This window comes from Leucoraja erinacea, unplaced genomic scaffold (genome assembly GCF_028641065.1).
Source record: "Leucoraja erinacea ecotype New England unplaced genomic scaffold, Leri_hhj_1 Leri_175S, whole genome shotgun sequence".
In the NCBI taxonomy this organism is placed as follows: domain Eukaryota; kingdom Metazoa; phylum Chordata; class Chondrichthyes; order Rajiformes; family Rajidae; genus Leucoraja; species Leucoraja erinaceus.
In genome coordinates this window covers 109528-236435 of record NW_026576067.1, presented here as the reverse complement: position 1 = coordinate 236435, position 126908 = coordinate 109528, and the positions used below count along the sequence as shown (strand labels likewise).

The 126908-nt window shown below is 47.8% G+C and overlaps 1 protein-coding gene across 1 annotated transcript; it reads right to left on the bottom strand.

Annotated features, from left to right (window-relative positions):
• Positions 1-19594: 19594 nt before the first annotated feature.
• LOC129716153 (CD99 antigen-like protein 2) lies at positions 19595-91566 on the bottom strand. The gene is made up of 12 exons (XM_055666029.1): positions 91225-91566; positions 47811-47873; positions 45515-45544; positions 44308-44364; positions 37796-37834; positions 36892-36939; positions 33082-33156; positions 30454-30480; positions 29272-29298; positions 24393-24506; positions 22548-22610; positions 19595-19911 (listed from the first exon to the last, which is right to left on the bottom strand). The coding sequence occupies exons 1-12, from the start codon at positions 91283-91285 to the stop codon at positions 19868-19870; spliced, it is 648 nt and encodes a 215-aa protein (XP_055522004.1). The 5' UTR covers positions 91286-91566; the 3' UTR covers positions 19595-19867.
• Between the last annotated feature and the right edge of the window lie 35342 nt (positions 91567-126908).

Genomic DNA, 126908 nt, shown 5'->3' with positions numbered 1-126908 from the left:
TACATAGAAACATAGAAAATAGCCCTTCGAGCCTGCACCGCCATTCAATATGATCATGGCTGATCATCCAAATCAGTATCCTGTACCTGCCTTCTCTCCATACCCCCTGATCCCTTTAGCCACATACTTCCGAATTCAGGGACAGTTTCTTCCAAGCTGTTATCAGGCAACCGAACCATCGTATCACGAACTAGAGTGCAGTCCTGACCTACCATCGACCTCATTGGAGACCCTCGGACTATCTTTGATTGGACTTTACTGGATTTTTTCCAGCACGAAACGTTATTCCCTTTATCCTGTATCTGTAGACTGTGGCCGGCTTGATTGTAAACATGTGCGGCATTTACACTGACTGGATAGCACGCAACAAACAAGCTTTACACTGTACCTCGGCACACGTGACAATGAACTAAACTAAACTGTTCAAGAAGGAACTGCAGATGCTGGAAAATCGAAGGTACACAAAATTGCTGGAGAAACTCAGCGGGTGCAGCAGCATCTATGGAGCGAAGGAAATAGGCAACGTTTCGGGCCGAAACCCTTCTTCAAACTAAACTAAACTGATCTGCCCTTAACTGATATTCACACAGTTTGCAAACATCGACCATCAGATTATAACGTTGTCAGCCATATCCTCGACGTACTCAACCACGTGCCGCGGACGGCGTTCACGGAAGGTCTCCAAATTTCACGGAAAATGTAGGACCATATGTCATTGCCTCAGAATTAAAGGATGTTCTTTCAGGAAGGAGATGAGGAGGAATGTCTTTAGTCAGAGGGTGGTGAATCTGTGGAATACTTTGCTACAGACGGCTGTGGAGGCCACATCAATGGTTTATTTTTAAGGCAGAGATAGATAGATTCTTGATTACTACACCTCCTCTGGCAGATTGTTCCATACACCCACCGCCCTTTGTGTGATTCATATTAAACCTTCTCCCCTTCATCTTAAACCAATGCCTGATCCTCAATTCGCTTACTCTGGGCAAAAGACTACCCAACCCATTTCTCTCCTGATTTTATACACCTCTATAAGTTCACCCCTCATCCTCCTGCGCTCCAAGGAATGGAGTCCCAGCCTGCTCAACCTCTCCCTATAGCTCTGACCCTCGAGTCCTGGCAACATAGAAACATAGAAAATAGGTGCAGGGGTAGGCCATTCGGCCCTTCGAGCCTGCACCGCCATTCAATATGATCATGGCTGATCATCCAACTCAGTATCCTGTACCTGCCTTCTCTCCATACCCCCTGATCCCTCTAGCCAACTCCCTCTTAAATATAGCCAATGAACTGGCCTCAGCTACCTTCTGTGGCAGAGAGTTCCAGAGATTCACCACTCTCTGTGTGAAAAATGTTTTTCTCATCTCGGTCCTAAAGAATTTCCCCCTTATCCTTAAACTGTGACCCCTTGTCCTGGACTTCCCCAACATCGGGAACAATCTTCCTGCATCTAGCCTGTCCAACCCCTTAAGAATTTTGTAAGTTTCTATAAGATCCCCCCTCAATCTTCTAAATTCTAGCGAGTACAAGCCGAGTCTATCCAGTCTTTCTTCTTATGAAAGTCCTGACATCCCAGGAATCAGTCTGGTGAACCTTCTCTGTACTCCCTCTATGGCAAGAATGTCTCTCCTCAGATTTGGCATCTCAGAACATAAATCCTCTCTGTACCTTTCCAGCTTGACCATATCTTTCCTGCAACACGGTGCCCAGAACTGGACACAATATTCTAAATGTGGCCTCACCAACGTCTCGTACAACTGCAACGTGACCTCCCAACTTTTATACTGCACCTATTCCTTTTCTCCAGAGATGCTGTCTGGCCCGTTGAGTTACTCCAGCTTTTGGTGTCTATTTTTGAAATAAGCAAAATTGTTCAAAAGAACAGTGGTGAATTTTTTTGTTTAAATGAATGTGTAATCTAGGAGCAATGATGGCCTTGGATCAAGGCAGTGAAACAAAGAGTTGATTCCATTCAAAGACTCAACGTAAAGGGTAAACATTTACTCCAGTCGCCTGTCAATAGAAGGCTGCTATTTTGAAAGTCCTAACATAGTAGTGAGGAAATACTTGCCAAATCTTCCCTGGAAGCAAAAAGATAAAAATCTACCGCAAACATGGAGAAGCTCTTTGTGAAGATAAACTCGGAACTAGACATGAAATATAGACTGACTCTTGAGGTAGTAACTGCATATAAGCAAGTGCGTTTAGTTTGGAGATAGTTTAGCGATACAGCACGGAAACAGGCCATTCGGCCCACCGGGTCGGCACCGATACCCGCACATGGACACTCACTAGGGACTGTTTGCAATTCATACCAAGCCAATTAACCCACGAACCTGCACGTCTTTGGAGAGCGGGAGGAAACAGGAGATCCCGGGGAGGGGGGGGAGGGGGAAGCCCACGCAGGTCACGTGAAGAACGTACAAACTCCGTACAGACAAGCGCCCGACTTCAAGATCGAACTCGGGTCTGTGGCACAGTCCCATTTATATCAACGGGTCGATGGTTGAAAGGGTCAAGAGCTTCAAATCCCTGGGCGTGCACATCTCTGAAGATCTTTCCTGGTCCGAGAACACTGATGCAATTATAAAAAAAGCTCATCAGCGCCTCTACTTCCTGAGAAGATTACGGAGAGTCGGTTTGTCAAGGAGGACTCTCTCTAACTTCTACAGGTGCACAGTCGACAGCATGCTGACCGGTTGCATCGTGGCTTGGTTCGGCAACTTGAGCGTCCTGGAGAAGAAGAGACTACAAAAAGTAGTAAACACTGCCCAGTCCATCATCGGCTCTGACCTTCCTTCCATCGAGGAGATCTATCACAGTCACTGCCTCAAAAAGGCTGGCAGTATCATCAAGGACCCACACCATCCTGGCCACACACTCATCTCCCCGCTACCTTCAGGTAGAAGGTACAGGAGCCTGAAGGCTGCAACGTCCAGGTTCATAAATAACTACTTCCCCACAGCCATCAGGCTATTAAACTCAACTGAAACAAATCTCTGAACATTAATAGACCATTATATGTTTATTTGCACTTTATCTGCTTATTTATTGATGTGTGTATCTATATTACTAAATCTCTGTTCTTGACCGCTTTTGGCCTTCTGTGCTGCGGTTTCCGAGAGAACGCCGCCACCTACAGCCGTCATTTTTGGCCACCTCGCTCAGAGCCCCCCTCCGCCGCACGTGTGCCGAGGATTTTTCCCGTCGATGAAAAATGACAGAGATATTAATGTTTTTACAAAATTCCCCATTCTCTCTGCTGCCCCTGCTGGAGGGAGGGGGAGGGACTATAAAACCAGGAGGTGGCGTGCCTCAATCAGGCGTGCCTCAATCAGTCTCTGCAAGTGGTGTGCCTCAATCAGAGCTCTGAATAACACTGAACAAATGTCTCCACAGCTGTGAGTACCCATAATGTGGTTTGAAAATGAAAATATGGTTAGTTTGAGGAAAAAGCACTGCCTGCAAATGGTTGTTTGGGTTGAAGTAAAAAGGCACCCTCTCTCTCTCCCCACATGTCTCTCTCTTTCTCTTTCTCTCTCCCCCTCCGTCTCTCTTCCTTTCTCTCTCTCTCTCCCTCCTCTCCTCTCCACCCTCTCTCTCCCCACCCTCTCCCCCCCCCTCTCCCACCCCCCTCTCTTTCTCCTCCCTCTCCTCCTCTCCCCTCTCCTTTCCTCCCTCCTCTCCTCCCCCCCCCTCACCCCCTCTCTCCTCCCCTTTTCCCCCCTCTCCCCCCCCCTCCTCCCCCCTCCCTTCTCTCTCTCTCCTCTTTTTCTCCCTCTCCTCCCCTCCATCCCCTCCCCCACCGTTCCTCCGTATTATTAATATAATATCAAGGGGGGTAATTAGCGTGATGGGGTGGGGAGGATAGTTAGTGTGTGTGTGACGCTGCATGCCGCCTCCCCCCCCCCACAACCGCACGTTGGGGGAACAGACCCAACGGGTCTGCACTTGGTCTAGTATATTTATACAATGGTATATGGACACAGTGATCTGTTCTGTATTCATGCCTTCTATATTCTGTTGTGCTGAAGCAAAGCAAGAATTTCATTGTCCCATCTGGGACACATGACAATAAAGTCTCTTGACATGACTTGACTTGTGAGGCAGCAACTCTAAAGCTGCATCACCTTGTTAATCAAATGAAGATTTCCTTACGGTATTGAGTGGTGGAGGATTCATAGTGTCAGGTTTACTGAAATGAACACTACAGTCTACCCTGTGGAGTGAGTTTCCCAATCCCCTGACCCTCAGTCTGAAGAAGGGCCTCAACCCGAAATGTCACCCATGCCCGTCCCGCTGAGTTAGATTCAGATTCAGATTCAGATTCAGATTCAATTTTAATTGTCATTGTCAGTGTACAGTACAGAGACAACGAAATGCATTTAGCATCTCCCTTGAAGAGCGACATAGCAAACGATTTGAATAAATAATAATAAGTGTCCGGGGGGGGGGGGGGGGGGGGGTGGTGATTGGCAGTCACCGAGGTACGTAGTTGAGTAAAGTGACAGCCGCCGGAAAGAAGCTGTTTCTCGACCTGCTGGTTCGGCAACGGAGAGACCTGTAGCGCCTCCCGGCATACAGCCTGTCTCCAGGGATTTTCTCCAGGGATACTGCCTGTCCTGCTAAGTTACTCCAGCATTTTGTGTCTTACCTTCGGTGTAAACCAGCATCTGCAGTCCCTTCTTAAACAGTCATGATAGATATTAAGTATGTTCTCACAAGGGCCGACTCTCAGTGAAGTCAACTATTAAGGGCCTGTCCCACTTAGGAGACCTAAACAGCAACCTCTGGTGACCTTGCCCACCACCCAGAAAAAAATCAAGGTCGAGGTGACCTGCAACCTCCTACCACCTCCCACACACATGTTGAAAACCTTCCTCGACTATGAAGAAAACCGGCTTCGACTAGACCTGCGACTAAAAAATGATCGATTTTTAAAACGGCAACCTATTTTTAGTCGAGGCCGGTTTTAATCATGATGAAAAAATAGCAGCAACTTAGATAAAGCCTCGACCACCGCGGAAACCACTTTCGACCATTAGGGAGAGTGACCAAAACCTCCGGTGACCTCATGGAAACCTTGGGTGGCGGGCAAGGTCACCAGAGGTTGCTGTTTAGGTCTCCTTAGTGGGACAGGGGCATAACACTACAAATCGTATGGGGAGAATTCAGGCACGGGTTATTGATTGGGCACGATCAGCCATATAACCATACAACCATATAACCATATAAGAATTACAGCACGGAAACAGGCCATCTCGGCCCTACAAGTGCATGCCGAACAAATTTTTTTCCCCTTAGTCCCACCTGCCTGCACTCGTACCATAACCCTCCATTCCCTTCTCATCCATATGCCTATCCAATTTATTTTTAAATGATACCAATGAACCTGCCTCCACCACTTCCACTGGGAGCTCATTCCACACCGCCACCACTCTCTGAGTAAAGAAGTTCCCCCTCATATTACCCCTAAACTTCTGTCCCTTAATTCTGAAGTCATGTCCTCTTGTTTGAATCTTCCCTATTCTCAAAGGGAAAAGCTTGTCCACATCAACTCTGTCTATCCCTCTCATCATTTTAAATACCTCTATCAGGTCCCCCCTTAACCTTCTGCGCTCCAGAGAATAAAGACCTAACTTATTCAACCTATCTCTGTAACTTAGTTGTTGAAACCCAGGCAACATTCTAGTAAATCTCCTCTGTACTCTCTCTATTTTGTTGACATCCTGTTAACATGGTCAATGTGATCAATGTGGTCAATGTGATAGCTGTTGTGTGTTCCCCCGATTACTGTGAATTCTTTCCGATTACTACCAATTTGCCCTTCTTTAGTCGGCACGGACTCATTTCCCATCAAACACGTTCTTTTAGCTCTCAGAGAAAAATAAATCATTAAACATTTAGACCATCGTTGGTTTGATAAAGTGATTAAAAATGCCGACCAAGATGCCCCGTCAACATTGGTCCCACCTCATTAGGCCATGATCACAATGCTGGCTTGAGGGGCCGAATGGACTCCTCCTGCACCTATTTTCTATGTTTCTATGACTTGCCCTCCACAGCCACCCGTGGCAATAAATTACCACAGATTTGCCATCCTCTGACTAAAGAAATTCCTATAACACTATATTTTGCATGCACTTTCCTTTCTCTTTTTGCTCTACCTGTTTAGAGTTACAGTGCGGAAACAGTCCCTTCGGCCCACCGAGTCCGCGCTAACCAGTGATCCCCACATATTAACACTACCCTACACACACTCGGGGGCAGTTGTACATTCATACCAAGCCGATTAACCTCTAAACCCGTACGCCTTTGGAGTGTGGGAGGAAACCCGAAGATCCCGGAGAAAACCCACGCAGGTCACGGGGAGAACGTACAAACTCTGTGCAGCCAAACACCCGTAGCCAAGATCGAACCCGGGTCTCCGGCGCTCTAAGGCAGTTGATCTACCACTGCACCAGCCTGCCGCTAGGTTGTTCTCAAGTATGTTTCGATGTATGTATGGATACCATGCAAAGATTTCCATTGTATCTCAGTTCACATGACAACAATAGACTAATACCAATGCTACTTCATGCGTGGTCAATGTGATAGCTGTTGTGTGTTCCCCCATGTGAATTCTTTCCGATTACTACCAATTTGCCCTTCTTTAGTCGGCACGGACTCATTTCCCATCAAACACGTTCTTTTAGCTCTCAGAGAAAAAAAAATCATTAAACATTTAGACCATCGGTGGTTTGATAAAGTGATTAAAAATGCCGACCAAGATGCCCCGTCAACATTGGTCCCACCTCATAAGGTCGTAAGGCCATAAGGGATAGGTTAGAATTTGGCTATTTGGCCCATCAAGTCTACTCCGCCGTTCATTCATGGCTGTTAAACTCGGCTCGGACAAATCTCTGAACATTAATAGCCCATTATCTGTTATTTGCACTTGATCAGTTTATTTATTTGTGTGTGTATATATTTGAGGGCACTGTTTGCCCTCCTCCCATCAGGGAGGCGGTACAGGAGCCTCAGGTCTCGTACTAGTAGGATGAGGAACAGCTTCTACAATAATACCATCACATTGCTGAACTCGGAGTCCCGCAGATAGATTTCTCCAGTCTCTCCGTTCACATTGTTTGATTATTCTGTATTTTTATTTCTATATTGCACTATTCTACGGACTGACGCTAAATTGCATTTTGTTGTACCCATACTTGTATTTGTGCAATTCCATTAAAATTGAATTGAATTGAATTGAATTTATATAATGGTATATGGACACACTGATCTGTTCTGTAGTCAATGCCTACTATGTTCTGTTGTGCTGAAGCAAAGCAAGAATTTCATTGTCCTATCCATGACAATAAACACACTTGGACTTGAACTTGATCAATCCCCCCATAGTTTTTATAGATATGTGAAAAGAAAGAGATTAGTTAAAACAAATGTAGGTCCCTTGCAGTCAGAAACAGGTGAGTTGATCATGGGGAACAAGGATATGGCGGACCAATTGAATAACTACTTTGGTTCCGTCTTCACTAAGGAAGACATAAACAATTTGCCGGAAATAGCAGGGGACCGCGGGTCAAAGGAGTTGGAGGAATTGAGCGAAATCCAGGTTAGCCGGGAAGTGGTGTTGGGTAAATTGAATGGATTAAAGGCCGATAAATCCCCAGGGCCAGATAGGCTGCATCCCAGAGTACTTAAGGAAGTAGCTCCAGAAATAGTGGATGCATTAGTAATAATCTTTCAAAACTCTTTAGATTCTGGAGTAGTTCCTGAGGATTGGCGGGTAGCAAACGTAACCGCACTTTTTAAGAAGGGAGGGAGAGAGAAAATGGGGAATTACAGACCAGTTAGTCTAACATCGGTAGTGGGGAAACTGCTAGAGTCAGTTATTAAAGATGGGATAGCAGCACATTTGGAAAGTGGTGAAATCATTGGACAAAGTCAGCATGGATTTACGAAAGGTACATCATGTCTGACGAATCTTATAGAATTTTTCGAGGATGTCACTTGTAGCGTGGATAGGGGAGAACCAGTGGATGTGTTATATCTGGACTTCCAGAAGGCTTTCGACAAGGTCCCACATAAGAGATTAGTATACAAACTTAAAGCACACGGCATTGGGGTTCAGTATTGATGTGGATAGAGAACTGGCTGGCAAACAGGAAGCAAAGAGTAGGAGTAAACGGGTCATTTTCACAATGGCAGGCAGTGACTAGTGGGGTACTGCAAGGCTCAGTGCTGGGACCCCAGCTATTTACAATATATATTAATGATCTGGATGAAGGAATTGAAGGCAATATCTCCAAGTTTGCGGATGACACTAAGCTGGGGGGCAGTGTTAGCTGTGAGGAGGATGCTAGGAGACTGCAAGGTGACTTGGATAGGCTGGGTGAGTGGGCAAATGTTTGGCAGATGCAGTATAATGTGGATAAATGTGAGGTTATCCATCTTGGTGGCAAAAACGGGAAAGCAGACTATTATCTAAATGGTGGCCGATTGGGAAAGGGGGAGATGCAGCGAGACCTGGGTGTCATGGTACAGGTAGGCATGCAGGTGCAGCAGGCAGTAAAGAAAGCAAATGGTATGTTAGCTTTCATTGCAAAAGGATTTGAGTATAGGAGCAGGGAGGTTCTACTGCAGTTGTACAGGGTCTTGGTGAAGGCAGGTACAGGATACTGAGTTGGATGATCAGCCATGATCATATTGAATGGCGGTGCAGGCTCGAAGGGCCGAATGGCCTACTCCTGCACCTAATTTCTATGTTTCTATGTTTCTATAACCTCCGACACCTGTACTAATCAAGAATCTATCTATGTGTATAAAAGAACTGCAGATGCTGCTTTACATCGAAGGTAGACACCAAATGCTGGAGTAACTCAGCGGGACAGGCAGCATATCTGGAGAGAGGGAATTTATGACATTTTGTGTCGAGACCCTTCTTCATCTAGCTATCTCTGCCTTAACAATATCCACTGACTTGGCATTCACAGCTTTCCGTGGCAAAGAATTCCACAGATTCACCACCCTCTGACTAAAGAAATACCTCCTCAGCTCCTTCTTAAAAGAACGTCCTTTAATTCTGAGGCTGTGACCTCTCGACCTAAACTCTCCCACTAGTGGAAACAACCTCCCCATATCCACTATATCCACGTATTTCACTATTCTATACGTTTCAATGAGGTCCCCTCTCATTCTTCTAAACTCCAGTGAGTACAGGCCCAGTGCCGACAAACGCTCATCATAGGTTAACCCACTCATTCCTGGGATCATTCTTGTAAACCTGCTCTGGACCCTCTCCAGAGCCGACACATCCTTCCTCAGATATGGTGCCCAAAATTGCTCATAACATTCCAAATGTGGCCTTATAGAGCCTCAGCATTACATCCCTGTTTTTGTATACAAGCCCTCTTGAAATAAATGGCAGCATTGAGTTTGCTTTCTTTTACTACTGATTCGACTTGCAGATTAAAGGGCCTGTCCCGCTTTCCCGAGTTACTCACGAATTCTCCCGAGTTTTCCCCTTGATTCAAACTCGGAGATCCCAGCCGTAGGTACTCGGGGCTATATTTTTTACCCATGGACAGTTTTCAACATGTTGAAGAAACGTCCCGACTTGTCTGATGCCCCGCGATGTTAGCTTTCATAGCAAAAGGATTTGAGTATAGGAGCAGGGAGGTTCTACTGCAGTTGTACAGGGTCTTGGTGAGACCACACCTGAAGTATTGCGTACAGTTTTGGTCTCCAAATCTGAGGAAGGACATTATTGCCATAGAGGGAGTGCAGAGAAGATTCACCAGACTGATTCCTGGGATGTCAGGACTGTCTTATGAAGAAAGACTGGATAGACTTGGTTTATACTCTCTAGAATTTAGGAGATTGAGAGGGGATCTTATAGAAACTTACAAAATTCTAAAGGGGTTGGACAGGCTAGATTGCTCCCGATGTTGGGGAAGTCCAGGACAAGGGGTCACACAGTTTAAGGATAAGGGGGAAATCCTTTAAAACCGAGATGAGAAGAACTTTTTTCACAGAGAGAGTGGTGAATCTCTGGAACTCTCTGCCGCAGAGGGTAGTAGAGGCCAGTTTATTGGCTATATTTAAGAGGAAGTTAGATGTGGCCCTTGTGGCTAAAGGGATCAGGGGGTATGGAGAGAAGGCAGGTACGGGATACTGAGTTGGATGATCAGCCATGATCACATTGAATGGCGGTGCAGGCTCGAAGGTCCGAATGGCCTACTCCTGCACCTATTTTCTATGTTTCTATGTTTCTATGTTTCTATGTACCTACGGCTGGGATTACGAGCCGCTATGAAATATCTACGGACTCCTATGAACTTTCCCAGCTGCGCCACCGTGCCCGTCCATGACTGTATCTCCCCCACTAAACATCAATTAGTATAGTATTAGTAATAATCTTTCAAAACTCTTTAGATTCTGGAGTAGTTCCAGAGGATTGGCGGGTAGCAAACGTAACCCCACTTTTTAAGAAGGGAGGGAGAGAGAAAATGGGGAATTACAGACCAGTTAGTCTAACATCGGTAGTGGGGAAACTGCTAGAGTCAGTTATTAAAGATGGGATAGCAGCACATTTGGAAAGTGGTGAAATCATTGGACAAAGTCAGCATGGATTTACGAAAGGTAAATCATGTCTTGACGAATCTTATAGAATTTTTCGAGGGTGTAACTAGTAGCGTGGATAGGGGAGAACCAGTGGATGTGGTGTATCTGGACTTCCAGAAGGCTTTCGACAAGGTCCCACATAAGAGATTAGTATACAAACTTAAAGCACATGGCATTGGGGGTTCAGTATTGATGTGGATAGAGAACTGGCTGGCAAACAGGAAGCAAAGAGTAGGAGTAAACGGGTCCTTTTCACAATGGCAGGCAGTGACTAGTGGGGTACCGCAAGGCTCAGTACTGGGACCCCAGCTATTTACAATATATATTAATGATCTGGATGAGGGAATTGAAGGCAATATCTCCAAGTTTGCGGATGACACTAAGCTGGGGGGCAGTGTTAGGTGTGAGGAGGATGCTAGGAGACTGCAAGGTGACTTGGATAGGCTGGGTGAGTGGGCAAATGTTTGGCAGATGCAGTTTAATGTGGATAAATGTGAGGTTATCCATTTTGGTGGCAAAAACGGGAAAGCAGATTATTATCTAAACGGTGGCCGATTGGGAAAGGGGGAGATGCAGCGAGACCTGGGTGTCATGGTACACCAGTCATTGAAGGTAGGCATGCAGGTGCAGCAGGCAGTAAAGAAAGCGAATGGCATGTTGGCTTTCATAGCAAGAGGATTTGAGTATAGGAGCAGGGAGGTTCTACTGCAGTTGTATAGGGTCTTGGTGAGACCACACCTGGAGTATTGTGTGCAGTTTTGGTCTCCAAATCTGAGGAAGGACATTATTGCCATAGAGGGAGTGCAGAGAAGGTTCACCAGACTGATTCCTGGGATGTCAGGACTGTCTTATGAAGAAAGACTGGATAGACTTGGTTTATACTCTCTAGAATTTAGGAGACTGAGAGGGGACCTTATAGAAACTTACAAAATTCTTAAGGGGTTGGACAGGCTAGATGCAGGAAGATTGCTCCCGATGTTGGGGAAGTCCAGGACAAGGGGTCACACAGTTTAAGGATAAGGGGGAAATCCTTTAAAACCGAGATGAGAAGAACTTTTTTCACACAGAGAGTGGTGAATCTCTGGAACTCTCTGCCACAGAGGGTAGTTGAGGCCAGTTAATTGGCTATATTTAAGAGGGAGTTAGATGTGGCCCTTGTGGCTAAAGCGATCAGGGGGTATGGAGAGAAGGCAGGTACAGGATACTGAGTTGGATGATCAGCCATGATCATATTGAATGGCGGTACAGGCTCGAAGGGCCGAATGGCCTACTCCTATTTTCTATGTTTCTATGTTTCTATGTACCTACGGCTGGGATTACGAGCCACTACGAAATATCTACGGACTCCTATGAACTTTCCCAGCTGCGCCACCGTGCCCGCCCATGCCTGTTTCTCCCACACTAAACATCAACAGCCCTGCCACTGTCCGCAGGTCAGTACTTACTCATCACGCAACCCTTTCAATTCGAAATGAAGTCTCCTCGGTCGCAGCCGTGCATCCCTTCAGCGCCCCCGGCTGACTGCTTGACATCATCGACAATTGTCCCGCCAGCCTTTGTTAAAATGGAAGCGTTCCCAGTCTCATGTGGATCTCATGGGACACACGCGTTAATGGGGCTCCCTCGAAGGCCCGGAAATAACGCGCGGCCTTTTTCGTTACCAAGCCGCCCGCGACAAACCTAAACTCATCTGGGCCACGATTACTGCGCTGGATTTTTCAAGTCCAATGTGTTTGTGAGTGGCACTGGGATTCCTGGCTACATCAAGCCCAGTGTGTGAGAATGCCACGTGTAGTTACTGTTTAAATCCAAGCAGCTGATGTCAGAGCATTCTATCACTATGGCAATCAGAGAAAAATTACATTCCAGGCAAGGGTTAAGGTCTTTAGCGTGCGGTTGGTATCACTGGCGGCTTTATAGGTTTGGAAGCAAAATGCTGAGGCAACGTGTCAACATTTTGATCTTCCCTGGTCCACGCCCTTGTTAAAATGCACCCTCCCGCATATTCCATGCATGGCGGAGGACTATCGGTTGGATGGGATTTAAAATTAAACATGGCCATTGAACATGAGGTGAAGGAGATGATTGTGATGTCAGCTAACTCTTTCAGAATTATGATGTCACATAATTGACCCGAGCAGGAAGACACACCTACTCCTCTGGGCTGCAACAGTGGCACACCAGGTACAGCTGACGATCTCAGAGAAAAAAAATCAATAGACCCGGCTTCGATCCTGACTACGGGTGCCATCTGTGCGGAGTTTGTGGTGCCGTTGAGTAAGGCAGTCTCGCCTGCAGCTGTTCGGTCTTTCATCCTTGCTAATATAACCATATAACAATTACAGCACGGAAACAGGCCATCCCGGCCCTTCTAGTCCGTGCCGAACACTTACTCTCCCCTAGTCCCATCTACCTGCACTCAGACCATAACCCTCCATTCCTTTCCCGTCCATATACCTATCCAATTTATTTTTAAATGATAAAATCGAACCTGCCTCCACCACTTCCACTGGAAGCTCATTCCACACAGCCACCACTCTCTGAGTAAAGAAGTTCCCCCTCATGTTACCCCTAAACTTCTGTCCCTTAATTCTCAAGTCATGTCCTCTTATTTGAATCTTCCCTACTCTCAATGGGAAAAGCTTGTCCACGTCAACTCTGTCTATCCCTCTCATCATTTTAAAGACCTCTATCAAGTCCCCCCTTAACCTTCTGCGCTCCAAAGAATAAAGATCTAACTTGTTCAACCTTTCTCTGTAACTTAGTAGTTGAAACCCAGGCAACATTCTAGTAAATCTCCTCTGTACTCTCTCTATTTTGTTGACATCCTTCCTATAATTAGGCGACCAGAATTGTACACCATACTCCAGAATTGGCCTCACCAATGCCTTGTACAATTTTAACATTACATCCCAACTTCTGTACTCAATGCTCTGATTTATAAAGGCCAGCACACCAAAAGCTTTCTTCACCACCCTATCTACATGAGATTCCACCTTCAGGGAACTGTGCACAGTTATTCCTAGATCCCTCTGTTCAACTGCATTCCTCAATATGCTACCGTTTACCATGTATTCTTTTAATTTTTACTCTGTCAAAGAGTTTTGTTTTGGAGGTCTTTTAGTCTTTTTATGTGGGGGGTGGGGAAGGGTGAAACTGTTTTACTTAGTCACTACCTGGTCGAGGATGCGCCGTTCCTCTGAGCCGTATCTTCGCCCCCCCCCCCCTCGCAGCCAACATCGGGATTGGCGCGGCCTTTCCTGCCGTAGACCGGCCAGAGCTTCAGCTTCAGCAGCGGCGCAGAACTGAGGTACCATCGCGCAGCGGGCGATGCCTTACTGGGGTTGCCGTGTGGGAGCTCCGGATGTGTTGGGACTGCCGATTTTAACACCGTGCAGCTTTGGCCTGCGGAGCGTCCAGCCGCGGGCGGCGCTGACTTTCACATCGCGGAGTCCTGGGATCCCTTCGCCAAGGATCGCCACTGTTGAATCTCCGCCCAGCTCGGCCTGTGGACTTTGGGAACCGCGGCCTCCGGTAAGAAGTGGCCGATTCGGAAACTCCCAAGCCGCTGAGAATGTTCTTCCTCCGATACCGGAATGTTCTTCCATTTCGATCATCCCGGCGAGATGGCCTGAACATCAGGCCGCCCGTAGCGGCGACTGCGGGGGGATCGAGGCCCCCGACCGCGGGTCAACAACGAGGAAGTTGACTGAACTTTGTTGCCTTCCCTCACAGTGGGGAACGTTGGTTCCGCTGTGTGGGGATGTCCATGTGAAACTCTATCGTGTGTTGTGTTCTTTTTATCCGTGTGGCTGCATGGTCGCTCAAATCTCGCTGTACCAATTGGCGCACGTGACAATAAATGCAACTTGAACATTAACTTTGTACGTTCTCCCCGTGACCTGCGTGGGTTTTCTCCAGCTGCTCCGGTTTCCTCCCATACTCCACAAAGACGTGCAGGTTTGTAGGTTAATTCGCTTGTGTAAATATTCCCTGGTGTGTCGGATAGTATGGGGGTGATCGCTGGCCCTAGCCTAACCCTAACTCGCGCCCTAACCGGGTGCCACCTGCAGGTCAGTGTGTGACAGGGCGCACGACACGATGAGACACCCAGATGTCGCCCGAAGATTTAGGACATCCCAAAATCCAGGGGCGGCAGGGAGACACCGCACGTCACTACACGTGTCACGCCCGACCACGCCACGGCAACTCTTTTCAGGCTGTCACTGAAAATGTCGCCCAAGTGGGACAGGCCCTTCAGTTTCCACATTATAACCATACAACAATTACAGCACAAAAACAGGCCAACCCGGCCCTTCTAGTCCGTGCCGAACACTTATTCTCCCCTAGTCCCATCTACCTGCACTCAGACCATAACCCTCCATTCCTTTCCCGTCCATATACCTATCCAATTTATTTTTAAATTATAAAAACGAACCTGCCTCCACCACTTCCACTGGAAGCTCATTCCACACAGCTACCACTCTCTGAGTAAAGAGGTTCTCCCTCATGTTGCCCCTAAACTTCTGTCCCTTAATTCTCAAGTCATGTCCTCTTGTTTGAATCTTCCCTACTCTCAATGGGAAAAGATTTTCCACGTCAACTCTGTCTATCCCTCTCACACTGTATCTCTAAAATCTAAAGCTTCAACTTCCTGAAGAGACTGAGGAAATTCGGCAAGTGTCCAAAGACTCTTCACACAAACCTCCACGGATGCACCAAGAGAAAGTTTACTGTCGGCTTCCATCGCAGCTTGGTTAGGGATCAGCTCTGCTCCAGACGGCCAGATGTTGCAGAGATTTGTAGGTATAGCCCCAATCCATCACACGGCCAAGACTTCCCAATATTGACTGAATCTACACTTGACACTGACTTGGAAAAGCAGCCAACATAATCAAAGATGTCCCACCCAGGTCATTCCTCCTTCTCCCTGCTCCCATGCGGTGGATGGTGGAGAAGCTTGAAAGCACGCACTGCCAGACTCAGGAATAGTTTTTACCCCTCTGTTGACAGGATTCTGAATGGTCCAGAACAATGAAGGTGGGCCTCATTGAAACTTACTGAATAGTGAAAGGTCTGGATAGAGTGGATGTGGAGAGGATGTTTCCACTAGTCGGAGAGTCTAGGACTAGAGGTCACAGCCTCAGATTTAAACGATGTTCCTTTTTAGAAACATAGAAAATAGGTGCAGGAGGAGGCCATTCGGTCCTTCGAGCCAGCACTGCCATTCATTGTGATCATGGCTGATCGTCCCCTATCAATAACCCGTGCCTGCCTTCTCCCCATATCCCTTGATTCCACTAGCCCCTAGAGCTCTATCTAACTCTCTCTTAAATCCATCCAGTGACTTGGCCTCCACTGCCCTCTGTGGCAGGGAATTCCACAAATTCACAACTCTCTGGGTGAAAACGTTTTTTTCTCACCTCAGTCTTAAATGGCCTCCCCTTTATTCTAAGACTGTGGCCCCCGGTTCTGGACTCGCCCAACATTGGGAACATTTTTCCTGCATCTAGCTTGTCCGGTCCTTTTATAATTTTAAATGTTTCTATAAGCCCCTCCCCCTCATCCTTCTAAACTCCAGTGAATACAAGCCTAGTCTTTTCAATCTTTCCTCATGTGACAGTCCCGCCATCCCAGGGATCAATCTGGTGAACCTACGCTGCACTGCCTCAATCACAAGGATGTCCTTCCTCAAATTAGGAGACCAAAACTGTATGCGATACTCCAGATGTGGTCTCACCAGAGCCCTATACGACTGCAGAACATCTACACATCTGTTTGCCTTGTTGTTACCTTCTCCTAAATAACGATGATCTATTCTACATTTTTCCTTGATTCCCACCCTCTTGTTTTCACACCTCACCGTTCCTTATCTCTCTCTGTGTCTCTCTCTCCCCTGACTCTAAGTCTGAAGAAGGGTCTCGACCCGAAACGTCACCCATTCCTTCTCTCCAGAGATGCTGCCTCTCCCGGCTGAGTTACTCCAGCATTTTGTGCTTGATGCCCCCACCATCCCCATCATTCTCCCACCACCACCTTCTCCCATCCTCATATTAAAAAAAATACAATCCACAGGAAGACCAAAATTATTCTGTTTATGAATAAACCAACACATTTACTCGATTACCAAACAAAAAAACAGCAAATGCACAGCACTCCATGTCTTGGGCAGAACAGAAGGTAGTCCTGCTGTACAGTACGTAGACCACACGGGCACAGCTTCCGACATTCACTACCACTGATGCTAATGGAATAGTTCAGAGCTCAAGTTTGACGGCACGGAAGCAGATCCTACAGCCCAACTTGTCTGCGCCAACCAAGGTGCCCATGCGCGGGACGGAACTGCTGATGCTGGTTTAAACTCAAAATGTCGGAGTAAAACTCAGCAGGTCAGACAGCATCTCTGGAGAAAAGGAATAGGTGACGTTCTGGGTCGCTAGAATTTAGGAGATTGAGGGGGGATCTTATAGAAACCTACTAAATTCTTAAGGGGTTGGACAGGCTAGATGCAGGAAGATTGTTCCCGATGTTGGGGAAGTCCAGGACAAGGGGCCACAGTTTAAGGATAAGGGGGAAATCCTTTAGGACCGAGATGAGAAAAACATTTTTCACACAGAGAGTGGTGAATCTCTGGAACTCTCTGCCACAGAAGGTAGTTGAGGCCAGTTCATTGGCTATATTTAAGAGGGAGTTAGATGTGGATCTTGTGGCTAAAGGGATCAGAGGGTATGGAGAGAAGGCAGGTACGGGATACTGAGTTGGATGATCAGCCATGATCACATTGAATGGCGGTGCAGGCTCGAAGGGCCGAATGGCCTACTCCTGCACCTAATTTCTATGTTTCTATGAGACTCTTCTTCGGACATCTACCCGAAAAACGTCACCTAATCCTTTTTCTCCAGAGATGCTGTCTGACCTCTGGAGTTTCTCCAGCTTTTTTGTGTCTAGCCAAGGTGCCTACCCGAGTTAACCCCATAGAATTCCAATCCTTCCCTGCCTGTGTATGTGTCTAAATGTAATGTTTTAATTGTACCTGCCTCTACCGCCTCTTCTGGGAGTTCATTCTACACACTCAACACCCTCTGTGTGTGAAACAAATGTTGCTCAAACCCTCTTTAAATCTTTCCGCTCTCACCTTAAACCCATGTTCCCAAGTATTTATCTTCCCTACTGTAAAGACATTCATGTTATCCATGCCCCGATCCCCCCCACATTGTTTCATATACTTCTTACAATGACCCCCTCCTTTGCTCTGGAGAAAACAGTGTCAGCTGGAAGGAGAGAGTGTGGAGGGAGGGGGAGAGAGGTGGGGGGAGAGAGAGGGGAGAGAGAGTGGGGAGGGAGAGAAGTGGCAGAGTGGGGAGGGAGGGAGGGGGTAGAGGGGTAGGGGGAGTGGTGGAAGAGGGACAGAGGGGGGGTAGGGGGTGAGAGGGGAGGGAGTGGGAAAGAGAGGGGTGGGGGGAGGGGGAGGGGTGGGGTAAGTGGGAGAGAAGTGGAAGAGTGGGGAGGGGTAGGGGGAGTGGTGGAAGAGGGACAGAGGGGTAGAGGAAGGGGTAGGGGGAGGAGGGGGAGATGGAGAGGGGAGGGTGCAGGGAGAGAGGGGTGGAGGAGGGGAGAGATGGGGTACCACCTCCAGTTTAAATTCCATTTGGAATATTTTGGGGGACCAAGAAACCAAGCTGATCCAGTTTCTCTTTATAACTCAGGCCTTCGAATCCCAACAATATCCTTGTGAACCTTTTCCCCCCCCCCCCCCCCCCCCCCCCCCCCCCCTAGTGTTATCCCATCCTTCCTGCTGTAACGGTGTCGATAAGTTCCAGTAGAATTAGGCCATTCAGCCCATCAAGTCTACACCGCCATCCAATCACGGCCGATCTAAGGTGTCAAAGGTCGGGGGAGAGGGATAGGAGACTTGGGTTGAGAGGGAAGGATAGATTATTGGATGGCGAAGTAGACTTGATGGGCCGAATGGCCTAATGGTGTCCACTCATCGTGGAGCCAATGCCCACGGATCCATCACTGTCAGGGAACGTGGCATGGCTGCTCACGAACCAGTCTCCGCGCAGTAAAAGATGTCATGCACAAGCTCATTGGGAGGGAGAATGCCTGTGGCTCTAAGACCGGCCTTTTCAATCCCCCTCAAGACCCACAGAGTGGACCTACCAGGAGAACGATCAAACTGGACCACGAGTAATCCCCAATGGCCACAACTACTCCAGGGTTGTGTATTGGGCGCAGCGGTAGAGTTACATGGACCCGGGTTCGATCCCGACTACGAGAATTGTAAGTTCTCCCCGAGACCTGCGTGGGTTTTCTCCAGGTGCTCTGGTTTCTACCCACATTCCAGCGGTATTACAGGTCTGTAAGTTAATTGGCTGAGTCAAATTGTAAATTGTGTGTGTGTGTGTGTGTGGGGCAGTGTTAGTGTGCGGGGATCGCTGGTCGGCACAGACTCGGTGGGCCGAAGGGCCTGTTTCCACGCTGTATCTCTAAACCTAGGGGCCTGTCCCACTGTACGAGGTAATTCAGGAGTTCTCCCAAGTTTTCCCCTGATCCAAACTCGGAGAATGTCCGTAGCGGGTCCGTAGGAGTTCGTGGATGTGTCGTAGCGGCTCGTACGAGTGACGGTAGGTACTCGGGAAATCCGGTAAACTCGTGACGTTTTTTCCAACACTGTGACAAATGTCCAAGAGTAAAAAAAATACTCGTGATGAAAAAAACGGTTACGTTTTACTCGTACGAGCCGCTACGAGACATCCACGAACTGCTACGGACATTCTCCGAGTTCGAATCAGGCGGAAACTCGGGAGAACTCTTGAATTACCTCGTACAGTGGGACAGGCCCTGAAACAAAACACTTCCACTGTGCACACTCTTAACTCGCTCCACAATACTCCTCACATATATAAAGCCCAAAGTTCAACATTTTAACACGAGGCAGCTCAAATACATCAATTAATTTACAGAAAATAAATGTGTGCCAACATCAAATTGTATTACTGTATAAAAAGTAGCGGTTCGGAGGGACATTAGCATTTCTTTTGCAAACCTATTTTTAAAAAAGTCGACGTGAAAATAAATCCACGCTTCAGTAAAAACAAAACTCAAAGTCATTAACAAAATCGGAAGCAGAGAGATAAGTCAAGTTTAAGTGTACAGGGGATAAGTATGAAGGAGAGCATCAAGTGCCTCGATGAACCACGGCCATTTGCTTCGAGATTATTTTCCCCTCTTGCCTGGTCATCTCCTAGTTGCTGGCCGCAGGCTGTGATTGCAGAAGTGTACTATAGGCTGAAAAACACAAAAAAGAAACAGTTTGAGGGATTTCATTAGTGATAGGAGCAGAATTAGGCCATTCGGCCCATCGAGTCTACTCTGCCATTGAATCATGCCTAGAGACATAGACAATAGGTGCAGGAGTAGGCCATTCAGCCCTTCGAGCCAGCACCGCCATTCAATATGTTCATGGCTGATCATCCAAAATTAGTACCCCTGTTCCTGCTTTTTCAGCATATCGTTTGATTCCTTTAGCCCCAAGAGCTAAATCTAACTCTCGCTTGAAAACATCCAGTGAATTGGCCTCCGCTGCCTTCTGTGGCAGAGAATTCCACAGATATACAACTCTCTGGGTGAAAAAGCTTTTCCTCATCTCAGTCCTAAATGGCCGACCCCTTATTCTTAAATATCTTCTGTTTGGACGCACTAGAGGCAGGAAACATGTTCCCGATGTTGGGGGAGTCCAGAACCAGGGGCCACACAGGAGTAAGCCATTTAGAACGGAGACGAGGAAACACTTTTTCTCACAGAGAGTGGTGATTCTGTGGAATTCTCTGCCTCAGAGGGCGGTGGAGGCAGGTTCTCTGGATACATTCAAAAGAGAACTAGATAGGGCTCTTAAAGATAATGGAGTCAGGGGATATGAGGAGAAGGCAGGAACGGGGAACTGATTGGGGATGATCACATTGAATGGCGGTGCTGGCTTGAAGGGCCGAATGGCCTACTCCTGCACCTATTGTCTATTGTCTAAGGGGGGTGGGGGTGAAGAGCTGATGGCAAGAAAAGACCAGCGTCAATCAGGGGTGGTTAGAAATGACCTCGGGCAGGGTGGTGCCCCTAGTGAGCCTATTGATGGCCAGGGAATTTCAGTTCCAGTTTTTTGTCATGTGCATCGAGGTGACAGTGAAAAGCTCTTGGTGCATCGTAACCAGACAAATATAAATGATTACAATCGAGAGGCTTGAAGAGGTGATCTCAAGAGGGAAACAGTGTGGGAGACTGTTAAAATGACGGGTGGAGAAACATAGAAAATAGTTGCAGGAGTAGGCCATTCGGCCCTTCGAGCCTGCACCGCCATTCGATATGATCATGGCTGATCATCCAACTCAGTATCCCGTGGGACTAAATAGGTCCTTCTTGGGTCGACGGGCTGAATGGTATTGCTTGGGTTCCAGCCAGTTACCATCCACAGGGACATGGGTCGACCGGGCTTGTATTCACTGGAATTTAGAAGGATGAGAGGAGATCTTATGGAAACATATAAAATCCTTAAGGGATTGGAAAGGCTAGATGCAGGAAAAATGTTCCTGATGTTGGGGGAGTGCAGAACCGGGGGTCACAGTTGAAGAATAAGGGTGAGGCCATTTAGGACTGAGATGAGGAAAAAACGTTTTCACCCAGAGAGTTGGGAATCTGCGGAATTCTCTGCCACAGAAGGCGGTGGAGGCCAATTCATTGGATGTTTTCAAAAGAGAGTTAGATAGAGCTCTTCAGGCTAACGGAATCAAGGGATGAGGGGAGAAAGCAGGAACGGGGTACTGATTTTGGATGATCAGCCATGAGCATATTGAATGGCGGTGCGGTGCTGGCTCGATGGGCCGAATGGCCTATTTTCTATGTTTCTATGTCAGATTTGTCAGGTTACAGCTTTTCCTTTCAATGTTTGGAGTCCTTCACACAGAAGGTGGTGGGTGCATGGAACGAGCTGCCAGAGGCAGTAGAAGGTACATTGAAGAATAAGGGGTAGGCATTTGCCAGAGGCATTAGTTGAGGCAGGTACTATAACAACATATAAGCACTGAGCTGCTGCCTGACAGAGCCAGTGACCCGGGTTCGATCCAGACTATGGGCGCTGTCTGTATGGAGCTTGTACCTTCAACCCCGTGACCATGTGGGTTTTCTCCGAGAAAATTTGGTTTCCTCCCACAATCCACAGACGTGCAGGTATGTAGGTTGAATGTCTTGGTACAGGAGTAAATTGTCCCTGGCGTGTGTGGGTGGGATAGTGTTAATGTGCGGGGGATCGCTGGTGGGTGCGGACTGGATGGGCCGAAGGGCCTGTTTCCGCGCCGGATCTCTAAAACTGAGACGAAAAAACTCAGGTGCAGTCTGTGTGGAGTTTGCACGTGACCACGCATGTGTTTCCTCCCACATCTCAAAGACGTGCAGGTTTGTAGCGCTGTTCGCCTTTGTAAGGTTGTAGTTGAGTGCAGGGAGTGGATGAAAAAGTGGGACAACACTATGGTGAAGGTGCGATCAACTGTAGATCAAGTCACATTTATTTATATAGCACATTTAAAAAACAACTCTCGTTGGCTTTACATTGGTATAAGAATAGTATAACAAACGTCACTACATACATATAGCCCTCGCTCAGTGGACGTCAGGAAAGGCTTGGGAGTACAGGTGAGGTTTTTAGTCTCGACATAAAGGAGTCGATGGAGGGGGCAGTTCTGATGGGAAGGGGGATGCTGTTCCACAGTCTAGGAGCTGCAACCGCAAAGGCACGGTCGGTCGCCCCTGAGCTTATGCCTAGACCGCGGGATATTCAGCAGCTCCAAGTCGGCCGATCTGTGTGACCTGGAGGTGTGTGGTGGGCGAGCAGACTTTTAATGTAGGTGGGGACTACCATTGTACAACTGAATACTTACATTGAGGGTCCTCTCTCTGGCCTTGAGCATTATCTTGCTTCACGTTCTGTTCGCCCGAATTTCCTAAGTAACACAAAGAGAATAATATTGAGATGAAGCTGTGGATTTGCCTTACTTCAAGCTTGCTTCATTCTGGGGAAAGTAGGTGTCACAAAGCCGGTTTGCATTGATAAGTTAACATCCCCGTTCCTGCGATCATGCAAGCGATAGGAGCAGAATTAGGCCATTCGGCCCATCAAGTCTACTCCGCCATTCAATCATGGCAGATCTATCTCTCCCTCCGAACGCCATTCTCCTGCCTTCTCCCCTTAACCCCCGACACCCGTACTAATCAAAAATCTATCTATCTCTGCCTTAAAAATATCCATTGACGGCCTCCGCAGCCTTCCGTGGCAAAGAATTCCACAGATTCACCACCTTATTTAGGTAGATAAAAATGCTGGAGAAACTCAGCGGGTGAGGCAGCATCTATGGATGGAGTGAAGGAAGAAAGGTGAAGAAGGGTCTCGATCTGAAACGCCACCTATTCCTTCGCTCCATAGATGCTGCCTCACCCGCTGAGTTTCCCCAGCATTTTTATATACCTTCGATTTTTCCAGCATCTGCAGTTCCTTCTTAAACACCACCTTCTTTAGTTTAGTTTAGAGATACAGTGCGGAATCAGGCCCTTTCTGCCCATCGAGTCCATGCCGACCAGCGATCCCCGCACATCAACACTATCCTATCCCAAGAGGGACATTTTTTTACATTTACCAAGCCAATTAACCTGCATACTCTCTGACTAAAGAAATTCCACCTCATCTCCTTCATAAAGATATAGATTATCATATAGATAAATGTGAGGTTATCCACTTTGGCGGCAAAAACAAAGGGGCAGATTATTATCTCAATGGGGTTAAGTTAGGTAAGGGGGAGGTGCAGCGAGACCTGGGTGTCCTTGTACACCAGTCACTGAAAGTTGGCGTGCAGGTACAGCAGGCAGTGAAGAAAGCTAATGGAATGTTGGCCTTCATAACAAGAGGATTTCAGTATAGGAGTAAAGAGGTTCTTCTGCAGTTGTGCAGGGCACTGGTGAGACCACAACTGGAGTATTGTGTACAGTTTTGGTCTCCTCATTTGAGGAAGGACATCCTTGTGATTGAGGCAGTGCAGCGTAGGCTCACGAGATTGATCCCTGGGATGGCGGGACTGTCATATGAGGAAAGATTGAAAAGACTAGGCTTGTATTCACTGGAGTTTAGAAGGATGAGGGGGGATCTTATAGAAACATATAAAATTATAAAAGGACTGGACAAGTTGGATGCAGGAAAAATGTTCCCAATGTTGGGCGAGTCCAGAACCAGGGGCCACAGTCTTAGAATAAAGGGGAGGTCATTTAAGACTGAGGTGAGAAAAAACGTTTTCACCCAGAGAGTTGTGAATTTGTGGAATTCCCTGCCACAGAGGGGAGTGGAGGCCAAGTCACTGGATGGATTTAAGAGAGAGTTAGATAGAGCTCTAGGGGCTAGTGGAGTCAAGGGATATGGGGAGAAGGCAGGCACGGGTTATTGATAGGGGACGATCAGCCATGATCACAATGAATGGCGGTGCTGGCTCGATGGGCCGAATGGCCTCCTCCTGCACCTATTTTCTATGTTTCTATAAAGGAACATCCTTTAAATCTGAGGCTGTGACCCCTAGTCCTAGACTCTCCGACTAGTGGAAACATCCTCTCCACATCCACTCTATCCAGACCTTTCACTATTCAGTAAGTTTCAATGAGGCCCACCTTCATTGTTCCAAACTCCAGCCAGGACAGGCAGGCCCAGTGCCGTTAAACACTCATCAATGCAAAGTTGTTCTTACCTGTCACCTTAAAACACAGCTTCTTCTTTTGATAGAGAACGTAGCTGGTCACCCCGCCTGCCAAGGACAGCAAGACGCCGCTGATAATGCCGGCTAAGGTACCGTTCCCACCTTCTAAAAATAAAGCGGAGGTAAAGAAATTAGTCCTTCGTTAGACTTTCGAGATACAGCGTGGAAAACAGGCGCTTCAGCCCACCGAGCCCGCGCAGACCAGCGAATCACCCCGTACGCTAACACTATCCCCCGCACTATGGATGATTTAGAAATTTACCCGAGCCATTTAACCTCAATGTGCCCCAGCGGTAGAGTTGCTGCCTTACAGCGCCAGAGACCCGGGTTTGATCGTGACTACGGGTGCTGTCTGTACGGCGCTTGTATGGTCGTCGAAGGAAACCGGAGCACCCAGAGAAAACCCCCGCAGGTCACAGTGAGAACGAACAGACAGCACCCGTAGTCGGGATCGAACCTGCGTCTCTGGCACTGTGCCATCCCAATCTTGTGAACAAAATACTTATTCGCACTACAGGCTCCTGCCATTCTACGCAGAGGTTACAGTCCTGAAAAGCAGCGTATAATTTAAAAAATACGCAAATTAAACGTAAAGTTTTAAAATTTGAACGGGCGTAAATTTGAGAACTTTATTTCAAAACTACAGCTGGAAAATCAGATTTTTGTATTAATAAAACACGTGCTTTATTTAAAAAACTCATAAATCAAACACACACACACACATCGCAAGGTGCCCATATTTCCCTGCTGGTGAAGAACGATTTTCTGTACAACAGTTCACAAGTCCAACACAAGATGGCAGCAAATGCCAGCATTACGCCGCTCAACGCGACTCTTGACATTAAATGGGGCAAAAAACTGGAATGCTGGAAATGTCTACAGTTTGCTTGTGGCCTCTCACTGGCTATGGAGGAAGCGCAGGGCAGAAAGGTCAGTGTGGGCAGGCACGGAAATCCCTATCAAAATATGGAGGGGACAGGGGGGACACAATTTTTTGGCGGCCGCGCGCGCATGCGCACACTCACGCACACGTGCGAGGCTTCGGAGTCTCAATCCAGCGCTAAATGCAGCTCAACTCTGCCTGTCTCGCCGGGTTAACCTACAGCCCTGCCTGGACTGACGGGACACCAACGTTGCTTCTCCGTGCTGGCTGTAAACCTGGGCCATGTTTCCCGCAAGTCCAGGCAGGGCTGTAGGTTCACCTGGCGGGACAGGCAGAGTTGAGCTAGGTTTAGCGCTGCTTCTCTGCGCTGGCTGTGGGCCTGGAGGCACCGCGCCCGTCTGACTCCTGACGTCTCTGGCCACCCGTGGGGGGGGGGTGGGCACTCGGGACAGCGTCGGAGAGCCGGCCGGGATCGATCCTGGCTGCGGATGAAGCGCTGGCCTGTGCCACGTCTCCCTCCTCCAATCACTGTGCTCTATCCTCAGTCCCAACCCACCCCCCAACTCCTCCAATCATCGCGCTGAATCATGCCCCGCCCCCATTGCCTGCTGACTGACGTCTCTCTCGTCCAATCGGTTCCCTCGATCATCAGTCCCACCTCCATTGTCTCGCGGAAAGCGGAGATTTCACTGGGTTTTAAAATCCGGATTACAAAAATTTGGGGGGACGTCCCCCACCTCTCAAAACAGAGGGGGGGACGTGTCCCTCTTGGCCCCCCCCCCCCGCCGGGTTTTCTGCCCATGAGTGTTGGGAATGGGAAGGGATTTTAAATGCTTAGCAACTGAGAGATCCAGTAGGCCTCGGCTACACTTGGTCTCCCCGCTGTGCAGGAGGCCACAATCGGGAACAACGGATGTTAGAGGAGGTGCACGTGGACCTGTGTCACACCTGGAAGGAGAGCTGGGGTCCCTGGATGGAGGTGAGGGAGGAAGGGAGGGAGGGAGTATAGGGACAGGTGCAGGGGGATGTACCTGGGGAGGCGGTGGTTTGGGTGGGAAGGAGGGGCTGAACTGCGGAGTTATGGAGGAAGTGGTCTCGGATTAGTACGGGTCCCATAGGTTATGGGGAAAAGGCAGGAGAATGGGGTTAGGTGGGAGAGATAGAACAGCCATGATTGAATGGCGGAGTAGACTTGATGGGCCGAATGGTCCTATCATCGAGTCCTAGAGCGATAGTGTGGAAAGGCCCTTTGGCCAAACTTGCCCACACCGGCCAACAATGTCCCAGCTACCCTAGCCCCACTTGCCTGCGCTTGGTCCATATCCCTCCAAACCTGTCCTAACCATGTACCTGTCCAACTATTTCTTAAATGATGAGATAGCCTGCCTCAACTACCTCCTCTGGCAGCTCGTTCCATACACCCACCACCCTTTGTGTGAAAAAGTTACCCCTCCGATTCCTATTAAATCTTTCCCCCTTCGCCTTGAACCTATGTTCTCAACACTGGGCAAGAGACTACTCTGTGCATCTACCTGATCTATTCCTCTCATGATTTTGTACACCTCTATCAGATCACCCCTCATCCTCCTGCGGGAATAGAGACCCAGCCTACTCAATCTCTCCCCGTAGCTCACACCCTCTAGTCCTGCCAACATCCTCGTAAATATTTTCTGGACCATTTCAAGCTTGGCAATATCTTTCCTATAACTTGGTGCCCAGAACTGAACACAATATTCTAAATGCGGTCTCATCAACGTCTTATACAACTGCAACATGACCTCCCAACTTCTATACTCAACACTCGGACTGATGAAGGCCAATGTGCCAAATGCCTTTTTGACCACCTTATCTACCTGCGACTCCACCTTCATGGAACCAAGCACGTACTCCTAGATCCCTCTGCTCTACAACACTATAGACAATAGGTGCAGGAGTAGGCCATTCAGCTCTTCGAGCCAGCACCACCATTCAATATGATCATCCCCAATCAGTACCCCGTTCCTGCCTTCTCCCCATATCTCCGCTATCTTTAAGCCCCCATCTAGCTCTCTCTTGAGAGTATCCAGAGAACCGGCCTCCACCGCCCTCTGAAGCAGAGAATTCCACAGACTCACAACTCTCCGTGTGAAAAAATGTTTCCTCATCTCCGTTCTAAATGGCTTACCCCTTATTCTTAAACAGTGGCCCCTGGTTCTGGACTCCCCCAACATCGGGAACATGTTTCCTGCCTCTAGCGTGTCCAAACCCTTAATAATCTTATATGTTTCAATAAGATCCCCTCTCTTATTTCCAAATACCTCCAAGCCAGTCTGAAGAAGGGTCTCGACACAAAACATCACCCATTCCCGCGATCCAGTGATGCTGCCTGTCACGCTGAGTTACTCTGGCATTTTGCGTCCATCTTCAGTGTAATTTAGCATCTGCAGTTCCTTCCCACACACTGTGCATCTACTCTATCTATTCCCCTGAAGATTTTATCCACCTCTCTGAGATCTCCTCATCCTCGTGCAGTCCAAGGAAGAAAGTGCTAGTCCACTCAGGACTTCGAGGGATTCTTGGTCAGATCAGACTTTCACTAAAACGGACATTGGTCAATTAAGTTGATGGGCTGTGTGATAGATGGTATGTGTCCCTTTATAAATCAGAGCATTGAGTATAGAAGTTGGGATGTAATGTTAAAATTGTACAAGGCATTGGTGAGACCAATTCTGGAGTATGGTGTACAATTTTGGTCGCCTAATTATAGGAAGGACGTCAACAAAATAGAGAGAGTACAGAGGAGATTTACTAGAATGTTGCCTGGGTTTCAGCAACTAAGTTACAGAGAAAGGTTGAACAAGTTAGGGCTTTATTCTTTGGAGCGCAGAAGGTTAAGGGGGGACTTGATAGAGGTCTTTAAAATGATGAGAGGGATAGACAGAGTTGACGTGGATAAGCTTTTCCCACTGAGAGTAGGGAAGATGCAAACAAGGGGACATGACATGAGAATTAAGGGACTGAAGTTTAGGGGTAACATGAGGGGGAACTTCTTTACTCAGAGAGTGGTAGCTGTGTGGAATGAGCTTCCAGTGAAGGTGGTGGAGGCAGGTTCGTTTTTATCATTTAAAAATAAATTGGATAGTTGTATGGACGGGAAAGGAATGGAGGGTTATGGTCTGAGTGCAGGTATATGGGACTAGGGGAGAATACGTGTTCGGCACGGACTAGAAGGGTCGAGATGGCCTGTTTCCGTGCAGTAATTGTTATATGGTTATATCTGTCAATGGACTTTCCCTGGAGTCAAGTCGACTAACATCATGGATAGACTCGGCTTGTACTCGCTAGAATTTAGAAGATTGATGGGGGATCTTATAGAAACTTACAAAATTCTTAAGGGGTTGGACAGGCTCGATGCAGGAAGATTGTTCCCGATGTTGGGGAAGTCCAGAACTAGGGGTCACAGTTTGAGGATAAGGGGGAAGTCTTTTAGGACCAAGATGAGAAAATCATTTTTTACACAGAGAGTGGTGAATCTGTGGAACTCTCTGCCACAGAAGGTAGTTGAGGCCACAGTTCATTGGCTATATTTAAGAGGGAGTTAGAAGTGGACCTTGTGGCTAAACGGGTCAGAGGGTATGGAGAGAAGGCAGGTACAGGATACTGAGTTGGATGATCAGCCATGATCATATTGAATGGCGGTGCAGGCTCGAAGGGCCGAATGGCCTTCTCCTGCACCTATTTTCTATGTTTATATCATGCCTGGCCCATTAGATTGTCACCTTCCCCTCAGCCAACAATGAACCATTCTACATTCCCTTGATCATCGTGTACTTTGATGTGTCCTTTTCACACCTTGCACCCCTTCTTTGTACCTTTCCATATCGCTGTGCCTCCCTCTACCCCTGATTCACAGTTGGAGGAAGGGTCTCGACCTGAAACGTCGCCCATTCCTTCTCGCTCCCCCATGTTTATACCTTTTTGAAAACAAAATTAGGATTGTAGCCGTACCTTTTGTGCCTCCGCCCTGCGTGTTATCTGGAAGCCAAAAATAAAAATGAAAGAAAAATAGATTAACAGGGAGAACGTGCAAACTCCACATAGACAGCGCCGGAGGTCAGGATCGAACCCGGGTCTCTGGAGTTGTGAAGCATGCATATTGAATGTCGTCAGCTCGTCAGCAGCGGCCTCTGCAGCCCGTCCGCGTTTTTATTTTTTTTTGTCTATGTTTCTGTGTAGTTTTTTGTTATTTTTTGTTGGGGTGTGTGTGTGTGGGGGGGGGGGGGGTGGGAGTGGGAGGGAGGGGGTAACTTTTAAATCTCTCCCTGCACGGGAGACCCGACCTTTTCTTATCGGGTCTGCAACGAGGAGCGGCCTCCAACAGGAAGACCGGGGGCTCTGGTGCCGACGACTCACCTCACCGTCGCGGAGCTGGCCGAGTCCAGAGCGGGTGGAGCGGTGGTGGAGCGCTGCTGCTGCTGCTGTGGCCCGACCTCCGGAGATTCGGAGGCTGCAACTGTGGGTCTGGCGGACGGCGGCACCGGGAGCCCGCGTGTCACTGGAGGGAGACCGCTTTTCAGGGCTCTCGCAACGGCGACTTCTCCCGCCCGAGTTGTGGGGTCGAAGAGCTCCTGGAGCGGGGCCTGACATCACCACCTCGCGCGGCTTGGAATGGCCGCGGGACTCTGCGAGCGCACGCCGGGGGCTCTAACATTAAGACCCGGTGTGCGACCTCGCACCACCCGGCGTGGCTTTAATGGCCGCGGGACAATCGCCATCGCCAGCCGGGGGCTTTGACTTTGACATCGGGGGCGGCGGGAAGAGTGCAGTGGACAGATAAGTTTTTTTGGCCTTCCATCACAGCAATGTGATGGATGTTTATGTAAAATGTAAATTATGTTGTGTCTTGGGTCTATGTGTTTGTAATGTATGGCTGCAGAAACGGCATTTCGTTTGGACCTCAAGGGGTCCAAATGACAATTAAATTGAATCTTGAATCTTGAATCTTGAAGTTCCTTATTTGCTCGATAGAATTAGTGGAATAGTCCACCTACACACTTAGAACAATGCCCAAATGAAAAAATGGAAAGGGGTGGGAAGAAGATGCTTGCAATTCCACTAATCAAAAACATGCAGGAGGAAAATAGAGTTTCCACAGTCAATTGTAAGCAGTTAATCAAAGGAGGAACATACCTCCAGAAGAGCCCCCAGCTGAACGCCCTGTATAATAAAAATAAATAAAATTCAGTCCAACAAGATACAAGTTTACTTATTCAAGTTAGGCATAGAGTCATAGAGTGATACAGTGTGGAAACTGACCCTTCGGCCCAACTTGCCCACAACGCCCAACATTACTAGTCCCACCTGCCTGCATTTGGTCCATATCGCTCCAAACCTGTCCTATCCATGTACCTGTCTAACTGTTTCTTAAACATTGGGATAGTCCCAGCCTCAACTACCTCCTCTGGCAGCTTGTTGGTGGTGAGTGGTGAATCTCTGGAACTCTCTGCCACAGAGGGTAGTTGAGGCCAGTTCATTGGCTATATTTAAGAGGGAGTTAGACGCCCTTGTGGCTAAGGGGATCAGGGGGTATGGAGAGAAAGGTCGGGATTTTGGATGATCAGCCATGATCATATTGAATGGCGGTGCAGGCTCGAAGGGCCCTACTCCTGCACCTAATTTCTATGTTTCACCCACCACTCTTTGGGGCAAAGAGTTACGCCTCCGATTCCTATTAAATCTTTTCCGCTTCACCTTAAACCTAGGTCCTCGATTCACCCACCCTGGGGCAAGGGACTGTGCCCCCCCCCCCCCCCCCCTCCATGACAATGTCTGAAGAAGGCTCCCAAACTCTCGGTGTTTAGATTAGTTTAGAGATGGTGCGTGGAAACAGGCCCTTCAGCCCACCGAGTCCGCACCGACTGACGATCCCAGAACGCTATCACTCCCCTACACACACACACACACACTAGGGACAATTTACAATTTTCACCAATCCAAGTAACCCATGTCTTTGGAGTGTGGGAGGAAACCAGAGATCCCGGAGAAAACCCACGCAGGTCACGGGGGGAACGTACAAACTCCGTTCAGACAGCGGCCGCAGTCTGGATCGAACCCGGGTCTCTGGCGCTGTAAGGCGGCAACTCTACCACCCTGCAGCGGTTCTCCAGACTCGCTGCCTGATCCGCTGAGTTGGGCCACCACTCTTGTCTTTTTTTGGTAGGCCAGCATCTGAAGTCCATTGTATTTTCAATTTGCATAGCTGTTTTTAGTTCTATTCTCAGTGTAAAAGTCTACTTGCAGTGTTAACTAAAAGGCCCCCAGCCGTCGGTTTATGACCCAAACGTAGACGGGGCGATCGATCATTGAACACCTTCGCTCAGCCAGCCTGAACCTACCTGATCTCACGGTTGCTAAACACTTTAATTCTACCTCCCATTCCCACACAGACCTCTCTGTCCTGGGCCTCCTCCATTGTCAGAGTGAGGCCCAGCGCAAATTGGAGGAGCATAGAAACATAGAAATTAGGTGCAGGAGTATGCCATTCGGCCCTTCGAGCCTGCACCGCCATTCAATATGATCATGGCTGATCATCCAACTCAGTATCCCGTACCTGCCTTCTCTCCATACCCCCTGATCCCCTTAGCCACAAGGGCCACATCTAACTCCCTCTTAAATATAGCCAATGAACTGGCCTCAACTACCCTCTGTGGCAGAGAGTTACAGAGATTCACCACTCTCTGTGTGAAAAAAAGTTCTCTCATCTCGGTTTTAAAGGATTTCCCCCTTATCCTTAAGCTGTGACCCCTTGTCCTGGACTTCCCCAACATCGGGAGCAATCTTCCTGCATCTAGCCTGTCCAACCCCTTAAGAATTTTGTAAGTTTCTATAAGATCCCCTCTCAATCTCCTAAATTCTAGAGAGTATAAACCAAGTCTATCCAGTCTTTCTTCATAAGACAGTCCTGACATCGCAGGAATCAGTCTGCTGAACCTTCTCTGCACTCCCTCTATGGCAATAATGTCCTTCCGCAGATTAGGGAGACCAAAACTGTACGTAATACTCCAGGTGTGGTCTCACCAAGACCCTGTACAACTGCAGTAGAACCTCCCTGCTCCTATACTCAAATCCTTTTGCTATGAAAGCCAACATACCATTCGCTTTCTTCACTGAACAGCACCTGATATTTCGCTTGGGTAGCTTACACCCCAGCGGTATGAACATTGACTTCTCTCACTTCTCGGGGTATCTAAATCTAAATGTTATTAGTTATTTAAGTTATGACATCGGATGGAAGCTGCATACCAAATCTCGTTGCGCTTATGTGCAAATGACAATAAAATATATTATTATTATTATTATTATTCAGGTAGCCCTGGCATTCCCTCTCTCTCTCTATCCCTCCCCCACCCAAGTCACACCAGCTTCTCCCTACAAATAGCTAACAATGGCCTGTCTCCTTTATCATCATTCATTGTTCTTTATCTCTCCACATCAAGGTCTATATCTTTTGTTTCCCTTATCCCTAGCCAGTCTGAAGAAGGCCCCAAAACATCATCCATCCCTTCCCTCCAGAGATGCTGCCTGTCCCGCTGAGTTACTCCAGTCTATCTTCCATTCATGATCAGCGGGAACATCTCCCATTCACAGATCAAGGAATGTCAGGACATATTGTTAACCGTGGCATCCCGACACTGCCTGCTCATCTCCATCGGAATATTTTCAACTCGCACATCAGCTACTAGGTTATAAAATGGAAACCTCGTTGTCAGAAACCTCGCTGCCACACAGCCACCGCAAGCGAGAGACGTAAGTAGTTACCTTTGGAATTGGTCTTGTCGGGATTGTAGTCACCGCCAGCTACATCCATGAGATCGCGGTCTCCAAAATCTCCCCCTGCAAAATTAAACAGGCCGAAGGTGAAGAGCGCTCGCGAATTCGACTGAGGAAGAAAGTACTTCTCCTGAAGAATAACACTGCAGGGCCGCTCAGCGGTAGAGTCGCAGCCTCACAGCGCCAGAGGCCCGGGTACGATCCTCACTATGGGTGCTGTCTGTGCGGAGTTTGTACGTTCTCCCCGTGACCTGCGTGGGTTTCCTCCGGCTGCTCCGGTTTCCTCCCACACTCCAAAGGCATACAGGTTTTGCAGGCTAATTTCCTTGGTAAAATTGTAAATCGTCCCTACTGCGTGTCGGGTATATTTTCACTGTGCACGTGACAATAAACTAAACTAAATGTGGAGAGGATGGAAAGGAGAAAAAGAAGGAGTTGTCCATATTTGCATTGGGGTAGGACTATTTTACTCTCAAGAGGAATGCAAGTCTTTGGAACATTGATCGCCAAAATGGCGTTGGTAGCAAAGGATTTAATAAATAGTAGATGTATTCTTGAACTGAAGGTGTGCGTTATATTACCTGGGGAGAAGCAAGGAAGGGAACTTGATGAATGCAATGTTGATGTAAAAAAAACAATCATGATTTTATTGAATTGAATCTTAAGCAGTGTTTTAAACTTGTGTTATTTGAGTTGGTCGTCTAATTTGTCCATTTTCTGGTCATAGTCATAGAGTGATACAGTGTGGAAACAGGGTCTTCGGACCAACTTGCCCACACCGGCCAACATGTCCCAGCTACACTCGCCCCACCTGCCCGCATTTGGCCCATATCCCTCCAAACCTGTCCTATCCATCTACCTAACTGTTTCTGAAATGTTGGGATAGTCCCAGCATCAACTACCTCCTCTGGCAGCTCGTTCCATACACCCACCATCCTCTGTGTGAAAAGGTACCCCTCAGATTCCCATTAAATCTTTTTTCATCTTCACCTTAAACCTGTGTCCTCTGGTCCTCGATTCCCCTACTCTGGGCAAGAGACTGTGCATCTACCCGATCTATTCCTCTCATGATTTTATACACCTCTATAAGATCACCCCTCATCCTCCTGTGCTCCAAGGAATAGAGTCCCAGCCTGCTCAACCTCTCCCTTTTGCTCACACCCTCTAGTCCTGGCAACATCCTTGGAAATCTTTTACATTTTGGTAATTTTCAGGTTTAATTTAGAGATACAGCATGGAAACAGGTCCTTTGGCCTCACGCATCCACCATCGATCACCCATTCACACTAGTTCTATGTTATCCCACCTTCTTGTCCACTCTCTACGGACTAGTGGCCAATGAGCCTACAAGCCGTTATTTTCATTTACTGCTCATGCAGACTCAATGGGTAAATGGGCTGTGCATTTTTTCGTTTCTCCAACTCATTTTTTCGTTTCTCCAACTTAAGGATAAAGGGGAAATCCTTTAAAACCGAGAGGAGAACTTTTTTCACACAGAGAGTGGTGAATCTCTGGAACTCTCTGCCGCAGAGGGTAGTCGAGGCCAGTTCATTGGCTATATTTAAGAGGGAGTTTGTTTAAGGGGATCAGGGGGTATGGAGAGAAGGCAGGTACGGGATACTGAGTTGGATGATCAGCCATGATCATATTGAATGGCAGTGCAGGCTCGAAGGGCCGAAGGGCCTACTCCTGCACCTAATTTCTATGTTTCTATGTTTCTATTTCCCTTTCTCCGACTCTCCTGTCATGCGATTACATTCTGCACGGTTATTTACAAAGAACTGCAAAATGTGTTTTGTGGAACCCAAGAAACATCATGTCATTCATCAGCGGAAAATGAATTTTTGAAAAGGGCACGAAAATGCTGTTCGGCACGGTGGCGCAGCGGTAGAGTTGCTGCCTTATGGGACTGTCCCACTTGCACGATTTTTCAGCAGACTGCTGGCGACTGCCAGAGTTGCCGGCAGTCGCCTGAAAAACCGGGAACTGGAACGGTGACTGTCAGAGTGGAACGAACACGAACGCACACACACACACACACACACACACACACACACACACACACACACACACACACACACACACCACACACACACACACACACACACACACACACACACACACACACACACACACACACACACACACACACACACACACCACACACACACACACACACACACACACACACACACACACACACACACACACACACACACACAGCAAAGGCTGGGGCCAGGGCAAGCAGTGGGAGCACTGTCTGAAATTCACACGGTGCAAAGGCAAGGTGATACAGACACACACCGCGATGAACAGGAAGGCTGGCGCTGGAATTAAGACCGCTAGCAGAGTGTATGGTAACTCCGTTAAAAGAGGGGAGGAGAGGGGGGGGGGGGGGGAAGAAGGAGTGGAGACAACTTTTAAGATGCCAGACAACTTTTAATAAGCCACAGATACACAGCTGTGAAGTTCTGCGGGCATTTAACATTACCGGTCGGTTATCCTTGGTTCTGAAAACTCCTACTCACATTTTTTTCCCCCCAATGAGCCAATGAAAATGACCGGTAATAGAAACATAGAAACATAGAAAATAGGTGCAGGAGTAGGCCATTCGGCCCTTCGAGCCTGCACCGCCATTCAATATGATCATGGCTGATCATCCAACTCAGTATCCTGTACCTGCCTTCTCTCCATACCCCCTGATCCCTTTACCCACAAGGGCCACATCTAACTCCCTCTTAAATATAGCCAATGAACTGGCCTCAACTACCTTCTGCGGCAGAGAATTCCAGAGATTCACCACTCTCTGTGTGTGAAAAAAGTTTTCCTCATCTCGGTCCTAAAATATTTCCCCCTTATCCTTAAACTGTGACCCCTTGTTCTGGACTTCCCCAACATCGGGAACAATCTTCCTGCATCTAGCCTGTCCAACCCCTTAAGAATTTTGTAAGTTTCTATAAGATCCCCCTCTCAATCTTCTAAATTCAAGCGAGTACAAGCCGAGTCTATCCAGTCTTTCTTCATATGAAAGTCCTGACATCCCAGGAATCAGTCTGGTGAACCTTCTCTGTACTCCCTCTATGGCAAGAATGTCTTTCCTCAGATTTGGAGACCAAAACTGTACGCAATACTCCAGGTGTGGTCTCACCAAGACCCTGTACAACTGCAGCAGTACAGGGTAATGTTGAAGGCGATTAACTAAAACTACCTACGACTATTTTGACTACTCATAACTACATGGTGACCCCACCACAACTGCACCTACGACTACAGGATTATCGATTTTCTCCATGGAGATCAATTTCTGGTGGCAGAAATTTTTTCAACATGTTGAAAAATTTGCGGCGACCATACTGAGGCCGCGACTCGTTCCCCGAATGCGGGAACTCCTCGCGACCATGAAGGAGACTCACCAGAGACCACCAGCGAACATGTGGCGAGCGCAGAGTCTCCTGCACTCGCCTCAGTGGGACACGCCCATTTCAGCGCCAGAGACCCGGGCTCGATCCTGACTAGGGGTGCTGTATGTAGGGAGTTTGTACATTCTCCCCTGACGGCATGGGTTTTCTCCTGGTGCTCCGCTTTACAGGTTAATAGGCTTGGTGTAAATGTGAAATTGCCCCTGGTGTGTGTATGGTAGTTGCAGTGTGCGGGAATCAATGGTCGGCAAGGACTCGGTGGGTCGAGGGCCCCGTTTCCGCGGATGTACCTCTAAACTAAACTAAAGATTCGGCAAATATTCAACTCAGTAAAAGATGAACAGAGTAAAAAAAACAAAAAACAACCATGGTCCTTTACCTGAATTGCCTCCCCTTCCTGGTTTAAAGGGTGCCTTTGTGTATTTGTCTGTTGGAGAAATAAGACTGGAGTTTAATGAATTGAAATCCATTCAGATGCAGATTAATTTGTGCTCTTGCTGCGCCCGGGTTTGTTGGCCGTCCCGGACAGCTGGCGGCCGGGGGTGGGGTGGGAGGCGAGGATTAGTTGAGTCAACGGCAGCGTGCAGGCAAGGGTTGGCGGTGGTGCCAGTAGGTCTGGACTGGAAGCGGGTCAGGGGCGGCGATGTGGGCTAAGGGTGGTGGGGGCAATCGGGGCAGGGAGGTTGTACGGGCAAGGTGTGGCTTGGACAATTAGGGCAGTAAGGGCGGTAATGGGCAAGGGAGGTGGTGTCAGCCAAGGGGTGGCACGGGCAGCTGTAAGCGGCAAGAAGAGGCAGACTGAGCTGGGGGTGACATCAGCAGGTCTGATCACTATATCCAATATCCATTGGGTAATAATAGAAGAAAATAAAAATGCTAATGGTAACACCAGCGGGACAGGCAGCATCTCTGGAGAGAAGGAACGGGTGATGATTCGGGTCGCGACGCATCTTCAGACTGATGTTAGGGGAGAGGGAGATACACAGATAAGGAAGTGTAAGGTGTGAAAGCAGGACAAAGGGAATGGCGATCAGGGAGAATGTGTAGCAGCTCATTGTTAGCTGGGAGAAGGTAACATCAAAGACCTTGCACCGCCGATATAAAGAAGATAGACACAAAATGCCCGAGTAACTCAGTGGGACAGGCAGCATCTCTGGAGGTTCTCCTCCTCTCTCCGATTCTTCTCCGTGGTAAAGAGGTCCGTTAAGACGAGGGTTCACTGTATCTACTATGAAAGGTAAAAAAACAATTTGCACAAGTCCATTTGAAACAGTTGGACCTACCTTCACCATTGACAGCATCATTCAAATCAAACCCACCGGCTGAAAAAGAGAGGGAGAGTGAATGAATAGACAATAGACAATAGGTGCAGGAGGAGGCCATTCGGCCCTTCGAGCCAGCACCGCCATTCAATGTGATCATGGCTGATCGTCCCCTATCAATAACCCGTGCCTGCCTTCTCCCCATATCCCTTGACTCCACTAGCCCCTGGAGCTCTATCTAACTCTATCTTAAATCCATCCAGTGATTTGGCCTCCACTCCCCTCTGTGGCAGGGAATTCCATAAATTCAAAACTTTCTGGGTGAAAACATTTTTTCTCACCTCAGTCTTAAATGGCCTCCCCTTTATTCTAAGACTGTGGCCCCTGGTTCTGGACTCGCCCAACATTGGGAACATTTTTCCTGCATCTAGCTTGTCCAGTCTTTTTATAATTTTATATGTTTCTATAAGATACCCCCTCATCCTTCTAAACTCCAGTGAATACAAAACTAGTCTTTTCAATCTTTCCTCATATGACAGTCCCGCCATCCCAGGGATCAATCTCGTGAACCTACGCTGCACTGCCTCAATCACAAGGATGTCCTTCCTCAAATGAGGAGACCAAAACTGTACACAATACTCCAGATGCGGTCTCACCAGAGCCCTGCACAACTGCAGAAGAATATTCCCTGACTCCGCTATCTTCAAGAGCTCTATCTACAGTAGCTCTCTCTTAAAAGTATCCAGAGAACAGGCCTCCACCGCCCTCTGAGGCAGAGAATTCCACAGACTCACAACTCTCTGTGTGAAAAAGTGTTTCCTCATCTCCATTCCAAATGGCCAACCCCTTATTCTTAAACTGTGGCCCCTGATTCTGGACTCCCCCCAACATCGAGAACATGTTTCCTGCCTCTAGTGAGCCCAAATCCTTAATAATCCTATATGTTTCAATAAGATTCCCTCTCATCCTTTTAAATTCCACACTATACTAGCCCAGCTGCTCCATTCTCTCAGCATATGACAGTGGCCATGGTGAGTGGAATTAAGTGGTCAGCAACATTTTGATGACATCTCTCACCATCGAATCCATCTGCACTTCACGGCCTTGGACCCACAATACCCCAACACTGGTCAAGAAGGCTCACCAGCGTCTCTTCTTCCTGAGGAGACTGAAGAAGGTCCATCTGTCTCCTCAGATCCTGGTGAACTTCTACCGCTGCACCATCGAGAGCATCCTTACCAACTGTATCACAGTATGGTACGGCAACTGCTCTGTCTCCGACCAGAAGGCATTGCAGAGGGTGGTGAAAACTGCCCAACGCATCACCGGTTCCTCGCTCCCCTCCATTGAGTCTGTCCAAAGCAAGCGCTGTCTGCGGAGGGCGCTCAGCATCGCCAAGGACTGCTCTCACCCCAACCATAGACTGTTTCCCCTCCTACCATCCGGGAGGCGCTACAGGTCTCTCCGTTGCCGGACCAGCAGGTCCAGGAACAGCTTCTTCCCTGCAGCTGTCACTCTACTTAACAACGTATCTCAGTGACTGCCAATCACCCTCCCCCCCTCCCCCCCGACACTCCTCCCACAGGAAAAACACTATGACTGTATGCATGTAAATAGATTTATTTATTGCTCATATTCTATGTCGCTCTTCCAGGGAGATGCTAAATGCATTTCGTTGTCTCTGTACTGTACACTGACAATGACAATTAAAGTTGAATCTGAATCTGATCTGAGCATAATCAAGGACCAGTCTCACCCGGGTCACTCCCTATTCTCCCCTCTCCCCTTAGGGAAAAGGGTACAGCAGTGTGTAAACGCACACCTCCAGATTCAGGGACAGTTTCTTCCCAGCTGTTATCAGGCATCTGCACCATCCTATCAACACCCAGAGGCCGGACCTGACATGTCATCTACAACATGGGGAACTCGCAGGCTATCTTTAATCGGACTTTACCTTGCGTCAAGCATTGATCCCTTCATCGGGTATGTGTACACTATGAATGGCTCGATTGTGGGCAAGGTTTCGGGCCGAAACCCTTCCTCAGACTGATGCAGGCGGGGGGAAGAAGAAAGGAAGAGGAGGAGCCAGGGGGCTGAGGGAGAGCTTGGAAGGGGAGGAGGCAGCATTGTAAAATGTGGTGGTGCTCCTTGCCACCCGGACCCTGGCTACAAGGGGCCCCCCTACACCAGCGCCGCAGCTGGGCGGGCACCTACGGATGTCGAACCGGATGGCATCACCCTGCTGCAGACTTCTGCTGCCTCGTGCATAGATAGCCCTTCCGCTGACTGGTTAGCACGCAACAAAAAGCTTTCCACTGTATCTTGCTACATTTAACTACAAACCAAACCAGAACTAGAACATTTTGGGAATGCCACACGACCGATCGGGAGAATGTTTTGGGAATGCCACACATAGAAACATAGAAATTAGGTGCAGGAGTAGGCCATTCGGCCCTTCGAGCCTGCACTGCCATTCAATATGATCATGGCTGATCATCCAACTCAGTATCCCGTACCTGCCTTCTCTCCATACCCCCTGATCCCCTTAGCCACAAGGGTCACATCTAACTCCCTCTTAAATATAGCCAATGAACTGGCCTCCACTACCCTCTGTGGCAGAGAGTTCCAGAGATTCACCACTCTCTGCGTGAAAAAAGTTCTTCTCATCTCGGTTTTAAAGGATTTCCCCCTTATCCTTAAGCTGTGACCCCTTGTCCTGGACTTCCCAACATCGGGAACAATCTTCCTGCATCTAGCCTGTCCAACCCCTTAAGAATTTTGTAAGTTTCTATAAGATCCCCTCTCAATCTTCTAAATTCTAGAGAGTATAAACCAAGTCTATCCAGTCTTTCTTCATAAAAAAGGCCTGAAATCCCAGGAATCAGTCTGGTGAACCGTCTCTTCACTCCCTTTTTGGCAATAATGTCCTTCCTCACACGGTCGATCCAACGCACCCCCCCCCAACACGGAGCTTACAGCCCAGTGGTATGAATATTGATTTCTCCCACTTCAGGTAGCCCCGGCATTCCCTCTCTCACTATCCCTATCCCACCCAAGTCGCACCAGCTTCTCGTTCTCACCCAACAAACAGCTGACAACGGCCTGTTTCCTTTCTCATCGTTACTTTTTTGCATATCTTTCATTCCTTGTTCTTGACCCGAAACGTCACCTATTCCTTCGTTCCATAGATGCTGCCTCACCCGTTTCTCCAGCAGTTTTATCCACCTTCATTGTTCTTTATCTCTCTACATCATCGTCTAGAGTGGGTGAATCTGTGGAACTCTCTGCCACAGAAGGTAGTTGAGGCCACAGTTCATTGGCTATATTTAAGAGTGAGTTAGATGTGGCCCTTGTGGCTAAATGGATCAGGGGGTATGGAGAGAAGGCAGGTACGGGATACTGAGTTGGATGATGATCATATTGAATGGCGGTGCAGACTCGAAGGGCCGAATGGCCTACTCCTGCACCTATTTTCTATGTTTCTATGTCTATGTCTATATCTCTCGTTTCCCTTATCCCAAACCAGTCTGAAGAAGGGACTCGACCCGAAACGTCACCCATTCCTTCTCTCCGGAGATGCTGCCTGTCCCGCTGAGTTACTCCGGCATTTTGTGTCTATCTTCAATTAAAAGACCACGCCTGGATACTCCCTAGCAACCGCCCCACATCCGTCAGGGTGGGGTGGGGGATGGGGAGCAGTAATTTAGCAATGTCCACCTCGGGTAAAACAGAACTGGTCACAGCTTCGATAGCAATCTGGAGTACAGCGTGGTAAACAGGGATTACTTTATCTTCACTGCTCACTGACCATGTAAGGCAGAGATAAGGGGTCGTGTGAAACACAAAGTCTGCTTAGCGTCAGGCAGCGACTGTCCCAGGACACGAGTCTCCGGTGTTGCTCAATTTGTCTTAAGAGTTGGTTCTGAAAGTTAAGGGCCTGTCCCACTTGGGTGTCAATTACGCACCGCGCAGGTGGTGCGCGAAGATTTCGTGAATCCTGGAGCTTCGCACGTGACCTCGCGTGACGGCCTACGCCACCATGCCCGCGTAACGCATGCCATGTGCGCGTAACGACGAGCGTGCCGAGCGTCGTGGCGCGTAAATGATGTTGCGTAAATATCTCCCAAGTGGGACAGGCCCTTTAACAAACAAAAGGGCATGGCTTCAAAAGGAGAGGTGGAAAGTTTAAAGGAGATGTGTGGGGGAAAGTTCGGCTTTATATAATCAGCTGCCACCAGGGATGGTGGTGGAGGCAGATACCAGTGTAGCATTAAAGAGACTTTTGGATAGGCACATGGATAGGTAAGGAATGGAGGGAGGTTACACAAAAAAGCTGGAGAAACTCAGCGGGTGCAGCAGCATCTATGGAGCGAAGGAAATAGGCAACGTTTCGGCCCGAAACGTTGCCTATTTCCTTCGCTCCATAGATGCTGCTGCACCCGCTGAGTTTCTCCAGCTTTTTTGTGTAACCTTCGATTCTCCAGCATCTGCAGTTCCCTCTTAAACACAAGGAATGGAGGGATATGGATTAGGTGCAGGCAGACAAGAGTTGGTCTTGGCATCAGGTTTTGGCAGAGATGTTGTGGGCCGAATGGCCTGCTCTTGTGCAGTACTGTTCACAGATTTTCGTAAGTTTTCAGATCATCAAGGCCATTTTTTCGGCGACTGCCGGTGCCATTGACTGATGTATCAGGGTCGCCGAAAGGTTTTGAACATTTCAAAATCCAACGGCGACAAAAAAAATGTTGCGACACTTGAGGAAACGCCGCGCGTCAACACGTTGTCACGCCGCGACTTTTTCGGTTACCTAATACGTCAGTCAATGATGCCGACAGTCGCCGAAAGAAATCGGCAAGTGGGACAGGCCCTTTAGCGATAGGAACAGAATTAGGCCATTCGGCCCATCAAGTCTACTCCGCCATTCAATCATGGCTCGTCTATCTCTCCCTCCTAACCCCATTCTCCTGCCTTCTCCCCATAAACTCTGACACCCGTACTAATCTAGAACCCATCCATCTCTGCCTTAAAAATATTCACATACAAGGAATTTGCCTTGGTGCTCCGACCAAAAGTAACAACATGACATACAGTGGCAGTTACGAATGACTCAGAAAACACTAAACATTCATATTAATAAAACATTAATGATAAAACACCATTGACCAAGCATGTGAACCAACAAAATACCAGATCAAAGGGAGGCTACAGATTTTTGGCTGTTGAGTAGAGCAACTACTCGTGGATAAAAACTGTTTTTATTTCTGGCTGTGGCAGCTTTGACAGTCCGGAGTCGCCTTCCAGAGGGAAGTGATTCAAAGAGTTTGTGGCCAGGGTGAGAGGGGTCAGAGATGATCTTGCCCGCTCGCTTCCTGGCCCTTGCAGTGTACAGTTCGTCAATGGAGGGAAGGTTGCAGCCAATAACCTTCTCTGCTGATCGGACGATTCGCTGCAGCCTCCGGGTGTCGTGCTTGGTGGCCGAGCCAAACCAGACCATGATGGAGAAGGTGAGGACAGACTCTACGATGGCCGTGTAGAATTGGACCATCATTGCCTGTGGCAGATTGTGCTTCCTCAGCTGCCGCAGGCAGTACATCCTCTGTTGTGCCTTTATAGAGTATAACGGGATAAAAGTATAGAGGGACATGGGCCAAGCGCGGGCAGGGTGGACTGGTGTAGATGGGGCATCTTGGCTGACATGGACAAGTTGGGACTGTTTTACTGCCGTATGATTCTAGGTGTAGATGGAAGATCCCTTACCATGTATCTATACACTGTTAGTTGTACAGGGTCTTGGTGAGACCACACCTGGAGTATTGCGTACAGTTTTGGTCTCCAAATCTGAGGAAGGACATTATTGCCATAGAGGGAGTGCAGAGAAGGTTCACCAGACTGATTCCTGGGATGTCAGGACTGTCTTATGAAGAAAGACTGGATAGACTTGGTTTATACTCTCTAGAATTTAGGAGATTGAGGGGGGATCTTATAGAAACTTACAAAATTCTTAAGGGGTTGGACAGGCTAGATGCAGGAAGATTGTTCCCAATGTTGGGGAAGTCCAGAACAAGGGGTCACAGCTTAAGGATAAGGGGGAAATCCTTTAAAACCGAGATGAGAAGAACTTTTTTCACACAGAGAGTGGTGAATCTCTGGAACTCTCTGCCACAGAGGGTAGTCGAGGCCACAGTTCATTGGCTATATTTAAGAGGGAGTTAGATGTGGCCCTTGTGGCTAAGGGGATCAGGGGATATGGAGAGAAGGCAGGTACGGGATACTGAGTTGGATGATCAGCCATGATCATATTGAATGGCGGTGCAGGCTCGAAGGGCTGAATGGCCTACTCCTGCACCTAATTTCTATGTTTCTATGCTAAAGGGCTCGATTGTAATCATGTATTGTCTTGCGCTAACTGGTCAGCACGCAGCAACAGCTGTTCACTGCACCGCGAGCGGCCCACTTGACTATAAACTAAGCTGCACTGAGTACATATGAGGATGCAAATGGTTAACAAAATGCAGGAGAAAGGTGCAACGTACCATCGTCCTCTGTGTTCTTTGGTTTTGCGGGCACGTCGGGATCATCGAAATCTAAAGCTACACAGAGAAGAAAAGAACAACACATGAAGATCACCTTGCATGCTGAAAGGGCCATCTAACCAACGCTGTCCAAAAACACAGGAGCCAGCATGGTGGCGCAACGGTAGAGTTGCTGCCTTACAGCACCGGAGACCCAGGTTCGATTCCAACTACGGGTGCTTGTCAGTGCCTTCTCCCCCTGACCCGCGTGGGTTTTCTCCGAGATCTTCGGTTTCCTCCCATGCTCCAAAGGCGTACAGGTTTGTAAGTTAATTGGCTTGGCAAACGTAAAAATTGGCCCTTGTTTGTGTGGGATCGTGTTGATGTGCGGGGATCGCTGGTCGGCGCGGACACGGTGGGTTGAAGGCGCTGTATCTCCAAATTAAACTAAGCAAGGGCTGAAGACGGTGAGGGTCAAAGGTTCACAGGACGGCAGGATGGAGGTGACCACATTGGCCAAAGGTGGGCAAATGGGACTAGCTTAGATGGGACATCATGATCGGTGTGGGCTGAAGGGCCTGTTGACATGCGACCAACAACAAAAGTGACTTCTCTAACTTTACACAAAAGATTCTTTCAAAACTTGGAATCCTATCTGAACCAAAACCCAAGAGAAAGCTTTTCCAATTAACTAGGTGGCATTTTACAAGGTTTACAAGGTTAATTCCCGGGATGGCGGGACTGTCATATGCTGAGAGAAGCAGCTGGGCTTGTACACTCTGGAGTTTAGAAGGATGAGAGGGAATCTCATTGAAACATATAAGATTGTTAAGGGCTTGGACACGCTAGAGGCAGGAAACATGTTCCCGATGTTGGGGGAGTCCAGAAGCAGGGGCCACAGTTTAAGAATAAGGAGTAAGCCATTTAGAACGGAGACGAGGAAACACTTTTTCTCACAGAGAGTTGTGAGTCTGTGGAATTCTCTGCCTCAGAGGGCGGTGGAGGCGGGTTCTCTGGATGCTTCCAAGAGAGAGCTAGATAGGGCTCTTAAAATTAGCGGAGTCAGGGGATATGGGGAGAAGGCAGGAACGGGGTACTGATTGGGGATGATCAGCCATGATCACATTAAATGGCGGTGCTGGCTCGAAGGGCCGAATGGCCTACTCCTGCACCTATTGTCTGTTGTCTATTTCTTAATTTTTACCATGCAAAAGACACAAGTACTTACATGTATCAGGTATTGCAGGGGGTTTTACAGCTGTAAGAGAAAGTAAACTGTAATTAAAATGGGAATGTAACCATGTCGAACACGGTATTTGTGCTATTGCCTTTATCACGTCTAGGTATCTGTGCATTGCGGACGGCTCGATTGTAATCATGTATTGTCTTTCCGCAGACTGGTTAGCATGCAACAAAAGCTTTCCACTGTACCTCGGTACACGTGACAATAAACTAAACACAAATAAATATGTTCGCAAGTTAATCAATAGCATGCACACATATGAACGCACAGGTTTGTACAAGTACTTCCATCACACGCACTCTGGGAGTCAGACTAAATGAAGAGTATGGCAGGAATTTAGCTCCGTCTAGTTTAGGCTCAGGCTGGTGGCTTAGCGGTAGAGTTGCTAGCTCACAGCGCCAAAGATCCAGCTTCGATCCTGACCAGGGATGCTCTCTGTAAGGAGTTTGTACACTCTCCCCGTGACCATGTGGGTTTTCCCCGGGTGCTCTTGTCTCCTCCCGTGTCACAAAGCCTGAGAGGCTGGTAGGTTAATTGGCTTTGGTAAAATTGTAAATTGGCCCTGGTGGGTGGCTCGTGTACGGTGTGATCGGCTGGTCGGCGCGGACTCGGTGGGCCGAAGGGCCTATTTCCATGCTGTATTTTTTTTAGAAATGGAGCCAGGCCCTTCATAACACCGAGTCTGTGCTGGTGGCTTGAAGGGCCGAATGGCCTACTCCTGCACCTATTTTCTATGATCAGCGATCACCTGCAGACTTGTTCTACCAGATGCGCGAGGGACAATTTCACTGAAGCCAATTAGCCAAATCCGGGGCTCCTGTACAAACAGCGGCTGTAGTCAGGATTGAACCAAGATCCCAGCCGCTAATGAGGCAGCACATAGAAACATAGAAACATAGAAATTAGGTGCAGGAGTAGGCCATTCGGCCCTTCGAGCCTGCACCGCCATTCAATATGATCATGGCTGATCATCCAACTCAGTATCCCGTACCTGCCTTCTCTCCATACCCTCTGATCCCCTTAGCCACAAGGGCCACATCTAACTCCCTCTTAAATATAGCCAATGAACTGTGGCCTCAACTACCCTCTGCGGCAGAGAGTTCCAGAGATTCACCACTCTCTGTGTGAAAAAAGTTCTTCTCATCTCGGTTTTAAAGGATTTCCCCCTTATCCTTAAGCTGTGACCCCTTGTCCTGGACTTCCCCAACATCGGGAGCAATCTTCCTGCATCTAGCCTGTCCAACCCCTTAAGAATTTTGTAAGTTTCTATAAGATCCCCTCACAATCTCCTAAATTCTAGAGAGTATAAACCAAGTCTATCCAGTCTTTCTTCATAAGACAGTCCTGACATCCCAGGAATCAGTCTGGTGAACCTTCTCTGCACTCCCTCTATGGCAATAATGTCCTTCCTCAGATTTGGAGACCAATTTGGGCTTGGAGCACGGCACTGAAGGCCCCAGACCAAGTGTTGGTAAATATGACACAAAATGCTGATGTAACTCAGCAGGACAGGCAGCATCTCTGGAGAGAAGGAATGGGCGACTGAAGATCCAGTGTGAAGAAGGGTCTCGACCTGAAACGTCACCCATTCCTACTCACCAGAGATGCTGCCTGTCCCGCTGAGTTACTCCAGCTTTTTGTGCCTATATTCAGTGTGAACAAGCATCTGCAATTTTGTTCAGCTTGGAGATACAGCGCGGAAACAGGCCCTTCAACCCACCAGATCCGTGCCGACCAGCGATCCCCGCACATTATCACTATCCTACACGCACTAGAGATCATTTTTACATTACACCAAGCCGATTAACCTACAAACCTGCACGTCTTTGGAGTGTGGGAGGAAACCAAAGTCAATAGACAATAGGTGCAGGAGGAGGCCATTCGGCCTTTCAAGCCAGCACCGCCATTCAATGTGATCATGGCTGATCATCCCCAATCAGTACCCCGTTCCTGCCTTCTCCCTATATCCCCTGACCGCTATTTTTAAGAGCCCTATCTAGCTCTCTCTTGAAAGTATCCAGAGAACTGGTCTCCACCGCCCTCTGAGGCAGAGAATTCCACAGACTCACTACTCTCTGTGAGAAAAAGTGTTTCCTCGTCTCCGTTCTAAATGGCCTACTCCTTATTCTTAAACTGTGTGTGGCCCCTGGTTCTGGACTCCCCCCAACATCGGGAGCATGTTTCCTGCCTCTAGCGTGTCTAAACCCTTAACAATCATATAAGTAAGGCAGCAACTCTACTGCTGCGCCATCATGCCAATATTAATAGAGTGACTACTTACGTGGTTTTGCAGTTGGTACATCATCATTGAACGCGTCTGCAAGGTTGAAACCATCGTCCTGTCCTGGATGGTAAAATAGAACGATTGAAATCAATTTCCACAAACCATATGTTCAAATAAAACACTCAATAAACCCAACACAACAGCCATCTTTTCACAGAACATCTGCGCTAAGACCGCCTAGGCCTACACAAGCTCCCGGTTGCTACCCACTTTTACTCCCCCTCCCATTCCCGCACTGACCTTTCTGTCCTGGGCCTGCTCCATTGTCAGAGTGAGGCCCAGCGCAAATTGGAGAAATATTTCGCTTGGGCAGTTTACAACCCAGTGGCATGAACATTGACTTCTCTAACTTCAAGTAACCCTCCCTTTCCCTCCCTCTCTCCGTCCCTCCCCAACCCTAGTTCTCCGACTAGTTTCACTGTCCCCCCCCCCCCACCCCCCCCCCGATTAATTGCACTATTTCTATGCCTCCATTTCACCTTCCCCCATAGTCAACAATGATCCATTCTACATTTCCATCAGCGTCTGCTTCGATTTGTCATTTTCACACCTTACCCTTCCATATCTCTAGTTTCCCTCACCACTAACTCTCAGGCTAAGTAGGGTCCCGACCCGAAATGTCACCCATTCCTTCTCTCCGGAGATGAGAAAGTGGGAGAATACAGAATGAGTGTGGATGGACGATTGGTGTGGAATCGGTGGGCCGAAAGGGCCTGTTTCCTTGTATTTTCTGTCTAAACTGAAAGTAAGCATGCAGGTACAGCAGGCAGTGACGAAAGCGAATGGCATGTTGGCCTTCATAACACATCATACTCAACTCCCCACATATACCCACTCCCCACATACGCAATGGGGCAATTTACCGATGCCATTTAAACACCAACCCTGCACATCTTTGGGATGTGGGAAGAAACTGGAGCACCCAGAGAAAACCCACGCGGTCACGGGGAGAACATGCAAATTCCACACAGACAGCACTCGAGCTCAGGATTGAACCCGGATCTCTGGCGCAATGGGACAGCATCTCCAGCAGCTGCACGACTGCGATGGCCTGGAATGTCACTGCACAAGAAGGATCTCGACCCGGAACGGCACCCATTCCTTCTCTCCAGAGATGCCACCTGTCCTGCTGAGGTACTCCAGCATTTGTTGTCTATCTGCGGTGTAAACCAGCATCTGCAGTTCCTTCCTACATATTTATTTTATTTTTATTTTTTTAATAATCATTTTTATTAGCGGCAGATACATGTCCTATTAAAAACATTTCATGTATATCATTCCTACATTACTAATATTATCAATTGATATTAACTCTGCTTCTAGTATTTCTTTTTGATATAGATAGAAAATAAGAAAGAGAAATTAAAAAGGAAAAAGTATAATGAAGAAGAATGGAATAATTTACTAAAATTACAACTTTGGAGATAAGTTCGTAAATTATAAAGTTTAACTTTTCATCTGATCCTTAATTCGAGTTTCAGTCAGGTTCACTTGCCGAGCCAGGTCTGCCCCTTCAAGTAGTCAATGAATGGAGACCATATTCTGATATAAAGTTCTTGTTTGTATTCCTACATATTTAAACTGCACAGTGCATTGACTTGACTGTGGCCACAATGGTACAAAAGCGCTCAGTTTATCAATCACAAAGATGTGAATATACTTGTAGATACCACAGATGCGGGTTTGCACAAAAAGACACAGAGTGCTGGAGTAACTCAGCGGGTCAGGCAGCATCTCTGGGTAACATGCATAGGTGACATGTAGAAAACAATCTGCAGTTGCTGGTTTTGCCACTACTGAAGGGTTTCAACGCGATTCACCCATTCCTTCTCTCCAGAGATGCTGCTCCAGTTACTCCAGCATTTGGGAGCCTATCTTGTGGTCGGATGATTCAGTTGCTGTTATCGGACAACTGAACCATCCCACCACAACCAGAGAGCAGTGCTGACCTGCAGCCTACCTCTTTGGTGACTCTCGGACTAATTCTCTGGATGCTTTCATGAGAGAGTTAGATAGGGCTCTTAAAGATAGCGGAGTCAGTGGATATGGGGAGAAGGCAGGAACGGGGTACTGATTGTGGATGATCAGCCGTGATCACAGTGAATGGCGGTGTTGGCTCGAAGGGCCGAATGGCCTACTCCTGCACCTATTGTCTCGACCTGAAACAATAGATCTGAGGAAAGACATTCTTGCCATAGAGGGAGTACAGCAAAGGTTCACCAGACTGATTCCTGGGATGTCAGGACTTTCATATGAAGAAAGACTGGATAGACTTGGTTTGTACTCGCTAGAATTTAGAAGATTGAGGGGGAATCTTATAGAAACTTACAAAATTAAGGAGTTGGACAGGCTAGATGCAGGAAGATTGTTCCCGATGTTGGGGAAGTCCAGAACAAGGGGTCACAGTTTAAGGATAAGGGGGAAGTCTTTTAGGACCGAGATGAGAAAAACATTTTTCACACAGAGAGTGGTGAATCTCTGGAACTCTCTGCCACAGAAGGTAGTTGACGCCAGTTCATTGGCTATATTTAAGAGGGAGTTAAGTCAAGTCAAGTCAAGTTTATTTGTCACATACACATACGAGATGTGCAGTGAAATGAAAGTGGCAATGCTCGCGGACTTTTGTGCAAAAAGAGTTAGAAGTGGCCCTTGTGGCTAAAAGGATCAGGGGGTATGGAGAGAAGGCAGGTATGGGATACTGAGTTGGATGATCAGCCATGATCATATTGAATGGGGGTGCAGGCTCGAAGGGCCGAATGATCTACTGCTGCACCTATTTTCTATGTTTCTATTAAACGTCACCCATTCCTTCTATCCAAAGATGCTGCCTGTCCCGCTGAGTTACTCGGGCATTTTGTATCTATCTTCGGTACTGTCTGAGTCCACGACTCTATGGCTCAAAGTCGACAGAACATTTCTCTCTTGCATTCGTCCCTATCCATCAGGCAGGGAAAGGGATACATCAAGGACATCGCAACCGACAAAGCGGTTTACAATCGCATTTTTCAAGGTGATCCGTCATTGTGTAAATCTCGGATCCAGTTGAAAGGAAGAAAATTCATGTGGCATTCCTAAGATAGGAGCAATCTCTGGACGACAATTGTGAGCCAATTTTGATAAGCAACGCAAAGCACACAAGCAATTTAGTTTACTTTAGTTTCGAGATACAGCGTGGAAGCAGGCCATTCGGCCCACCAAGTCCACGCCGACAATCGATCCCCGCACACGCTATCACTATCCTACACACTAGGGACAATTTACAATTTTTACCGATGCCAGATGGACTAACCTACAAGCCTGTATGTCTTTGGAGCGTGGGACCAAACTGGAACACCCGCGGAAAGCCCACTCGGTCACAGGGAGGATGTGCAAACTCCGTACAGACAGCGCCAGAGTTAGGATTGAACCAGTGTCTCTGGTGCTGTAGAGCAGCAACTCTACCATTATACCACCGTGCTGACCCAACTAGAATCTAGTGTCTTGAAATACAATTGGAGGTTAAATGCCTTCGGTAAAATTGTAATTTGTCCTTGGTGTGGAGGATAGTGCTAGTATATGGGGGTGATCACTGATCGCTGTGGACTCAATGGGCTAAAGGGCCTGTTTCCGTGCTTTATATGCAAAGTCAAAGTCTAAGGTGCAATAGACATAGAAACATAGAAAATAGGTGCAGGAGTAGGCCATTCGGCCCTTCGAGTCTGCACCGCCATTCAATATGATCATGGCTGATCATCCAACTCAGTATCCTGTACCTGCCTTCTCTCCATACCCCCTGATCCCTTTAGCCACAAGGGCCACATCTAACTCCCTCTTAAATGTAGTCAATGAACTGTGGCCTCAACTACCTTTTGTGGCAGAGAATTCCACAGATTCACCACTCTCTGTGTGAAAAAAATGTTTTTCTCATCTCGGTCCTAAAATATATCCACCTTATCCTTGAACTGTGACCCTTTGTAGGTTGAGGTAGTTGAGGCCAGTTCATTGGCTATATTTAAGAGGGAGTTAGATGTGGGCCTTGTGGCTAAAGGGATCAGGGGGTATGGAGAGAAGGCAGGTACAGGATACTGAGTTGGATGATCAGCCATGGTCATATTGAATGGCGGTGCAGGCTCGAAGGGCCAAATGGCCTACTCCTGCACCTATTTTCTATGTTTCTATCCCTCCATACCTTGCATATCCATGTGCCTATCCAAATTCTGCTCTTATATTTGACTATTGTATCTGCCTCCACCACCATCCCTGGTGGCAGCTGAGTGGCAAATGATTCTATCACTTATGATCTTATGAAACTAAAAAAAAAAAACCCCCAACAATTGACAAAACTATAAGGTTCCTAACGCACTTTCCGGCATTTCCAATCAGGCATTCGAGAGCAGCATGCACAATGCCCATTGTAGCGAGTTCTTCAGCTTTCGAACGACGTGCAAATTTAATTTGGAATATCTAATCAGACATGGCAAAAAAGTGTAGCAAATGATTTACATGGCAGGAGAAGTCATGAGGAAAAGTGTATCAATTGCAAGACTTGCTGAATTTGAAAAGTCGTGTTGGAAAATGGACGGAAATTAAAACCTTGTTTACGTGTGGGCGCAGATGCGAAACATACACAAACGATAATTTAATGTGCACATCTGCACACTCTTGGCTTATTCATGTCAGAACATGCTTGGTTGCTTATCTCGTCGCTAAAGCATAAAGGGTGACCAGATTTTAAATGTACATCGCTAATTGTAGCGTTTATTGTCGCCAATACAGCTCCCATTGCTTTGTTCAGTCTACTTACTGTAGGAGATCACATTGCCCTTCAAATACATTATAACACCTTTAGACTTTACTTTAGACTAATGGCCCTGTCCCACGGTACCAGTTCATTCCAAGAGCTCTCCCGAGTTTGCCCTGATTCAAACTCGGAGATTCACGGTAATGGCCGCTCGTCGGTGCTCAGGGCTCTCGAGGAAATTTTTCAACATGTTGAAAAATCTTCACGAGTCTTCCCGTGCTTTACCTGCTGTTCGCGTGTCTTCCCGAGTGCCTGCCGTCAGCGTAACGAGCCACTAAGAGACGTCCCCGAGCTCCGACGTACCCGCTACGTTCATTCTCCGTGCTTACCATGAGTTTGATTTTTTTTTAACTCGGGAGAGCTCTTGGAATGAACTCGTACCGTGGGACAGTGCCATTAGAGTCATATAGTGTGGAAACAGGCCCTTTGGCCCAACTTGCCCACACCGGCCAACATGTCCCAGCTACACTAGTCCATCCCTCCAAACCTGTCCTATCCATGTACCTGTCTTACTGTTACTTAAATGTAGGGATAGTCCCAGCCTCAACTACCTCCTCTGGCAGCTTGTTCCATACACCCACCGCCCTTTGTGTGAAAAAGTTACCCCTCCGGTTCCTATTAAATCTTTTCCCCTTCAGAAATACAGCGTGGAAACCAGTCCTTGGGAGAGTCCGTGCTGACCAGCGATCACACTCGCATTGTCCTACAAACTAGGGACAATTTACTAGCCACAGAAGCCAATTGACGTACAAATCTGTTCAAGAAGGAACTGCAGATGCTGGAAAATCGAAGGTACACAAAAATGCTGGAGAAACTCAGCGGGTGCAGCAGCATCTATGGAACGAAGGAAATAGGCAACGTTTCGGGCCAAAACCCTTCTTCAGACTGATGGGGGTTGGGTGGGGGGGAGAAGGAAGGAAAAAGGGGAGGAGGAGGAGCCCGAGGGCGGGGGGGGATGGGAGGAGACAGCTCGAGGGTTAAGGAAGGGGAGGAGACAGCAAGGGCTAGCAAAATTGGGAGAATTCAACGTTCATGCCATCAGGATGCAAGCAACCCAGGCGGAATATGAGGTGCTGTTCCCTCCAATTTCCGGTGTTGCTCACTCTGGCAATGGAGGAGACCCAGGACAGAGAGGTCGGATTGGGAATGGGAGGGGGAGTTGAAGTGCTGAGCCACCGGGAGTTCAGGTAGGGTCTTGCGGACTGAGCGGAGGTGTTCGGCGAAACGATCGCCCAACCGCCGCTGTACGTTTTCGGAGTGTGGGAGGAAACCTGGAGACCGTGACCTCTAACAATTCCCCCAGAGAGAACGTTAGCGTTATTTACCAACTAGGAACATCAAAAAAGCTATGGCGATGATGATGGTGATTCAATATCCCTCAATGCCCCCCAGAACACTCCATGTTGAAGCCGCTGTACGTTTTAGTACTCCAGCACCGTGGCCTTGTGTGTGTTAACCAGCATGTGCAGCTCCTTGCTTTGACACAGGTACATCGATGCACTGGGAATGGAGAGATATGGATCAGGTGCTGACAGGTGAGATCAGTTTAACTTGACTCTCACGTTTGGCACCGATATTGTGGGTTTAAGGGCCTGGTCCTCCGCTGTTCATTTGAATGTTGGTGCTGGCTCGAAGGGCTGATTGGCCTACTCCTGCACCTATTTTTCTATGTTTTTAAAATGGCACTGGCCACCACCGATTGGCAGAACATCTGCTGCATCTTGAAAGAGCACAGCCTCCTCAGAAAGTACAGACGGCTCGGTCCCATCTTAAACAAAAGTGCCTCAGCGTTCCTGGACCAGTCTAGTTTGCTGAGTCTTTGGTAGCGCGACTCACCCATTGCAGCGCCCCCTACAGCCTGTCTGTCTTTTTTTGTTTTTTTTGTCTAGTTAAATGTAGTGTTGGTGTATTTTAATACTTGTTTTAAATGTGTATATGTGGGGGGCGGGGAGGGGGGGGGAAACCGTTTATAATCTCTTCCCTGTCCGGGAGACCCGACCTTTTACCTGTTGAGTCTCCGTTGTCGTTGGGGCCTAGCACCGTGGAGCGGCCTCCAACCTGAACGACCCGGGGGCTCGGGAGACTGCGGAGCTGCGGACTATTCACCATCTGGCCGGCCTCGGAACGTGGGGAGCGGTGGTGACTCGCTGCTGCGACTCGACTCCTGGGGCTCGGAGGCTCCAGCAACGCAGCCGCAGGTCCGGTGGACTGGGACATCGGGAGCTGGCAGGTCCGGGGGGAGAGAGAGACCGCTTCCTGGAGCTCCCGCAACGCGACTTCTCCAGCCCGTGTCGCGGAGTTGGAATGACCCGGAGTGGGGTCGTACATCGCCCGGCGCGGCTTCATGGTCGTGGGATATTCCAGCGCCCGCCGGGGGCTCCAACTTCGAGACTTTTAGACCGGGAGCAGGGCCGTACATCGCCCCGCGCGGCCTATAATGGCCGTGGGACTTACCATCGCCCGCCTGGGGCTTGGACATCGGGAGAGACATGGATAACAGGGGAGAGAAAAGACTTTGCCTTCCATCACAGTGGGTCCACTGTGGTGGATGTTTGTGTGAATTTAATTGTGTGTATGTCTAGGAATTGTCTTTGTTTGTATGGCTGTGGAAACAGAATTTTGTTTGCGCCTCACTGAGGCTCAAATGACAATAAAAGGTATTGTATTGTATTTATGGCCAGGTAAAGTCCAAGGTATTGTAGAAAATGCAGATGCTGGTTTAAACCAAAAAGAGACACAAAATGCTGGAGAAACTCAGCGGAACAGGCAGCGTCCCTGGATAGAAGCAATGGGTGACGTTTCGAGTCGAGATCCTTCTTCAGAAGGGAATCAACCCGAAACGATGTCCATTCCTTAAACTCCAAGGAACGTGTATCTTTGGTAAACCCCCCCCCCCCCCCCCCCCCCCGGGGACACCCCCTCCCCCCAGAAAAAAAAAAAAATTTGCACTACGACGACTGTATGTACATATATATATTTATTGCTCATTATTCTATGTTCGCTCTTCTGGGTGAGATGCTAAATGCATTTCCTTATCTCTGTACTGTGCACTGCACAATGACAATAAAGTTTGAATCTGAATCTGCGGTTTCCGGAGATTTTTGTCAGTCTCCCTACCTGCTTCCACTACCTGCAACCTCCGGCAACCACCTGCAACCTCCGGGAACCGCACGGAAACCTTGGGTAGGGCACAAAGTCTCCAGAGGTTTCCGTTCAGGTTTCCTAAGTGGGACAGGGGCATAAGTCTTGTCGATGTAGTGTCAGTGATTCAGCCCACACCACTCAACAAAGCATTGATATTATACACAGGACATATTTACAGACATGCCCACACAATGAAATAATTTGCATGTGCATCAGTTGCCAACTCATAGGTCAGCAGTTAGGCACAGGATGAGATGCTTAAAGACACAGAGGAACCTCCCTTTACTGGGAAGTTCAACAGAGTTCTGCTCACATTAAAACTCAAGGCCAATAGTCCACACAAGATCACCATCTGGTGTGCCAAAGAAAACCGTATTAGTCATCCAGCGCGGAAACAAGCCCCTTAGTCCAACTTGCCTACACCGGTCAACATGTCTCATCTACACTGGGCAGCATGGTGGTGCAGCGGTAGAGATGCCGGCTTATTGGCCTGTCCCACTTAGGCGATTTTTTCGGCAACTGTCACGGTCATAGTAGGTCGTCGGAAAAACAGCGACTGGACCCCCCATCTACGACAATGTCCACGACAACCTACCGCCAAGTCAACGTCAAGCTGCCGACAACCGGCGGCCCGACCGTCGCGACTGAGGACGTCAGGACCGCAACCTACCACAACCTACGAAGTCAACTCGAACCGAAACGTCGCCAACTCTTTCTCTCCAGAGATGCTGCCTCACCCACTGGGATGCAAGCTACCCAAGCAAAATATAAGATGCTGTTCCTCCAATTTGCGCTGGGCCTCACTCTGACAGTGGAGGAGGCTCAGGACAGAAAGGTCAGTGTGGGAATGGGAGAGGGTTTAGCAAATGAGATGATCAGGTAGATTTAGGCGGATTTAGCGTAGGAATTCAGCGAAACGATCGCCAAGCCTGCGCCTGTCCCCTCCCATTCCCATAATAACCTTTCCACCCAGGGCCTGCTCTATTGTCAGAGTCAGGCCTCATGCAAATTGGAGGAACACCACCACCTCATATTTTGCTTGGGCAGCTTACACCCCAGCGATATGATTCTTGATTTCTCTAATTTCAAGTAACCCTTGCATCCCCTCTCTCTCTCCATCACTCCCCCACCCAGGTTGTACTAGCTTCAAAGTCATCTTGGTGAGTCTCTGTAAAGACCCTGTCCCACTTTCACGACCTCTGCCGAGTTTGCCCTCGACTCATACTCGCAGCACAGTCGTATAGGTCGTAGCAGGCCGCGATGCTAGTCGTAGGTACTCGTGGCATCAAGTGGGTCGGGGCGTTTTTCTAGCATGATGAAAAATGCCCACGAGTAAAAAAAGGCCGTGAATTAGGTCGTGAAAGTGGGACAGGCCCTTCTCGTTTTCACCGAGACCCGAGCTAAAAATGACATGTTTCCTTCATCATTTTTTTTTTGCATATCTTTCCTACATTTGTTCTTATATCAAGTTCAAGTGAGTTTATTGTCATGTGTCCCTGTATAGGACATTTGAAATTCTTGCTTTGCTTCAGCACACAGAACATAGTAGGCATTTACTACAAAACCAGATACGTGTGTCCATAAACCATGATATAAATATATACAAACATGAATAAATAAACTGGTAAAGTGCAATGGGTTACAGATAATGGGTTATTAATAATCAGAGTTTTGTCCGAGCCAAGTTTAATAGCCTGATGGCTTTGGGGAAGTAGCTATTCCTGAACCTGGTTGTTGCAATCTTCAGGCTCCTGTACCTTCTACCTGAAGGTAGCAGGGAGATGAGTGTGTGGCCAGGATGGTGTGGGTCCTTGATGATACTGCCAGCCTTTTTGAGGCAGCAACTGCGATAAATCCCCTCGATGGAAGGAAAGTCAGAGCCGATTTATTTATTTTTATTTTATTTATTTTATTTAACCAGGAGAAGTCTCATTGAGATTAAAAATCTCTTTTACAAGATAGTCCTGGCCAAGACAGGCAGCAGCACAGTTCCACAGTTACAGACAATAATTTAAAAACAGAGAACATATAGTCAGTCAGAACATCAACAGACAGAAGAGCCCACTTCAACATCATTAAGAAGGGATTTAAATCTGTTTATAGAAACCAGCTCCTTAAGTTTCAGTTCATTCTGCAGCTGGTTTCAAGCGAAGGGAGCAGCATAACTAAATGCCCTTTTCCCCAGTTCAGTACGGACTTTAGGTGCAGTTAGTAAGGACAAGTCCTCAGAGCGGAGCTGATAAGTTCCTGTGCTTTTTCGAATTACATACTTCTGCAGGTATGAAGGAAGAACACCGAGGATAGTCTTATAAATAAGGATATGGCAATGATGGAGTCTGCGGGTGGACAGGGCAAACCATCCAACTTGAGCATAGAAAGAGCAGTGGTGCGTGAGGGTTTTAAAATTAGTAACAAATCTCAGTTCTCCGTGGTAGACCGTGTCCAGACTGTAGGCATTTTGAAGATGCATTCATATATAAAACATCACCATAGTCCAACACAGACATAAACGTTGCAGCAACAAGTCTTTTTTTGGCTTCAAAAGAAAAACAAGATTTGTTTCTAAAGTAAAAACCTAATTTTATCTTTAGTTTTTTCACAAGTTGCTGGATATGAGGTTTAAAAGAGAGAGAATCGTCAATTATAATTCCCAGATATTTATATTGAGACCCAGATTCAATCACAGAGCCCTGCAAAGTGGCGATAGGTGGGAGGTCCAAGGGCTTTGATTTAGCTTTAGTGAACAGCAAGACAACAGCATTGTCTTGTCAGCATTTAAAACAAGTTTTAAATCACACAGGTTACGTTGCACAGTGTTAAAAGCAGTTTGGAGCTGACAGAGAGCCTGATTTGGGGTAGACGCAGAGCAATATATATCAATACTTCCGAAGATGGAACTGGGGCAGTGTGTACTACTTTTTGTAGTCTTTTCCTCTCCAGGGTTCTAACCGTCAATATCTCTAGTTTCCCTTTCCCCCGACTCTCGGTCTGAACAAGGGTCTCGACCCGCAACGTCACCTATTAGTTTTCTCCACAGATGCTGTCTGACCTGCTGGGTTATTCCAGCTATTGTGTACAGAGCACTGTAAAAAAACCAGCGGTGGACCTGGATTCTGGTCCGGTGACCTAGTATTGTTAATAATTTATCGTATTATTAATATGTACTTTTATTTATTGTGCTGTTTCATTAATGTGGCTGTAAAGATCCAGCAAGCAGGAATTCATGGTTCACTTCTCGATGCATGTGACAATTAGATACTCTTGCCTCACGAGTTCAGTCATCCAGTTACTATTACACATTGAACATGTGTGGGTCTTCATACGCAGACCGGTTGCGGGAGTGGGTCGCTGGAGGCCCTGCTGCAGCCTGGGGCACGGCTGGACCGGGCGCCGCTCCAAGACGCCGAGCACGTGGACCGCACACGGCCAACAGCGGTGGAACAGCGGCAGAGGACGCCACGGCCACGCTTGGCCAGGCAGGCCCGGCAACTCCGCCAGGGCAACAGACCTTCATGGTCAGGTCTAGATCCCTGCACTTACAAGAAGTGGGACTTGGAACTTGGCGCCAAACTGGCGAAGCTGTATACCGACTCCTCTGTGACTGTGCATCTGTGGAATTCTCTGCCTCAGAGGGCGGTGGAGGCCGGTTCTTTGGATACTTTCAAGAGAGAGCTAGATAGGGCTCTTAAAGATAGCGGAGTCAGGGGACATGGGGAGAAGGCAGGAACGGGGTACTGATTGGATATGATCAGCCATGATCACATTGAATGGTGGTGCTGGCTCGAAGGGCCGAATGGCCTACTCCTGCACCTATTGCCTATTGTACTCCTGCTACACAGTTGATGAGTATCTGAGATGGATCAAATCATGAGAGGAATAGATCGGGCAGATGCACACTCTTGCCCAGAGTAGGTGAATCGAGGACCAGAGGACAAAGGATTAAGGTGAATGGGAAAAGATTTAATAGGATTCTAAGGGGTAACGTTTTCCACACTAAGGGTGGTGGCTGTTTGGTACAAGCTGTCAGAGGAGGTAGTTGAGCCTGGGACTATCCCAACGTTTAAGAAACAGTTAGATGGGTACATAGATAGGGCAGGTTTGGAGGGATATGGACCAAACTTGGGCAGGTGGGAATTGTAGCTGGGACATGGGCCTGTTCCCACTGTGTATCACTCTCTGACTCTCTTTTCCTCTTGCTATGACTCAGAGCTTATGTATATTGATACTTGTACTGTGTACATACAAAAATGAAATTTACTGTTCCATGGTACATGTGACAAATAAATAAAGTAGCATAAAGGGTTGGGGATGTGTGGGAGGCTCAGAATACCAAGAAAACCTTGCGTGACTGAAGTTACTTGGTTCGAGAGGAAATAAGGCGATGAGTGCAATGTGGTTAGATACAAAATGCTGTAATAACTCGAGTCTGAAGAAGCATGTCGTCCCGAAATGTCACGCATTCATTCTCTCCAGAGATGCTGCCTGACCCGCTGAGTTACTCCAGCATTGTGTCTATCTTCGATTTAAAACCGGCATCTGCAGTTCCTCCCTACACAAGTGCAATGTGGTGATGTTTGCAGCCTCCCTGCACTTCAACCAAGCAGACACTGACAGCCTGCCATCTTCATCCATCTCACAACAACAGAGAGCCATTTGGCCCATCAAGTCCATGCTGGATCCCAAAAGTATATTCAATCCCACCCCCCAACTTAGAAACATAGAAAATAGGTACAACCTGCGCAGAGTACTGGCATGCCTAGACGACACCCACCCTGAGTCACAGGGAGATGGTGCAAGCTCCACACAGACAGCACCAGAGCTCAGAACTGAACCCAGGTTATGGAAGCTATGCAGTAGCAGAGCTACTGGTTAGCACGCAATAAAGTTAGCACGCACTTTTTCTCTGCACTTGGTATACGTGACAATAAACGTAGCTGGTTGTACCACTATGTCAGGAGTGTTTTATTCTCATATGTCTCAAAACGGAACAATTAAATTCTTACTTGTAGCAGCACAACAGATATTTAAACATAGCTCGCAGCACACACCATGATATAAAACAAAAAAAATCAATTAAAAAAAGTGTAAACAATGCAAAAACAAAGCCTGAAGTCCCTGGCGCAATTAATTAATATAAATGTTTCTTTTTTTTCCATTCACATTTAAATTATGTTTTATTATTAATGTTTAATGTTTTATGTGTCATTCTTAATTGCCATAGAGGGAGTGCAGAGAAGGTTCACCAGACTGATTCCTGGGATGTCAGGACCGTCTTATGAAGAAAGACTGGATAGACTTGGTTTATACTCTCTAGAATTTAGGAGATTGAGAGGGGATCTTATAGAAACTTACAAAATTCTTAAGGGGTTGGACAGGCTAGATGCAGGAAGATTGTTCCCGATGTTGGGGAAGTCCAGGACAAGGGGCCACAGCTTAAGGATAAGGGGGAAATCCTTTAAAATCGAGATGAGAAGAACTTTTTTCACACAGAGAGTGATGAATCTCTGGAACTCTCTGCCACAGAGGGTAATCGAGGCCAGTTCATTGGCTATATTTAAGAGTTATATTTATATTGGCTATATTTAAGAGGGAGTTAGATGTGGCCCTTGTGGCTAAGGGGATCAGAGGGTATGGAGAGAAGGCAGGGACGGGATACTGAGTTGGATGATCAGCCATGATCATATTGAATGGCGGTGCAGGCTCGAAGGGCTGAATGGCCTACTCCTGCACCTAATTTCTATGTTTCTATGTTTCTATTAATTGTCACTGTATGACGTGATGTTACTTGCGAGCGGAGCACCAAGGCAAATTCCTTGTATGTGAACATACTTGGTCAATAAATGTATTCATTCATTCATTCAGTTTTTTAGTTTAGAGGTACAGCGCGGAATACAGCGTTGGATCGCGGGTCCGAACCGACCAGTGATCCCCACCCATTAACACAATCCCACACACACCGGGGCCAATTTTACATTTATACCAAGCCAATTAACCTACAAACCTGTACGCCTTTGGAGTGTGGGAGGAAAGCGAAGATCTCGGAGAAAACCCACGCAGGTCACGGGGAGAACGTACAAACAACATAGAAACATAGAAAATAGGTGCAGGGGTAGGCCATTCGGCCCTTCGAGCCTGCACCGCCATTCAACATGATCATGGCTGATCATCCAACTCAGTATCCTGTACCTGCCTTCTCTCCATGCCTCCTGATTCCTTTAGCCACAAGGGCCACATCTACCTCCCTCTTAAATATAGCCAATGAACTGGCTTCAACCACCCTCTGTGGCAGAGAATTCCAGAGATTCACCACTCTCTGTGTGAAAAAGGTTTTTCTCATCTCGGTCCTAAAGGATTTCCCCCTTATCCTTAAACTGTGACCCTTTGTTCTGGACTTCCCCAACATCGGGAACAATCTTTCTGCATCTAGCCTGTCCAACCCCTTAAGAATTTTGTACATTTTATAAGATCCCCCCTCAATCTTCTAAATTCTAGCGAGTACAAGCCGAGTCTATCCAGTCTTTCTTCATATGAAAGTCCTGACATCCCAGGAATCAGTCTGGTGAACCTTCTCTATATTCCCTCTATGGCAAGAATGTCTTTCCTCAGATTAGGAGACCAAAACGGTATGCAATACTCCAGGTGTGGTCTCACCAAGACCCTGTACAACTGCAGTAGAACCTCCCTGCTCCTATACTCAAATCCTTTTGCTATGAATGCTAACATACCATTCGCATTCTTCACTGCCTGCTGCACCTGCATGCCTACTTTTAATGACAAATCCCTCGTCCAAATCATTAATATATATTGTAAATAGCTGGGGTCCCAGCACTGAGCCTTGCGGTACCCCACTAGTCACTACTTGCCATTCTGAAAAGGACCCGTTTACTCCTACTCTTTGCTTCCTGTCTGCCAGTCAGTTCTCTATCCACATCAATACTGAACCCCCAATACCATGTGCTTTAAGTTTGTATACTAATCGCTTATGTGGGACCTTGTCGAAAGCCTTCTGAAAGTCCAGATACACCACATCCACTGGTCCTCCCTTATCCACTCTTCTAGTTACATCCTCGAAAAATTGTATAAGATCCGTCAGACATGATTTACCTTTCATAAATCCATGCTGACTTTGTCCAATGATTTCACCACTTCACCGTTTTCTCTCTCCCTCCCTTTTTAAAAAGTGTGGTTACATTAGCTACCCTCCAGTCCTCAGGAACTATTCCAGAATATAATGAGTTTTGAAAAATTATCACTAATGCATCCACTATTTCTGCGGCTACTTCCTTAAGTACTCTGGGATGCAGCCTATCTGGCCCTGCGGATTTGTCGGCCTTTAATCCATTAAATTTACCTAACACCACTTCCCCGCTAACGTCAGTTCCTCCCGTTTGACCCCCGGTCCCCTGGTATTTTTGTCAGATTATTTATGTCTTCCTTAGTGAAGACAGAACCAAAGTAGTTATTCAATTGGTCTGCCATGTCCTTGTTCTCCATGATCAATTCACCAGTTTCAGACTGCAAGGGACCTACATTTGTTTTAGAAACATAGAAACATAGAAATTAGGTGCAGGAGTAGGCCATTCGGCCCTTCGAGCCTCCACAGCCATTTAATATGATCATGGCTGATCATAACTAACTTTTAACTAATCTTTTTCTCTTCACATATCTATAAAAACTTTTGCAGTCAGTTTTTATGTTCCCTGCCAGTTTTCTTTTTCATAATCTATTTTCCTAATTAAGCCCTTTGTCCTCCTCTGTTGGACTCTGAATTTCTCCCAGTCCTCTGGTAGGCTGCTTTTTCTGGCTAATTTGTATGCTTCATCTTTTGTTTTGATACTATCCCTGATTTCCCTTGTTATCCACAGAAGCACTACCTTCCCTGATTTATTATTTTGCCTTCTTTCTTTAAATTTAGGACGCTTGTTTCTGAATTAATAATGTCAGTCTCCATCCTAATGAAGAACTCAACCATATTATGGTCACTCTTGCCCAAGGGGCCACGCACAACAAGACTGCTAACTAACCCTTCCTCATTACTCAATACCCAGTCTAGAATAGCCTGCTCTCTCGTTGGTTCCACTACATGTTGGTTTAGAAAACTATCCCGCATACATTCCAAGAAATCCTCTTCCTCAGCACCCCTGCCGATTTGATTCTCCCAATCTATATGTAGATTGAAGTCACCCATTATAACTGTTTTACCTTTGTCGCACGCATTTCTAATTTCCTATTTGATGCCATCCCCAACTCCACTACTGCTGTTAGGTGCCCTGTACACAACTCCCACCAGCGTTTTCTGCCCCTTATTGTTTCGCAGCTCTACCGATATCAATTCCACATCCTCCAAGCTAATGTTCTTCCTTTCTATTGCGTTAATCTTCTCTCTAACCAGCAATGCTACCCCTGCGTGCCACTTTTACTTTTCACCTTGCTACCTATTGCTTCTACCCTCATTTTACACCCCTCGGTCTCTACGCTCACAAATTTAAGAAACCCTTTCCCTTTAACTCCATCCTCGACTATCCCATTCGACACCCCACCCCCCTTATTCAGTTTAAAGCCACCCTTGTAGCAGTGGCAAACCTGCCTGCCAGAATGCTGGTCCCCCACCTGTTAAGATGCAATCTGTCACTTTTGTACAGTTCCCCCTTACCCCAAAACAGATCCCAGTGATCTAAGAATCTAAATCCCTGCCCCGTGCACCAGTTCCTCAGCCACACGTTCAGGTCCCGTATCCCCCTGTTCCTGCTCTCGCCAGCACGGGGAACTGGAAGCAAACGCAAATACCGTACAGTGCAAGATAAAGCCAGTAAAGACCGATCAAAGAAAGTCAGCGGAATCTTTGAATACCATGGCTAATCATAATCATACTTTATTAGCCAAGTATGTTTTGCAAAATTGTTCCCAATGTTGGGCGAGTCCAGAACCAGGGGCCACAGTCTTAGAATAAAGGGGAGGCCATTTAAGACCGAGGGGAGAAAAAAACTTTTTCACCCAGAGAGTTGTGAATTTATGTAATTCCCTGCCACAGAGGGCAGTGGAGGCCAAGTCACTGGTTGGATTTAAGAGCGAGTTAGATAGAGCTCTAGGGGCTAGTGGATTCAAGGGATATGGGGAGAAGGCAGGCACGGGTTATTGATAGGGGACGATCAGCCATGATGACAATGAATGGCGGTGCTGGCTCGACGGGCCGAATGGCCTCCTCCTGCACCTATTCTCTATGTTTCTATGTAACATATGAGGGATTTGATTTGCCATACAGTCATACCATTAAAAAGCAACAAAACACACAAAATAAATGTTAACATCCACCACAGTGACTCCTCCACATTCCTCACTGTGATGGAAGGCGAAATAAAAGTGCAATCTCTTTTCTTTGTTCTCCCGCGGTCATGGGCCTCGAGCCCCCTATTGACGGGACGATCTTGACTCCCGTGGCCGGCAGTCGGGAAGACCAAATTAAAATGTTGTTCATCAGCCTGAACATCTGATGTTAAACAATGAAGGTGGTGTTGCTACATGCCAGGGGCAAGAACCATCTTCTGATTCACATCCTTTCACACGACCCATGACTAAGAAACAAGAAATAGCGTTGTTTCGAGCCAGCACCGCCATTCATTGTGATCATGGCTGATCGTCCCCTAGCGTTGTTTCAGATGATAGACGCAAAGTGCTGGAATAACTCAGCTGGAATAACTAAGCTTTTTCCATTGAGAGTAGGGAAGATTCAAACAAGAGGACATGATTTGAGAATGAAGGGACAGAAGTTTAGGGGCAACATGAGGGGGAACTTCTTTACTCAGAGAGTGGTAGCTGTGTGGAATGAGCTTCCAGTGGAGGCAGGTTCGTTTTTATAATTTAAAAATAAATTGGATAGGTATATGGATGGGAAAGGAATGGAGGGTTATGGTCTGAGTGCAGGCAGATGGGACTAGGTGAAAGTAAGTGTTCGGCATGGACTAGAAGGGCCGAGATCGCCTGTTTCCGTGCTGTAAATGTTATATGGTTATATGGATCAGGCAGCATCGGTGGGGAAAAATGAGGGGTGACATTTCAGGTCAGAATCCTACCCGAAACGTCACCTATTTGGCCTCCACTGCCTTCTGAGGCAGAGAACTCCACAGATTCACAACTCTCTGGGTGAAAACGTTTTTTCCTCATCTCCGTTCTAAATGGCCTACCCCTTATTCTTAAACTGTGGCCCCTGGTTCTGGACTCCCCCCTCCCCCAACATCGGGAACACGTTTCCTGCCCCTAGAGCAGGGGTGGGCAACCTTGTTCTGCATAGGGGCCGGGACGCATGTCTGTGAGTGGATGGCGGGCCACATCTATCACATGGATCCCGCCCCCAATGGCCGGCATCAAATCACGTGTTCACATAGATCCCGCCCCTTCGAGGCCGCTACCCGGATCACCGGCCCCTAGTTACGGGCACTCGTGAACACGGTGTACCTACGGACCATCGCCTTAGCTCTGTCCTGAAGGCAGTGGCTGAAATACTCACACTCACTCGACCCCGGCATATTGACAACCCCGATCCCGACAGGGAAGCCCAGACACAGAAGGTGCGCGTGTGGCCGTGTCGGCGAATTTGCGCAGGATGCGGTACAGCCAGAGCTCAGCGTTCGGCGCTGCTGTACGCCTCCGCCATTGCGTCCCCCAGTGAAGTCCTCCTTGCATCGCCACCTGGGCGCCACGGCCTTGGGCGTACCGGAGACGACGGAAGTCTGCGGTCCGGATAATTACGGGAATAAAAATACGCTTGCGGGCCGGATGATTTTTGGCTACGTGTCACATTCGGCTCAGGGACTGTAGGTTGCCGACTCCTGCTCTACCGTGTCCAATCCCTTGATAATCTTATATGTTTCAATAAGATCCCATCTCATCCTTCTAGATTCCAGTGTATACAAGCCGAGTCACTCCATTCTTTCAACATATGACAGTCCTGCCTTCCCGGGAATTAACCTGGTGAACCTAATCTGAAGAAGGGCCTCGACCCGAAACGTCACCTATTGCTCCTCTCCAAGGAACGTTGCCGACTGGCCCGCTCCAGACTGCAGGAGTATGTGCGACAAGGGTGCTGTATAAAATTTGTAAACACTACGTTACAACAAATTGAAAAGCCTCCGAGAATGCAGGAAGACCTTTTTGCACAGCTCCTGTTTTGTATATATTATTTTTACTTTGAATTATAAAATTATTAAGGGATTGGACAGGCTAGATGCAGGAAATATGGTCCTGATGTTGGGGGTGTCCAGAACCAGGGCCACAGTTTAAGAATAAGGGGTAGGCTATTAAGAACTGAGGTGAGGAAAAACTATTTCACCCAGAGAGTTGTGAATCTGTGGAATTCTCTGCCACAGAAGGCAGTGGAGGCCAATTCACTGGATGCATTCAAGAGAGTTAGATGGAGCTCATAGGACTAGCGGAATCAAGGGATATGGGGGAGAAGGCAGGAACGGGGTACTGATTGGGGATGATCAGCCATGATCACATTGAATGGCGGTGCTGGCTCGAAGAGCCGAATAGCCTAATCCTACACCTATTTTCTATGTATCTACGAATACAATTTAAAAAAATCAAATCTGCTCTCTACAGAGATGTTGTCTATCCCGCTGAGTTACTCCAGCATTGTTGTGTCTATCTGCAGTTCCTTCCTACACACTGGGTTATTTAGTCGCCACAGAAGGAGGCCACAGGGGCAATCATGTTCGATAATTGAGCAACAGATACAGGGCTGCGCGGTGGCACAGCGGTAGAGTTGCTGCCTTACAGCACCAGAGATCCGGGTTCAATCCCGACTACAGGTGCTGTCTGTGTGGAGTTTGCACGTTCTCCCCGTGACCTCGTGGGTTTTTCTCCAAGATCTTCCGTTTCCGCCCACATGTACATGTTTGTAGGCTTGTTGGCAATGCAAATATTGTCACTAGCGTGTGTAGGATAGTGTTAATGTGCGGGGATCGCAAGTCGGTGTGGACTCGGGGGGCTGAAGGGCCTGTTTCCGTGCTGTATCTCTGAACTAAAGATACACAAAATGGCAAAAAAAACCCGGCAGGATTAAGTATTAATTTCAGTCAAAAGTACAGATCAGGACTTGTTGCAGATGACTCTGCTGCTAACATTCTCGCTCATTAAACACCCTAGATAGTTAATGTAAGATTGTGGTTCATCCAACACCATTTACTGGTAAGCCAATAACCCCGCCTAAAGAGTGGCTTGAATGGAATTCACACTCACTCTTCAAGATTGTAGATTGATTAAAGTCATGGAGTGATACAGCGTGAAAACAGGCCCCACGGACCAACTTGCCCACAACAGCCAACAATGTCCCAGATTCAGATTCAGATTCAATTTTAATTGTCATTGTCAGTGTGCAGTACAGAGACAACGAAATGCATTTGAGCCAACAATGTCCCAGCTACACTAGTCCCACCTGCCTGCACTTGGTCCATATCCCTCCAAACCCGTCCCATCCATCTTCTTGTTCAAGAAGGAACTGCAGATGCTGGAAAATCGAAGGTACACAAAAATGCTGGAGAAACTCAGCGGGTGCAGCAGCATCTATGGAGCGAAGGAAATAGGTGACGTTTCGGGACGAAACGTCACCTATTTCCTTCGCTCCATAGATGCTGCTGCACCCGCTGAGTTTCTCCAGCATTTTTGTGTACCTATCCATCTTCTTCTGCTGTCGTGTGTCTTTTAGACCTGCAGCTCCGTGGAGGCGAGCCAGGCCAACATGTCATCGTCCCGATCAATCAGACCTCGTTCACCATTCGGTGGCTGGTGTTTGGGGCAACTGGTGACGATGTGCTCCACTGTCTGTGTTGGGTCCCCACACTCGCAGGAGGCGTTGTCTATAAGGCCCCACCATGTACTGTTTTTTAAACGTTGGGATAGTCCCAACCTCAACTACCTCGTCTGGCAGCTCGCTCCATACACTAACCGCCCTCTGTGTGGAAAAGCCACCCTTCAGATTCCTATTAAATCTTTTCCTCTTCTCCTTGAGCCTATGTCCGCTGGTCCTCGATTCTCCTACTCTGGGCAAGAGACTGTGCATCCACCCTCTCATTGAATGTATCCTTCTCACCTTCCCCTTATGTAACCACGGACCGTTCAATATCTCCTTATCAGCATCTGCTTTGATCTGCTGCTTTCACTCCTCACCCTGCCATATCTCTGGACTCCCTCTTCCCTGACTCTCAGTCTGAAGAAGGGTCCCGACCCGGAACGTCAGCCATTCCTTCTCTCCAGGGATGCTGCCTGTCCCGCTGAGTTACTCTGGCATATAGTGAAGGGGGCGCTGTTCTGGCAGCAGCCATGGCAGCAGCGCGTCAGCCTTTCAATTTTATTTTTTATTTTTAGTATGTTTTAAAGTGTGTATTTAGTGGGTTTTTTTGTGTTTTGTGTGGGGGGGGTGGTGTGGGTGGTGTAAGGGGGAAACCGCTTCGGTCGCCTTCTCCATGGAGAGGCGACTTTTTCCAGGTCGCCTCCCCCGTGGCCTACCATCAAGGATCGGCGAGGTCTTTCCCGGAGACGTGCCCGGGGCTTCAGCGGCAGGCGCAGCGTGGACTCGGCGTGGAGCGGGTGAGCCCTCGCTGGGGCTCGCTGGAGGGGAGTGCTCCGTTTCACTGGCCCGGGGCTGCCGGCAGCCTGAAGTCGCAGCCTGAAGCCGCGGTCTGCAGAGTTCCAGCTGCTGCGGCGTCTACAGCCCGGGATCCCTCGTGGGGGACCCGGGGGAAGGAGAAGCCGCCATTGCCGGCCCGCGGATAACTTCTACTGCAGGCCCGGCATGGACTTGCCATCACCCCTGGAGGGGAGCTTCGACCGCCGGCCCTGCAGTCTACGGTGCTTCTGGCTGCGGCGGGGACTTTAAATCTCAGCCGCCGGCCTGCGGCCTACACAATCTTGAAGCCGCGGCCTCCGGTGAGGAAAGACCGATCCTGGACTGGACTCTGGACTCTGGTCTTGTCCACGGGGGGGGGGGGGGGGGAAATGGAGGAGGACGGCCAACATTTTTTGTGCCTTCCACCGCAGTGATGAATGCTGTGGTGGATGTTTATGTTACATGTTGTGTCCTGTTTATGCATTTTATTATTTTATTAACCCATCTTTATGCTTTGTATGGAACTGATTTTTAAATTATGTAAAGCACTTTGGGGTCAATGAAAATTGACTATAAATGTGCTATATACATAAACTTATTATTATTATTATTATTATTATTATTATTGTGTCTTTCTTTGGTGTAAACCAGCATCTACAGTCCCTTCAAAAACTACAAGATTGTATATTGAGTTTAGTTTAGAGAGTCAGTGGGCGTGGGTGTGGCACTGTGTCACATGTCGCCTGCAGTCCGCCTGTCTTTTTATCTTTTTTGTCTTATTGTTATGTCAGCTGTATGTTATAGTCAGTTTTTAGTTGTGGCCTAGACCAAGTGGGACCCGTAGGGTGTCGTCAGGAGGCTTGGTCCCCCAACGCAATATTCCACCACACACCCGTAGCCCTCAACTGCTCAGGCGCAGCTCATTCCCCCTCATCGCTAGCACTCTGTCCTCCCTCCCTCTTCTTTCCCCTCTCCTCCTCCCCTCCCTCACCTCTTTCTCCCTCTCCTTTCCCTTACCCTCAGTCAAGCTCCCTCCCTCCATAACTCCTCTCCCCTCCCGACCCCCATCCTATCCCCCACTCCTCAACTCCCCCTATCCCGCCCCCATCTCCCTCTATTCCCCACTCCCTACCTACCCTCCCCCACCCTATCCCGCTCCTCCCCCACTCTCCCTCCTCATCTCCTCCTTCTTCTTTTCCCTCTCGACCTACACTGCCCCAATTCCTCCCTCACCTCTCCTTTCCTCTTTCCTCAGTCACTCCCTCTCCCTCCATAACTCCTCTCCCCTCCCTCTACCCCCACTCTCCCTCCCCAGGATCTCGAGGTTGCCGCTCCTCTCCGTTCTTACGTTCCCCAGAGGAGCATCAGCCGTCGGCGTCCTCAGAGCCAGGCAGTCGCAGCACAGGAGAACGGCGAGTGAGCTGGCAAAAAATCATAGCGCTATCGCACACCGTTTTTGCGCAAATATAAAATCCGCGCAAACCGGAAGAGCACAAGATGAGAGCTTTAGTTATGTATAGATTCTGTGGGGGAAACATTTTTACATCTTTCTTCAACGGAGATGCAACTTTTTCCGAGTCGTATCTCCGTTCGCAGTGAGGCCTAACATCGAGTAGTTGGCAGCCTTGAGGGCTCCAGTCGCAGAGCCTGTGGACTTACCATCGCGGAGCTGGCTGACGTCGGAGGCTGTAGTGGCGCTGCGGCTGCGACCTGACTTCGGCCGCGGGCCCCGTGGATGGTAACAACGGGAGCTCCAGCAACAGCAGCTTCATCTGCCCCAAATCGCGTGCTTGAATCGGCCCGTTGGCAGGGCCTTTCATCGCCCGGCACGGCTTAAAATCGGCCGCAAGATCTTCCATCGACCGGCGAGGGGCTTCAACATCGGGAGCCTCGATCGCCTCGACGCAACAGTTTGACTGCCTGACCCCGGGAGAAGAAGCAAGGAAGAGATAAGACTTCTTACCTTCCATCACAGTGAAGAGGTGCCAGGAGGAGATTCACTGTGATGGATGTTAAAAGTTTGTTTAATTGTGTGTTTTGTTGCTTTCTTACTGTTAGTCAGGTCAGGTGGAGTTCCCCCCCGCCACGGGCACCCGCATAATCCCGCGCTACCTGCTCCGTGGTCGGATAGTCGGCGACTAAACCGTCTCTCCCCCACCTGGTTTGCCAGGTGAGGAGGGGTCTGTGGACCCCGAGCACGACCAAAATCAAGCCCTGTCAAAGGGCGGATGAGCTCCTAGCGAGCCAACGGCCGTCTACACTTCAGTAGAAGTTGCGATCACTGTCATACACGGCATTGTAAGGAATGATGATAAAACACACACCCACACACACCAACATCCTGTACTTCCAGCGGCGGAAGTCCGCAGGAACTGGAGGACAGAGACGTGTGGTGCGTCCGTCACCATTCCCGTTGGAAACCAGCGCCACTGCGTCGCTAATGATTTGAACAATGATAATAATAAAAATAATTAGAGAGTCAGCGTGGAAACAGGCCCTTCGGCCCACCGAGTCCGTGTCGACCAGCGATCCCTGCACACTAATGCGACCCTACACACATTAGGGCCAATTTACAATTATACAAAGCCAATTAACCTACAAACCGTGGAGTGTGGGAGGAAACCGATGATCTCAGAGAAAACCCTCGTCAACGAATCAAAAGGCAGAAAGGCAGCCGGACGCCGGACGCCGGACGTCAGGCGGCAGCCACACAGTTTTAATATATAACTAGACCAAGTGCAGACCCGTTGGGTCTGCTCCCCCAATGGTGTGATTCCCCCAACCCAATATTCCACCATGCACCCGTCTCCTCCAATGGAACTGAAGCCGTTGCCAAATGTAAGTATCCAGCACTCCCCTGCCTCCCTCAATTGCACCTCCCCTGCCTGCTGCAGCAGTGAAAAGTTCAGTGTTCCTGTCTTGCAACTTTGTTTCGAAGTGTGTTGGAAGCTGAAAGGAAGGAGCAGCCATCAACGAATCAAAAGGCAGGAAGGGATCCGTACTGCAGGCGGACGGATTTGAGTTTTGGATGGATAGATGGATAGATGGATAGATGGATAGATGGATAGATGGATAGATGGATAGATAGAAACATAGAAAATAGATGCAGGAGTAGGCCATTCAGCCCTTCGAAACTGCACCGCCATTCATATTGATTATGGCTGATCATCCAACTCTGTATCCTGTACATGCCTTCTCTCCATACTCCCTGATCCCTTTAGCCACAAGGGCCACATCTAACTCCCTCTTAAATATAGCCAATGAACTGGCCTCAACTACCTTCTGTGGCAGAGAATTCCACAGATTCACCACTCTCTGTGTGAAAAATGTTTTTCTCATCTCAGTCCTAAAAGACTTCTCCCTTATCCTTAAACTGTGACCCTTTATTCTGGACTTCCCCAACATCAGGAACAATCTTCTTGCATCTAGCCTGTCCAACCCCTTAAGAATTTTTTAAGTTTCTATAAGATCCCCCCTCAATCTTCTAAATTCTAGCGAGTACAAGCCGAGTCTATCCAGTCTTTCTTCATATAAAAATCCCGCCATCCCAGGAATCAGTCTGGTGAACCTTCTCTGTACTCCCTCGATGGCAAGAATGTCCTTCCTCAGATTAAGAGACCAGAACTGTACGCAATACTCCAGGTGTGGTCTCACCAAGACCCTGTACAACTGCAGTAGAACCTCCCTGCTCCTATACTTAACTTTTGTTGTTTATCATGTGTTTTACAGAATAATATGTTTATCTAATTTGTGTGAAGGAACTGCAGATGCTGTTTAAAACTGAAGGTAGACACAAAAAGCTGGGGTAACTCAGTGGGTCAGGCAGCATCTCTGGAGAAAAGGAATTGGTGACGTTTCAGGTCAATAGACAATAGGTGCAGGAGTTGGCCATTCGGCCCTTTGAGCCAGCACCATCATTCAATGTGATCATGGCTGATCATCCCAAACCAGTACCGTGTTCCTGCCTTCTCCCCATATCCCCTGACTCCGAAAGGTCAAGACCCTTCTTTAGACTGATGCTGAAGAAGGATCTCGACCCAAAATGACACCTATTCCTTTTCTCCAGAGGTGCTGTCTGACCCGCTGAGTTACTCCAGCTTTTGTGCCTAATATTTTGATATATCACTTGTGCTGCTACAAGTAAGAATTTAATTGTTCTGTTTTGGAGATTGAGAGGGGATCTTATAGAAATTCTTAAGGGGTTGGACAGGCTAGATGCAGGAAGATTGTTCCCGATGTTGGGGAAGTCCACAACAAGGGGTCACAGTTTAAGGATAAGGGGGAATGCCTTAAAAACCGAGATGAGAAGAACTTTTTTCACACAGAGTGGTGAATCTCTGGAACTCTCTGCCACAGAGGGTAGTTGAGGCCAGTTCATTGGCTATATTTAAGAGGGAGTTAGATGTGGCCCTTGTGGCTAAGGGGATCAGGGGGTATGGAGAGAAGGCAGGTACGGGATACTGATTTGGATGATCAGCCATGATCATATTGAATGGTGGTGCAGGCTCGAAGGGCCGAATGGCCTACTCCTGCACATATTTTCTATGTTTCTCTGTGACAGTGAGGAAATATTATACAAATAGAACCGCTTGGATAGTGACTTTTATAGAAACTAGGTAAATTGCAAAAGAAAAGCTAAAAGCTTTCCTGAACCGAAATAAAGTGCAAACAGACACATACACACAGGCAAAGACGAATCAAAACATGGAGGCCTGAACCAGAACCTGCTTAGCTTAGGTCATTGTTTGGGGCAATTATAGCACTGAAAGAAAAATTGTATTTGATATGGCTTTGTGTTGAAGATTCGGAAGCTGAATAAGGGGCCTCTTCTTAGGCCATCTGCTCTGTCTCTATGGTACATTTTTGAGCTCTGAATGTGACATAAAGGTGAAGAGTTATGGCTTGTTTTGCTAGGTTTGAGAGAATTCAAGGCTGAGAGATGATAGACTGCAGTTAGCTTTGGCTGTGTACAATTATAATGTGTGATAAGGAATAAGATGCAAGTGAAAGAATAGTTGCTTTGAGAAATAATTAGATTGAGGGAGTAGTTTATAGAAGGTTGAAGCAGATGGAATTCTGACGTAATGGTCTGAGATGTAGTCTCTTGTGTTCTGCCTGGTACATGAGATTGGAAATCCTACTTCCCGATAACAGGAAAGGCACCAAACTCATATTAAGTAAATTGACAGATTTACGACCCATGTATCTTTGGATGGGAGATGGAAATGTGTGTTTTGAACTTAGAAACTGTAATTCAGCAAATTTATATAATTAATGTTTTAAAGACATAGGTAATGGTATTTCAAAATGTGTAAAATTATAGTAACACCAATTATGAAATGTATTGGCTTAATAGAAAGGTACACTTTAGACTTATAGAAATTGTTTAGATTTATAGAAATATATTTTCTCTTGGTATAGACAGTGTATGACTTGTGTGATCATTGTGTTATATATGTATCTTGTATTTTGAGGAATGGTCTTTCATAAGAGCCTACTGGGGTTTTGCTGTGTTGAAATAAAATAATTCTGAAACAGTTATAAAGCACAGGCAAACAAAGGCTGTAATGAAGCCAGGGAAGGGGATCATGTGACTGATGTTGTAAATCACCAGAAGGACTCAGGTGATTGGTTACTAGCTTGTCATACCCTCTGTATCTGAAATGTCTAATACCTATATAAATGCCATGAGTTTGTATCAAAGTTACTCCTCTCTGGACCCGCCCCAGAGCATCAGCTCTGTGTTGGAAGGTTCAAGAGACTAGTCTCAGCTGAATAAAGAATTGATTTTAACAGCAACAAGTGTTTGAGTCAAGTTGACTTTAGATTGAAAGAACTCAGTTTAACAACAGTGAAACTCTTGAATCCCTTGAACTAACACAAACAGTGTGGTTGCAAATGATGCGTAGGTTTCAATGTAGATGAAGTTCTGAATCAGACTGAAACTGGGGCTAAAATAACAGATGATAACATATGTAATAAAATAACATAACACAACCATTAGTGAGCAGATGAAGTTCAGCAAAGATTTACCAGAGTAATACCTGGAATAGCACAAGACGCAACTTTTACGTGTGGCGCCCGTAATGGCCGCCGCCTCGTCCCTTCTCTGTTTTTATTATTTTAATAAATACGCGCTAGAATATTGAAGATTGAGGGGGGAATCTTATAGAAACTTACAAAATTCCTAAGGGGTTGGACAGGCTAGATGCAGGAGAAAAAACGTTTTCACCCAGTGAGTTGTGAATTTATGGAATTCCCTGCCACAGCGGGCAGTGGAGGCCAAGTCACTGGATGGATTTAAGAGAGAGTTAGATAGAGCTCTAGGGGCTAAACAGGGAGTATTGGGAGAAGGCAGGCACGGGATGTTGATTGGGGACAATCAGCCATGATCACAATGAATGGCAGTGCTTGCTCAAAGGGCCGAATGGCCTCCTCCTGCACCTATTTTCTATTTTTCTATGTAGCGCGGAAAAAGGCCCTTCGGCCCACCGAGTCCGTGCCGACCAACGACACTATCCTACACACACTAGGAACAATTTACAATCTCACCAAAGCCAATTGACCTACAGACGTGTACGTCTTTGGAGTGTGGGAGGAAACCGGAGATCTGGGAGAAATCCCACGCAGGTCACGGGGAGAACGTACAAACAATCACCTGTGGTCTGGATAAATCCCAGATCTCTGGCGCTGTCAGGCAGCAACTAAATCACTGCAGCCTTTAGTGTTTAGTTATTGCACAGATCGTTATCTTTGGCACGAGGAGGAAAGGAATACAGCGTTGAGTCACGCCCTTCACCCCAACTCCGCTGCTCCAACCAAGTTTAGTTTAGGTGGACACAAAGTGCTGGAGTAACTCAGTGGGTCAGGCAGCGTTTCTGAAGAAACCGGATGGGTTAATTATCAGGTCATAAGTCTTCTTCAGTTTAGTTTAGAGACACAGCGTGGAATTAGGCCCTTCGGTCCACACCAACCAGCGATCCCCGCACATTAACACTGCCCTACACACACTAGGGACAATTTGCGATTTCATCGAAGCCAATGGACCTACAAACCTGTAGGTCTTTGGAGTGTGGGAGGAAACCGGAGCACCCGGAGAAAACCCACGCAGGTGATAGGGAGAAGGTACAAACTCCGTACAGACAGCACCCGTGGTCTGTATTGAACCCGGGTCTAAGGGGCTGAGAACCCAAGGTCAGCAACACTGGGCTGCACGGTGGCGCAGCGGTAGAGTTACTGCCTTACAGCACCAGAGACACCGGTTCGATCCTAACCATGGATGCTGTCTCCCCCTAACCGCGTGGGTTTGCTCCAGATGCTCCAGTTTCCTCCCACACTCCGAAGACGTACAGGTTTGTCGGTTATTTTGACTTTGGTAAAAATTGTAAATTGTCACTAGTGTGTGTAGGATAGTGATAGTGTTCGGGGATCTCTGGTCGATGCAGGCTCGGGCCTGTTTCCATGCTGTACCTCTAAACAAAATTAAACTAAACTGATTAATATGCTGAAGATAGACACAAAATGGTGGAGTAACTCAGCGGGAGAGGCAGCATCTCTGAAGGAACAAGACCCTTCTTCAGACCAGAAACATCGCCCATTCCCTCTCTCTCCAGAGATGCTGCCTGTCCCACTGCGTTACTGCACCATTTTGTGTAAACCAGCACCCGCAGTTCCTTCCTACACTACAAGATTGTATTGGCTTTGTTGCTACAATCAATGGCAAAGACAAAGGATTGAACACAGTGGCTATCTTAGATAACTGATGTGATTGGGTATGTCAGTGAATGCTCTCTTGAACTTCCATAGATGTTCGGTAGAGAGCCTATCGACTCACGGCCTGGTTCACCAACTCAAACAAAGAAGTCTACAAAAAGTGGTCAACACTGCCCAGTCCATCACAGGTACTGACCTCCCCATCGTCAAAGGGATCTTACAGGAGTCACTGCCTCAAAAAGGCAGCCAGCATCATCAGAGACCCACACCATCCTGGCCACACTCTCATTTCACCCCTGCCATCGGGAAGAAGGTACAAGAGCCTGAAAGGTCTAACGTCCAGGTTCACGAGCAGCTTCGTCCCTACAGCCATCAGGCTTTTGCAACAACCTCCAAATAGGCTCCAAACTACATAGACTTGGGGAAGATTATTTCTGACTTTGCACCACTATTGTACATTTATTGGGAGTTTTTTTAATATAAACTTCACGTTTTTTCTTTGCTGAGCGTTTACAGAATAATATGTTTACATAGGTAGGCAAAATTGCTGGAGAAACTCAGCGGGTGAGGTAGCATCTACGGAGTGAAGGAAATAGGCAACGTTTCGGGTCGAAACCCTTCTTCAGTGGTGAATCTCTGGAACTCTCTGCCACAGAGGGTAGTTGAGGCCAGTTCATTGGCTATATTTAAGAGGGAGTTAGATGTGGCCCTTGTGGCTAAGGGGATCAGAGGGTATGGAGAGAAGGCAGGGATGGGATACTGAGTTGGATGATCAGCCATGATCATATTGAATGGCGGTGCAGACTCGAAGGGCCGAATGGCCTACTCCTGCACCTAATTTCTATGTTTCAGACATACCTGTGTTGATGCCGCAAGTAAGAATTTCATTGTTCTGTTTCGGGACATATAACAATAAAACACTCACGACTCTCTCGAACTAAAGAAACCAGCCTGGTTGCAAATGATACATCGGTTTCAATGTGGATGATGTTCTGAATCAGACCAAAGCTATTGCTAAAATTACATGTGTTGTTCGAGTCTCCCCACCCAAGGGGAAGTCAGCACTTTGAGTGCAGCAAAGGTTTACCACAGCGATGTGTGCAGGGAGGAAGTGCAGATGCTGGTTTACACCAAAGAATGGACGCAAAATGCTGGAGTAACTCAGCGGGACAGCCAACACATCAGGAGAGATGGAATTGGTGACGTTTCGGGTCGAGACCCTTCTTCAGACTGTAGAAGGTTCCCGGCGCGGAATGTCACCCATTCCCTTCTCTCCGGAGATGCTGCCTGTCCCGCTGAGTTACTCCAGCATATTGTGTTTGCCATAGCAATACCTGGGAAAGCACAAGGGGCAACTTTTTAAGTCGGTTAAGCAATCAAGAAACGACACCCTCACCAATGTAGAAGGATTAAGGAGCGATCTCAGTAGAACATAAAGAATACCGTGCTGTATCTCTAAACTAAACTAAACTAAGGCACGCCCTTCAGCCCAACTAATGTTGAGGCACGTCCTTCAGCCCAACTCATCTTTTCCAACCAAGTTTACTTGAGATACCCACAAAGTGCTGGAGTAACTCAATGGGTCAGGCAGCATCTCTGGAGAAAAAGGATGGGAGAAGTATTGGGTCAGGACTCTTCAGGACTACAAACACCACCACAGCAGCCAAGAAGGCCCAGCAGCGACTCTACTTTCTGAGGATCCTCAGGAAAAACAACCTGGAGGAGAAGCTGCTGGTGTCCTTCTACCGCTGCTCCATCGAGAGTGTGCTGGTGTACTGTATAACCACATGGTATGCCAGCTGCTCTGCAGCGGACAGGAGAGCCCTTCAAAGGGTCATCAACACCGCACAAAAAAATCACTGGCTGCCCACCGCCCTCCCTGAAGGACATCTTCAACTCTCGCTGCCTTGGCAGGGCAGCCAATATCCTGAAGGACCCTTCCCACCCTGGACACAACCTGTTCCACCTGCTGCCCTCTGGCAGACGGTACAGGTCTTTCAAAACTCGTTCAAACAGACTCAGAGACAGCTTCTACCCCATAGCCATACGTGAACTTAACAATGCAAAATAAGAAATAACACTCACATTCAACTGAATGGCTCTACCTCAGCTGCTATTGTTATTTATCTGTAATTTTTTTTTATATGTATATATTTTTACCTTTTCTTATATATTTAAAATTGCTCTTGTGAATCGCACCGTGGGATTGACTTTTAAATGTTGTTGTACCATGTGCAATGACAATAAAGAGATTCATCATTCTTCGGTTGAGTTTAGAGATACAGTGTGGAATGGGGCCATTCGGCCCATCAAGTCCGCACCGACCAGCGATCCCCGCACACTAACACTATCCTACACACACTCGGGACAATTTACAATTTCACCAAGCCAATTAGTCTACAGACCTGTACGTCTTAGAAGTGTGGGAGGAAACCGGGGCACCCTGAGAAAACCCACGCAGGTCACGGGGAGAACGTGCAAACTTGGAGTTTGTACGTGGGGGATCTTATAGAAACATATAAAATTATAAAAGGACTGGACAGGCTAGATTCCGGAAAAATGCTCCCAATGTTGGGCGAGTCCAGAACCAGGGGCCACAGTCTTAGAATAAAGGGGAAGTCATTTAAGACTGAGGTGAGAAAAAAAACTTTTTCACCCAGAGAATTGTGAATTTATGGAATTCCCTGCCACAGAGGGCAGTGGAGGCCAAGTCACTGGATGGATTTAAGGGAGAGTTAGATAGAGCTCTAGGGGCTAGTGGAGTCAAGGGATATGGGGAGAAGGCAGGCACGGGTTATTGATAGGGGACGATCAGCCATGATCACAATGAATGGCGGTGCTGGCTCGAAGGGCCGAATGGCCTCCTCCTGCACCTGTTTTCTGTTTCCATACAAACAAGCACCCGTAATCAGGACCGAACGCTGTCAGGCAGCAACTCTACCGCTGCACCACCATTTTGTTTAGTTATTGTAGAGATTGTTTTGGCACGGGGTTAGGAAGCAAGCAATCGTTGAGTCACATCCTTAATAACAAGTTATATACTCTGGTTCTCTCTGGGATATCCGGTTTCCTCCCACACTCCAAAGACGTACAGGTTTGTAGGCCAAGTGGCTTGGTATAAATGTAAAACTGGCCTTGGTGTGTGTAGGATAGGGTTAGTGTGTGTGGTTGGCGCAAACTCGGTGGGCCGAAGGGCCTGTTTCTACGCTGTATCCCTAAACTAAACAAGAGAATTCTGACCCAGTACGTCACTCATCCTTTTTCTCCTGAGATGCTGTCTGACCCACTGAGTTCCTCCAGCACTTTGTGTGTCTCTCTAAACTAAACTTGTTTGTAGTCGAGGAGTTGGCATGAAGGATGTGACTCAACGATGCCTTCCTTCCTCCCCCGTGCCAACAAAAATGATCTGTGGAACAACTAAACAAAATGGGTGACACGGTGGCGCAGCGGTAGAGTTCCTGCCTGGGAGCGCAAGAATCCCGGGTTCGACCCCTGACCTCGGGTGCTGTCTGTATGGAGTTTGTACGTTCTCTCCCAGTGTCTCTAGGATCTCTGGTCTCCTCCCACACCAAAGACGTTGGGTTTGTAGGCTAATCGGCTAGGTAAAATTGTAAATTGTCCCTAGTGTGTATGTGTGGGATAGTGTTTGTGGGCCATCTCTAATGGATCTAGATGCGCTGTAGAAAGTATTCTGATGGGATGCATCTCAGCCTGGCATGACAACTGCTCTGCTTTAGACCTCCTGTTCCTGCAGAGAGTGGTGAACACATCATAGTCCCACCACAGCCTCATTATTTCCTTACATCCAGTCCTTCTTCGTAAGTGGGAAGCATTTTATCTGCTGCTTTTTATTGGCACGACTGTTTGGCAAATGAAATTCCTCGTATGTTGCAAAACATACCTGGCTGATAAAGTACGATGATGATCAGGATGTATCACAGCACGGTTTGGGAATGGCTCCAGCCAAGACCACCAGTGAATGCAGAGAGTTGTGGAAACAGCCCACACCGTCACACCAACCAACCTCCCTTCCATTGACTCCGTCAATAATTCACGCTGCCTCAGAAAGGCCAGCAGCATCATGAAGGACCAGTCTCACCCCGGTCACTCCCTCTTCTCCCCTCTCCCATCAGGCAAACATAGAAAATAGGTGCAGGAGTAGGCCATTCAGCCCTGCACCGCCATTCAATATGGTCATGGCTGATCATCCAACTCAGTATCCTGTACCTGCCTTCTCTCCATACCCCCTGATCCCTTTAGCCACAAGGGCCACAACTAACTCCCTCTTAAATATAGCCAATGAACTGGCCTCAACTACCTTCTGTGGCAGAGAATTCCACAGATTCGCCACTCTCTGTGTAAAAAAATGTTTTTCTCATCTCGGTCCTAAAAGATTTCCCCCTTATCCTTAAAACTGTGACCCCTTGTTCAGGCAAGAGGTACAGATGTGTGAAAACACACACCTCCAGATTCAGGGACAGTTTCTGAGCCACCCTGTCACCCACTAGGGTCTCTACCTGATTGGAGATCCTTGGATTATCTTTAACCGGGCTTTACTGGGGAAGGTTTGATCACATTGAATGGCGGTGCTGGTTCGAAGGGCCGAATGGCCTACTCCTGCATCTATTGTCTATTGTCCAGGACAAGGGGTCACAGCTTAAGGATAAGGGGGAAATCCTTTAAAACCGAGATGAGAAGAACTTTTTTCACACAGAGTGGTGAATCTCTGGAACTCTCTGCCACAGAGGGTAGTCGAGGCCAGTTCATTGGCTATATTTAAGAGGGAGTTAGATGTGGCCCTTGTGGCTAAGGGGATCAGAGGGTATGGAGAGAAGGCAGGTACGGGATACCGAGTTGGATGATCAGCCATGATCATATTGAATGGCGGTGGAGGCTCGAAGGGCCGAATGGCCTACTCCTGCAACTAATTTCTATGTTTCTAAGTTTCTATGTTTACTGAAATTCATCTTGCACTAAGCATTATACCCTTTTTCATGTTTCTGTGCACTCCGGACAGCTCGGTAGTAACCATGTAGGCGTTTCCACTGACTGGATAGCACGAAACAAAAATGTTTTTCATTGTGCCCTGGTACATGCGAATGAGGGAGACTAAACTGGATGGCATAGGTTTAGGATGAGAAGGAAAAGGCTTAAAAGGAATGCGAGGAGCAGTTTCTGTCGCTTTTAGGATAATGTGCGTGTGGAACAAGCTGCAAGATTAAGTGGTAGAGGCAGGCACAACGATAGCATTTAAAAGTCACATGGATGGGGAAGGTTTGATCACATTGAATGGCGGTGCTGGTTCGAAGGGCCGAATGGCCTAGTCCTGCATCTATTGTCTATTGTTTGGAGGGATATGGGCCAGTCCAAGTGGGACCTGGAAAGTTAGGAAACCTGGTGGCGCAGCGGTAGAGTTGCTGCCTTACAGCACCAGTGGCCTGGGTTCGATCCTGACTACGGGTGCTGTCTGTACGGAGTTGGTACCTTCCCCCCCCCCCCCCCCCCCCCCCCCTTCCCCCCCCCCCCCCCCCCCCCGACCATGTGAGTTACCTCCAGGAGCTCCAGGTTACTTCCACACTCCAAAAACATGCATGTTTATTGGCTAACTGGCTTCACCAAAATTGCCCCTCGTGTGTAGGTTAGAACGTGTGCGTGGGTGATCGCTGGTCGGCGTGGACTCATCGGCCGAGGGGCTTAAACCGTTGATGTATCTCTAAACTAAACTAAAGAAGGGTTCCGACCCGAATCATCGCCCATCCTGTTTCCGCAGAGATGTTCCCCGACCCGCTGAGTTACTCCAGCACCTTGTGTCTATCTAATCTACACTTGGGCGGAGAAAAGGAGTCAAGATGAAGGATGTGACTCAACGTTGTATTCCTTCCCCCGTGCCAAAAAAAAATCACTACAATAACTAAACAAAATGGACGCCACAGTGGCCTGACAGGGCCAGAGACCTAGGTTTAATCCTGATTACGGGTGCTGTCTATATGGAGTTTGTACGTTCTCCCCGTGACCTGCGTGGGGTTTCTCCGAGATCTCCGGTTTATTCCCACACTCCAAATACGCTCATATTTTGTCGGCCGATTGGCCTGGTAAAATTGTAAATTGCCCAGTTGCAGATAAGGATACAGAGGCAGAGAGATGAACTGCACAAAGCCAATAAAGTTCAAGTAAACAAAGCTGCTTTAATCGTCCATTATGTATCGTCCAGATAGAGACAGAACATAATGAAACACTAGTGTGTGCAGGATTGTGTTAGTCTGCGGTGATCGCTGGTCAGCACGGACTCGGTGGGCCGAAGGGTCTAATTCCACGCTGTATCTCTAAACTGTATTGTGTTGTACTTCCGGTGGCGCTGGTGTCAGCAGCCTCCACCTACAGCCCGGTATCTTTTTGTTTTTTTTGTTTCTTTAGTTATGTTGATGTGTGTTTTTTATGATTTTTTAAATGTCTTTATGTGGGGGAAGAGGGCACGGTGCGGGGAATACCGTCCTTCAGCCGCTTCCTGGTGAGGACGCGACTATTATTCGAGTCGCGTCCTCGCCCCCCCCCTCCCCCCACAGCGGCCTACCTACCTGGATTAGCGCGGCCTTTCCTGCCGGGATCGACCGGAGCTCCAGCAGCGGTGGGACAGCGCTGGAACATCGCGGGGCTGGCGATGCCTTACTGGGGATCGCCGTCTGGAGTCCGGAGTGCTGGACCTGCTGCACCGACATCCTGGAGCTGCGGTTTGCGGAGCTCCCAACGCGGGCGGCGCTGACTAACAACGCGGGGTCCTGTGACTCTGCCTGGCTCGACCTGCAGACTCAGGAGCTGCAGACTCCGGCAGCGGGAGGCGGCTGATCGGGAGGTCCGGGCCGCTGAGGAGGAGGATGTTCACCGTCGGGGATCGGCGTCGGCGTTCCACCAGCCCGGCGTGAGGGCCTGAACATCGGGCCACCCGGGGCGGCGACTGAGGGTGCTCGGAAGGACATCTGGGAAGATCGGAGGGGAGGCTGGCAGGACTATGGTGCCTTCCTCACCTTGGTGCCACTGTGTTGTGTTGTGTTGTGTCGTGGACTTTGTGTTTGTGCTTTTTTTTTAATTTCTATTTTATTTTTTTAATATGTTTTAATATTTATTATTTATTTATTTTTTATGATACTGACTGTCAAGGGAAATTCATTTCGTTGTCTCTAATTGAGACAATGACAATATATTTGAATACAATACAATACAACTGAAGGAGGGTTCGGACCCAATACGTCTGCCACCCTTTTTCTCCAGAGACGCTGCCTGATCCGCTGAGTGACTCCAGCGCTTTGTGTCTATCTCAACTAAACTTGGATGGAGTAGAGAAGTTGGGGTGAAGAGCGTGCCTCAACACTGTGCTCCTTTCCTTTCCCCGTGCCACTGAAACTAAGAGAGAAGCTGGCAAACATGGAAGCCACTGGTGCTGGGGTTTCTGAGAAGAGAGTGCCATTGTTGCCCAGAGCAACAAAACAAGACGGATGGCTTTTATATTGCATGTGGCAAGATAAATGTCGGTAATGTGCATTTTCAAGAGGTTTTTATTTGCAGTTTTTAATGAAACGTTTAACTGCTCCAGTAAGATTTGAACCAATGATCGCTGGATTGCAGTGACACAACCACTGCTGCAGAGCCAGCAAACTGCTGATTCAACAAACCCACGTCAACTCAAAATGAAATGGTTAGTTCGTACTAACCAACCTGATCTCCTGGTTGCTCAGAACTTCAACTCCCCCTCCTACTCCCTTTCTGTCCTGGGCCTCCTCCATTGCCAGACTGAGGCCCAGCGCAAATTGGAGGAACAGCACCTCATATTTCGCTTAGGTAGTTTACACCAAAGATCTTTGGTTTACACCCCAGCAGTGTGAACATTGTCTTCTCCAATTTCAGATAGTCCTAGCTTTCTCCCTCCTTCCCCTCCCCCCTTCCCAGCTCTCCCACAAAGCCTACTGTCTCCGCCTCTTCCTTTCTTTTTCCCCGCCTCCTCCCGACATCAGTCTGAAGAAGGGTCTCGACCCGAAACATCGCCTATTCCTTCTCTCCAGATGCTGCCTCACCCGCTGAGTTTTCCAGCTTTACATTCGATTTTTTCCAGCATCTGCAGTTCTTTCGTAAACGTCAACTCTAAATGAGCTCTGCTCAGGCTCAGCCACAAGCAGTATTCAAATAACCGAGTTATACAAAGCTTAGCTTCAGGCATTTAATGGTGGGAATGCCAGTCATATGCTGAATTGTTGGGTCTACACTCAGTGAACTTGAAATTAAATAGCATTCAAAACGTTGATAAAATTAGAACATGGAACAGCACAGAAGATAGACACAACATGCTGGGGGTACAGGCAGCATCTCTGGCGAAAAGGAACAGGTGACACAACCCTTCTTCAGACCTTGAAGAATACTTCACGTCCTGAAGAAGGGTTCCGATCCGAAACGTCGCCCATTCCTTTTCACGCAGAGATGCTGCCCGAGCCGCTGAGTTACTCCCGCATTTTGCATCCATCTTCGATATAAACCAGCATCAGCTGTTCCCACCAATGCATGGAAATTCACAGCACAGAAACAGTCCCTTCGGCCCACAAAATCTGTGTTGATGCCAATCTCTACAAACAAAGAACTGCAGATGCTGGTGAAAACACAACAAGATGTAAAGTGCTGGAGTAACTCAGCCGGGCGGGAATGACCCGCTGAATTACTCCAACACTTTGTGTCCTCTTGACACAAAAAGCCAATCTCCTCTGCCTGCATATGTTCCATACCCCCCCCCCCCCCCGCCATATCCATGTGCCCATCTAAAGCATATGTTTTGCAACATAGGAGAAATTTGATCTGCCATTAGCTCCTTGATGTTAGTCTGCAGGCCGCGGTTGGAGCGTCGATCCCAGGCAAGGGATCGGCTGCGATGGTAAGTCCACGCCCGGCGGTGGGGACTCAAAGTCAGTCCCGAGCGAGGCCGCCAGCTCCACGATGTTAGGCCGCAGAGCGACCGGAGATACGATCCGGAAAACAATCGCATCTCCGACAAGGTACGAGATTGAAAAGAAAATTCCACCAACCTCCACCCGCCCACCCCCCACATACAACAAACCAGAGAACATTAACACATACTTTTTAAACACACTAAAAATAACAAAAGAAAAAGATGAAAAGGACAGACAGACTGGAGGCGAGGCTGCCATCAAAGCACTACCTGGTGGAATACCAGTACTGTGAATGCTTCCACCAACACCCTTGGCACTGCATTCCAGGCACCCACTGGTTTAGTTTAGTTTATTATGACGTGTACCAAGGTAGTGAACTAAATTAGTACTCTCTTTGTAAAATAACTTGCCCCCACATCTCCTTTCAACATTGCCACTCTTAACTCCTAGACTTCACGGACATCATGGAAGGATATATATATTTTTTAGTTTTAGTTTTAGAGGTACAGCACGGAAACAGGCCCTTCGGCCCACCTAGTCCGCACCGCCCAGCGATCCCCGCATATTAATACTATGCTACGCACACGAGGTAAGCTTTTACATTCACACCAAGCCAATTAACCTACAAACATGTACGTCTTTGGAGAGTGGGAGGAAACCAAAGATCTCGCGAGAGATCACGGGGAGAACGTACAAACTCGGTACAGACAGCGCCCGTAGTCAGGATCGAACCCGGATCTCTGGCGCTGTAAGGCAGCAACTCCAACGCTGCCCTTGTATGTAACGGGAGCACAACATCAACACAAGGTGAGAAAAGGAGGATTGATTGAAACGGGTTATGGGGAGAAGGGAGGAGAATGGGGTTGGATAGATCAGCCATGGTTGGATGGCAGCGTAGACTTGGTGGGCCGAATCTCCTAATTCTGCTCCAATCATCTATGATCTTATGATGAATGGAACACACACGACTTTCCCCTTGCAACCGCAGGAGATGCAACCCCAGACCCTGTACCTCCTCCCTCGTCTCCATCCAGGAGATACAGTGGTACTCTCACACCTCCTCTAACCTCATCTAGTGCATCCGGTGTTCCCGATGTGGCCTCCTGTACATCAGGGAAACCAAACATTGATTCGGCGACCATTTCGTCGGACACTTGCACTCGGTCCGACGAGACCTGCTGGGGCTCCCAGTCACTAACCACTCCCCTTCCCCATGCTGACCTTCCCGACCTGGGCCTCCTCCATTGTCAGAATTAGCGACGGGGTCTGCATCTTTTATAAACGTTCAAAAAAATAAACTTTATGTTTCATGTCTATGTGTGTAGGATAGTATAGATATATATAGATATATATAGATATATATAGATAGAGATAGATAGAGATAGATAGAGATAGATAGAGATAGATAGAGATAGATATATATATATATCCTGCCATGAATAAAAATACATACAAAACAAAACTCGTAAAAAGATTTTAAATATCTTAGTACATTCAATGAACTGGTTATACCCAAACAGAGAACTAGAAATTAGGTGCAGGAGGCAGAGAGTTCTTCGAGCCTTCACCGCCATTCAATATGATCATGGCTGATCATCCAACTCAGTATCCCGTACCTGCCTCTCTCCATACCCCCTGATCCCCTTAGCCACAAGGGCCACATCTAACTCCCTCTTAAATATAGCCAATGAACTGGCCTCAACTACCCCCTGGCAGAGAGTTCCAGAGATTAAGTTCTTCTCAAGTGTTGGAGTTATCCTTAAGCTTAAGTGCAGGTCAGGCAGCATCTCTGGAGAACATGACTAGGTGACATTCTGGGTCTGTACCCTTTCTATGTTTCTATGAAATGGCACCCGATCATCGGTTCACGAGTTGGATGGGGCGCCGGACTTTGCACGTGACGCCGCGCGGCCCGGGCCAAAACTCCTCAGCTGGCCCGCCGGCTGGGCTTTGTGTACAGTCCAGCACCCCGGGCCAACTCATCATTCACCCAGCTACCGCCGAGTCGGTCCACGAATTGCCGTCGGGAACTTGTCCCGTATTTTGACCATTTTGTCCCTTATTTGGGAGTGGGAAAGTTGCCGGACCTACCCCAGTGTGATATCCCTTCCCTAGTTTAAAGGGCGTCCCCCAATGCTCTCAGCCCCTCAATATCCAACAGCAGATGAACCTTGGACTGTGGGTCCTTGTCTGCCACTTTGCAGCCAGTACTTCATATACCTGGGTGTGCATATCTCTGAAGATCAATCCTGGACCCATCACTCTGATGCAATCATAAAGAAATCCCATCAATATCTCTACTTCCTTAGAAGATTGAAGAGATTTGGTCCGTCAACGAAGATACATTAGAGATACAGCGCAGAAACCGAGTCCTCGCCAGTCAGCGAGCGCCCCACACACTAGCACTATCCTACACACTAGGGACAATTTTAAATCTCACCAGAGTCAATTAACCTACAAGCCTGTGCAACTTTGTGGAGTGTGGGAGGAAACCCAAGCGGTCATGGGGAGAACGTGCAAACTCCGTACAGACAGCACCCGTCATCAGGATCGAACCTGGGACTCCGGCAGCAACTCTACCGCTGCGCCACTGTACTTTCTTGAACATCGAAACATAGAAAATAGGTGCAGGAGGAACCATTCGGCCCTTCGAGCCAGCGCCGCCATTCATTGTGATCATGGCTGATCGTCCACAATCAATAACCCGTGCCTGCCTTCTACCCATATCCTTCGACTCCACTAGCCCCTAGAGCTCTATCTAGCTCTCTCTTAAATCCATCCAGTGACTTGGCCTCCACCGCCCTCTGTGGCAGGGAATTCCATAAATTCACAGCTCTCTGGGTGAAAAAGTTTTTTCTCACCTCAGTCTTAAATGACCTCCCCTTTATTCTAAGACTGTGTGGCCCCTGGTTCTGGACTCGCCCAACATTGGGAACATTTTTCCTGCATCAAGCTTGTCCAGTCCTTTTATAATTGTATATGTTTCAATAAGATAGCCCCCTCATCCTTCTAAACTTCTACAGTGTACAGCAAAGAGTATATTGGCCGGTTGAATCACTGGCCTGGTTCGGCAACTCGAATTCCCAGGGGTGAAGAAGACCGCCGCTGCCCAGTCCATCACTCCCCACCATCAAAGTGATTTACAGGGGTCACTGCCTCAAAGTGGCAGCCAGCATCATCAGAGACCCACACCACCCTGGCCACACACTCATTTCACTCCTGCCATCGAGAAGAAGGTACAGGAGCCTGAAAACTGTAACATCCAGCTTCAAGAACAGCTTCTTCCCTGCAGCCATCAGGCTATTAAACACTGCAACCTCCAAAAAAAGCTCCAAACTACATAGATTTTGTCAGAACTTTACATCAGTCTGTTTCTGTTGATTGATTCTTGTTTAGTAACATTATCAAAGGCTACGGGGAGAAGGAAGGAGAATGGGATTGAGAGGGAAAGGATAGGGGTGGACTCGATGAGCCGAATGGCCTAATTCTGCTCCTATGACCTGTGAAACGTGGTTTATTTTAATAAGTCAAGTCAAGTCACTTTTATTTCTATAGCACATTTAAAAAACAACTCTCCTTGGCCAAAGTGCTTTACATTGGTGGAGGCACTAACGTTATACAACAGTGGTTCTTAGATTAAGTACATACATAAATACTCACTTTTAAACTGGACTTTGTTTGCTGTTGTTGTACTCGCTAGAATTTAGAAGATTGAGGGGGGAATCTTATAGAAACTTACAAAATTCTTAAGGGGTTGGACAGGCTAGATGCAGGAAGATTGTTCCTGATGCTGGGGAAGTCCAGAACAAGAAGTCAAAGTTTGAGGTACACAAAAATGCTGGAGAAACTCAGCGGGTGCAGCAGCATCTATGGAGCGAAGGAAATAGGCAATGTTTCGTCCCGAAACGTTGCCTATTTCCTTCGTTCCATAGATGCTGCTGCACCCGTTGAGTTTCTCCAGCATTTTTGGTGTACCTTCGATTTTCCAGCATCTGCAGTTCTTTCTTAAACTGTTAGTCACAGTTTAATCACAAGGGGGAAAGTCTTTTAGGACTGAGTTGAGAAAAACATTTTTCACACAGAGTGATGAATCTGTGGAATTCTCTCCCACAGAAGATAGTTGAGGCCAGTTCATTGGCTATATTTAAGAGGGAGCTACATGTGGCCCTTGTGGCTAAACGGATCAGGGGGTATGGAGAGAAGGCAGGTACAACAGGATACGGAGTTGGATGATCAGCCATGATCATATTGAATGGCGGTGCAGGCTCGAAGGGCCAAATGGCCTACTCCTGCAACTATTTTCTATGTTTTTATGTAGTTGAGGCCAGTTCATTGGCTACATTTAAGAGGGAGTTACATGTGGCCCTTGTGGCTAAAGGGATCAGGGGGTATGGAGGAAGGCAGGTACAAGAGGATACTGAGTTGGATGATCAGCCATGATCATATTGAATGGCGGTGCAGGCTCGAAGGGCCGAATGGCCTACTCCTGCACCTATTTTCTATGTTACTATGTTTATTGTGGGTGGGGTTTTACAGTGTACTATGTTTACAGTATCTGTGGAGCTTCTGGAAGCTAAGGGCCGAATGGCCTACTCCTGCACCTATTTTCTATGTTACTATGTTTATTGTGGGTGGGGTTTTACAGTGTACTATGTTTACAGTATCTGTGGAGCTTCTGGAAGCAAACATTTCATTGTTCAGTTTCGGGATATACATGACAAATAAAATCTCGACTCTCGAAGTAATGTTTGCTGTAATACAACTTAATGAGGCATTTCTGTGGTGCAATAAATAAGGGTGAAAACATGTTCAGAGAAGCTCCTTCACTAACTAGTGCTCCAAGCCGTTGCTTTTATTAGAGGAGATCCACTCACACACACATGCTCCACAAAAGGCAAGTCACAAACCATCACAAAGAGATCGAAGACAACTCTTAGAAGTCGCTGCTGGTGCGTTCCAGCAACTACTCCGCCACCGCCCTTAGTTGCAACCGGCGCAAGTAATTCAAAAAACACCTTTTTCAGATGAAGGTATTTAGAAAATCACGTCCACCCAGTCACGGCCGCTCAGGAGTTTTAGTTGAGAGGCCTTTTTTTTTTAAAGAACAAAAAAAAAGCACTTAGAAAGAGCTGCTTGAAAAAAAAAAGTTTTAACGCTCCAAGATTTGTTTTAAAAACCTCATTAACACTCACAAACTAACACTATATATATATATATTTTTTTTTTTAAACTAACAATTCTTACCTTTGGTCCTAACGAAGATAATCGCCAGCCCGAGGAATAAGATACTTCTTACACGCGACATCGTTTATTGAAAAAGTTTGCTCCGAGTTTACAAAAGAAAGTTTTCGCTCTTTCGGGTCGGCGACTTTAAAATTGTTCCCTTCAATCAAAAGGCACGAATGCAGCCAAGCTAGGCAGGAAAAACTTTTTTTTTTCTTCCCCCGAACAAAAAACAGCGAAATATAGAGCGATTTGGTCGTGCCCGCCGACTGCAGACTGCATAGACTTGTAACACAGACAGACTGCCTCGCTGAAAGCAAAGATCCTGCTCTGCCTATAGGATCTTTGGCTGAAAGTGAGTGAGGGTGTGTGTGTGTGTGTGAGTCACCGTCTCATGTCATTCTCTTTCACTGACAGCTCTGTTTTCCAATAGTTGCATCTGGCCTGGCCAATCGCCCTGTGTTCTCTGGGGCGCTGGCTGGCATAAGAGGCAGGGTTTCACCACATGAGGTTTCTGCAGTCCCCGCAAACCGACCCCACCCTCTCTCCACCCATCATCAAACAAGCCAACCTCTCTCCCCCCCCTCTCTTGACACAAAAATGCTGCATGGCATGTGGCTTTCATAGCAAGACAAGCCAGGTTCTACTGCTACTCTTGGTGAGACCCCCCCGTACAGTTTTGGTCTCCTCTGAGGAAGGACATTATTGCCAGGGAGTGCAGAGAAGGTTCACCAGACTGAATGTCAGGCTGCTTATGAAGAAAGACTCAGTTGGTTTATACTCTCTAGAGTTTAGGAGATTGAGAGGGGATCAGAAACTTACAAAATTCTTGAAGGCTAATGCAGAGAATGTTGGGGGGCGTCACGTTTAAGGGGGAAATCCTTTTGAGACCAGAGATGAATCTCTTCTCTGCCACAGAGGGTAGTTCAATGCTGCCAAGGGGATCTGCAGGTACGGGCTGAGTTATTCCAGCATGATTTTTTGCAGGCTCAAAGGGCCGTCTATTTCAGCATATTAGACAATGGCCGAATGGGTGCAGGAGTAGGCCATGTCAATGCTGCCCTTCAATCATCATCTTCAATCAATAGGTGCAGGAGTAGGCCATCAATCAACAATCAATTATTGTCATTCAGAATTACATCAATAAATGAAATTCTGAATGAAATTTCGTTGCATCTGATGGCTCGGAGGGAAGAAGCTGTTGCAAAACCTGGACATTCTGCTCCTTATACTACGATACCTTTTGCCCGAGGCAGAACCGCCATTCAATGTGATCATGGCTGATCATCCCCAATCAGTACCCAGATCCTGCCTTCTCCCCATATCCCCTGACTCCGCTATTTTTAAGAGCCCTGTCTAGCTCTCTCTTGAAAGCGTTGAAATATTAGTTTTGTATAATTTAGTTCAGAGATTCAGCATGGAAACAGGCCCTTCAGCCCACCGAATCCAGGTCGACCAGAAATCCCCGAACACTATCACTATCCTACACACACTAGTGACAATTTACAATTTTTACCTAAGCCAAATTAACCTACAAACCTGTACGTCTTTGCAGTGTGGGAGGAAACCGGAGCACCCGGAGAAAACCCACGTGGTTTGGGGGAGACAGCATCCATGGTTAGGATTGAACCAGTGTCTCTGGCGCTGTAAGGCAGTAACTCTACCACTGCGCCACTGTGCAGCCCAGTGTTGCTGACCTTAGCTCCTCAGCCTCTTAGACCTGGGTTCAATACAGACTACGGGTGCTGTCTGTACGGAGTTTGTACGTTCTCCCCGTGACGTGCGTGGGTTTTCTCCAGGTGCTCCGGTTTCCTCCCACACTCCAAAGCCGTACAGGTTTGTAGGTTAATTTGACTTCGGTAAAAATTGTAAATTGTCCCTAGTGTGTATAGGATAGTGATAGTGTTCAGGGATCTCTGGTCAATGCAGATTCAGTTGGCTGAGGGGCCTGTTTCCAAGCTGAATCTCTAAACTAAACTAAAATCAACTAAACAGCAGGGGAGAGGGAGGTATACATAGATAATGAAGTGTAAGGTGGGAAAACAGGACAAAGGGAATGGAGTCCAAGAAAAATGTAGAATGGATCTTGGTTCGCTGGGAGAAGATCACAACAAAGCAAATAGAGATAGAATGTAGTCGGAGACAGTAAGACTGGTGGGAGAACTGGGAATGGGGAGGGGATGGAGAGAGAGGGAAAGCAAGGGCTACTTGAAATGAGAGAAGTCAATGTTCATACCGCTGGGGTGTAAGCTGCCCAAGAAAACCTCCCTTCTACTGACTCCAGCAACACTTCACGTTGGCTTGGATCAGGGGGCAGAGCCACAGAATACAAGGACGTACCTTTAGAAAGGAGACAAGGAGGAATTTTCGATAGTCAGAGGGAGGTGAATCTGTGGATTTCATTGCCACAGACAGTGTGGAGGCCAAGTCGCTGGATGGTTTTAAGGTGGAGATGGATAGATTCCTGATTAATACGGGTGTGAGGAGTTATGGGGAGAGGACTGGAGAATGGGGTTAAGAGGGAAAAATAGGCCAGCCATGATTGAATGGTGGAGTAGACTTGGTGGGCTGAATGGCCTCATTCTGCACCTATCATTTTTATAAATTCCCATCCAATCCAATCTGTAAAATAGGAATGAGAGAAACAAACAACTGCAGATACCAGTTCACAGGAGCATAATTAGGCCATTCGGCCCATCAAGTCTTCTCTGCCATTCAATCATGACTGATCTATCTTTTCCTAGGCCAGAACAAAGTAGGGCCAGCAGCAGATGACCAAGGAAGGGTGGAGCCCATAATGGTTCATTGTTGGCTGGGGACGAAGGGATACCAGTTGCTAAACTTGTCCCACGCAACTTCTTTACGTTTCGCCCCTCTCACCTTAAAGCAAGTCCCTCGCCTCCACGACAAAAGCTTTTCGAGGAAAGACATTCTTGCCATAGAGGGAGTACAGAGCAGGTTCACCAGACTGATTCCTGGGATGGCAAGACTTTCATATGAAGAAAGACTGGATAGACTCGGCTTGTACTCGCTAGAATTTAGAAGATTGAGGGGGGATCTTATAGAAACTTCCAAAATTCCTAAAGGGTTGGACAGGCTAGATGCAGGAAGATTGTTCCTGATGTTGGGGATGTCCAGAACAAGGGGTCACAGTTTAAGGATAAGGGGGAAATCTTTTAGGACCGAGATGAGAAAAAAAACATTTTTCACACAGAGAGTGGTGAATCTGTGGAATTCTCTGCCACAGAAGGTAGTTGAGGCCAGTTCATTGGCTATATTTAAGAGGGAGTTAGATGTGGCCCTTGTGGCTAAAGGGATCAGGGGGTATGGAGAGAAGGCAGGTACCCTTGTGGCTAAAGGGATCAGGGGGTATGGAGAGAAGGCAGGTACAGGATACCGAGTTGGATGATCAGCCATGATCATATTGAAGGGCCGAATGGCCTACTCCTGCACCTATTTTCTATGTTTCTGTGTACCTCGGTGCACGTGACAATAAACTAAACTAAACTGAACACCTCACCCATCCTACTCCGCCTTACTAATTCTACAGTTTATTTGCACTATTTATGGTATGGTTACTGAGCATAAGTTTAATTTAATTTAGTTTAGAGACACAGTGCGGAAACAGGCCCTTCGGCCCACCGAGTCCGCACCGACCAGCGATCCCCGCACATTAACACCACACAACACACACTAGGGATGGTTTTACATTTACTCCAAGCCAATTAACCAACAAATCTGTACGTCTTTGGAGTGTGGGAGGGAAACGAAGATCTAGGAGTTCTTGGAGGAATTCCAGGGAGAACGTGCAAACTCCGTATAGACATGTATGCGCAGTCAGGATCAAACCCGGGTTTCTGGCGCTGCAAGGCAGTAGGTCCACCACTGCATCACCGTGCGGCCCCAACTGATGATTTTTTTTGTATTATGGATTATTTTGGATTATTGCCCATTTATTTGTTTTATTGAGGCCTCAAAATATGCCCATAAAACTACAGCCAGTAGGAATGTCTTTGTTCCAGTCCCAGTATATTTGATAAGAGTCTTGTCCTTTGCACCATAAAATTAATAATTATCAAAGATCCATCAACAGACATAAAATTAAGAATTGGCCACGAGGGGACTGAAAGGAACCCTTCGACAGTAACTTTGATAGGAAAGGTATGGACCAAACGCAGGCAAATGAGACTGGCCTAGAAGGGGCATTTCGGTAGGCATGGATGAGTTCTCTCCTTTTCTCTCATTCAACCATATTCCTTAGGTGCTGGAGTAGGCCATTCACACTTCTTCGAGCCTGCACCGCCATTCCTATGATCATGGGTAAGATCATCCAAGGCAGTATTATTATCTGCCTGGTCTCCATAGGAGAAGGGGAGGTGCTTCGAGACAAGGGCCACATCTAACTCCATCTTAAATATAGCCAATGAACTGGCCTCAACTACCCTCTGTGCAGAGAGTTCCAGAGATTCACCACTCTCTGTGTGAAAAAAGTTCTTCTCATCTCGGTTTTAAAGAATTTCCCCCTTATCCTTAAGCTGTGACCCCTTGTCCTGGACTTCCCCAACATCAGGAGCAATCTTCCTGCATCTAGCCTGTGCAACCCCTTAAGAATTTTGTAAGATCCCCTCTCAATCTCCTAAATTCTAGAGAGTATAAACCAAGTCTATCCAGTCTTTCTTCATAAGACAGTCCTGACATCCCAGGAATCAGTCTGGTGAACCTTCTCTGCACTCCCTCTATGGCAATAATGTCCTTCCTCAGATTTGGAGACCAAACCTGTATGCAATACTCCAGGTGTGGTCACACCAAGACCCTGTACAACTGCAGTAGAAACTCCCTGCTCCTATACTCAAATCCTTTTGCTATGAAAGCTAACATACCATTCGCTTTCTTCACTGCCTGCTGCACCTGCATGCCTACTTTCAATGACTGGTGTACCATGACACCCAGGTCTCGCTGCATCTCCCCTTTTCCTAGTCGGCCACCATTCAGATAATAGTCTGCTTTCCTGTTTTTGCCCACAAAATGGATAACCTCACATTTATCCACATTATACTGCATCTGCCAAACATTTTCCCACTCACCCAGCCTATCCAAGTCACCTTGCAGTCTCCTAGCATCCTCCTCACAGCTAACACTGCCCTCCAGCTTAATGTCATCCGCAAACTTGGAGATATTGCCTTCAATTCCCTCATCAAGATCATTAATATATATTGTAAATAGCTGGGGTCCCAGCACTGAGCCTTGCGGTACCCTGCCCGCCATTGCCCGCCATTGTGAAAAGGACCCGTTTACTCCTACTCTTTGCTTCCTGTTTGCCAGCCAGTTCTCTATCCACATCAATACTGAGCCCCCAATGCCGTGTGCTTTAAGTTTGTATACTAATCTCTTATGTGGGACCTTGTCGAAAGCCATCTGGAAGTCCAGATACACCACATCCACTGGTTCTCCCCTATCCACGCTACTAGTTACATCCTCGAAAAATTCAATAAGATTCGTCAGACATGATTTACCTTTCGTAAATCCATGCTGACTTTGTCCAATGATTTCACCACTTTCCAAATGTGCTGCTATCCCATCTTTAATAACTGATTCTAGCAGTTTCCCCACTACCGATGTTAGACTAACTGGTCTGTAATTCCCCATTTTCTCTCCCCCTCCCTTCTTAAAAAGTGGGATTACGTTTGCTACCCGCCAATCCTCAGGAACCCTCATGGGGAAAAAGCAGGAATGGGGTACTGATTTTGGATGATCAGCCATGATAATATTGATTGGCTCAAAGGGCCGAATGTTCCTACATCTGCGTTTTAAAGGATTTCCCCTATGTTCTTAAGCTGTTTCATCTCTGTCCTGGACTGCCTATCATCGGGAACCTTTCTCTCATGTAGCCTGTCCAACCCCTTAAGAATTTTGTAAGTTTCTATAAGATCCCCTCTCATTCTCCTAAATTCTAGAGAGTATAAACCAAGTCTATCCAGTCTTTCTTCATAAGAAAGTCCTGACATCCCAGGTCCCGTCTGGTGAATGTTCTCCTGAGATTCCCCTGATGGCAATATTGTTCCAGCACTTTGTACGTGTTGTTTTTTTTTTGTAAACCAGCATCTGCAGTTCCTTGTATCCCCTATGTAAAAGGCATCGCAGGTTAAACTGGGGCGGCACAGTGACACAGAGGCCACTGTGGATTGTCCACGGAACGTGGGTGAATGCTCGGTGAATCTCTTAATACCAGAGACTACTAGCCCCTGTATTAATACTATCTTAATACAAGATCGTCGTGAATGGATGGTTTACAGTTAGCCCACGGTTGGTGGGGCAAAGGGGCTCGTTTCCAAGCTGTAATGACCACAATCTTATAACTTGTGTGGAAAGTCAAAGCAGGGGGTAGTACATGGTGCAGCGGTAGAGCTTACTGTCAACTCCAGCCTACTGTCTCCGCCTCTTCCTTTCGTTCCCCCCCCCCCCCCATCCCCCTCACATCAGTCTGAAGAAGGGTCTCGACATCGCCTACTCCTTTCCTCCATAGATGCTGCCTCACCCACTGAGTTTCTCCAGCATTATTTGTCCACCAGCGGTAGAGTTTCTGCCTTACAGCGCCAGAGACCCTCGTAGTCAAATCCTCTCCTCATCCACAAGATGTACAGGTTTATGGGTTAATTGGCTGTGGTACAAATTGTACATTGCACCTAGTGTGTTGGATAGTGTTATTGTACGGGAATGATCGCTGGCTGGTGTGGACTCGATGGGCTGAAGGGCCTGTTTTCCTACTGTATCTCTGCATACACTATGCAGTATCTCTAAAGACTAAAAGCGAGAGGGGGCGGGGTGGTGGAGCAGCGGTAGAGCTGCTGCCTTACAGCGCCAGAGGCCCGTGTTCGATCCTGACCTTGGCTGTTGTCTGTGCCGAGTTTGTACCATCTCCCCGTGACCCATGTGGGTTTTCTCCGGGTGTCATAAGGTTGTAAGGAATAGGAGTGGAATTAGCCCAATCAGCCCATCAAGTCTACTCACCCATTCCATATAACCATATAACCATATAACAATTACAGCACGGAAACAGGCCATCTCGGCCCTACAAGTCCGTGCCGAACAAATTTTTTTCCCCTTAGTCCCACCTGCCTGCACTCATACCATAACCCTCCATTCCCTTCTCATCCATATGCCTATCCAATTTATTTTTAAATGATACCAATGAACCTGCCTCCACCACTTCCACTGGGAGCTCATTCCACACAGCTACCACTCTCTGCGTAAAGAAGTTCCCCCTCATATTACCCCTAAACTTCTGTCCCTTAATTCTGAAGTCATGTCCTCTTGTTTGAATCTTCCCTATTCTCAAAGGGAAAAGCTTGTCCACATCAACTCTGTCTATCCCTCTCATCATTTTAAAGACCTCTATCAGGTCCCCCCTTAACCTTCAGCGCTCCAGAGAATAAAGACCTAACTTATTCAACTTTTTCAATCATGGCTGATCTGTTTCTCCCTCCTAGCCCCATTCTCCTGCCTTCTCCCCATAATCTCTGACCACCCGCACTAATCAAGAATCTATCTATCTCTGCCATAAAAATACTTGGCCCACACAATGAATTCCACAGATTCACCACCCTCTGACTAAAGAAATTTCTCCTCATCTCCATCCTAAAAGAATGCCCTTTAATTCCGTTGCACCGGTTTGCTCCAACACACCCAAAGACATGCAGGTTCCATTCGCGGGTCTGGGCAGCGGGCAGTCGACGGTCGCACAAGGGGTCAGCTGCCTGCCCCTATTCCGGGGTTACGTCCGTGTACGCGTGTCCCTGGAGAGGGAACACGCGGTGTCCACGGGGACTGTAGAGGCCGTCCGTGAACACTGGTCACAGATTCAGATTCAGATTCCGATTCAATTTTAATTGTCATTGTCAGTGTACAGTACAGAGACAACAAAATGCATTTAGCATCTCCCTTGAAGAGCGACATAGCAAACGATTTGAATAAAAAATAATAAGTGTCCGGGGGGGGGGGTGGTGATTGGCAGTCACCGAGGTACGTTGTTTAGTAGAGTGACAGCCGCCGGGAAGAAGCTGTTCCTCGACCTGCTGGTTCGGCAACGGAGAGACCTGTAGCGCCTCCCAGATGGTAGGAGGGTAAACAGTCCATGGTTGGGGTGAGAGCAGTCCTTGGCGATGCTGAGCGCCCTCCGCAGACAGCGCTTGCTTTGGACAGACTCAATGGAGGGGAGCGTGGAACCGGTGATGCGTTGGGCAATTTTCACCACCCTCTGCAATGCCTTCCAGTCGGAGACAGAGCAGTTGCCATACCATACTGTGATGCAGTTGGTAAGGATGTTCTCGATGGTGCAGCGGTAGAAGTTCACCAGGATCTGAGGAGACAGATGGACCTTCTTCAGTCTCCTCAGGAAGAAGAGACGCTGATGAGCCTTCTTGATCAGAGTAGAGGTATTGTGGGTCCAAGAGAGGTCATCGGAGATGTTGACTCCCAGGAACCTGAAGCTAGAAACTTCCACCTCCGTCCCGTTAATGTGGATGGGGATGTGCGTGCCGCCTCTGGACTTCCTGAAGTCTACAATGAGCTCCTTGGTCTTCTTGGATAGCTCCTTGGTCTTCTTCTTCACAGCAGGAGGTCAATTGTATTATAGATAAGGATGGCGGGATTTTACAGAAGCAGTGTACAAAAGTGTAAACCGCAGCATATGACATAATAAATTTATTGTACAGCTTCAATTTTAATTTTTAGCTAAAGATGAGAAAGAAGAAAGGAGAAAAAGCAAGAGAGAGAGAAAGTAAATGTGGAAGAATAGAAGTTGTGTTGCAGCATACTATCCTTTTACATAGAAACATAGAAAATAGTTGCTGGAGTAGGCCATTCGGCCCTTCGAGTCTGCACCGCCATTCAATATGATCATGGCTGATCATCCAACTCAGTATCCTGTACCTGCCTTCTCTCCATACCCCCTGATCCCCTTAGCCACAAGGGCCACATCTAACTCCCTCTTAAATATAGCCAATGAACTGTGGCCTCAACTACCTTCTGTGGCAGAGAATTCCAGAGATTCACCACTCTCTGTGTGAAAAAGGTTTTCCTCATCTCGGTCCTAAAAGATTTCCCCCTTATCCTTAAACTGTGACCCCCTTGTTCTGGACTTCCCCAACATCGGGAACAACCTTCCTGCATCAAGCCTGTCCAACCCCTTAAGAATTTTGTAAGTTTCTATAAGATCCCCCCTCAATCTTCCAAATTCTAGCGAGTACAAGCCGAGTCTATCCAGTCTTTCTTCATATGAAAGTTTAATGAATGGTTTAATGAATCAATGAATAGTATCCATGTCTTGACGATTTTTCAAAGACTTCGAAAATTGCTCTGCTTTTTCTGCTAAGACTAGTCTCATATTTTCAAGATGGCGGGATTTTAATTTGAATTCTTTTGTCTTTGTTTGTAAACTGCCGATACAGGCAGTTTTTTTTGATATGGACGATATACTACTTTGTATGTTGATTTGGTTTTTTGAATAAAGTATTTTTAAAGAGAAGAAGGGAAAAAAAAAGACATACAGGTTTGTAGGTTAATGGGCTTCAGTAAAAATTTTGAAATTGTCCCAAGTGTGTCAGATAGTGCTAGCGTACGGGGAGTCGGAGTGGACTCGATGGGCCGAAGGGCCTGTATCAGCGCTGTATCTCAAGTAAACCAGAAACAAACACATAGCACTCTTAATGGCTGCCCTCATGTCAGAGATATTAATAATTATCTCATTCATTGTGTTTATGACCTTGAATGTATCCTGTGCTTTATCAACGTACTGTTTGGTTTTCCAGGCGATTTATCAACCTACTGTTTGATTTTCCCAGTTCTTTCTAATACTTTACCAAGCTATATACTACCAATTGGACTCAATGAGATCAATCAATAACTCAATGCTCGCCATTCCCCTTTTGTTTTGCAGTTAGTTTAGTTTAGTTTAGCCTTAGAGATACGACGCAGAAACAAGCCCTTCGGCCCACCGAGTCTGCACCAACCAGCGATCCCCACACATGATCACGGTGGCGCAGCGGTAGAGTTGCTGCCTTACAGCAAAATGCAGCGCCGGAGACCCGGGTTCGATCCCGACTACGGCCGCTTTCTGTACGGAGTTTTACGTTCTCCCCGTGACCTGCGTGGGTTTTCTCTGAGATCTTCGGTTTCCTCCCACATTCCAAAGACGTGCAGGTTTGTAGATGAATTGGCCTGATAAATGTAAAACAATTGTCCAGTATAAAGTTGTCCAACTTCCAGTATAGTCCCTGGTAGACACTTCGGAAGGTACATGGTACAAGGTACATGGTTATCGCTGTACTACACACACTAGTGTCAATTTACATGTACAACCGTCCAAGTAGCCTACAAACCTGCACGTCTTTGGAGTGTGGGAGGAAACCGGAGATCCCGGAAAAAACCCACGCAGGTCACGGGGAGAACGTCCAAACTCCTTACAGACAGCGCCCATAGTCGGGAACGAACCCGGGTCACTGGCACTGTGAGGCAGCAGCTCAGTGCCTCTGTGCTTACATGTTGCTATAGTACCTGCCTCAACTACTGCCTCTGGCAGCTCGTTCCATGCACCCACCACCTTCTGTGTGAAGGTCCCCAAACATTGAAAGGAAGAGCAGTAACCTGACAAATCACAGTAACTCTACCGCTGTGACACCGTGACGCCCAAGTCTCTCATATTGTAAAATCATCATTGTCATCGTCATCACTAGCGATTGCCGGCCGCTATGGCCGGTGGTTGCCGACCGGCCAGTGGTGTTACCTACACCGGAACGCTCAGGAAAGTTCAAAATCTCAGTTGCAGGGACCACGTCACCAGCGCCCAGCTCTACATAACACACAATACAATTTATTTGTCACTTGAACCTCATAGAGACTCAAATGAAATGTTGTTTCTGCAGTCATACGGAAACCGGAAGTGGCGGCGCTGGGAACGGCTGCGGCTCGCCTGCAGTCCGTTTGTCTTTTACTTTTTTGTGTTGTTTTTTTTCGTTTTGTCTAGTTATGTTTTGGGTTTTTAGGCTGTGTTTATGTGGGGAGGGGGGTGGGGGGTGAAACTGGGGCTGCTGTCACTCCCTTCGGGGGAATACGACCTTTTTGTCGTATCCCCCTTCTCTGCCTCCGTCTACGCCGAGGCCTAGTGGAGCTGGCGACCTCGGGACTCTGGAGGCAGCTGACAGGACTCGTCCTGGGCTCGCTCCCGGCCCAGCCCGGGATGCAACGGTGCTCCCGTGAGAGCGGCATGGTGAGGGGCTGGAGTGGCCCAGCCCAACGGCACTCCCGTCGGAGTGGCCCAGCCCGAAGGAGGAACGGCACTCCCGTCGGAGTGGCCCAGCCCGAGGGAGGAACGGCACTCCCGCTGGAGTGGCCCAGCCCGAGGGAGGAACGGCACTCACGCTGGAGAGGGCGATCCGGAGGGAGGAACGGTACTCACGTGAGGGCGATCCGGTCCGGTGGCTGGGACGACGTTCTGGCGGCGGTGTCCAGAGTCCTGGGTTCAGCCGCGGGCCGGCGGCTGCGTGTGCTGGACTGGAGGTGCGGCGGCTTCGACCACCCCGGGCCGCAGTGTTTGAACCGGCCCGTTCGCGGGGTTCGGTGAGCTGCGGGACTGTTTGTACCATCGCCCGGTGGGGAATTGCCTCAGCGCAGAGGGAGAGAAGAGGGAAGAGACTGCAGCCCTAAGATTTTTGCCTCCACCACAGTGAGGAGGTGTTTGGAGGACTCACTGTGGTGGATGTTAATTTGTGTTTATTGTTGTTTATTATTGTATTATTGTATGTATGACTGCAGGCACGAAATTTCGTTCAGACCGTAAGGTCTGAATGACAATAAAGGAATTCAATTCAATTCAATTCAAAACACACATGAAAAAAAAAGACCCAAGACACTACACAATTTACACAGACACAGATGGAAGGCAAAAAAACGTATCTCTCCCCTGCACTCCCCATTCCCCTCCCGATGTCAGAGTCAAAGCCCCCGGTGGGCGATGGCAATTGTCCCGCGGCCATTAACGCCGTGCCGGGTGATGCAAGGCCGCGCTCTGGGTCTTGCTGTTGGAGCCCCCGGCGGGCGCTAGCAAAGTCCCGCAGCCGTTCCAAGCTGCGCCGGGCGATGATGTAAGGCCCCGCTCCAGGTCATCCTCGACCCCGCTACTCGGGCGGGTGAAGTCGCCATTGCAGAAGCCCCGAAAAGCGGTCTCCCACCAGGGACCCGCGGGCTCCCGGTGTCACTGTCTGCCAGACCTGTGGTAAGCCTCTGAATCCCCGGGGTCGGGTCGCAGCAGCGCGCCACCACCGCTCCTCCCGCTCCGGACTCGGCCAGCTCCGCGATGGTGAGTAAGTCCGCAGGCTCTGTAACTGGAGCCCCAGGTCGTTCCTGCTGGAGGCCGCTCCATGTTGCAGCCCCAACGACAATGGAGACCAGACAAGGAAAAGTTCGAGTTCTCCGTGCAGGGGAAAGATTTCAAAAGTTTCTCACCCCACACCCCGCCCACACACACACACACACCCACACACACTCACACACCCAGACACACACACACACACACGCACACAGACTCAGACACACACGCACACACACACACAGACACACACACACACTGAGACACACACACACACACACACACACCATCAAAAAATAATAAAAACTACATTAAAACGGGACAAAAAATAACAAAAAGACAAACGGACTGCAGAGGCCGCTGTGACGTGAGTCGCGCCGCCCGCCGGAAGTAACGGGGGGATTCCACCTCTGACCGAGAAGATCAAGTGGAGAAGGGGGTGGCACGCTGGTCACTGCCACTGCCACCCAGAAATGACCAGCAAACAAGGTTGCACGGTGTAAACCCACTCATGGAAGCCGTGCGGGGGTCGGTGGGCCTGTTTCTGCGCTGTATCTCCAAACCAAACTAAAGACGAAGGTTGTAGACACAAAATGCTGGAGTAACCCAGCGGGACGGGCAGCGTCTCTGGACAGAAGGAACGGGTGACGTTTCGGGTCGAGACCCTTCTTCACACTTGAGGGCTATTTATGGACTACAGCAATCTCTGTGTCTTCTGCAGGAAACAGCTGATTGCACCCACATCAAACGTTAAAACCAAGCTAAGATTTCCAACAATGACACCATTCAGGTCAACATCTTATGAACACATCCTTTCATTCTCTCGATAAAACACCCACAGCTGGAAGCTTTTAAAACATCACTGTTGTTTCTCCGACACCATTTTATTCTACCGCCAAGCCTACTGTTGAAGATGCGTTAGAATGTTACATCTTCAAGTACTGTTCATTGTCTTGCTGAACGGACATTAAGTCAGGATCGAACCCGGGTCTCTGGCGCTGTAAGGCAGCAACTCTACCGCTGCACCACCATACCGCCCCTTCTCGCTTTTAGTCTTTAGAGATACAGCGTAGAGTATACAGAGATACAGTAGGAAAACAGGCCCTTCAGCCCATCGAGTCCACACCAACCAGCGATCATTCCCGTACAATAACACTATCCAACACAATGTACAATTTTTACCAAAGCCAATTAGCCCATAAACCTGTACATCGTGTGGATGAGGAGAGGATTTTACTACACGAATCAGAGCCCATAGCCTCAGAATAAAAATAAATACCTTTATGCCCCTGTCCCACTTAAAAACCTGCTCGGAAACCTCTGGAGACTTTGCGCCCCACCCACGGTTTCCGTGCGGTCCCCGGAGGTTGCAGGTGGTTGCCGGAGGTTGCAGGTAGTGGAAGCAGGTAGGGAGACTGACAAAAACCTCCGGGAACCGCACGGAAACCTTGGGTGGGGCTCAAAGTCTCCAGAGGTTTCCGTTCAGGTTTCCTAAGTGGGACAGGGGCATAAGAAAGCAAACGAGGAGGAATTTCTTTATTCAGAGGGTTTTAGTTTGTTTAGTTTAGTTTAGAGATACAGCATGGAAACAGGCCCTTCGGCCCATCGATCCGCTCCAACCAGCGATCCCCGCACATTAGCACTATCCTACACACACACTAGAGACAATTTTACGCATACACCAACCCAATTTACCTACAAACCTGTACGACTTTGGAGTGTGGGAGGAACTGAAGATCTCAGAGATAACCCACGTGGTCACGGGGAGAACGTGCAAACTCCGTAAAGACAGCATCCGTAGTCGGGATCGAACCCGGGTCTCCGGTGCTGCAGGCGCTGTAATGCAGTAACTCTACCGCTGTGCCATCGTGACCTCCTGCAGGAGCGTGGTGAATCTGTGGAATCCATTGCCATTGGAGATTGTGGAGGCCAAGTTATTGGTTGTTTTTAAAGAAGAGATTGACAGATTCTTGATTCATAAGGTTATCGGGAGAAGGCAGGAGATTGGGGTTGAGAGGGGAAAATGCATCAGCCACGATTCAATGGAGGAGTAGACTCGATGGGCTGAATGGCTTCATTCTGCTCTTATGACATTTGAAGTTGGTCGGCATGGACAAGGTGGGCCGAAGGGCCTGTTTCTGTGCTGTCGAGCTCTATGACTCTCTGACATCAGTGACACTCACTCGCTTGAAAGTCTGTACATTGATACCTGATGTTTAACGCCACCTATAGCTTGAAACATCTTCTCTGTTGCTCTGTTGACATATACGCCACCTACTCTGCTGAGCACTTCCAGTTTTTAATTTCACATTTCAGCAGCTGTGTTTATTTTTGTTTTCATTCACCGGCAGGTAATTATTTGGTCTGCAAACAAAGGATTTCCGACTTCACGGGAAATACCGCAAAGGGGAATATTCACGACTTGCAGCGGGCATAGTGGCGCACGGTGGCACAGCAACACAGCTGGTAGAGATGCTACCTTTACAATGCCAGAGACCCTGCCTCGATCCTCATCCCGCAGTTCTGCAGTTGTACAGAGCCTTAGTGAGACCACAACTGGAGTATTATCTGCAATTTTGGTCCCCTAATTTGAGGAAGGACGTTCTTGCTATTGAGGGAGTGCAGCGTAGGTTTACAAGGTTAATTCCCGGGATGGCAGGACTGTCATATGCTGAGAGAATGGAGCAGCTCGGCTTGTACACTCTGGAGTTTAGAAGGATGAGAGGGAATCTTATTGAAACATATAAGATTGTTAAGGGTTTGGACACGCTAGAGGCAGGAAACATGTTCCCGATGTTGGGGGAGTCCAGAACCAGGGGCCACAGTTTAAGAATAAGGAGTAAGCCATTTAGAACGGAGATGAGGAAACACTTTTTCTCACAGAGAGTGGTGAGTCTGTGGAATTCTCTGCCTCAGAGGGCGGTGGAGGCCGGTTCTCTGGATGCTTTCACGAGAGAGCTAGATAGGGCTCTTAAAAATAGTGGAGTCAGGAGATATTGGGAGAAGGCAGGAACGGGGTACTGATTGGGGATGATTAGCCATGATCACATTGAATGGCGGTGCCGGCTCGAAGGGCCGAATGGCCTACTCCTGCATCTATTGTCTATTGGGATTCCTGGGACAGTGTGGACTTGTGAACGAAGGAACTGCAGATGCTGGTTTAAATCGAAGATAGACGCAGAGTGCTGGAGTAACTCAGAGGGACATGCAGCATCTCTGGAGAGAAGGAATGGGTAGAAGGGTCTCGTCCAGAAACGCCACCCATTCCTTCTCTCCAGGGATGCTGCCTGTCAGGTTGAGTTACTCCAGCAGTTTGCGTCTACCTTCGACAGTGTGGACTTGATGGGCCAAAGGGCCTGTTTTCAAGCTGTTTCTCGTAACTCTAAGCAACCCAGCCACGTTATGGAGATATGAGGTCTAAAGAAGTGACCACAGCAATTATTTCCAGTATGTGACATTAGTATCATTATGCATTAGAGAGCACCAAGAGACTGCAGATGCGGAGATATGGAGCAAAACATAAACTAAATATGAAACTGGGTGGACAAGCTCATGGATAGGAAAGGTTTCGAGGGATACTGGCCACATGCAGGCACTGGCTTAAATTAGTTTAGTTTAGTTCAGAGATACAGCGCGGAAACAGGCCCTTCGGCCCACCGGGTCCGCGCCGACCAGCGATCCCCGTATATTAACACCATCCTACACCCACTGGGGACAATGTTTACATTCACCAAACCAATTAACCTACAAACCTGGACGTCTTTGGAATGTGGGAGGAAATGGAAGATCTCGGAGAAAATGCACGCCGGTCACGGGGAGAACGTGCAAACTCCGTACAGACAGCACTCGTAATCGGGATGGAACCCGGGTCTCCGGCGCTGCATTCGCAGCGGTTGTAACTCTACCGCTGTGCCACCATGACTGTCCTAAGATGGGGCATCTTAGAAACATAGAAATTAGGTGCAGGAGTAGCCCATTCGGCCCTTCGAGCCTGCACCGCCATTCAATATGATCATGGCTGATCATCCAACTCAGTATCCCGTACCTGCCTTCTCTCCATACCCTCTGATCCCCTTAGCCACAAGGGCCACATCTAACTCCCTCTTAAATATAGCCAATGAACTGGCCTCAACTACCCTCTGTGGCAGAGAGTTCCAGAGATTCACCACTCTCTGTGTGAAAAAAGTTCTTCTCATCTCGGTTTTAAAGGATTTCCCCCTTATCCTTAAGCTGTGACCCCTTATCCTGGACTTCCCCAACATCGGGAACAATCTTCCTACATCTAGCCTGTCCAACCCCTTAAGAATTTTGTAAGTTTCTATAAGATCACCCCTCAATCTCCTAAATTCTAGAGAGTTGGTGTGGACGAGTTGACAAGTTCATATTGCAAGTCATAGGAGTAGAATTAGGCCATTCAGCCCGTTAGTCCACTCCGCCATTCAAGCATGGCTGTTCTCTGCCTCCTAATACCACTCTCCCCCTTACCCTTCTAATCAAGAATTTGACAAGATCACAAGAGTTGGGCCGAAGGGCCTGTTTCTGTGCTACATGACTCTATGACTCTATGACTGGGGGATAGTCAGTATCCGCGCAGGCAGAGGGTTAGTCAACGTTTCGAGTCGAGACCCCACATCAGGACTGAGAGATGAGCCAGTGTACAGAGTTGAGGGAGAGGGAGAAGGCAGGAGTTGGCAAGTGGATCCAGGAGAAGGGGTCAAAGGGCAGATGGTGCCGGGTGCAGGGAGGAGGGGGTGGAAATAGCAACCGACTGAGGTCCAGGGAAAAGATTTTGTTGCGGGCTATACAGTCAATGGGAAGACAACACACAATTTCAATTGGGCCATTCACAGTGACTAAAGACAACAACATGATGAAGAGAACAGCATTTAGTCCAAGAAATAACATTTAGCGCAAGAGAATAACATCTAGTGCAAGAATAATGTTTAGTGCAAGAATAACAAAAAAAGCTGGAGTAACTCAGCGGGTCAGGCAGCATCTCTGGAGAGAAGGAATAGGTGACGTTTCGGGTCGAGAGCCTTCTTCAGACTACGAGTGAGGGGGGAGAGGGAAACGAGAGATGTGGGTGGGGATATGGAGAGTTTTATTTTTTAAATGAATGAAAGAAATGCACAAAAGGAAACGATGATGCAGGAAATGGGTCATTGTTGGCAAGGTGAAACCAAGTTACAGACAATAAGATGCACCAGGTCGGCAGTGACTAGGGTGGGGGAGGGGACGGAGAGAGAGAGAGAGGGATGCAAGGGTGACGGTTAGCAAAATCAATATTCATACCGCTGGGTTGTAGCCTGGGTTGTAAAAAGGAATAGACAGACATAAAAAGGCATGCTGTGTACAATCAGAGAGAGCATGTGGAGACTTGTGAACAAGCCATTCCCCCGAAGGTAAAAGATCGATAAAATAGCACGTGTCTGTCTCACCTGAGAACTGTGTCTGTGTCAGAGTAGGTTCCCTACTCCACAACTGCCTCTTGAATTAGCCACTGTTAAAACTTTAAAATTATATTTGTTTTTGGGTCCAAGAAAAGCTTCAACCTTTATTAAGACAAGGAGGCAGTCGATAGATGGTCCGTGACGTAACATGCTGAATAATTTGGGGCCCTTCGCTAAAATCCTGTTGGAGCATTGAGATACATTGGTCAAAAAGGACAATAGAATTTAAGGGCCACAACTTGCATTGTACTGTGTAGCTCCTGACAAATTTGTTTCAGTTTAGTTTATAGTTTTAGAGATGCAGCATGGAAGCCATCACTTCACTCCATGCGGATGAGCGATCATCTGGACACCACTTCTATCCTGCTCACTTGGTGATCCTTCCCCGTGGATTGGCACCTTGTCGTGGTGGAGAAACTTGTGTGGTCCTGAGATCCTGAGAGCGATGCTGTCTGGAGCTACGCTCCTGGTAGGGCCACCCATGGTTACAGAGAAAGGTTGAACAAGTTAGGGCTTTATTCTTTGGAGCGCAGAAGGTTAAGGGGGAACTTGATAGAGGTTTTTAAAATGATGAGAGGGATAGACAGAGTTGACGTGGATAAGCTTTTCCCGCTGAGAGTAGGGAAGATTCAAACAAGGGGACATGACTTGAGAATTAAGGGACTGAAGTGTAGGGGTAACATGAGGGGGAACTTCTTTACTCAGAAAGTGGTGGCTGTGTGGAATGAGCTTCCAGTGAAGGTGGTGGAGGCAGGTTCATTTTTATCATTTAAAAATAAATTGGATAGTTATATGGACGGGAAGGGAATGGAAGGTTATGGTCTGAGCGCAGGTATATGGGACTAGGGGAGAATACGTGTTCGGCACGGACCAGAAGGGTCGAGATGGCCTGTTTCCATGATGTAATTGTTATATGGTTATATGGTTATGGCGGTAAGTTCGAGGGGGAGGTCTCTGACAAAGGGCAATCCAACCAAGACCTCAACGGTGAAACAGGCTGAGGACAATGGCTGACCTTAGTGGAGCGTCACAACGGCTGGGAAGGCGGATGAAGGCTGCAGCAGAAAAGGGTCTCCGGTCGTCTTGGACTCCACGCCACTGGATCCTGACCCAGATCTGTCAAGGACCCCACGTGGGGTGGCTGTCTGTGCACCAGTCTCCCCACGTTAAACAAAATCACGCACTGCGCCCTCCATGAGAGGACAGTCATACTCATTTCGAGTGACCGCGAATGATGATGAATCACTTGGGGCAATTGGCAGTGGCCGATTATCCTACTCACCTGCACCTCACCTTTTGGGTTGTGGGAGGGAGTGACCGGGGTGAGACTTGTCCTTGATTATGCCAATGGCTTCTCTTGTATTCCTTCATGTGCTTTAAGTGGGGTGGCACGGTGGCGCAGCGGTAGAGACCCGGGTTCGATCCTGACCACGGGTGCGGTGATCGGTGATCGGCAAGTTCTCGGTGGGCCGTGGGGCTTGTTCCCACGTTATATCTCTACACAATAGTAAACTAAACTAAATTTGGAAGATGCTGGAGTAACTCAGTGGGACAGGCAGCGTCTCTGGTGATAAGGAACGGTTGACGTTTCGGGTCGAGACCCTTCTTCAGACCGAAACCTCAACTCGAAAAGTCACCCATGCCTTCTCTCCAGAGATGTTGTTTGTCCTGCTGAAATACTCCAGTATTTTGTGTCCATTGTCGGTTTAAACCAACACCTGCAGTTCCTTCCTAATCTAAACTTGGCATGTAATGAACGGATCGCCATGGGAGTGGGTGGGGTGGAGAAAGGCAGGAGGTTTTGTAAGTGGTGATTTAATTAATTAATGAGAGCCAAACAAAAGCGACTCCATCTGCATTAAACATCAAGGCTATTGTTGAATTGACACCGGCAGCTGTCTCCCACATATATTTTACAAGTCTTTGGTATATGAACCGTTGCAAAATACCAAATGCTCAACACAAAATAGAGACAGCTGCACAGGCTAGTGCAAGTCAACTTGTGACATGCTTTTAATACCAGAAGGCACATTTGCACATCAGAGAATCATAGACAAAGGCTGCACAGTGTGAGACTATCTGGCCTGTTGTGCTTTTGCTGGCTACTTAGGTATAGTCAAGGGCCTGAAGGGCCTGTCCCACTAGCATGCGCCTGCATGCGGCAAGCGCGACCAAACCGGAAGTGGGGGCCACGCGGAGGTCGAGTGAGTGACGTGAGTGAGTGAGTGGGGGCGCTGCAATGGCGGCAGCCCTGTCAGCAGCAAGTTAGTTTTTTCAACTTTTTTTATTTTTTTTAGTATGTTTTAAAGTATGTTTTTAATGTTTCTTTGTGTGTTTTGTGTGGGGGGGTGAGGGGGAAACCGTTTCGGCCGCCTCCTCCATGGAGAGGCGACTTTTTCCAGGTCGCCTCCCCCGTGGCCTAACAGCGAGGATCGGGCGGCCTTTCCCGGAGACGCGCCCGGGGCTTCAGCGGTGGGCACAGCGTGGACTCTCGGCGTGGAGCGGGTGAGCCCTCGCTGGAGGGAAGCGCTCCGTTTCGTTGGCCCGGGGCAGCCGGCAGCCTGAAGCCGCGCGCGGTTTGCACAGCTCCAGCTGGCGTGGCGTCTGCAGCCCGGGATCCCTCGGGGGGGACCCGGGGGAAGAAGAAGCCATCACTCCCGGCCCGCTGCCATCTTCTACCGCGGGCGCGGTGGCGACTTACCATCACCCCTGGAGGGGAGCTTCGACCGCCGGCCCTGCGGTCTGCGGTGCTTCTGCTTGCGGCGCGGCGGGAACTTTAAACTTTGAATCTTCGACCGCCGGCCTGCGGCCTACACCAACTTAAAGCCGCGGCCTCCGGTGGGGAAGAGCCAACTCTGGACTTACCTGGACTTGTACCTTGTCCTTTTACCATCTGGACGCCCGCAGCAACGGCTGCGGAGGGTTGAGGTCCCGACCACGGGGGAAAATGGAGGAGGACTGGCCAAATTGTGTGCCTTCCACCATAGTGATGAATGCTGTGGTGGATGTTTATGTTAAATTTTTATTGTGTTTTTGTGTGTGTTCTTTATTATTGTATCGCTGCTGACATATTCATTTCACTTGCACTTATGTGCAATGTGACAAATAAACCGTATTGTATTGTATTGTATTGTATTGTATTGTACACCCCAGTGGTATGAATATTGATTTCTCTCACTTCAGGTAGCCCCGGCATTCCCTTTCTCTCTATCCCTCCCCCATCGAAGTCGCACCAGCTTCTCGTTCTCACCCAACAAACAGCTTACAATGGCCTGTTTCCTTTCTCATCGTTACGTTTTTGCGTATCTTTCATTCATTGTTCTTTATCTCTCTACATCAACGTCTGGATCTCTTGTTTCCCCGTCAAGTCATGTCAAGTTTATTCGTCACGTACACATACGGGATGTGCAGTGAAATGAAAAGTGGCAATGCTCGTGGACTTTGTGCAAAAAAACAAACAAACAAACTACAAACAGAATGTTCACAGATTACATATTTGTTGGAGGGAAGAAAAAGGAAAAAAACAGCTATTTTAAAAAGACACCACACAACAGTAAAAAGGTTCAGTAAAGTTAGTCACTGGTGAGATAGGAGTTTACAGTCCTAATGGTCTCTGGGAAGAAACTCCTTCTCAACCTCTCCGTTCTCACCGCATGGCAACGGAGGCGTTTGCCCGACCGTAGCAGCTGGAACAGTCCGTTGCTGGGGTGGATGGGGTCTCCCATGATCTTGTTGGCTCTGGAGTTGCACCTCCTGATGTATAGTTCCTGCAGGGGGGCGAGTGAAGTTCCAATAGTGCGTTCGGCCGAACGCACTACTCTCTGCAGAGCCTTCTTGTCCTGGGCAGAGCAGTTCACAAACCAAATTGTGATATTTCCAGACGAGATGCTTTCCACAGCCACTGAGTAGAAGAACTGGAGGATCCTCAGAGATCCATTATCCATGACCAGTCTGAAGAAGGGTCTCGATCCAAATCATCACCCATTCTTCTCCCCAGAGATGCTGCCTGTCCTGCTGAGTTGCTCCAGCATTTTGTGTGTGTCTTCGATGAAACCAGCACCTGCAGTTCTGTTCTACACATTGAGTGTGAAGAGTTAGGCAGTGACATCCAAGTGTAGAGATGAGTTCATTGTCATTTACTCATGCGTAGGGGTTCAATGAAAGTCCTGCCTGCAGCAGCACTTCTGCCACATGGACTCCGAGAGACACAAATAAATATATTGTTCATAAAGTACACAAATTGCACATAAAATCTCTTCATGACTTGAATGAGACCAGGAAGTAAGGGCCTGAGCTACAGGGAGAGAGCTGGACAGGCTGGGCAGGAAGATGAGACAAGACTGTTTTATTGTCATATGGTCCCAGATAGAACAATGACATTTTTACTTGCTGCAGCACAGCAGAGTATTATCATATAATAAATAATAAATAATATAACAAAACTCCAAAAAACAAACAATAACTGCAATAATAATAATAATAATAGTCTATTGTAGTCCAGTGTCACGACCTTATGGGAGGTATGAGGATCTGGGGAAAAGTTTAGATCCGAAAAGTTACCTGTTCAAGTTGAAGTGAGTTTATTGTCATGTGTCCCTGTATAGGACAATGAAATTCTTGCTTTGCTTCAGCACACAGAACATAGTAGGCATTGACTACAGAACAGATCAGTGTGTCCATATACCATTATATAAATATACACGCACATGAATAAATAAACTGATAACGTGCAAATAACAGATAATTGGTTATTAATGATCAGAGTTTTGTCCGAGCCGAGTTTAATAGCCCGATGGCTGTGGGGAAGTAGCTATTCCTGAACCTGGACGTTGCAGTCTTCAGGTTTCTGTTTCTCCTGTTTTTCTCCAGAGAGACACCGCCTGACCCACTTTGATGTCTCCTATTCACACCTTACCCTTCCTTATCTCAGTCCCCTGACTCTCAGTCTGAAGAAGGGTCTCTATCCGAAACGTCACCCATTCTTCTATCAAGAGATGCTGCCTGTCCCGCTGAGTTACTCCACCATTTTGTATCTAATATCGGTGTAAACCAGCATCTGCCGTTCCTTCTGACACATCTTATGGAGGCGTTTAAGATCCGGAAGAGAATAGATTGGGTAGATGCACAGTCTTTCACCCAAAGTAGGGGAATCAAGAACGCGAAGACATTGGTTCAAGGTGAGTGAGGAAAGATTTAACAGGAACATGAGGGGCAACTTTTTACACAGATGCTGGTGGGTGTATGGAACAAGCTGCCAGAGGAGGTAGTTGAGGCTGGGACTGTAACACCATTTCAAAGACATCTGGACAGATGCATGGATAGGATAGTTTTAGTGGGATATGGGTCAAAGGCGGGCAGGTGGGATTGTGTAGATGGGTCATCTTGGTCAGCAAGGGCTAGTTGGGCCAAAGGGCCTGTTTCTGTGTTGTATGACTGTGAAATTAACCTTCCAAAACTGGGACAGGAATTTACAGGTGGGATGCTGAGAGCATATTTTCCCTGGCTGGGTAGTGCGGAATGAGAGGTCTCATTCCTGGGTAGCACGAGGTCCGAGGTCTTACAGGGCAAGAGAATTCATAGTCATCCAGAAGGTAGGCACAAAACGCTGGAGTAACTCAGCGGGACAGGCAGTATCTCTGGATACTGATGGAATGGGTGACGTTTTATCGAGACCTTTCTTCAGACTGAGAGTCAGGGGAGAGAGAGAGACATAGAGGGTAAGGTGTGAAAAGGACAGATCCAAAGGGAATCTGAGGAAGGGCCTCGACCTGAAACATCACCCATTCCTTCTCTCTGGAGACGCTGCCTGTCCCGCTAAGTTACTCCAGCATTTTTTGTCTATCTTGGTGTAAAGGGGCATCTGCAGTTCCTTCCCGCACATGCCCAGTCACAGAGCACAGAAACAGGCCCTTTGGCCCCCATGTCTACGTTGACTGTTGTACCATCACGGCTGTCTCCTTTGAGGTAGATGGTAGGTTAGGACCACTCTCGAGTTGGGGATAGGATGATGGTCAGGTGCCTGATAACAACTATGAAGTAGTTCCCCCAGAATTTGTAGGTGTGCGTTTTCGCATTCAGTGCCTTTGTTCCGGAGGCCAGCAAGAACCCCCTTGTTCCTCACTGATTGGATCAACTCTGGACTTTGCAGTCCGCCTGGGCCCACGGGATCTCCCGGTTGCCAAACTCTTTGACTCCCTCTGACCTCCCGGTGGCTCAGCACTTCAACTCCCCCCTCCCATTCCGAATCCGACCTCTCTGTCCTGGGCCAGAGTGAGCACCACCGGAAATTGGAGGAGTAGCGCCTCATATTCTGCTTGGGGAGTCTGCACCCTAGCGTCATAAACATTGACTTCCCCAATTTCCGGTAGCCCCTTGCTGTCTCCTCCCCTTCCTATCGCTACCTCAGCCCTCGGGCTCCTCCTCCTCCTTTTTTTCCTTTCTTCCTCCCCCCCCCCCCCCCATCAGTCTGAAGAAGGGGTTTGGCCTGAAACGTCGCCTATTTCCCTCGCTCCATAGATGCTGCTGCACCCGCTAAGTTTCTCCAGCACTTTTGTCTAACTTTGACTCCCTCGCCCATTCCCCTTCTTCTTCTTGCATTTGAGGCAGCAGAAGTCTGCAGCAAGGTGATGCCATCCGGTTCGACACCCGTAGGTGCCCGCCCTAAAAAGGGCGCATGCTCCGGGTTTGCGCCAAACTGCGGCACTGCTACTGTCCTCTGTTTGTTGTCGTTGGTCTGACTGAGGTCAGATGATGGAGCTCACCACGGGGAGGTCGACAACATGAGCCCCAAAGAGTGGTTTATTGCCATATGCCTAATGCCTCAAGGCAAATCCCAAATGAAATTCTTACTTGTAACAGCACAACAGATACATAAACATCAACACAAAAAGCTGGAGTGACTCAGCGGGACAGTGGAAGCATCTCAACCCTTGCCTATAGTATAATTTTATCAGATTGTATGCAGAACATAGAATTTCACTGTAGTTTGGTACAAGTGAAAATAAAGTATTGAATCATGATTTAGTGAGACATTGTTGGTAATAAGGTCACAAGGAAGAGGGAGTAGAATTAGGCCATTCTGCCCAACAAGTCTCCTCCGCCATTCAATCATGGCTGATCTATCAACTGTTGGTAGCGCCATAGTGCTTCCACCAACAATGGCGCAGTTGGTAGAGCCACTGCCTCGCAGCGCCGGTTCGATCCTGACCTCGGGTGTTGTCCGGTGACATCTGGATCAAAGATCCTACAGCGAGCAAGATAGTCCACTCGCTGAAAAAGACGTAGTACGATCATGGGCAGATTCATGGGTAATTTCCGGCCCCATTTCCATAACCGGCTTCCGGCTCCACACCGAAGATCCCGTAGGATACGAGTGCGGAGACGGAAGCCGGTTACGGGAACATCCTCGTCAAAATAAAAGTTATTCGGTAAAAATCTTCTCCTCATTTTCAGAATTTTAATTGATTAACACAAACTGTTCCTCCGCAACGCTGATTACACTGCGAGTCGGGTCGGGTCAGGTCCGGTTACGGAAATGGATGAAAAAAAGGCCCACGTTCCGCTCCGTTGCGTACTACACGTCAGCCCATTGCATTTAGCAGGAGTGGTCTATCTTGCTCTGACTTGATCTGGATGGTGAGTTTAAGTTGAGTTTAGTCTATTGTCACGTGTACCGAGGTACAGTGAAAAGCTTTTGTTGCGTGCTATCCAGTCAGCGGAAAGACTATACATGATTATGATCGAGCTGTCCACGGTGTACAGATACATGATGAAGGGAATAACGGGAACAATGTTCGGTGATGGCCTGTCGGTAACGATGTTGGCGGGTGCGTGTTGTGCAGTCTCTGATTGCGTTCTGGCATGGCTCACGAGACCAATTCGCAAGTTTCTTTTTTTGTTTATAGTTTCGACCGCAGGTGAGGGTTAAACTGCCAGCTGCGGCTTGCTGGCCAGATCACTGAGAGCAGGCAACGTTTGGGACACCTTTTCTAGTACCCTCCCTTACTAGGGTGAACAGTGACGCCCTGAAGTCAAGTCAAGTCAAGTCAAGTCACTTTTATTTCTATAGCACATTTAAAAAAAAACAACTCTCCTTGGCCAAAGTGCTTTACATTGGTGTAGAGGGTTGCTCAGTCACCCGGGATGCTGGCCAAACATCCTTGCTGCTCTGGTACAAAGAAGAGTGATCACTGGCCCATAGGTCGCCTATGTGCAGGTACGACTTCCAGTGGCAACCTCTCTACCTGTCGCTTTGCTCCTAGCCCATCGCTGCAGGACTTTGTGTAGGGAAGAGGGCAGCGTAAAAAACCTGTGGGTGAATGAGTTCAAAGTGGAGAAGCTGTTGCACTGTAACGACCCCACCCTCTCGGCCGCAGAAGTCAGAGTCCAGTGGTAGACAAAACTGCTGGAGAAACTCAGCGGGTGCAGCAGCATCTATGGAGCGAAGGAAATAGGCAACATTTCAGCCCGAAGGTTGCAGATGGTTGCCGGAGGTTGCAGGTAGTGGAAGTCTTACCTTCCACTACCTGCAACCTCCGGCAACCACCTTCAACCAACATCGCAACCGGCTTCGATTAAAAAATTACCGATTTTTAAAACGGCAACCTATTTTTAGGCACGGCCGGTTTAGAATTTTTTTAAATAATCGCCGGAGCATAGAAGAAGCTGAAAGGGAGACTGACAAAAACCTCCGGGAACCGCACGGAAACCTTGGGTGGGGCGCAAAGTCTCCAGAGGTTTCCGTTCAGGTTTCCTAAGTGGGACAGGGGCATTACCTTTCCAGCCGTTGGTTCATAAAGAACTATTCGGCCTGGTCTGCCAAAGCAGACTTTCCATGAAGGATGAGCATGTCCCACAGGTTGAACTGGACCAAATGGTACCAGTTGCAAGGCCACGCCTTGACTGACAATCAATGTTTAGTGGAAGATAAAGCCAGCAAAGTCCGATCAGAGATAGTCCGAGGGTCTCTCATGAGGTAGATAGTAGCTCAGATAGTAGTGGGAGATCAGATAGCGATTCTTCACTCCAATGGAGATGACATTATCAAGTCCTCCTAATAGTTAAGGGCCTGTCCCACTTGCATGCGACTGCATGCGTTTGGCGCGACCAAAACGGAAGCGGAGTTCGCGCTAAGTTCGTGCTAAGTTCGCGCATGATGTAATTCGTGTCATACTTACCAATCAGCTGGGCAGGAGGCGGCCCGATTTTGGGCGTCGGGTGGTGACGTCATCGTGCAACGCCACGCCGGGTGCTGATGTCATCGCGCAACACCACAGGCTAGGCGTACGCCATCAAGAAGCTGCGTACGACGTCAAGATGCCGCGTACGCCCTCAATGCGCCTTGGGGCCGACAGGCGCACGGAATTTTCGGACAGCGCTGGATTTTCGGAGCCCTGCGCGATGTCGGGACCAGCCCCGCGCAACTCCATACGCCTCCGCACTTCGAAGTGGGACCGGGCCCATGCGGCCCGTACACCTCAAGCGACCACGTTTGGTCGCGCCAGACGCATGCAATCGCATGCAAGTGGGACAGGCCCTTTAGTTACCAGGTAAGATACATAGGGTGGCGCGCGGTGGCGCAGCAGTAGAGTTACTGCCTTACAGCGCCAGAGACCCGGGTTCGATCCTGACTACGGGTGCTGTCTGTACGGAGTTTGTACGTTCTCCCCGTGACCTGCGTGGGTTTGTAGGTTAATTGGCTTGCTGTATGTGTAAATTGTCCCAAGCGTGCGATCGCTGGTTGGTGCGGACTCGGTGGGCCGAAGGGCCTATTTCCGCGCTGTATCCCGAACACTAAAATAAACTTTTAAAAAACCCAGTTCGACCCAGACCTCGGATGTTGTTCAGTGACAGCTGGCTGTGGAAGATCAGATAGCAATTCCTCATTGCAATTCTCCACCGGAAAGGAGATGACATTATCATGTGCTACAAACAATTAGTCACTAGGGAAACCGACAATTAAAAATAGTGTCTAATAGCATTCACTTGATTATCTTCAAATAGATTTAATAAAATAGATAGTCTACTACTTGAGGAGACTGAGGACATCTGGCAAGTTTAGTTTAGTTTATTTTAGTTTAGAGATACAGCGTGGAAATAGGCCCTTCGGCCCACCGAGTCTGTGCCGACCGGCGATCCCTGCACATTAACACAATGGACAATGGACAATTTACACTTATACCAAGCCCAATTAACCTACAAACCTGGACGTCTTTGGAGTGTGGGTGGAAACGGAAGATCTCAGGGAAAACCCACGCAGGTCACGGGGAGAGAACGTACAAACTCGGTACGGAGAGCGCCCGTGGTCGGGGTCGAACCCGGGTCTCTGGCGCTGCATTGGCTGTAAGGCAGCAACTCTACCGCTACACCACCGTGCCACTCTATTAGTAGTTTAGTTCAGTTTAGAGTTGGTGGTGATGGCTTGTCGTAGACGATGATGGAATGGATGTGCAGCCTCATGTCTTGTGGGGTGGAGTGTGGCTCATGGGTCTAATGTGCGAGCCACACACACGGGGGGGGGGGACAGTGGGGTGCACATGAAGGCTGCTATGGGGGGGGGGGGGGTTCAGGGTTGCAGCCTAAGTTTAGAGATACAGTGCGAAACCAGGCCGTTCGACCCACCGAGTCTGCATCGACCAGCGATCTCTGCTCACTTACACACACTGGGGACAATTTACATTTATACCAAGCTAATTAACCTACGAACCTGTACGTCCTTGGAGTATCTCCAATTAATTTAACAAAGCTTCTGCAGATGCACCTCAGCAAGTATACTACAAACATAGAAACATAGAAAATAGGTGCAGGAGGAGGCCATTTGGCCCTTCGAGCCAGCACCGCCTTTCATTGTGATCATCGTCCCCTATCAATAACCCGTGCCTGCCTTCTCCCCATATCCCTTGACTCCACTAGCCCCTAGAGCTCTATCTAACTCTCAGGTTAGTTTGGTAATAGATCTATGCAGCATGGTGGCGCAGCAGTAGAGTTGCTGCCTCACAGCACCAGAGGCCCGAGTTCGATCCTGACCACGGGTACTGCCTGCACAGAGTTTGGACGTTCTCCCATGTGGCCACTTGAGCTTTCTCCGGTTACCTCCCACATCCCGAAGAACTTCGCAAAAATCATGACTCTTTAAGGACGTTGGATTTCCAGTTCCCTGTCCCTCATGTTCACCATGGACATGCATCTCCATCCCCCACCAGGAAGGCCTTAATGCTCCCCGTTCCTTCCACAACCGCAAAAATAGTCTGAAGACGGGTTCCGACCCGAAAAACGGCCCATCCTTTTATTCCAGTGATGTTGCTTGACATAGAAACATAGAAACATAGAAATTAGGTGCAGGAGTAGGCCATTCGGCCCTTCGAGCCTGCACCACCATTCAATATGATCATGGCTGATCATCCAACTCAGTATCCCATACCTGCCTTCTCTCCATACCCTCTGATCCCCTTAGCCACAAGGGCCACATCTAACACCCTCTTAAATATAGCCAATGAACTGGCCTCGACTACCCTCTGTGGCAGAGAGTTCCAGAGATTCACCACTCTCTGTGTGAAAAAAGTTCTTCTCATCTCGGTTTTAAAGGATTTCCCCCTTATCCTTAAGCTGTGACCCCTTGTCCTGGACTTCCCCAACATCGGGAACACTGAGTTACTCCAGTGCTCTGTGCCATTTGTTCATAGGCTTGTGTGATAGGAACAGAATTAGGCCTGATTGCCTATCTATCTGTCTCTGCCTTAAAAATATCCATTGACTTGGCCTCCACAGCCTTCTGTGGCAATGATTTCCACATATTCACCACCCTCTGACTAAAAAAAATCCTCCTCATCTCCCTCCTGAAGGAACGTCCTTTAATTCTGAGGCGATGACCTCTCAATTTACCTCTGCCTTCGGCATAAAGCATGCACCTGCAGTTCTTTTCTACACGTCACCTATCCATGTCACCTCCAGAAATGCTGCCTGACCCGCTGAGTTACTCCAGCACTTTGTGTCAGTTTTAGAACAAAGGGGCTGTCTGTTATAGGGTGGAGACCGAGGTTGCCATGGTAATGTCATTGTTTTCCATGTCAGTTGGTTGCGGAAGAGATTCTTTCACATAGGACCTCTGTGAAATGACAGCAAAAGCAAGTTGAAACAAACGCTGTTGATGCTGGAAATACCAAATCTGTGAGAAAAAGTGTCTCCTCATCTCGTTCTAAATAACCATATAACCATATAACAATTACAGCACGGAAACAGGCCATCTCGGCCCTACAAGTCCGTGCCGAACAAATTTTTTTTTCCCCTTAGTCCCACCTGCCTGCACTCATACCATAACCCTCCATTCCCTTCTCATCCATATGCCTATCCAATTTATTTTTAAATGATACCAATGAACCTGCCTCCACCACTTCCACTGGAAGCTCATTCCACACCGCAACCACTCTCTGAGTAAAGAAGTTCCCCCTCATATTACCCCTAAACTTCTGTCCCTTAAATGGCTTACTCCTTATTCTTAAACTGTGGCCCCTGGTTCTGGACTCCCCCAACATCGGGAACATGTTTCCTGCCTCTAGTGTGTCCAAGCCCTTAATAATCTTATATGCTTCAATGAGATGCCCTCTCATCCTGCCTCTAGAGTGTACAAGCCCAGCTGCTCCATTCTCTGTATGGCAAATTAAATTCCTCGAATGATTTACATACTTGTTTTGTTTTCATACTTGGCTAATAATATCAATTACGATTACAATGCCACTAAACGTTATTCCATTATCATGTTTCTATATACTCATAAATGACTCGATTGTAATCATGTATTGTCTTTCATTGACTGTACTGCTTGGCACGCAACAAAAGCTTTTCACTGTACATGTGACAAAAACTAGACTGAACTGGCATGCACAGTGAAATTCTTTTTCCGTATTTACGCATGCATGCATTTACACAAATCTAAATTCCGGTCCGCCCGCGCGCTGGGCCTACTTGAGGGGTTCCCGATCCAGGCAAGTCCCAGGCTCTTGCAGGGGCCTACCTCGGCGCCATCGACCAGATCGGCCCACAAACCGATGTACCTCGCCTCTCCTCGCCCACCCATCTTTATCATAATGTCATTAAGGCCATAAGGAGTAGGAGTAGAATTAGGCCATTCAGCCCATCGTCTACTGCGCCATTCAATCATGGCTGATCTATCTCTCTCTCCTATCCCCATTCCCCTGCCTTCTCCCCATAGCCCCTGACACCGGTACTAATCAAGTATATATGTACAAAAAGTACAGGCCCAGTGCCAACAAACGCTCATCATAAGTTAACCTACTCATTCCTGGGATAATCCTTGTAAACCTCCTCTGTGCCCTCTCTAGAGCCAGCACATCCTTCCTCAGATATGGTACCAATAATTGCAACTTACAAAATTCTTAAGGGGTTGGACAGGCCAGATGCAGGAAGATTATTCCCGATGTTGGGGAAGTCCAGAACCAGGGGTCACAGTTTAAGGATAAGAGGGAAGTCTTTTAGGACCGAGATGAGAAAATCATTTTTTACACAGAGAGTGGTGAATCTGTGGAATTCTCTGCCACAGAAGGTAGTTGAGGCCACAGTTCATTGGCTATATTTAAGAGGGAGTTAGATGTGGCCCTTGTGGCTAAAGGGATCAGGGGGTATGAAGAGAAGGCAGGGATGGGATACTGAGTTGGATGATCAGCCATGATCATATCGAATGGCGGTGCAGGCTCGAAGGGCCGAATGGCCTACTCCTGCACCTATTTTCTATGTTTCTATGTTTCTATATCAATCTCTGCCTTTAGAATATCCTCTGACTTGCCCTCCACAGCCTTCTGTGGCAAAGAATTCCACATTCACCACCCTCTGGCTGAAGAAATTCCTCCTCATCTCCTTCCTGAAAGAACGGCCTTTGATTCTGAGGCTATGACCTCTAGTCCTGGGCTCTCCCAGTAGTGGAAACATCCTCTCCACATCCACTCTATCCAAGCCTTTCACTATTCTACATGTTTCAATGAGGTCCCCCCCTCATTCTTCTAAACTCCAGCGAGTACAGGGACAGTGGCGACAAACGCTCATCATAGGTTAACCCACTCATTCCTGGGATAATCCTTGTAAACCTCCTCTGTGCCCTCTCTAGAGCCAGCACATCCTTCCTCAGATATGGTACCAATAATTGCAACTTACAAAATTCTTAAGGGGTTGGACAGGCCAGATGCAGGAAGATTATTCCCGATGTTGGGGAAGTCCAGAACCAGGGGTCACAGTTTAAGGATAAGAGGAAAGTATTTTAGGACCGAGATGAGAAAATCATTTTTTACACAGAGAGTGGTGAATCTGTGGAATTCTCTGCCACAGAAGGTAGTTGAGGCCAGTTCATTGGCTATATTTAAGAGGGAGTTAGATGTGGCCCTTGTGGCTAAAGGGATCAGGGGGTATGGAGAGAAGGCAGGGATGGGATACTGAGTTGGATGATCAGCCATGATCATATCGAATGGCGGTGCAGGCTCGAAGGGCCGAATGGCCTACTCCTGCACCTATTTTCTATGTTTCTATGTTTCTATATCAATCTCTGCCTTTAGAATATCCTCTGACTTGCCCTCCACAGCCTTCTGTGGCAAAGAATTCCACATTCACCACCCTCTGGCTGAAGAAATTCCTCCTCATCTCCTTCCTGAAAGAACGGCCTTTGATTCTGAGGCTATGACCTCTAGTCCTGGGCTCTCCCAGTAGTGGAAACATCCTCTCCACATCCACTCTATCCAAGCCTTTCACTATTCTACATGTTTCAATGAGGTCCCCCCCTCATTCTTCTAAACTCCAGCGAGTACAGGGACAGTGGCGACAAACGCTCATCATAGGTTAACCCACTCATTCCTGGGATCATTCTTGTAAACCTCCTCTGGACCCTCTCTAGAGCCAGCACATCTTTCCACAGATATGGTGCCCAAAATTGCTCACAATGCTCCAACTGCGACCTTATAGAGCCTCAGCATTACGTTCCTGTTTTTGTACACAAGCTCTCGTGAAATAAACGCTAGCATTGAGTTTGCTTTGTGTCCCGGATCACCTCCTGCAGCTGGCCCTAAAGGCGCTACCTGGAGGCATTACTCTGGTTCACCCTCCTAACGGCCCTTGCTCCTCGCATCCGACGTTTGCAGCGGCCCCCTCCCGGTGAAGACGAGCGACCGACGAGCCTTCGGGTGCTCCAGCTGGTCCCATTGGTTCCACAGCCGCGGAATACCTCCGCCTGAACTGAAAATGAAAATTCTGGGAAAACCCAGTAGGTCGGGCAGACTCTGTGGAAAGTGTAACGGTCGAGATTCAGGCTGAGGACAAAACTGACCAAAACTGAGAAAAAGTCCACCGAGGATGATTTTTTTCTTTTTCTTTTAAATTTCCAGCAATTATATATATATATAGTAACGTAAAGTAAAGCAGGTAAAGTAAGGTAGATATTATTTATATAGCACGTTTAAATCAACTCACGTTGAAACCAAAGTGCTTTACATAAAATAAATAATAAAGTTTCCGTACATCCATAGAAAAAAAATTATTGTAATATATATTGTAATAAAGATATACATTGTATATATCTTGTAATAAAATATATTAATTTTTTTAGCTCATCACAACTCAGAACAATTAGAATAAGGGTGGGAGAAACATAGAAAATAGGTGCAGGAGTAGGCCATTTGGCCCTTCGAGCCTGCACCGCCATTCAATATGATCATGGCTGATCAACCAACTCAGTATCCCGTACCTGCCTTCTCTCCATATCCCTCTGATCCCTTTAGCCACAAGAGCCACATCTAACTCCCTCTTAAATATAGCCAATGAACTGTGGCATCAACTACCTTCTGCGGCAGAGAATTCCAGAGATTCATCACTCTCTGTGTGAAAAATGTTTTCCTCATCTCGGTCCTAAAAGATTTCCCCCTTATCCTTAAACTGTGACCCCTTGTTCAGAAGACTGTGTAGCTGGGAACCATACAGCTATTTAATCCCAATCCCTTTCTTACTCCACACTGCAATACACACAGACATGCATGTAAGTAACATGAGGTTGCCTCATATGCTAATGCATTGTCTCTCAGATACACACAGGCACATAATAATAATCATAATCATCATATTCCTATTTTATTAGCCAAGTGTGTTTTGCAACATACGAGGAATTTCATTTGCCGTACAGTCATACCAATAAAAAGCAACAGAACACACAAAATACATTTTAACATAAACATCCACCACAGTGACCCCTCCACATTCCTCACTGTGATGGAAGGTGAAAAAAAGTTCAATCTCTTCGCTTCTTTGTTCTCCCGCGGTCGGGGGCCTCGAGGCTTCCTGTTGACGGGACGATCTTGGCTCCCGTAGCCCGCGGTGTTTGGGCCCTCGTGTCGGGGCGATCAAGCTCCTGCATCGGGGGGGGGGGAATCTCAGTTCCACCACGCCGGGCGATCGGACCCCGGGGTCGGGAATGGTCGAAACCTTCTGCGTCGTTTGGAGATTCCCGACATCCGCCGCTACATGAGATTGCGAGCTCCTCGATGGTGAAATCCGCGCAGGCTGCGGTTGGAGCGTTGACCCCAGGCAATGAATCGGCTACGATGGTAAGTTCACATCCCCGCGGTGGGGCTCAAAGTCAGTCCCGAGCCAGGCCTCCAGCTCCATGATGTTAGGCTGCAGAGTGACCGGAGATACGACCTGGAAAACAATCGCATCTCCGGCAAGGTAAGAGATTGAAACAAAAATTTCCCCCCCCTCCCCCCACATAAAACACACCAGAGAACATTAACACAAACTTTTAAAACACACTAAAAATAACAAAAAATAGACGAGAAGGCAGACAGACTGTTGGCGAGGCTGCCATCGAAGCGCCACCTGGTGGTTATTACCATACACGCACACACGCACAAAATTGCATCCTCAATCTGCATGCATGCACGCGCCTGCACCCAAAAACACACACATGCATCCACATGAAACTCCAACCGTTTTTCATGCAGTTCTCCTTTCCTGTGGAGATGAATAATCAACTGTTATACCATCAGGAAAAGAGTCGAGAGTGTTTTAATGTCATATGTCACAGATGGAGCAATGAAATTCTTACTTGCTGCAGCACAACAGAAAATGTAAACATAGTACACTGTAAACAATATAATAACGGAGAAAAAAATGTATACACACACATGTATACATACACATAACAAACAAACAAACAATAATAGTCTATGTAGTTCAGAGCTTATTTGAGGTTGTCGTGTTTAAGAGCCTGATGGCTGTAGGGAAGAAGCTGTTCCTGAGCCTGGACGTTATAGTTTTAAGCCTCCTGTACCTTCTTCTTGATGGCAGGGGTGAAACGAGAGTGTGGCCAGGATGGTGTGGGTCTCTGACGATGTTGGCTGCCTTTTTGAGGCAGCGACACTGGTAACAACGTTCATAGCAAAAGGATTTGAGTATAGGAGCAGGGAGGTTTCACCTGCAGTTGTACAGGGTTGTACAGAGACCACACCTGGAGTATTGTGTACAGTTTTGGTCTCCTAATCTGAAGAAAGACATTCTTGCCTTAGAGGGAGTACAGAGAAGGTTCACCAGACTGATTCATAGAAACATAGAAGCATAGAAATTAGGTGCAGGAGTAGGCCATTCGGCCCTTCGAGCCTGCACCACCATTCGATATGATCATGGCTGATCATCCAACTCAGTATCCCATCCCTGCCTTCTCTCCATACCCCCTGATCCCATTAACCACAAGGGCCACATCTAACTCCCTCTTAAATATAGCCAATGAACTGTGGTCTCAACTACCTTCTGTGGCAGAGAATTCCACAGATTCACCACTCTGTAAAAAAATGATTTTCTCATTCCTGGGATGTCAGGACTTTCATATGAAGAAAGACTGGATAGACTCG

Bases quoted from the DNA above. Each gene is read 5' to 3' on its own strand.
- LOC129716153 (XM_055666029.1), bottom strand. From the start codon at position 91,285: ATGTCGCGTGTAAGAAGTATCTTATTCCTCGGGCTGGCGATTATCTTC. The intron at 29,299-30,453 runs GTATGTTCCTCC...TTTGGCTTCCAG, and splicing joins AGCTGGGGGCTCTTCTGGAG to ATAACACGCAGGGCGGAGGC. The intron at 19,912-22,547 runs GTAAGTATTCAG...TGTGTTTTTCAG, and splicing joins CCAGAGAGAGGACCCTCAAT to CCTATAGTACACTTCTGCAA.